This window comes from Eulemur rufifrons, chromosome 19, assembly GCF_041146395.1.
Source record: "Eulemur rufifrons isolate Redbay chromosome 19, OSU_ERuf_1, whole genome shotgun sequence".
NCBI classification, from domain to species: Eukaryota; Metazoa; Chordata; class Mammalia; order Primates; family Lemuridae; genus Eulemur; species Eulemur rufifrons.
Genome location: NC_091001.1, coordinates 86,895,147 through 87,039,325, shown reverse-complemented (window position 1 = coordinate 87,039,325; position 144,179 = coordinate 86,895,147). Strand labels below are relative to the sequence as shown.

The window sequence follows — 144,179 nt, the reverse complement described above, 5'->3', positions numbered from 1 at the left end:
TAAAGTGAATCTTCATGAGCAGGTGCTGCAATCAAATAAAATTCACAACAAAAGACTCTCTGACAGATATTTCACAAGATGGGTAATCCAGCCTGCGCTGTGATTAGCTAGAAATGTTAAGCAGTGGTTCCCATAAATGACTGTAATTATCATCTTTTAACACAGCTAAGCTAACTAGCAGTGCCTCTTCTTAGAAGTTCTCTTCTCTGTAAACAGAATACGTTAAGCATCTCCCAACACTGGGTTCAGTCTGCTTCTGCCCTCAAAGTATCCCCTTCCTTATTTTTCTTTCCTCCCCATATCCTTTCTCTCTCCTTCCTTCCCCCAGCCCTCCCCTGTAGACAATCCAGCCCAGACACTGATTTTCACCTCAATTCTTCCTCTCTTTCTCATTAAAAGAGAAAAATTTTGCATCTGACTCTCCCCCTGCCACATGACTAGAGTTCCACATGCCCATGTCCTTTTTCTTAAAGACTCCCTAAAGGACTCCCCAGTCCTGCAGAGGCCAGCTGAGTTCAGGAGTCCGGGTGGTCGAGGGCTAGCAGGGGAGGGAGGTGGGCGCTGGGGACCACAGCTGATGTTTTCTTCCCATGATGCCTACAGTGGGGGAAGGGTGAGGCAGGAAGGAAGGCGGCTGGGCAGGGCGGACGAGGAGAATACATGGAGCAACCAGCTGGCCAGGAGGCTGAGATCCCATCGGAGCATTAACCTCGTGGCCCTGACCCCTGCTCCAGGACGGTGAGGCTGTGGCCAGGCAACAGGCTCTGAACTCTTATAATGCACCTGCTCACCCAGAGCTTCAGCAAGACAGCTAAGCGAGCCATGCCACCCCCAGTTACACACATGTCCACAACGTCTAAACGTTGAATGTTAGAGAGAACTGAGAAGATAAACTACTGAGTATTTAAAGTGGAGCCTGGGAGGAGTAACAGGACAGCACTGTGACCCACTTGGCAGGACAAGAGTGTTGTCTCCTCCCCTCACCAAGCCTGCCATGCTCTCCCCAGAGCCCTCCCACCCCCACCCCCACCCCACACACTCAGACACCTTCCATTCCTGGAGGTCACACGTCAGAGGCAGTCACTGGCTTGGAAAACAAGAGGTTTCTGAAACCTAAGGAGGTGGAATGGGAACATTTTCTACATACTGTTTATGTTCCCAGCTCCCCAGCCACACACTCCCTCTCCCCTCCCCTCCATCCTGCATTGCATTCCCCAAGTCTGCAGGCACAGGGTGCTAAAAGGCGCCTTCTTTCCTGTGACTCTACCCTTTTTCCTCAAGGAAGCTGCAGACAGGATAGGGCATCCTCATTGCCCCTGCAATCTCATTTGCACTTGCTCCAGCCTTACACCCCTGGAGCAGCCATGCCCTCCCTCCATGAAATCCCCTGGGATCCTCGTCTGTGGCTGCTGACTCTCCTTCCCTGGTACGGAGCCCCCAGCCCCGGTCTGCCTGTCTGCGTTCTTACTGGCGAGACACATCAGCTCCACTGGCTTGCTGTTGCCTTAGGGGTCAGGGAAGGGAAAGAACAGGCCAGCCACAGGCCAGGAGCATCAACCACCAGAAAGGAAAAATGGTAACAGCAGCTAGACTGTTTTCATCTTTGAACTGCCAACACTTTCAATACAGTATCTGATATTCATTCAATAAATATTTATCAAGGGGTACCTCTGTGCAGCCACTGCTCTGGACTCTAGGGATACAGAGGGAAAAAGACAAAGTCCCTGACCACATGCAAGTTGCATTCTAATGGAGAAGATGAGCAATAGAAAACACATCTCCGTGTAACAGAAAGCCAGCTAGTATGGGACACGCTAACGGTTGTTTCTGGCTGTCCAGAATCCGAGCCTCTGCCCTGTACCTGGAGAGTCCCTGCCTCATAGAGCCTCATGGGGATGCAGAGCCCATGGCTCACTATGTGGAGACCGAAATGCCCCATGAGGCTTGTGTCAGCCCCCCTTGCAGAATGGCCAAGGCCTGTGGCCAAGGCTCAACCAGTCAGACACACTGGCCCATACTGTGAGGTAGGAGCCAGTGATTGAAGGACAGAAGGCCTGCAGGAAGTCACCACCAGTGGTGGCAGCAGCTGCAGAGAGATGAGGATTCCAGGGCACTGTGGCAGTGGACTGCAGCAGTGCTGGTGCCCGGGACAGTGGCATTGGTGACATGACCAGTGGCAGCTGGGGCAGCTGGGTTCTCACCTACTGGTGCAATGCACACACTGTTCTTGGCTATGACCAACTGAGCCGTCCCAAACATTCTTTGAGCTCCCGAAGACTATAAAAAAATTTCTTCTACTTAAACTAGCCAGGGTTTCTCATGCTCTCACCAAAGACTCAAACATGGGTGCTAACAAGTGCTGGGTCAAAAGCAAAGCCAGAGGAGTGGTGGACAGTGACGAGAGGCTACTCGAATGAAGTAGGTGGTCAAACTCGGCCTCTCTAAGGATTTGGATTTTAAGTCTCTCCAGAGAGCGCGAGAGTGAAGTCACACGAAGACGTGGGGGAAGAGAGCCTCAGGAGGAGGACACAAGCACAAAGGTGAGGCAGTGACAAGCTGGGTGACTGAGGAAGGCCCAGCAGGCCGGAGCAGCGAGAGAAGCTGAGAGGAAGGCAAGTTGGCAGGTAGGGAGGTCAGGGTCCAGAGTTCGGCTTTGGATCTGTAAGTGTGAGACTCCTAGGAGACGTCCTAGTGGAGACAGACAGCCAGCGGGTGGATGTGAGAAGCTGGATGAATCCGGGGCGAGGACAGCGCAGCAACTAAGCATGTGAGATCCCTCCGCACGTAGAGGAATTTATAGCCATGAAACCTGGTGTGCTGACTTGGGGGCGAGCGTGGGGAGAGCAGGGGGCTCGGGACAGAGTGCTGGGGAACCCGGGGATGAAGAGATTGCAAAGATGAAGAGGATCCAGCAAAGTAGGAGGAAAAAAGCAGACCGCTGTGTCCTGGAAGCCAAGAAAAAAAATGATGGCCTTCACCCTGACCCTGGGGGCTTCAGGAGGATGCCTGCATCAAGCCGGTGAAGGGACCGAGGCTCAGAGAGGCTGGGTCACCCCATTTCCGTGCTTGGCCCAGTGCCTCTTCCCAAAGAGGAAGCCCCCTGGGTTCCAGAACGTGCTCGCTCTGCACAGGGCAGACAGCAGGGAGGCCACACACTGCTCCTGGCCCCCTTTCTCTCTGAAAAGAGCCCTTTGTAACTTCTTTAAGAAGGAAACACCTCCATCAGGGGAGGAACGTTATTTGCTTCCTGTTAGAACAGACTTTTGCGTAGTGTCAAGTTCCGTGCCGGCCCCTTCCCCACAGGGAGTAAAGGGGCACCCTAGTCGCCGCCAGTGGGGTTGGTTCAGCAGGAAAGCCTCGGGGAGCTGCAGGCCCACAGACCCAGTCCCTCTCAGCTGGAAACCCTCTCTCCTCCGCAGGCCTGTCCTCCCAGGCTCAGTCTGAAAGGCCTGAGAGATCGTGAAAAGGCTGGTCAGTCTGGACACTTAGTCGGTGGGTTGGTTTAACCCTTTAACGCCTGCCAGCCCTTTTCAAGGAAGGCTAAAGCCAATCATTCTTTCATTCATTCAACAGCTCTTTGCTGAGCACCTGCTCTGTTCTAGGCCTAGTGCCAGGCATGGGGACACAATTGTAGAAGAAGACAAACTTGTCCCACATCCCGCCTGAACTTACCGTCTAGAGGGAGAAATTAAACCAATCACAGGAACACCTTTATAATCATGAATGCAGTAAGGGTGTCAGGGAATATCCCCAGGGCGTATGATGGGGGCCCCAGTGAAGGCCAGGCAGGAGTTGCTTCTTAAGGAAGGATTTTTCTGAATTTTGAATCCCCAGAGGCTGACAGAATGTATAAAGGCAGGAGGAAAGGGACAGGGTTCCAGAATCTGCCCACTATGCTTTTAGAAACTGGGCAGTCACTGTTATTCCATAACAGCAATGCTTTAAGTCCCCAAAGCCCAGATCAAATAGCGGAACGTGGAAATGGGTCATTCCTGGCCGGAATTAAGCTGCTGAATCTGGCCCCCTTGGGTGCAGGTGTGGAGGGTGTGTTCTCACAGGTGCTGTGAGAGGCTCAGGGTTCTTGAAGCAGAAATGGCAATACCTTAGCAGTGTCTGCAAAGATTTGGGGATCTTTTGTTAAGTGAATATCTGTGCCTCTCAGAGAAGCCAAGGGAGAGCTTCCAAATAGGCTTCTTTAGGGTTCTGACCACCTCCCCAGCTTCACTGCACTGAGTTAAGTCTGTTTAGTACGTACCCCATGGACACGTACCTCCCACACACAGAAACACACACTCCCACAGACGAGAGGCGGTGTAGACAGGGGAGAAAAGCATAGGCTACTTTTAATTCACTTCAATGCTTTGAATACACATGTCCTTTTATTTCATTTTCTGGGTAGCTGAATATTAAGCTAATCTCTCCTTTTTACTGTTGAAATACCTTAGTCCCTTTTCTTACATGAATCTAATTCACCAATGCTTATTAAATTGTTTTGGGATCAATGAGGAATTTTAACACTTAAGTGTTTCATGAGGTCTGTCCAGAAAGTATCTAGCTATTGTTAATATATTTTTCATAGTGCATGGCTGGATACTTTGCAGACAGACCTCGTATTCTGAACTTCAGTTTTCCTTGTGTCACGATTTTACTATAATATTTTGGGTTGAACATATGGTAAAGATGGAAAAAGCGTTATTTTGAAAGAACATTACAATTCTGATGGTGTTTACACTACACTACTGCATTTGATCCTAGCAACTGTCATATGAATTAGGTAAGATATATTTCAGTTTTACAAATGAGGAAACTTATGTCCTGGGACACTGAGTGTCTTACGCAAAGGTCGTATGATTAATTTGCTTTGTTTTGTTTTCATCTTGACCCACCATATGCTTCTATAATAACTTCTGAAGTCAAATATTAATATATCTGAGTTTTTCATCAACCAAATTCATAGCTGCCTTAATAGTCATATCTTCCTAAAATGAAGGTACAAAAATAAAATCTGATAGAGAACTATAAATTCATTGTTTGTCTGGATAATTAGATTTTACTATATTTTGTTTTAAACCTGATCATGAAATGTTACAAACAGCTCAGATTCCTCTATGGTCTCCAATAAAACACAAGTGGACCATACATACGTCTGGCTCAATTACATGACAGTTCCCAACTTTTCATTTCAACCCTTCACTGGAATGAAAAGCTTTACTTTCTTTTCACCAGGCTTTGTTTTGTTTTGTTTTGTTTTGTTTTCTACTAAGGAAAGAAGTGGGTGGTGTAAGGTAGAGTCTGTCTCTTTTGACAATCAGCAGTGCCATCTACTGTCAAGAAATAGACCATGACATATGGTAACACCTTGTCGATGAAAATTAGGGCTTAGTGAGGGAAAGACAATTTTATACACCAGCACTTACTATTAAATAAAGATTCATGTACACATATTTTTATTTTATTATGAAATCCTTAAGCAACATATAGATAGAATCAAATGAAGTTAAAATACAATTACTTATGTCATGCTAAAGAGGATAAAAATGGGCTCTCAGCCAAAGCACTTAGAAGCTACGCGACTTCTCTTTCCCTCCGTCTTTTCATCTGCAAAATATGAATAATTATACTTGCAAGGTTGTTTTGTTGATTAAATGATACATATAAAATTTACCCCAAAGCTAGCAGATCAAGGCACCTGCTGTTATCTGGCACCTACTGAGCACGTGCTCAGGGTCAGCCTGTTAGGGACTTTCCACACAGCAGCACTGCAAGCTGGGGACACTCTGAGAGAGCAGGTACCATACCCAAGACTGCACAGCTAAGTGAGAACTACGTTTAAGTTTAATTTTTCACCTGATTCCAAAGTCGTTATCATTTCTGTCAGATCACAAAACATGGCTCTGAATCCCCTTCTGATATATCTGAGTGTTCACTTCAGGGTCACCAGCAAAGATCCGCCCGTGTCAGTATGGGCTCTATCCTTTGTGGTCTGAAGTGTGCATCTCATTGTAGTGATGTGCCAAGTTTGCCCAACCATGCTATAGTTAAGAAAGTAACCAAAAAGACCCAGAGAGTTTGATATGCAGCTTTAAGCATAACCAAGGATGAAAAGGATGATAAACCTACAGTTCTATGGGCCTCTTATTATTTGATACAGACTTCTCTGTTGCTATTATCGCACTGTGGTACTCACAGTTTTTTTACAAAGCTGTCGCTCTCTCTGAAATAGAATTCCTGAAGGGCAGAATTCATGCTTCTTAAATGAATGAATGAAAAATGATTATATATTATTTTCCCAGTCTGAAGAGATGACGCCTCTACAAGGTCTTTGAAAATAGGAGCCTTAAATTCTCCCCATGCCAACACGTAGTTATTATTCATTTGATATTTATTGACTTGAATTGAATCAGGTTGGCTAAAAATTGCCCTCAAGTTACTTTCTTAATGACTAACCACGGGAGAGTGCCATTCTTTGCCCCTTTTAATAGCTAAATCCAAAGAGAATTCTTTAAATTCAGATTTCTTCTCTAGGAAATGTAAGAGGATTTTACCAAGATTCAAAAATTAGAAACTGATAAAATGTGCATATAAATCACAAAAGTGTATTGCTCAAGTTGCTTTTTAAATTGAGTGTTTTGTCACTCATCTGTTTAAAAAAAGAAAGAAACTTCACAGAAATGTTTTTGAGTATTAAATAAAAAAACATATATAGAATATCTAGCACAGTGCTTACTTCATTCTTTCACTCAAAAATATATTTCTGGAGCTCCTACTATGTGCCAGATAGATAATAATCGAGGTACTGATGATGTGACCACAAACTAGAGACAAAATCAGGTGGCGGCTCACACTTGTAATCCTAGCACTCTGGGAGGCCGAGGAGGGAGGATCGCTTGAGGTCAGGAGTTCAAGACCAGCCTGAGTAAGAGTGAAACCCCGTCTCTACTAAACATAGAAAAAAATTAGCTGGGCAACTAAAAATAGAAAAAAAAAAATAGTTGGGCATGGTGGTACACGCCTGTAGTCTCAACTACTAGGGAGCCTAAGGCAGAAGGATTGCTTGAGCCCAGGAGTTTGAGGTTGCTGTGAGCTAGGCTGATGCCACGGCACTCTAGCCAGGGCAACAGAGTGAGACACTGTCTCAAAAAAAAAAGAGAGACAAGATCCTACCCTCATGGGGTACTTACATGGGGGTTGGGGAGGGCAGCGCATGGCAGGCAAGGAATCTGAAAAACAAGCAAATGAAAAGTGCTATGGGGAAAAGTCAAGCAGGAACAGGAGACTGAGAGTGCCAGGAGGTGCTGGTATAGACAGAGCAGTCATTGAGGGCCTCACTGAGCGCTGGTCCTTGAACACAGAGGGGGTGAAAAGAGAGAGTGGCCCATGGGACTACCTGGAGAAAAGCACCTCAGACAGAAAGGGCAGGAAACAGGGCCCCTGTGGGGGAAGTATGCTTGGCTTAATAAATGCAAGAGGTGTCCCTTCCCACCTGTACTCCCCCACAAGAGCCCTCTGGTTTTCTTAATGGTGGCTTCCATGATCATATTGATTTTAGGTGTGTAAGTATTGGCCATGTCTGTGCACATAGATGTAGGGACATCTTTGTCAAAAACCCAATTCTTGCAGTGTACCTCAAAGAATGTAAAGAAAAGTAGCCACAGTGAAGTTCTCTGTGGCAATACCATTCCTGTTTTATGACTGTTTGGTTTACAGTGTTGTAAAGGGTGACTGGGTTTCCAGGCTAGACCACAGGACCCTACTTAATGTCTAAGAGAGATAGAATGTGGGCCACTCGTAATAGAATACAGTGGAAAACAACTCTGTTACCAATGTGTAGTACGATGTTCTAAATTCTATTTCAGCTCTGACAGTCTATAATTCTATGATCTATAAAAGGAGCAAAGGGAAAATTCATTACCTGTACTAAGAGTTGAATGGGCCTTTGTGGGTTGACCTGGAGACCAAACACACACTTACAACATTCTCTCTATAGAAAAATGAGTTCTGGGTTTCAAGTGCTACACGGACAGACGTTCAGAACATAGACCATTATGAATGGGAGACTTCCTGCGGTAGGTGGGAGTGTCCCTGGTGGCAATGGGCAGGAAGAGATTAAAGAGCAAAGCCCAGAACTACTGTAGCTGGAGCATTAATGGGGGAAACACTGATCTTGACAGACAACCCATATATCGCGTCCTCAGACAGCCGCCAGCCGCAGCCTTTTACGGCTAGGACTGTTGAAACACAGCGCAGGAAAACTGTTTGTAGAGGGCACTGCAAAGCCTTCCATAGATGTCAACTGACAGAGCCCTGTAAAGAAAAGAGTCCTCCAAAATGTCAATGTGCTTTTCTTTTCCCATTTTGGGAGGTCATGCCTTTCTTCCCCATCATCTGTTCCTAGGATTAAGATTGGTACAGTCGAAATGCAGAGTGGAAAAAAATTTTATATTTTGAATAACAGCGTTGGTTATTCAAAATAGGATTTTGTAGCAAAACACTACTAAGCTTGAAAACTAGGCATTGTTCAGAGAAAGTTGGTCCAGATTCTTTGATTTCCTTCTTTAACATGTGAAAATCCAGACAGGACCATAAAAGTTTATATAGGAAATATAAAGAGATGAGAGGAAAAGTCTTTCTCTTTGGCCCCAGGGAAGTGTAGAAAAAGAGAAAAGAGAAAGAAGCTGATAGATTAGGTCAGAAAACAGGCTTCTCCTTCATACTCCCCTACAAACTGAGAGCATGTGTGTGTGTGTGTTGTGTGTAGGTGTGTGTTGGGAGAAGAGAGTTGAGGTATTTCAGAAACACCCAGCCAGTTAAAAGAACATTTAGTAGTGGTGTGCTTTCCCCCGGAAGAAGGAATGTGAACTCCTATAGGTAAGTGCTTCTCAAAGCACTTCTGGCAGAACCTCTGTCTGGCCACTGTCTGATAAGTAGGAAGTTGAGAGTAACAGTTTACACACTTTTATGGGAATCTGACGTTGTTGCAACACCCAAGCATGTGGTCGGTGGAGCAATATTATTGAACAGGGTGGAGGCCTGTTCACCTGTTGCCACACCTGCATGCTGAGTCACAGTAGGCACAAGCTGTGTGCTAGATGTGGGAGGTAGAACAGGTGGTCAATGAGAAGCCAACAGTGAAGAAAGTTTTGAGAAAATTGGTATTTGAGTATTCTAACTTATTGTTTTCATGACTATTTTACTTTTTTTTTAAATTTCAGCTTATTATGGGGATACAGAAGTTCAGGTTATATATATTGCCCATGCCCCCCATCCCCCTAAGTCTAAGCTTCAAGCGTGTCCATTCCCCAGGCAGTGCACATGGCACTCATCACGTAGGTATGCACCCATCTCCCCCAGTCAGAACTTCAAGCGTGTGCATTCCCCAGGCAGTGCGCATCGCACTCATCAAGTAGGTATACACCCATCCCTTCCCCCCCAGCCCCCAAGCCTATTTTAAAAATTTATAGCTAATATTATTAGCTAAATTAAAGAAGTTAAATTCGTATTATCTATTTTTGACCCTAATTGATAAGTGGTGAAATAAGCTTTCCTGGGCTTTTTTTTTTTTTTTTTAAATAAATCAATCCTATTTTTCTGATTCAAGAAATACATGATCAGGCCAGGCATAGTGGCTCACACCTGTAATCCTAGCACTTTGCGAGGCCAAGGTGGGAGCATTGCCTGAGGCCAGGAGTTTCAGACCCACCTGAGCAAGAGGGAGACCCCGTCTCTATAAAAAATAGACAAATTAGCCGGGCATGGTGGTGCATGCATCATAGTCCCAGCTACTTGGGAGCCTGAGGCAGGAGGATTCCCTGAGCCCAGGAGTTTAAGCTATGATGACACCACTGCACTCTAGCCCTGGCAACAGAGCAAGACCCTATCTAAAAAAAAAAAAAAAAAAGAAGAAAGAAAGAAAAAATAATATATGATCATTATAGAAAACTTGGAAAATACAAAAAATATAAATTTCCCAGAATCCAATAGTACACTTGCCAAATGCTATTTTCTAAACATAGATATGTATGTCCCATGTCTTTTCTTGTCCAGAAAAGACACACAGCACAGGATGTGGCACTAGTCATAAACCAGATGATGAAGATGGAAGTGATTCCAAAGAAACAAAAATTAAAGGTCCTCATATAGTTTAACTCTAAAGTTATAATCTCATAGACTCTAGCACAGCTCTTTCTACATAGTAGCTGCTTAATAAAGTTTTGCTGATGTACATTACCAATGAAGGAACAGGAGAAAGCATTAGGAAATCAAATTCGAGGTATCAGTAGCAAAACTTTAATTGATGAAATAAAGAGTTGCCCACCATAGCATCTGTTTTATGGTTACCATGAAAACCAGGCTGCCCTTCAGGTCTCAGTGTTCAAAGCCCAGATAACTGAGGACAATTGGCCAGAGAGAACAGAGTGGAGAGGTCACTTCTGGTAAAAAACGTGACCATGGCCCAAGCATTTAATTTCCCCATCTGTGAAGATATCTCAAACCCTGGGCTATGCAGCCTGTGTACCCTCTGAAGACCATTCCTGGTATTAATATGTTGAAATACTTTCCTACCGTTTGGCAACTAGCTGTCAACTCCTCTAAAGGCCCCTCTCCAGCCCCCTCCCTACCCTCACCATCCAGACTGTTTCTGCCCCTCTCCATGCTTCCTGGGTCCCCCCATGATGTGGCAACTAAAGGGCTAATGCCTGCCCCAGAAGGGGACTCCAGGCCCTACCCAGCCCTACAGGTTTGCTAAGTCCCTCCTGTACCCACCCTGCTCAGGCCTCTAATCAAATCTGGCAATCCTGCATCCCAGAGTCAACACAAGGAATATAGGGGAAATCCTCTTGGGACAGTGGGTTGGACCAGGGAAATGAAGATTTGCTTAGGCCTGAACTGTCCAGCAGGGTGTCCAGATTGTGCCTCGATGCATGCTCTGGGGCGCTGCCCAGGCAAGGCCTGGGAAACAGGGAAATGCACAATCCACAAGGGCAGCCAGGAGCCTACAGCCCTGGAGAGATGGACAGATCCTCCCAGACGATTCATGGCTCAGTGGGACTGAAGGCTGAGGGCTGAGTTTTTGCTGTTGGCTTAGATTTATTCAGTCCACCCAGGCTGTGCCCAACGCATCGCAAACCCAAAGGCACTGTTGGAGACAAAGGAAAGATTTGTATGAAACACTGAGTTGGAGGAAAGAATCTGAAGCTCAAGTCTACAGAAATGCACCTGAAGACTCAGAGAACTGATGGGCTCCACTTTTCTTTCTTTTCACATCCTGTTTATTAATAGTGCCCACACTTATGGCTACGCCCTGGCTTGATATTTTAATATCGTAGGACACTCTCCAACCTGCACAGTGATTTACCATACATAATCCTATTTGATTCTCACTACAGCCCCGTGCTGGGCAGTAATTATTATATTCATTTTACAAACAACGAAACCAAATAAACTCAGAGAGGTTCAATAATCTGTCCCCATGCCTTTTGAAGCCAGGCCCTCAGACTTTAAGCCCAACATTTCCTACTACAACACGTTGCTTCTTAAAGTTCTCTGAGTAATAACAGTGACTTCTCATTTGACTTAGCTATTTCTGTTCATTTCTAAAGCAAGCGGGCGGGTGGCAGCATGCTAGATTAGGTGGAGGTTTTGAGGAAACATAAGACAGGGGCCCAGGAGCTTGCTGTCTGGTCAGCAAATCACATATGCACATGACACTTTTAAAGAAAAAGATAAGAACCTATCTTATTTTTGTCATAGGAGCTTACTGATATCGCTAAGTAGGAAATATTAATGAGTATAGATTATTGCAATTTTGCATTTTCAACAGCAAGTAAAATAAATACAAATAGATACATTCATATCTGAATGAACAGCAATTGCTTGCTTTACTCATTTTTAAATTTGGGGGGCAGGTTGTACCAGGTATCTTTCTGGCCCTCCTGATGTCAAGACACTAGGATTCCTTTTGTGCTCCAAATTACAGTTTCTGGAAGCCTGGTCTTTGAAGGCTCTCCAGGTGGTCTGTGGGCTGCCCAAATGAAATGGGTGGGTTTTGTTTGAAGAGTATTTTCTACTAGAGATTTGAATTCTTCATAAAAGGGTACAGAAATAGATATTTGAAAATTACAGCCACAAAGATGGTCACATGCTAAGCAAACACTTCAAATGGCGCGGGGCGTGTGTGTGCTGTGGTTGCCAGCAGAAGCATTGAGGTAGGTGGTCCAACAGATTCGTTTGGTGTGGCTCACAATCTGAAATTTTGTTTGGAATGAAGTTAAGCCAAACTCTTCTAGGGCTTTAAGAAATCAAACCACTCTGTTTGAGAATTTTTAAAACAGGTATTTGTAACTGATATTTCAATAGAGAAAATATCTTGACCCTAAACCTTTGCAATTTCATTTCTGACCATAATGGCGGGATTGCTTGGCCACATCACTCTCGGATCCAATCGTATTTCTAGTAGTTGAAATAACTACTCAGCTTTGAAGTTTAATGCTGAGTCATATTTTAGGGGATGTCTTGAGAAGAGATTGGCTAGGAAATCCTTCCTCAGAAAGGGTCTTTTAAAAACATTAATCTTTACCATAGTACTTATTTTCTAAATTTAATATAAAAAACACTGTTGTATCCAATGATTCAAAACTATGGCAAGAATACAGGTCATTCAGATGTCAAGAATTTGTTTTAATCTCCCCAAATCATAAAAAACAGACAAAGCAAGTAGGATCACGAAAGAAAAACATTGAGGACATCTTCAACAAAACTGATGCCCACAAGTGCGGAATATGGATGGGTGAGACCAAACCTGAGACAGCAGCAGGACCTGAGAGAGAAAAGAAAGTTCAGAAATATCTTATGAGCCTCAGAATCTATAAATTACCAACAAAACTCATCCCTGAAAGCAGAGGACCACACTGTGTGAGAATGTAGGTGAACAAGTTGAAAACCATTCTGTGGGAAAGGCTCCAAGTGACAGGGAAAGATGGCTGGACTGTGCTGTTGTCAACTTGACCATGACGATGTGCTAGGCTGGAGAGCAGCCTCAAACATGTCCACATTCCAATCCCTGGAACCTGCCAATGTGTTACCGTCCATGGCAAAAGGGATTTAGCAGATGTCATTCAGTTAAGAATTTTAAGATGTGGAGATTATCCTGGATTATCCAAGTGGGCCGGATATAGTCACAAGGGTCCCTGTGGTAGGGAACTGGGAGGGTCAGAACCAGAAAGGAGACAGAGGCTGGGTGACACACTTTGCAAGTGGGGAGATAGGGCTCTAGCCAAGAATGCAGGCAGCCTCTGGAAGCTGGAAAAGGCAAGGAAATGGATTTTCTCCCAAGGGAGATTTTTCTCTCCAAGGGAGTCCAACCCGGCCAATACCTTGATTTTAGTCCAGTGAATTCCATTTCTAACTTCTGACCGTCAGAACTGTAAAAGCTAATAAATTTGCATTTTTAAGCTACTAGTTTGTGTGATTTGTTATAGCAGTAATAGAAAACTAATACAGATAGAAATTATATTCCCCAGAATCCCCTTTTCTATGTGTCCTGGTTAAAGGTAGCCAGAGACAAATTGAGATGAGACTTGGAAAGTAGGAGTGAAGCAAGAGCCCCTCCTCCCTGATGCTAGTTGTGATGAGATGAGGTGCCTGGCAGCGTCCAGGCCGACCTTACTCTCCGCTACCCCATGTTCAGCTCTCCTTCCAGCCTGGCCCTGCCGACTCACAGCAGCCCCAGGCCCCCCACCAGATGCTTGGCTGTGACCCCACGAAGGCTGTAGCTGCACCGAGGCAACGGCTTCCGGTAGACCTCTCCACCTGCTCCCCTTTGGAGCGCCGCTTCAGCCCTGGACACCCGGCTTCCTAGATTCCATTCCATTCTCCAACCTGTCCTCCTACAGAGAATTAGTTTAGTAGTATCAGTATGTCTCAAAGTGATTATGTCAATTTACTTTGCAATGTCTGAGAGTTTCTATTGTTCCATAACCTCAAAAATACTTGATATTGGCTGATTCTTAATTTTGACCAATCTGTAAGCTATGTGCTGGTATCTCCTTGTGGCTAAATTTAATTTTCATTTCCCTGATAACTAATGAAGTTGGGCATCTTTTAATACTTCTAGTGACCTTCTGGATTTCCTTATTTGTGAAGTGCACATAGCTTTTGCCCATTTTCCTACTGGGTTGTCTGCCTTGTTCTCAGTGATTCGTGGTTCTTTATACACTCCGGATATCAGTCTTTTATCAGTCGTATATATTGCAAATATCTCACTCCAGTGTGTGGCTTGAATTTTCACTATCTTTATAAAGTTCCTAATTTTGAAATGATCAAGTGCTTGGCATGCATACACAAAAACCAGCACTTCTACTCCTGGGTATATACCCTAGAAAAACTCTTGAAAAATCCTCTAGGTGCAAGACTGTCTATAGCAGCATTGTCCCTAATAGGGAAAAATACAAAACCTGAAAGCTCCCTAAATGTCCATCAACAGAAGAGATAAAAACATATAAGCTTGTTCCTACAAGGTAGTGAGCTTCAATCACATGCATCCACCTGGATAAGTTTCACATACTGTTAACTGAAAATAAAAATCAAAATTAACCTGAGTCAAATAATATATTAATATTATTCTTCATATATTATAATAAAATAAAAGCAGAGGTGTTAATCTTTTAGGAGAAGGAAGGGGTGATTCTCGCCAACATCGAGATCGAGGTTACCTCTAGGGAGAGGAGGGAATGGAAGCGAGAGGACACACGAGGGTGCAGACAACATCCTATTTTTTAACCTTAGAGGTGTCTGCACAGCTATTTGCTTTTTCAGTCTTCTTTGAAATGAGCTTATGTTTTATATATTCATTGTTATGTGATCCACTGTGCCAGTAAAACATTTTAACTATAGATACCATTCTTCTAACAATCTTATTTGTCATCCTGGTTTAAGGGAGCAGAATGGAAGATTCTGCTTACTTTGGGGGAGCAGTTCCCACATCACATGGGCTGTGTGTTAAAAATTCAGACTGCCAGTCCCCACCCAGGCTACAGAATGAGAATGTCCAGGGTGGGGCTGAGGCATGGGGTCATTTTGCCTAGGTATTTTCTATCTACATACATTGGGCCACCCCAGAGCACCCCAGCCCTCAGCAGTAATCAGTAGCTCCCTACTGCCCTCTCGTGGCCAGTTTTTCTACCCAAACTGGGCAGAGTATGACAGCCAAGGGGAGCAGGGGGCAGATTCTGCCCTGGGATCGGCAGTCTGCCTAGGCTTGGTGGTGGCTCTGAGGGCTTGCATAGTTGGGCTAGATGCCAAAACATGACACCTAGGACCCACAAGATTGTCTATCATCTTTGTTGAAGTCCTAAGTGCTCTAGCCTGGCTTACTTTCCTGAAATTTATCTGCATTTTCTCCTGACAATGACAATGTCATAGATCCATAGACCCTCCTACCTGTTCCAAACCCTCTGCTGCTTAGTTCTCCCTGCCCACAGGGACCCCCCTAACTCTGGATTATACTTCCCACCTGCACCCACCGCCTGCACACACCTCCCCTACCTTACCTGGTCTTCTTTTCTGCCTGAACAAATATCTGTGGTCTAACTAGACCCCTGGTCCTGGTCTCTCCTGGATGATCCTATCCTGTCCTTTGACTCCACAACATCCGGACCTTGTTGGACACACTCAGTTCCTACTGATTCCCAACACCTATCCTCCTTCTCCTTCCTTTTTGCTCTTTCTCCTCCTCAATCTGTCAGCACTTCTGATCCTGACACTGAGCTCAGAATGGGCAGTTACACTCAGGAAAAAAAAACTAGGGAATTGGTGTAACTCAAGGAGGAGCCTAGACCAGGTCCCGGGGCAGATTCCAGGTGTTCATAGTCCCTGCTCACTTCACCCTACCTCTGCCCCCAGCTCGGACGCTGTGTGAATCCCGAATTTACACATGGCCACTGACCTCTCTTGAGTGAGAAATTCCCTGCTTCTCCCCAAGAAGGTCATACCCCACCCAGGGGAAGGCAGTGTAGTGTAATGATTAAAAATACAAATTTGGAATGAGAATTTGAGTGGAATCTCTGTTTGCTTATATGCTGGGTGGTCTTGAGCCACTTATTCTTACATCTCTAAACCTCAATTTCCCCATCTGTAAAATGGGAATAATAATATTTAACTCAAAGTTTGTCGAAATTATCAAATGAGGCATTGCATTAAAAAAAATGCTTATCAGATTTCATACTCTTGGAGGCACTTAACAAATATTGTTGTTATTCATTATGAAATCTAGACCTTGCAGCACTCAAAGGACTACAACTCAGGGGTAGAGTCATTTAGAGTCCTGACAGCATCAGTTGCCCAAGGCTCCTTTCTGAACAGTCAGCTCCCTGGGGACTCTGTAGGGAATGCTTCTGTTTGACTCCATTCAAACTTCATTCTCCTTCAAACTCCACCATATTTCAGGCCTAGATACGGGAATCTCTGACCTCCAGCCCAGGGATCATGCTGGGCCTCCTGAGCCTATCCCTGTCAATAAAGTTGGCCGCAGCCCTGCTGAGGAGAATGCATCCCCCTCTCTCTTCTACCTGCTGCTGGCTTCCACCTCTCCCCCCTCTGCTTTCCTCTCACTTACACTTTCAGCTGCCAAGAACAAGATAGTGTTTTACCCACATCCATCTACGGTCACTCAGAGTTTGGAGACTGAGGCTTCCTGGATGAGAGAACACTACATTTTCTAATCAGGTGTCATCTAGTACATGCTTCAAATGTACTGGTTGAGTTCCTCATAGAAACTCTTCAGGGTGAAGGGTAGCAGAATATGCCACCCCCAAATATGCCACTTTGACAGAAGGATTATTTTGAGCTGAAGATAATTAAGTAGTGGGCAGAAGAAAAACTCTCTGCCCTCCCCCTTTCTGCTAGGAAGGTGGAACAATTCTTAATCACAGGAGACAACTCCAGAGTGTCTAGACCCTGCATCTAGACCAGAGGAATCTGTATAACAGACCTTACCAACTAGCTCTTATCTTCCATTCGTTTCCCGTTTACCTTCCTGCAATCTGCCACCCTTAGGAGTCCAAAATCCTTTTCCTTTCTCTTATAGCTTCTCTAAAAAAATCATTGTTCTTTTGTTAAGATGTTATATAAACCCAAGTTCTAACCACCCCTTTGAGTTACTCATCCCTGGGTACTTCCATGTGCTAAAAAACTTTTGTTTGTGTTTCTCTTGTTATTCTGTCTTTTGTTACTCTAATTTATAGGGCCCCAGTGGGAGAACCTAAGATGAACAGAGGAAAAAGATTTTTTCATCCCCTACATGAGAATGGGAAGGTGGGAGAGACAACCAAACATGTGTTGTGCTTGATAGTGCCCTGTTATGAAGTCCTCAGTCCTCTGTGCACAAATCCAGCACCTTAAAAGGCCTCTGCTTCTGCCCTCAACGGCGCTGTTCTCACTCAATGTCTTTTTCCTCCTGCTCTCCCAAGTCAAGTCTCTGTGGTAAGGACTCCTGGGATTACCTCCTACTGCAGGGCTGTTGAGATGGCCCATTCCTAGAGATGACAGTATTGATCAGAACTCACACCCAAAGCAACTTTTGCCTTATTCGTTGGAGAAGTTTCCTTAAATCTGCCCTCTGTTCTCTAGGACATAGAGCCTGCAGTGTTGTTCAGAGTACTATAAGCACACTTGCCTTACATCTAACCATTAAATAAACTCTTTGGTATTGAAGAACAGGAATTGATAGTAGGAAAATGTGTGCTCTCTTTGATTCTAACTGATGCTATTCGCTTCTGTGACTATGCTTGCTTTTAGTTGCTTGATAAATATAGTTAATCAGAATGAAAAACAGGTATAAGAGCAAAGGTAACTCCATGATAGGCTAGGCTTCCTGGATGTGAGAAGCTAACAGCCTAGTTCTGCTTCTGTATATATGGCTTGCTGGCTTGGTGCTTAGCATAAGTGGAGCCATGGCAGGCTTCACTAAAGTAAAGGAAAACAAGGCCCCGGGGAGGTAACCGCAAGTTACTTCCTGATAAAGGGCTGGAGAGTCCAGGGGCCCTCCAACCAACTAAGTAGATAAGAAGGGCAAGACATGATCAGCGCATGAACGGCTTGTGCAGGGCGTGTGTTCCCAGTATCGCTTGTAACCAAAAACTAGAAGGTATGCAACAACAGCCCCCCTCCCCCGTCGGAGACCCTCCTCTTCCCCTAAATGACGTTAACTACAACTGGCGCCAGCGCGAAAAGCCCGAAGCTTAGAGTCAACCAATCAGGAGCCAACACGATCAGCCACTTCTAAAAGAACAAATAAACTAAAGGGGGATGGAGTGCAGACCAGTATGTCGTGTGCAGACTAACGTGTCGTGTGAAAACTAGCATACAGAAAAGTATAAAAGCTTAACCTTTACCCCAGGGCGGGGTCCTAGTTCATGGAGAGGCCACTGCGTTGGTGCTCTGGGACTTGGACCCTAGCTCGAGCTAGCCAATAAACTCCTTTGCCTTTTTGCAGCCTCAATGACTCTGCCTCTCTGTTCCTGGGGCCAAGGGAAACCGGCTCTAACAGTATAAACTCCTTACTATAAAGAATATAATGAATTAAAGGCCCTTAGAGATCAACAGATGTTGGAAGGGGCTTTCCCTCTATCTGCATAAAACCAGATAGACTCACCAAAAAGAACAATTGCCTTTTCCTCCCCTCCCTGTTATCTCAATATATTGTAGGAAAGAAGAGCAAGAATGCAACCAGATCTGGTCCAGCCCATTTTAAAGATAATACCTGTGTCTCAGGTTAATTTAAGTTCCAAAGAGAATCATTCACAAGTCAATCTGTTTCCCTCAACCATTCATTCTTCCAAATAGCTCTTCATCCTTCCTAGTAACCATTTATTGCCCCTAAACAGAATCATCTATATTCTTCATCTCCTCCTCCCCTTTAAAATGAAGGTATATAAACCTCTGGACCCCACTGGGATATTGGGTAATCATTCTGTGATTCTCCCTGTGTGCACGGTAAATAAATTTGTAATCTCTTTCTCTTATTAATGTGCCTTATTGTGAGTTGATCTTTCAGTGAAACTTCAGGAGGCAAAGGGGAAGTTTTCCTTCTCCCCTGGGGTTACACATGGGAGCAAATGACAACTCCTTGATAACCATAAAACCTGAGTTATGGACCCAACTCTGCACTCATTGGCTATGTGACCTTAATAAGTTAATTTTTGCCCTTCTGTCCTTCTGAGAAGCTCCAATCATTCAAATAGTTGGTCTGCTTTATCGCTCAGTAAAACCTCAAGGGTAGGTCCTTGAGTTATCTAGGACAAATTCCACAGAAAATCAATGTCAGAGAACAAAAAAACAACTATCTTTCCCTACCAGCTTTCTTCCATCAAGACAGTCCAAGATAAAACAACCCCCCACCTCTAAAATGTTTGATAAGTTTGTATCCATGCAAAACTTCTTTTTAACAAAATTTTAAATTTCAAAATGGTGTGTATGTAGACCATCGTCCCTTAAAACTCTTCCTTTAACTTGAATGAAAGAACATTTGGAAATTGTGATGAAATTTCAACTTTTTCCTCCTATCCTTTTTTTTTAAACTAGAAACTTCAGTTTAGATACACAATCCACACATCAAGCAGACCCTGGTGGCACTGACTCAAGGCAGGAGTGGTTAGTACTCGGCAGCTCTTCATTTCAGAAGCCGTACGCTTTATACACGAATCTCACTGGCACAGAAACCAACACTGGCTCAGCCCTGGGTACAGAGTCCCCAAAGGCCACTCAGGCTCCCAGGGCTGAAAGCCAACATTTCCTCCCAAGGCAATACTGTCTTATCTTTGACTTTGCTCCCTTATCTAAGAAGAAAGCATCAAATTCTTCCTGCTTTCCCAGAGCAGTATTTGTACTGGTGAAAGCAATACCGATTTCTTATTTTCCTCTGTCATAATCACAAACTTTCATGCAACTTTGTAAAAGTAAATCAGAGATTTTACAAGAGCTTGTGGGGAGGAAGTTTCTTGGTAGATATTTATGCTTAATTTCATCACCATTATTTTTACAAATAGGCCCACTTGTCTCAGAAAGTCCTGGGTACCCTACCCAGGTAGGAAAGTGGGCTAGCGTTCCTGAAACCCCTAGGGTGGGACTGGGAGCTGGGGAGGTGGAAGTACTAACGGGGCCAGAAACCAGAAAAGGCTTGTGGTTGGAGGAATAAAGAAACAAAACGCTAGACCTTGAAACTAAAGGCCATGGAAATACCACAGATGTCAGCAGCTGAAGCCAGAGCATGAACCCAAAGACAGGGTGGAGGTGGGGCTGAGAGCAGGAACAACTCCCATCATAGGGAGCAAATGGGAGCAGACACATGAGCCTCCCCAAGAGCTTAGCTCACCCCCAGGGAAAAGCAAAGAAGGTGAACAAGGAGGGGAAAAGTCCCAGATCTGACTGTGTTATCCAACAGAGATAGAGTTTTAAATCTGCAAGTAACTGGGATTCCTTGAATTAGCCATCTTAATTTCGTTCATTGGACTACTGGCCAGAATTGAGGGTTCCACCACTAAATTCAGTTATAGATAAAAAAAAGAAAGAAAATAACATTTCTTTTCTTTTCTTTTTTTTGCAGGCTAGCCAAGTGAAGCAGTGGGAGTAGAGAAGGAACAAAGGAATCTGTAACTGGTCATGATCAATTAGCTGTAAACACCACTGCACTCAGACCAGCCAGAAAATGACATTTCTGCATATGTGAATCTTGTGACTATGAAAGGCTTACCTGGTATACTAGTAATATTTTGTTTTATTGAGGGATGTTAGTAAATCTCTATGATATTTTTACCCCCCAAAAACTAAGGCAGTTGTCAACATGTCTTACGGCAAATCTAATGCAGAAGCATAATCAAATAATTTAGCTTTAATAAAATCAAAAGATTTTTTCTTAGTACTCTGGGAGACCAGAATATGCCACCCCAAAATATGCCTCTTTGACACAGGATTGTTTTGAGCTGAAAACAATTACAAAGAAGCAGATGCAGGAAAGCTCTCTGCCTTCTCTCTATTTGCCTAAAAGCAGGACATAGGTTTACAAAGATAAAAGGTATCCCATGCACCACTCCCCACAACCAGGGAGGGCAAAGGTCAATCACTGAAGATAACTTTGGATCCTTATCCACCTGGAGATGGCACCAGAGGAATGTATGTTAACAGGCCTTACTAATCAGCCTTTATCTGCCTTTTATTTGCCTTTTCCCACTCACTCACTTTTTGATGGGGTTGTTTTTTTCTTGCTGATCTGTTTGAGTTCTTTGTAGATTCTGGAAAATAGTCCTTTGTCAGATGTATAGTTTGCAAATATTTTCTCCCATTCTCTGGGTTGTCTATTTGCTCTGTTGATTATTTCCTTTGTTGTGCAGAAACTTTTTAGGTTAATTAAGTCTTATTTATTTATTTTTGTTGTTGCTGTATTAGCTTTTGGAGTCTTAATCATAATTTCTTTGCCTAGGCCAATGTCCAAAAGAGTTTTTCCTATGTTTTCTTCTAGAATATTTATGGTTTCAGGTCTTACATTTAAGTCATTAATCTATCTTCGGTTAGTTTTTGTGTATGGTGAGAGATTGGGGTCCAGTTTCACTCTTCTGCATGTGGCTCTCCAATTTTCCCAGCACCATTTATTGAATAGGGTGCCTTTTCCCCGTGTATGCTTTCGTCTGCTTTGTTGTCAACATGTAAATCTTCAGCCCAGCAGCTCCCCTCACCCTAGAGCAGGCTAGGCTTGCTCTCCATGGCTCCTCTCCATCTCCACTCTCTCCCCCTTCTCCCATTCCTGCTCCTCTGCCACCAGTACCAGTAGGAGGGAAGGAGAATAGATGCTTCCTCACTTCCTTCTGTGGCTGCCCAGGGTATGCTGGGTGCCCTCTTTCTGGTTGATTGTGATGCTCCTCTCAGCCTGAACAGCTGGGTACAGAGGTGGTCAGTGGGAGCTATTCAGGTCCTTCCCCCTTTCTCTTGGTCAGCACAGCTGGTCTAACTCATGGAATCCTTGTAGGCTGAGTGTGGACAGGTGGATGGGGGGGACAGGTGGATCTATCTGATGGGATCTATCTTCATTCAGTCTTTCCTGGGAACATTGTTCTTTCCACCTGGTCACACATTTGCCATTCCACCTGGTCACACATTTGCCATTCTCCCCAAGGCACTTCCCAGACTGCTATCCCCGGGAGCAGGATAGTGAGCCCCAGCCCAGTAGACCTCCAACTGGAGAGGAAGAGGACAGATCCCCCCCTCTCCTGCATTATAAGCAATTCTCTTGGCAAACTCCCACCCCTTTATAAACCTCACAGGTAGAAAAGGAGATTATTTCTTCCTACACAGACCCAAGAACCAAGTTGGAGTGTGTGTGTATGAGGGTAAAAGGTACTGGCAATTGCAGATATGACCCCTCTTCACAAGCCCAACAGGGAAGCAGGTATTCATTCAACTCAGAGTGCAGGTTACTTAGCACTACTTGTTTTTCAGCTAAGGGCCCCATCACCAATCCCAGGAAAAATAAGAATGATCTCATTTGGCATCTTTGCTCCATCTGGGGGTTCACTAGCCCTACTCTCTTTTCCTCTATCCACTCAATACCATCCTCTCAGTATGATCCTCCCAGTACGATCTTCTCAGCTCCTTGCCTGCAATTCTAGTTCTGCTTCTGATGCGGGTTTCTCTGCACCGTATTTGTGGTGTTTTAAATTGAATAGTACCAAGCGATATCAAATAAAAGACATACTTATTATCATAGATGTGTAGATATTGTACACATACATATGGACAGGGTGGGCAGCCTCTGTACTATTTTTTAGTGACCCCCACCTCCACCTAGATTTTCATTGTCTACACTTTTCTTCTTTCTACCACAATTCTTATTAATTACTCCCCATGTGATTTACTTCAATCATCTAATTGATAATCTCAGAAGGTCAGTCCAATATGTACCTAAAATCATTTCCTAGTGTTCTGGACAAACAACAAGTACAAAGAGACATATTCCCTTTGATCTGAAATCTTGATAATGGTTTCTCAGTGATTTAATAATTAATATGGACCTTCCTTAACTGGTTTTGGTATAAGTTGAAAGGCTGCCAAATTTTATCATTCTTTTATTCCTGAGATATGCTTCAGGAGGTTTTTTCTTCTTGAGAAAATAATTGTTAGAAATTGAGGCAATACTTCAAAAAGTAGCTTTCCAATTTCTCAAGGGTTTTGAACTTGCAAACTTAAGTTTTCCCAGTCAGTTATTATAAGCTTTCACTTGAAAGTGTAGATGCTTGTTTTTGCCTGGGTAAAAGTGTGAGAGATTTTCTCCCATGTTATACTAATAGAGGTCACAAGCACACCCTCCCCTCACAAGGCCTCTCACTTTATTTGAAGAACCCTAGGAATACTCCTTCCAATGTTATCTGAAGGTATTTGAAAATCTAAGTGACCTCCTTAGGTTCTTTCTAACTCCAATTCTGTGAATTAACAAATACCACAGAACATTACAGCAAAAATGTGAACAAACTGAGTTTTCCAGAATAGCACTAGACTAGAAATAATCTGAAGACAACTTGAAATCAATGTCACATAAAGATAATGAAAGTGTTTAATCAGTCTTTAAGGTCAAAACTATAAAATATGAAGATATTTCATATCTTCAGGCAGCTAGTGTATTGTTACTCATTTATTAATAAAGGGTAGCATTTTTATTCTTTAATATTATTTAAGTTTTCCTCTCCTACTAAGTAAAATAAATAATGCACAGGGGGAAACTTAAAATGAATTGCTTGCTTATCTTGTGCATTCAAAATTAATTAGCCCTTTCTACCTTCGTGTGCACTTGCTGTCTCAGCCTAAGCTTGCGATCTTGTGTATCAGAAATGCGCACTAGCAAGTAGGCTTGGGCCGAGAGACTAGAAAGTCATCAGTCACAAGTAAAGAGCTCTGAGCTTCTATGTACTGTGTGACTTAGACAAGTCACACTTAACCACTGAGATTGTCTTTCCTCATCTGCAAAATTTGAATGAAAATACATGGCCTGCCTACATCAGAGGTTGAGGTGACAATCAAATACAAACACATGGAAGCACTTTGAATGCTTCAAATGCCTATGAATGCAAGTGTTACGTCTGATAAAGGAGGCAGAAAGGATTCTCATACTTCATGCATCAAACCTTTGATTGTGTCCACCGGACATACACATCTGGAGGATTAACTTCCAGGAGAAAAGGAATTTGGCAAGTACTGAACAACTGTAACACAAATGATTAATCTGGATGATAACAATAAACCTGTTGGCCAGGTACTAAAGTGTAGGTGTTGCTCTTAGGATCGTGGCCTCATTTCAGGCTGCCAAGTCTTGCTAGAACACATGCGCTCTTAGAGATGCCAAACAGGACCCAGAGCCAAGACTGCACATATTAGAAGTTTGAGAAAAACAGGGACACTTTCCCTTCATGCTGAAGTGAATCTCTTTTCTCACTGCTCTCTCTTTCTCTCTCCCTCTCTCTGATATGAAACATTGGAATAAGAACCCCTAATAAAGTTCCAAAACCAGAATTTCATTTGGTTACTTTCAACATGGTCTTTGACCTCCTTTTTGCATAAAGGACCAAAAATGAATAAATGAACGAACAGATTCAGCAATGGTCCTTCTAGAATAATGTTGCCTGATCTCATTTTTACTTTAGAAATTCATCAGTATACCATCACTTATACTGCTACCTGCAATGGTTCTCAAAGTGTGGTCCATGGCAATATCAACTCAGGATAATCTTTTGAACTGCAAATTCCCAGGCTCCGTTTCAGAACTAAGAATGTGAAGGTTTGGTGGTGAGAGAATCTGCAAAATCTGCAAGCAATCCAGTTGGTTTACACGCTCATAAATACTCTGCTATAGTTTGAATGTTTGTTCCCAAACCTCATGTTGCAATTTGATCCCTAATATTGGAGGTGGGGCTTAATGGGAGGTGCTTGGGTCATGGGGGTGGTAGCACCAGAATAGATTGGTGCTATCCTCGAGGTAGTGAGTTCTCACTCTATTAGCTCTCATAAAAGCTGGTTGTTAAAAAGAGCCTGGCTCCTCCCTCCCCTCTCTCTTGCTTCCTCCCTCACCATGTGATCTCTGCATACACTGGCTCCTCTTCACCTTCCACCATGAGTGGAGGAAGCCTGAGGCTTTCACCAAATGACCAATCTTCCAGCCAGCAGAATTGTGAGCCAAATAAACCTTTTTTTCTTTATAATTATCCAGCTTCAGGTATTTCTTTATAGCAACACAAATGGATTAAAACATAGCCATCTTTGAGTTTTCCATCTTAGCTAAAAATATTACCTAAAAGATGTTGTGGACCTTGTAAAACAGAAGCAGTGACACTAGAACATTTTAAAGTACACATATATTTAGAAAGAATTTCAAACACTAGCTAGTAAATGCCAATGAGAAAAGTTAGTTTGGTAAACAGAGATAGCTTTAGGCAAAATTTAGGTCTCCAAGGTGAAGTCAGAGTTTTCATTTATTTTTGGAAACTTAATCTCTCCTTTCTCAGTTTCCCTACAATTCCATGTTCCATGACCAATGAGTCTTTCTCCTCTGTAAGCTATTTCACCTGGCATTAGCCAATTAAAAAAAAAAATAGAAATCGTATAGGCTGGTCACATATGTAAAATGTGCCAAAACTTCTGATTGAAAGTGAAGAATTCAGATACCTAGATATTTTTATCTATCAATCTATTCATTCATTCAAGATATGTATTACTGAACATCCAGTACTGAGGGTAGAAAAATGAGTAAGACATGGCTCATCCTGTTAAGAAAAATTATCTAAAACTTAGAAATTAAGAACCTCTAGCATATTCTTTCAATGTTAGAAAACTGCTTAACAAGCCTATGCAAGCATTATTTAATTCTCTAGAAGAATGTACCTGTGTTTGTGGTGTTTACTGTTAATTAAGGGCTTAGATTGTATGAAGTTATATATTAACTTATAGATCTACTGGCTACTAGTGGGTAGAGGCCAGGGATGCTGCTGAACACGCTACAAAATAGAATTCTCCTTACAACAAAGAATTCCCTAGTCCAAAAAGTCAACAGTAGTTGAGAAACCCTGTTCCGAAGAGATCAAAAGCCACTGATTTGGGAAATCATGAAATCTTTGTTGTCCTTGATAAGAGTAGTTTTAGTGGTTTCTGCAGTAGGTTGGTAAGCGGGAGGAAAGCCAGAAGTAAAGCCTGTGAGAGGAAACTTTACAAATGTCTGGTAGTGAAGAGCGTTAGAGAAGGTAGTAGTAACATGAGAGGGTGGACAGGGTTAGTGGAAGTTTTTCCAGGAAGAATAATTGGTGGCACAAAATATTTTAAAGTATTTGAATCAACTGAAATTTTCATTTTTCATTTAGGTGTCTAATGTCTTTGCAACTTTAATCTAAGCCATAGTAGCAATGTATTATTTTGAGGAAAGAGCTTTAAACAGTTTCTACATCCTAAAAGTAGAAGAAAATAATGCTGCCCATTTATGGTCACATCTCATAATCGCCAACATTTAGCAAAGGGAATAACAAAAGTGCCTTGCTATCTAAAGTTGGAGTCTCACAATTAAATATTTTATGAAAATCTTTTAAGCTCTTGCAATGTCACTCTGTAAAGTCGTATTGCATTTCTGTCTGTAAATATCCAAGATATTCAAATTCAAATTAGTTTATTAACAGTCTTTCATTTGTTAACTACTGACACTCCTCGGGTTATTCTTCCTATCCTATGAGGGACTGGCTACTCATTATGCCCAGAAGAAAGATTTTCAGCTGACTTCCAACTCAGACCCTCAGCACCCTTCTGTTTAAGAAATGGGAGATTTCCAATACCAGGAGAGGAAGTAAATGTGAAATTATTAGTCAGAATTGTCTTTTTTAAAAAAGAAGTTGTGTTTTAAGAGTTGTTGTGCCTCATGTGAGAACGTCAAAGAGCCCTGTGGCTAAATGGGTAGTTCTTATTGGAAACCTGGCAGAGCCTGTGGCTGGTGGTAGGAAGAAGTTTTTTTTTTTTTTTGTATTATCTGGTAAGTAGACACCATAGCTGGAGGGTGGGATTTTTCTTTTCACTAGACATTGGACAGTTATCAGCTGCAGTAGCTGACAGGGACAAGTCCACTTTTTTTTTTTTGTTTGTAAATGAAAGCAGCCAAGGCCATAGCAACAGATAAATGATTTCCTGATATTAGCAGGTCTGAGTTGGAAGTCAGCTGAAAACCATACTGTGTGTTATCATGTAGAGTATAAAAGGTTTTGAGGTTTCTTTGAGCTCACCACCATTTATAGCATAATTTTCATGATAATATATGACCCCTGTTCTAAACAATCAAACTACAATTCTTATGGATCATGATACATATGAATTGGCTTCTTGATTTGTGAGTCAAGCTTTCTTCTAAAATCATTACAGCAGTGAATTTCAGTTTTCATCTTTTTCTAAATTCACTTCTTTGAATGAGAGTACAAATAAAAGCATGTCAATTATAATGAAAGGAATGCAATTTTTATAAAATGCAAAAAATTTTAACAATGGTTGGTTAATTATTGTGTCTCTATTGTAACATATGATAGTAGATTCTCTCTATATATTTATTTGTGTACCTAGGGGCTCTCTCTATCTACTGAACAATTTCTTGAACAGGATCTGCTCCTAAGGGGAAAATCACTTTTTTGGGGATAGTCTGAGGAGAGTAGGCCTGGAAAACTGCTAACCCCAATTTTTCCCAGCAGAATATTGCACAAAATTGACTTACCCCTCAAGTCCAAAATGAAATATTTTGTTCTACATATTATAATATAATTAAAACTATCCAATTATTTTAAACAACTTGTGCACACATATATTGTAACAACATTTTGTCTGACGAACATTCAACTTTACTTTTAATCTGTCCCAAACAATAAAACTGACCTTGGCTTGTAAAGTTGACATATATACCATCAAGGATGTCCTTGAACATTTTTCTCAAGAGTCCCATTTTAGATTACATCCAAGGCTGTGCTTTACACAGGCCATGAAAAATCAGTGTAGGAATGTGACTTACAAAATCTGTAATTTCTGAAGAAACTTCATTCTTATCTTGAAACGTCACAGAAAAATTGCTGATAAACATTGAGCAAGCTTAGTGTACGCATTTCTGAAAATGTGTCTTCACTGAACAAAAACTTAACTTTTCTAACAAAATAGAAAATTTCTAATAAGAATTCTATATCTTAATGAGGTACTACATTTTTAGTAAATTGATTCGACATTGAATTGCTAAGTACTATTACACAACTTGCTGCTAATTTTTCTTTCATACATATCTTTCTAAAATACCATTTTTGATTCATTCAGCATAGAAATATCGGGTTGACCATTTTATTGTATTTATTTAAGTGATTAATACTTTATTGCTTTAGTCACTTAGTTTTATGGAAATATTTAATAAGCTTACCCTCATGCCTTTTTAAAAGAAAGTACTTTTCCCTTGTTAATCAGCTTTTTTTCAGAATTTTTTTTTTGTAATTTTCTTGTGTTCTAGAGATCTCCTACATTAAAAAAAAAAAATGTTTATAATAGACACAGTATCATTTTTTCTCTTTTCCCCAAATCCTGTTCCTGGCCTAACCTGAACATAGTAAACACACAATAATTTTGTACCCTGTGGCTTATGGATTGTGGTAACCCCCTACAGAAAACCCTCCATCTGGTAAGTGATCAGATCTGAAGATTCAGTCCCTCCTCTAACAGAGGCAGTGAAGCCTGAACCCTAACAAACTGAAGTGGGGGATACAAACTGCACAATACCGTGAGATGTGCTTCTAAAAGGTGCTATGAAGAGCACCCTTAGGTGTCCTATCAAAGGCAAGGTCTGGCTGTCCAGGCTGGGCACACAGGAAGTGGTTAAGAGCAAATACTCTTAGACAAAGCTGGGTTTGGTTATTGTCTCTAAAACTAATACGCGGCCTGGGACAAGTTTCTTCATCTCTCAAAGCCTTGGTTTCCCTCACCTGCAATGCTATTTACTTCAATGGATTGTTGCGAAGATGGAATAAGATAATTTACATAAAGAATGGAGCTGGAAAACTGAGTATAGGACTCAATAAATGGTTTTCCTGCTGTTGCTGTTTGGCCTCCCTCCACTTTCCAGATCTGATTTGGGGAACTTGGAGCTTCAGTTACACCTAGCTGGCTTCTTCCTTCACCCCTGCTCTTTGCTTGTATAACCAGCCTGTGGACCTCTCTCTCTCTTTCAACCTCTTTTTTTCTCACTCAACCTCTCTCTCTCACACAATGGTTAGGGTGTTCTTTATTTTAAAATCATTTCTTCAGCTATTTAGTAGTAAAATACTTCCGTAACCCCAGCCTGGAAATGAAAGGGGTTGATTTTGCTGTTTTGAGATTGGAGTTACCTTGCAGTACTAATTATATTTACAGCTGAGTCTTCAGTTTACAAATGCAGAAATTCAGGTTGTAATTTAGAAAATTTGAAGGGCAAAAATAAAGCATCCTTGGAATGTAAATTGTAATATCTGACCATCACCAATCCCTGAGATTTAAAGTAAAATCCGTATCAAATATCTAACAAAAAATGAAGAGTGTATCATCTCAAGAAAATGGAGGCAAAATGCTTGACTGCTTTCTAATTAAACAGTTCATTTTCCCTTAAATGGTCTAGTCACTGGGTAATTTGATAGGTGATAAAAGGATTTGGAAATAATCAAACAACAAGCAACTAGAAGACAGAACAGTTAGCTATATAGTTATCGGTAATTGTTATAGGGCCAAAACTAATTTTGTCATTCAATTGCTTCCTGGAAATAAAACCACTCAGATAAAACCCCAAAACAGAAAACAAGCAAAAAACAAATGTGCCTTATGAAAGGCACACTTCCTAACGCATTTCCCTCAAGTGTTACATATTACTTTCAAAGAAGTTTTTCAAACATTTATCTAATATAGAGAATGTGCACTGTACCAGGTGCTGGGGATACAAAGATAAATGTTACCAACCTTGCCTTGAAGATGTTCACAGCCTCATGGACACACAGTCACTGGCAAGCAGGAGTTATAGTGTGCGTGAGAGAGGTGTGCTAAAAGACAACAGGGGTTTTGTATTCATTTAAACTCCTTATCCTTCCACAAAAGTTTTGATGGGGCATGGATGAATACTTTATATGAGTAGAAGAAAGTGTACAGTAGCTTCTCACAGGAAATAGATTAATGTGGATGAATTGGTTTTAGACAGGTGGTAAGCAGCAGGGCATTCCAGGTATGAGGAACAGGATAAAAAGGACACAGTTTGTGGAGAGCTGATCTATAGCTTGGCTATAGCTAAAGTATAGTATGATGCCTGGTGGAACTAGTGGAGAAAAGCTGGAAAAGTAGGTGGAGACAAATTGGGAAGGGCCTCTACGCTGCTCTTCCCAAATGATTATAATGCTGTACTGGTCATGATGAATAATAGCAACTTCGGGATACTGGTGTTTTTGTTTTGTTTTTCCTCCAGCTATTTCTTCTAGATCAAACATTCCTAGTAGGGGGAGGGGGGATCATTTCTTCTTTTTTATGTCACCCCTACCACAGTGCCTGACAAAAATGGTGCCTTTCTTATTTAGTTCAAATTTTGCCAAGATCAATGGCTATCACTGTCTCTGAGTTTCTACCTCTCAGATAATTTTTACTGATCAAGGAATTGAATCAAAGGTATTAGAGAGCAGGCAGGAGTAGGTGTTACACAGGAATGCAGGGTAAGTGCAGCTATTTTACTCTGCTTCCTGAACTGGAAGAACAAGTCAGTACCGGCTGCCATCTTCATCTTAGAGCAGAGAGCTGGTAGAACCTTGTTCTCAGCCCACACTCACATTTTTATTAAAAGCATCTTTTGTGCTGTATGCTGGGGATGCAGCATTGAACAACTTAGTGGGTTCCTGGAAAAGCTCTAATTTTCTTTTAAACATTAAAAAGCTCTTTTAAGTATCACTGAAGAGAGAGTAAAGTTTCTTTTGTATCCAAATCTTGTTAAAGGAGAACCCTATTATCGCTCTGCATGATAGGTTTATGTTATATTGTATTCTGGTTAAATAAAGCAAATATTTGCATTATATTGTAGTACCTTTGCAAACCATAATAAAATAGGAGTGAAAGTGGTTATAAAGAGGTTAAATTTTTAGTTTTGAATCTGAAAGGTTATTAGTCTGCTCGCTTCCCAAATGTAACTTAATTTTAATAAAATGGCCGTGGCTAGGGTTACTTATTCTTCAACGCAGCTTGCTTAAAGTTCAAAAAAACATCTTGTGAAGAGCCTATAGAATCCCCAAATCCCCATGAGTAAATAGCAGTGTATGGATTGCAAAATAAGTCTTCTGATTCTTCATAGTCTTTTGTTTGTTTTTAAATAAACAAGAGTGTGCCCATTTTTAATTCCGTTCAGTACACTGGCGGGAAATTAAGTAAATACAACTAAGTTCTATACAAACCTAAGTTTAAAATAGTAATGCTCAATGTGAAGGCAAGACAGTTGTGCTAGAGCAATTTTTGAGGCTATTTTACAGAATTATTTTCATTATACAAAGCACAGAAAGTGAAATTAGGGAAAACCTCAAATGTTAGGCATCTGAGAAAAAAGTGGATTTTTATTCAAAAGCAACTCAGAACGGCGGGGGGGGGGGGACAAAAAGGCTGGGAATTTGGCTTATCAAAGCAGAACATGAAGAAAACGGGGCTGTGGACATGATTAATAACTAGCGCAAGAAGTCTGCGTTTGACTCCGTCATACACAGCAAGGTTCAAGGTTGTGGCTACAAAGAGGCACAAAAGAAGGGTTATCTAGGGGAGAGGGGATGGGCCTGGGAGCGGGTACGAACCGGGGTGGGGGTGGTTTCTGGGATCCGCACTGACAGGAAAGAGAACACACAGGGGCGGGCGCGGTGGCGGGTGACGGGCTTTAGGGGAGGCGGCATCCGAGCCACAATGTCCGGTGCGGGCCAGGCGCCCGGCGGCGCGCAGTTTTCTTCTTTTGTAAACGGCGTGCCGGGCGCCCGTCCCGGGTGAACTGAACCCCCAGCGGGAGGAGGCGGGAGCCGCGGGCCGAGTGGCCGGCGAGCTCCTCCCCCGGCGCCTCCGCTATCGGGGTCAGGACGAGGCGGTCGCGGCGCCGGACCTCCGGAGTCGCAGCTCTGGGGCTACTGTCCGCCCGCCGCTTCCCGCCCGCAGGTCCCAGGCCCGGGTCTCCAACCGCAGAGAGGCTGGCGCAGCTAACACAGGTGAGTGCGGAAGCCGAGAAGGGGTAGCTCGGCCATCCAAGGCCGGACGCGGCTGGGGGCGTGCGGAGGGGGGCGGAAGTACTTCCGGCGGCGACGACGACACTTCCGGACTGCTGCATCCCTGCGCGGAATCCGCCGGCCTTCACTGTGTGTGTTCCGCAGGCTGCAGACCTGACGACCCGAAGTGGCTTCCGCCTGCGCAGCCCTAGTTGAGCCGGCGCCTCGGAAGCTCCAGCCCCAGAGGTCGCCAGTATTTCCGCACAGGCCGGCCGTCTGCGTTGCGTGGGGAGCGAGTTTGCTGCCTCTGCGCAGCCGGTCCCGGCAAACCCCTAAGAGTTTGAGCACAGACACTTGCTGGGCTCTTACTTCAGCTCCCAGGACCTTAATCTTTTAAGCTTCACGCAAACGTTTTGTTTTGTTTTGTTTTGTTTTCCCTCCAACTCGATTCTGTATCCGTTTTACACGAAAATGAAGGCCAGAGTATCAGTGCTACCAACATTTGCAAATAAGTCAAACATCCGAGAGCCCTAAATTTAAAGTAAATTATAAAATACAAAAACCCCATGAAGACCTGATGAAATGAGTATTAGAATTCACTTCGAAAGTATCAGGTTTTCCGGGTCGCTGTAGGAAACCTGATCACTTATTCAAGTCTCAGAGCAATTCTCTTGGGAAACTTAAACCTCAGGACTGTCTGTAACTCATAATGTACCTTTACCCTTCTTGCAAATTTTTTCATACATTCCCTGAGTTTATCAGTTTTGCAATTTATATTTTCTCTCTAGGGTCTGCTCGTGAATTAATATATATGCTTGATATAAGCTGAAAGCATTATAATTGGGTCTGCTCGTGAATTAATATATATGCTTGATATAAGGTGAAAGCATTATAATTAATTTAAAGCGTAATTTTCATATCTAAAAATTAATTTTAATTAAAACGAACATGAAAATGGAATGTTTTCTTCAGACACTTCAGAAAACATCTAATTTAGTGCTCTAGTTTTCCTTAGAGTCAACATTTTGATAATTTATTTTCAATAGAATTTTTGATTCTCATCGCTGTAAATAATTTTTGATTATGTAATAGACATTAATTTTAGGTGGCACAATTTATATCAAAGTAATGTCTATCTCCATTGTTATTATTCGCACCTTACAAATTGAAACTTGTAAGAGAAATAATACTTTGATTATTAAAATATTAGAGTTCTAAAATATGGTCAGTAAAATTTTTAATTACTGTATTTTTATACTACAGTGCAAATATATACTACTAATATAATAATTTAAAATATAAGGCCGGGCGCGGTGGCTCACGCCTGTAATCCTAGCTCTCTGGGAGGCCGAGGCGGGTGGATCTCTTGAGGTCAGGAGTTCGAGACCAGCCTGAGCAAGAGCGAGACCCCGTCTCTACTAAAAATAGAAAAAAATTATATGGACAACTAAAAATCTATATAGAAAAAATTAGCCGGGCATGGTGGCGCATGCCTGTAGTCCCAGCTACTCGGGAGGCTGAGGCAGTAGGATCGCTTAAGCCGAGGAGTCTGAGGTTGCTGTGAGCTAAGCTGACGCCACGGCACTCACTCTAGCCTGGGCAACAGAGTGAGACTCTGTCTCAACAAAAAAAAATAAAAAAAATAAAAAATAAATAAAATATAAAAACTATATACATGACTTCATGTGACTTTTGAAATTATACTACAGGCAAGTAAGTATTCTGATTTACTACTTTTGCATATCACTCTAATCAATGTCATTTTTCAAATTATTGGCATAGAAGCACATTCATTTTATACTGATGTAAAACTCAAACATAGCTTGAGCTATTAGTCTCTAATTGTGGTTATTTAAAACAAATACCAGCTCCATTGATTCTAGGTTTTTTCCCCCAGTTAATTTTCTTGGTTCTGAAATCATATTTCAGCTCTGAACATCTCTGCTCAGTCAGCATTCTCCTTCATGTCCTTGTTAATGCTTTCTGAATCTTCCACATGCAGCGGGTGCATCCAAGAATTAGGCACAGGGTGTCAAGGGTGGCAGTTCTCACTTCCTAGTTGGCTGACCTCTGGGTAAATGATTTGACAGCTTTGTGCCTCAGTGTGCTTATCTGCAAAATAATAATAGGATCTACCTCAAAGATAATTTGGAGTTGGTGCAATTCCTAAAGAAAGGTCAAGCAAAGTATGACTCTCTCGTGTTTAAACCCGGTCCTGTTTTAGGAATAAGGTCGTCCTAGGTAGATTTTTGCTTCCATTCGTTTACTTATTAAGTGGAAAAAAATTCAAACTAGGCTATGTTTCTTACTGCAGAGTTGAAGGAAGGCCAAGCAGGAATGGGCCAAAGAAATCAATTAAAATAGCAAGATTTCCTCTAATAGACCTCTCGATCAGTATATGGACATCCTGCATTAATCTTTTTATTGACAAAAACCAAGAGGATCAAGCTTTGTGTGTGATATAATTAGCTGTAATGCAAATGTAAGTCATGGGCATATAGTAACTTTTTAAAATATCTATTGTCTTTTTACAATAAGCTTTCAAGATAATTTAGTTTTGGAATATAATTTGCTTATGGAAATAAAATGAAGCAACTAATAATAATTACATAAACTTCAGCTGAAGTTACAAATTGATCAGAATCTGCTGGTGGCATATCTCCTGGATAGAATGGAAGTGGGCAGATGGTTAGACTTACAGTTCCCAGTTACATCAATGAGGTGAAAATACTCTTTAAAAAAAAAAAAAGAGTAATCTCAGGCAAAATACCCTGAGGTCAGACAGGCTAGATTAAGCACCAAGGCTTTCTCTGGCATCCTTGGTTTAGGTGAAGAGAGTCTTAATACAATATTCAGTGGCACCTGAGGTAATTTCTGGAAGATTATTTTAATATCAGTCCTTCTCATTAACACTTAGGTCTGTAATGAAGTGTAGGGCATCCAAATAGGATAATTCTTGTGTTCCATGTATATTGTTTGGTAAAATAGAAATCTGAAGAGAGACATTCTTCTTTTAAGCAGGCTTCTCAGAAATGGAGTCTTGCTGCTTATTCTTTCAAATGTTCTTCCATGGGGCATTTGAAACATCACATTTAGTTGGCCATTTAGAGTGTAAGAAACAACAATGCTTTGCTCGAATGTGTGGAATCATAGGATATAAGCCACAGAAAGCAAATTTTGGGTATACAACCTAATTCATAATTTCACCTTACCAATATTTCTGCCCTGGTTCTCAGTCCCACCTATTTAAATTACTTATTTCACTTAGAACAGTGAAGCAGAAAACTTTCATAACCTTCCACCACCACATCTACCCACCTACCTGAATCTCTGCTCACATATCTGCCTTTTCTTGTTACAGTGAATGAATGGTTTGTGTTCCCGTCACTGGCCAACTCCTGTACTTGTGCACTAGAACCCATCCCCTTTGCCTTCTTGAATTTATTGCCGTGCAGTTTTCTAATATTTCTTCTACTTCATCAATTTTTTTCATTAGATCTTTTCTGTTGACAAACAAAAATACAGTTATTTCTTGATCTTTTGGTACCATTTCTCCATATAGTTATGGCATCATTTCTCTCCTCCCTATTTGTTTTCTGTTTTCTCGTTTCTTCTTTTTTCCCCTTTTCCTGTCTTCTTTTAGACTGAGTATCTTTGGTATTCCATTTGTATCTCCACTGTTGGCTTGTTGTCTATACCTTTCTTTCTCTTTGTTTTTTAGTGGTTATACTAGGGTTTACAACTATGTATCTTTAACTTAATGTTATAACACTTCATTATAGTCTAAGACACTTGTAACAGTATCCTTCCATTTGTCCCTCCCATTCTTTGGGCTGTTGTCCTACTTTTTACTTCTACATATATTATAAACCCTATGTTATATTATTATCATATTTGCTTTAATAAGCAAATATAAGGAAATTTTAAAATGAAAAAAATGACCCACATATTTGCCACTACTGGTGTTCTTCATCCTTTATGTAGATCCAAGTTTCTATCTGTTATCATTTTCCTTGTGCCTGAAGAACTTCTGTTGGCATGTCTTATGTCTGTTGGTCATGAATTCTCTCAGCTTTTCTTTTTCTAAATGTCTTTGTCTTACCTTCATTTGTGAAGGGTATTTCCCTGGGTATAGAATTTTAAGTTGACAGTTTCAGCATTTTAATGATGTAACTCCATTGTTTTCTTGCTTGAATAGTTTCTGAAGCTACATCTGCTATAATCTTGTCTTTTTTTCTCTGTGCACAATGTGTCCCTTTTTTTTTTTTCTGCCTCCTTTTAAGATATTCTCTTTATCACTGGTTTTCATCAGTCTGGTTTCACCAGTTGTGCCTTGGTTTGTTTTTCTTATTCTGCCTGGATCATGTTGACCTTGTATCTGTGGATTTATAGGTTTTGTCCAATTTGGGAATTTTTTTGGTCACCTTTTTCCTCTTTCACTTTATGTAATTTTTAGATTGCATGATATTGCTCCATAGGCTCTGCTTGTTTTGTTTTGTTTTTTTCTCTGTGTATTTCTTTTAGGATGGTTTTTATTTCTGCATCTTCAGGTTCACTGATTTTTGTTATAGTTCCACAATGATTTTTCTGCTATTAATTCCATTTAGCAAAATTTTTCCAGATATTTTATTTTTAATCTCTAGAAGTTATATTTGGTTCTGCTTCATGCCTTCTTTTTTCTCTTCATCATGTTTGTGTTTCCTTTAACATATTTGTATGTTTATATTATATAGTGAACATACTTGTAATAATTTTTTAATATCCTTGTCTGCTAATTATATCATCTCTGTCATTTTCCTGCTTCTTTACATGTATAGTAATTTTTCATTGGATATTCAACATTTTGATTTTATGTTGTTGATTCCTGGATTTTGTTCTATTCCTTTAAAGAGTACTGAACTTTCCTCTTCATAGCAGTTAAATTACTTATGAATCAGTTTAATCCTTTGGAGGCTTGTTTTTAATCTATTTTAAGGCAAGCCTGAACTAACTGTTGGGTAACTTTAGCCCCACTGTCAAGACATTACCCGTCTGGGATCTCTGCTGAAAGCCTCATGTATTCCATAAGCATTCTCCACTCTGGCTGGTGGGAACTTGATGCTTCCCAGTTCTGTGTAATCTTTAGAAATAGTTCAGCTTAAAGCTTCCTGGTAATTATTCTTTCCTTGGAAGTTGTTCTTTGCCTGTCCTGATAGGGTTTCAGCCCATGCATGTGCAGACTGGTGTTTAATGCCTTATTTCAAGAGCTCTTTCTTTGCATACTTCCTTCATCTTCAGTACACGAATTCTAGGTGCTTCAGTTTCTCTGAACTCTGATCTCTGGCTGTTCAACTCAGTTAAACTACCAGGCTGTTGGGTTTTCTCCTCCCTGTGCCACAGTCTAGAAATTGCCTCCATTTGGAAACCTAGCAACATCATAGGACTTTCCTCATTCCTTTCTGTTTTCTCAGGGATCATAGGTGGCAGTGCTCTAATAATCTGCTCCCTGAGAAAGTGTCAGGAAAAACAAATTGAAAAAATTACAAATTTAATTTTTTGTAATGGACAGTTACACTACTTGTAACATTTCTCCCAAGTTACCAGCAAAGTTTAATATAGGTGTTTATCTGTTTACAAAATAGGGGAAATTTAAGGGAAACAATTTTGGGAACTTCAAAGAATATAAAATAGTCTCAATATATTTTACTCTAATTGTAAAAGTTTGTCATAATACTAATATACTTATTGCCATTTTACAATCTCAAAGGGAAGGGAACTTTATATTAAAATGTTTTCCTTTAATGGTCTTCTGACTTTAAGAACAGGGATAGTCAATAAAACTAGTGAAGATGAGATTTACTAAAGAAAGATAATGGTACATGTAGTCTAAGTAGCTGAGTTTATATGGAATGAGGTGGATCATAGCTTAGGCCTTGTATGCAAAAAGGCCAAAGGTCAGAAAGAGCAAAGAAATGACTTTTTTATTATTAAAAAAAAAATGAAAATTTGAAAGAACATAAGAAGATTAAAACCTCAGATACAAGTAGAAATATAAGAAGCAGAGGGATTCTGGGCCAGAAGGAAAAAGGGGATGAAGCCTCCACATATGTTATCATTTCTGCTTTCAATGTTGGATAAAACAAAGATGGGATGGTTGCAAACTTGCCAAATCTCATGTATTTTGTATGCCAAAGCCTGAGTTTTTAAAAATGTTGTTAATCACTCTGAATTTAAGTACTAATGTGAACTAGTTGGTAAGGAAGAACTTCTTGGCCTCCTTTAAAGATTAGGTAAGACCCAGAAATCAGCACATTAATTTTATGCAAATAAAAGGTCAGAGAAAGTTAAGAATAACTTAAATTCTTAAATAGTTGTCTCAGAAATTTAAAATGATGATTTTACTTCTATTTATCAAACCCTTTAAAATTATACAGTAAAGGGTAAATTACAGATTGGTCATGCAGAATATAAATTCTGAATTAAAGTTGATACTTTACACTAGACGTCATAATATCCTTAAAATAAATATTTCCACTGGGCTACATATGTTATAGAAGTAATCATTCACACTATATTTTAGCTTATGATTTATCAGTTATTTTTGGATGATATAGACTTGGCTTTTATTGATTGAAAAAGCACCCATGTTTTTATGTTGGGCAAAGACAAAAACAACATTCATTTCCTTTTGTGTTTTTAATTTTAGAAACAAAAACCAAGAAATGCCTCATTGCGCAAACAAAGAACTGGTACTTGGCATCATGGTAGGAACTGCTGGAATCAGCTTGCTGCTTTTGTGGTACCAGAAGGTCCGTAAACCAAGGATACCGATGAATTTACCTAAATTTCTTTCTCTGGGTAAAACATTTGATTCGATAACTTTGCAAGATGAAATGTATAATGACCAAGGAGCAGCAGTGATCTTTCAAGAAAGGCAACTTCAGATACTGGAGAAGTTAAACGAATTACTGACGAACATGGAAGAACTCAAAGAGGAAATCAGATTTCTTAAAGAAACTATCCCAAAGCTAGAGGAATATATACAAGCTGAACTTGGAGGGAAGGTAACTGTTCATAAGATAAGTCCTCAGCACAGAGCTAGAAAAAGAAGGCTCCCTACAGTTCAAAGTTCAGCAACAAGTAATAGTTCAGAGGAAGCAGAAAGTGAAGGAGGGTAAGTTTCCTTCAGAAATTTCCTTATGTTGAATCAATTATTTGTTTCATTATTTCTATTATTTAGATATTTTCATTATGTGTTTCCAGTCATATATTCTACTACTAATATGAAATGTTAAGAAGTGATATTTTGACTTATATTATCATCTAAGTATTAAGGAAGACAGTAGTTGTTTGCCAAAATGTGTCACCTGTTTTTTGTTAATATGTGGTCACCACATGACCCCTTATATAAGAACTCTCTAGGCCAGTGCTGTTCAGTTAGAACTTTCTGTGATGATGGAAATGGCTCAAATCTGTGCACCCCAATATGGTAGCCACTAGCCACATGAAATATGCCTGGTGTAACTGAGGACTGAATTTTTAATTTTATTTTATTGTCGTTGTAATCTATTTAATTTAAATTTAAATAACCAGTTGGAGCTAGTGGCTCCTGACTTTTAGTGCAGGTCTAAAAAGATTTGAGAATGTATAAATGATGGAGGCTCATCCTTGCATGGAATAATCCCTTGAGTTCTAACACCAAGAATATAAATAATATTCTTTTAGAGAAAAAATAAATAATTTGTGAATAAAGAAATTGTGCCTGACTAGTGTTGTTGAGGAGTAAAATAGGCAGTAATAAAAGGAGCAGTAGTGAATATGATATAGCCTGAAATTCTTGGGGGCAGGAACGCTATGTTTTCATCATACTCCTAATCCCCTATTTTTATGCCTAGCACAGAGTAGATGCCAGTAAAGATCTCTTGATTACCTGAGTGATCTGCTAAATTACCACAGACTTGGGAGAAGGGATCTGGAGGGAGGAGACAAAGCATAGGGATAAAGGGTGATTTTATAGATGAAAAAAATATAAATAGTTGATCAGGTCTTTGAGATCAATTCTGGGACTGGAATCATTTAGCATCTTTATATATTAACTGGAGAAATGACTCTGTGAAAAATTTTCAGAGAGGGAAGGGCCACAAATGATTGATCTAGATAACAAAAAGGTCTAAAAAATTTGTCTTCCTGAACAATGGCAACAAAAAGTTGTAGACCGGTTTTAAAATAGGTAAGGGAAATGTTCAGAAGGAATCTAAAATCATTCTAAGTCATTTAAAACGGTAAGTCAGGAAAGAAACCTGGTAGTTATGGGTATAGACACTTAGTATTCTGATAATCACAAAAGCTCAGCGTAACATTGAGCATCATTGAGAGTTGTTGAAGATAAAACAAACGCCACAGATTCACAGATTCCTGTGGATCTGTGGTGTTTCCTCATCATGAGGACTGTGTGCAGCTTTGGCAATCGCATCTTAGAAAGGAGATAACAGAATTAGGGACTAATTAGAGAAGATCCACCAGACTGAGAGGAAAGATGGCAGCTCTGGTAACAGAATGTAGACAGGAAGCATGAGTGGCTTTCAATCCAAAACAGACCCTGGTTAAGTTGGGCATAGGCTTATTCGAGAAATTTGAAAATTCTAGAGAGAAAAGCAAACTTTGATAAGTTTAGCATTAGTTTAGGACAAATAAAAAGAAGATAATTATGGGACTTAATGAATTGTAAGTAATGGTATACTCACACATTTTTTATGTGGGTTCAAGAATGATTTGTGAAATTTATGAATGACAGTCACATACAGCGAGTTAAGAAAAACTAGACTTGTTAAAACCTCAAGATTGATGTCCGGTAAGACATTCCCTCCTCTTGCTTGACCCTGTGTGTCTTTGTTAGCAATAAAATACTAGAGTAGATGTAATACAGTCCTAACGACTTGGACTAGATTACATCAAACAATACTTAATAGAGTAGAGGAAGAGAAACTTTTTTCTATTTAGCTCTCCTTTAGAAAAATAAAACAAGCAATAAACTTACACTTAATTTTGATTTTTGAGGGGGAAAGGTATAAGATACAGAACAATTTAACATATCTTTCTAAATATGTAGAAACTAACTTTCTAAATAAAATATTTTTTAAAAACAAGGTCATTGTGAAGTGTATTTATGTAAATTTTAGATTGCCTGGCCTCTTATAATCTCCCATGGGACTGGAATCCCCACCCATGGTGAGGTACAGTCATAACCCCTTTGCCACATTTCAGGTAGGATATACCCTTCGCACACAGTGTCCTGGATAGCACAATTAAAACATTAAGTGACAATTACATATTCCATGTGTAAAATTTCTCTTTTGCAAGACATACTTGGAGATTTTCACTTCTTTTAGTAAAATAGATACCAGTCACAATTTTCTGGCACAATTAATTTTACATTAAGAAAGGAAGAAATCTAATTATATCCTTAGGTGTTGAGAAGAACTTGAGTATAGGACTCACAGAATTTGGGTAGATCAGTTGAACACATTTTCTGTAACCATTATTAGAATCTCTTGCATTCCTTCTCTTAGTGCACAAGTATCGTTATGAAATTATGGGTTTATGCCTTTTTTGAACTGAGCTAATTTTGTCTATTGCGTGTGATGACTGATTCTTAAATTCTCATGACATGGCCCTCAGACTGTTTGTTAAGGTTGGTCCTTTATCTTTTTTAGCACTAGCGTTAACCTATTGGAAAGCATCTATGCTGCTTGGTAATAATGTGTTTCAACTAATTTTGGTTTAGTCCATGTTCCAAGACATGGAATCAACTACTGCCTGGGCAGCATCAGTTCCTTTCAGTGAGACTAGTATCAGACACCAAAATCTGGGTACATGCAGGAGTGCTGTTTTCAGGCAGGATGATATCAGAGGCTGTTCTGGTCCCTTTGGGGACATGGTGAAAAATGTATTTTTAAATATTCTTAAGATTTACATTGATGTTTTCATTTTAAATTTAAGCCCTTATTGCTGAAATTTTTTTTTTCTGAAAACTTTCATTTCTTTAAGCTCCTACCTCTCTTTTCTCTGTTGTATTTGACCTATATTGCTCTATGAAACTATGGGTTTAACAACTGTTATTTAAATTTTAATGTTATGTGAAGCTTCAAAAACCTTCCTTTAAAAAATTCAATCTTATTCCAGGTTAAAGTAATAATTGATTGTTCTTCCATTTCATTATGGGCTTTGGGAAGAATAAATATGTTTCAAAATTAGACTCAGGGTTGTCTGGTGACCATATGGGCCTTATTTTTTTGATCTAGGTATTTTCATTTTAGTGTTAGCTTCATATAATATCTTCAGATTGTATTGACAGAAACAGTACTGATTATTTGAAAAGAAACTCTACAAATCTACCCTCAGGATAATACCGGCATAATACAAGGCATAGTATCTAGTACCTTAGATGGTAGTATTTTACAAATAATAGAGACCAAAGAAAGTGAGACCATAGACAGATACAGGTTTTTGAGGTTTTATTTGAAACTCCTTTAACTTCCACTTTTATGAGCCAAAATATAGACCTGGCTTTTTGTTCATTTGCATTTTTACTCTTACCATTATTTACTCCTGTCAGGTCAGTTTTAGTGTTGAACTTCAGTTTTCCAAGGCATTGAGATAGAGATTCAGATATTCAATATGTGGTGAGTCTATATTCCTTAATGTTGTAGTAGTCTAAATTTGCAAAAAAAAAAAAATTGTTTTCTCTTTCAGATCTTTTTTTTAAATGAAACATTGCACATATAATTGAAGTCTTCTTTCTACACCTTTCTCTCAGAGGTAACCATTATCTTGAAGTTGGTGTGCATTCTTCCTTTGAAAATTTTAATGTTTTTCCTACATGTGCATTTTTATATAAACAAGGCATAGATGGTCTTTTATTCTTAAAAGTTAAATAAATGTCATTATATGCTTCATAACATTTTGTAACTTGGTTTTGCATTAAATGTTTTTTTGAGGTTTTTCCATATTGATCTATAAAGACTTATTTCATTCTTTTTAATTGCTATGCCACATTCCATGAGTGAATATATTTTAATTTATTTCCCTATTGATGGATGTTTAACAAAACCCATGAAATGGTGACCATTTTTTTGTTTGTATAAACAGTACTTTATTGAACATCTTTCTTCACAATTCCTTAGGTACATGTGGAAGTATTTTTTGAAAGTATACATTTTAAATGATAAGTTATAGGCTAAACATATTGTTATACGTGTTACCAAATCGTTCTTCAAAGTGTACCAAATCACAATCCTATCAGCAATGTATGAGAATTCTTCTCATACAAATTCTTATATTGCCAGATTTTTTAATTTTAGCCACCAACCTGATGGAGATTGAATGGTAACTAATCATTTTTCGATGTCCAGTTCCCTACCAAGAACACTAGCAAGATTATCCATCTTTTTATCATTAATCTGCCATTTAGGTCTTTTCTTCTATGTATTTCTGAAAGCAAGAAAGAAAGAGCGAGAGCGAGAGGGAGAGAGAGAGAAGGGGAGGAAAAGAAAGAAAGAAAGGAGGGAGGAGAGGAGGGGAGGGAAGGGAAGGGAAAAAGGTAACACTAACAGTTGAATTCTCCCTCATTCACTCAATGTGAGTGTCTACTCTATGCCAAGTCTGGGCTTTGGAAATCCAGCAAGGAACAAAACAAAGTCTCATAAGTCAAAGAAATTTTTAAAAAGTATAGCAGGATGTTGAAGAGGGATGCTCTCAGTCTCAGTTTTAACCAGAGCCCCAAAGGCCAAGAGCAAGGTGATAAGTGCCAAGTACCTTCACATCCTACAGCCAGGGGCTAGACCTTCCTGGGCAAGACTTGCTAAGAGATTGAAGCCACTGCCAGCATGAGCAGCCACCCATATGCCGCCTATGAAAGAAAGCTGCTCAAGGCTGAGAGAAGCATTTCTCTGGGGAAGTTGTTCACATGCTAGGCTTCCCACTGGTATGTATATGAAACTGGGTGCTGGGGGAACTGGACACCATTGCTCAAACAGAATATGTAGCATGGGAAGAGAGAAGAAGGTGGAATACAGAGCCTTCTGGAACCAGTACTGAAGGAGGGAGCAGAGGTGGATGAGCTTGCAAAAGAAGACAGATGACTGGTCAAAGAAGTAGGAAAGGAAACAAGACAACGGTGTCACAGAAACCAAGAGGACAAGGTTTCCAGAACAGTGGTAAAAACTACTGGTTTTAGAATCATTCTGACCCAAGCCTGAATCCTGGCTTAACCTTTAGCTGTGTAACGTCACTTCTGCAAACCTGGATTTATCTCTTAAGATGTGATTAATAATGCATGTCTTACATTTTTTTAAGTCTTAGATTATATAGGAGGGTGCTTTACACTGTGTCTAATATATGGCAAATTCTAAAAAAAAATTTGAGTTGTTTTATTATTATAATAAGGAAATAATTAAATGTACCAAATACACTGGAACAGGGGTCAGGAAACTTTTTCTATAAGAATTTTAGACCTTGAGGACCATAGAGTCTCCATCCCAGCTATTCAACTCTGCCATTGTAGTGTGAGAGCAGCCATAGGGAATATGGGTATGGCTGTGTTTGAATAAAACTTTATTTACAAAAACAGGTGGCACGTGGATTAGACCCCCAGGATGTAGTTTGACAACTCCCGAACTAGAAACTATGTTTAATAGTAGCCTTTAAGTTATAATGTTTTTGGTCAAGGAAAATAGACACTGACCTTTGTTTCCTGGATTTGGGACTTAGGAGGTCCTTTATTGATAAGCTTTGCAGGATCAGTTGCTGGGAATTGATGAGTACAGAAACCTGATCTAGGTTTGCAAAAATGAATCTGAGGTAACAATGTGGACACCAGAAGGGTAGACCCTTATTTCAGGGAACTTGACTTTTAATGGAAGGAGAATGTATAATCAAGAAGGGGTATCAGGTTCAGAGAGTATATATTTTATGTTTTACTTTTTGGTTTTAGTTTTGTTTCCACCTGAGGGTACTTGAGTGTATTTATAGGCTACAGGGAGGAAGCCAGTACAGAGAGCAAAAATTAAAATATAGGAAAAAAAACCCTGGTTTAAAAAAAAAAATAAGAAACAAACAAAACCCATGAAATGAGGTGTGACCTGGCCTTTTTAGCAGGAGTACACCTTAGATATTGGGATAACATGTACAAGAAAGAGAATAGTATCACTTGCAGTCTCTAAGGAAATTTTATTAACCTTAAGAGAGTAACTGGTAATATGGAAACTCACAATATAAAGTCTCTAGCACTGCTACCCCCAATAAAGGAATACTATTTAATAGCTTGGAAAAAGTTAAGCTCTTCTCTACATTGCATTATCTTCCCAATCAGCACTCATGTTACCATAATATCTATAAATGTAATAACTAGCAGATTATTAAGAAAGACAGAAAGAATAAGTTTGCAAATTCATTCATTTCTAAAACAAACATTTATTGAGCTATACTATGCTATACTATGCTATACTCTTGTAGGTGGTACAGTCATGACAAAGTTCCGGTGCTCATAGAGCTTATATTCTGTTGGCCTTTGCCTACAATTTGGAGACATTTGTCTTCAGAAGTCTCATCTAGTGTTCTTTTTGTGCTTTTTCACAACTTGAGGCATACAGCATCCATTCATTCTACTAGTACATCAACAAATGAATCTGAGTGCCCCTGACTTCTTGGCACCAAGAGTAGTACTTAGATTTCCTCACATCCTCTCCAATGCCCAGGACCAATAGATACAATGTATATAAAAATTACAGTAATTGTACATGTCATATAAGGGAAAGGAAAAGATCCCAGTTCTGTGACTACACAGATATTACAGAAAAAATGGAAGTCAACTCCATGAATAAATTTTTCCAGAGCCTGTCCTAAATGTTTTACATTCATTATCTTGTTTAATACATACATTAACTCTAAGGTTTTAGACATAAGGCAATGGAGTCTAGGAAAGATTAGGAAAACTCACCAGTAGGCCAGGTGTGGTGGCTCACACCTGCAATCCTTGCACTCTGGGAGGTGGAGGCAGGAGGATTGCTTGAGCTCAGGAGTTGGAGACCAGGCTAATCAAGAGTGAGACCCCATCTGTACTAAAAATAGAAAAATTAGCCAGGCATGGTGGTGCATGCCTGTAGTCCCAGCTACTCAGGAGGCTGAGGCAGGAGGATCGCTTGAACCCAGGAGTTTGAGGTTGCTGTGAGGTAGGCAGATGCTAGGGCACTCTACTCAGGGCATCAGGGCAACAGAGTGAGACTCTGTCTCAAAAAAGAAAAAAAAAAAAACAGGAAAACTCACTAGTAAGGGGAAGAGTCTTTAACCACTGTGCTACACTGCCTCTTTCTTTCCTCATCCCCATTTAAGAAAGAAAGGTCAGGGTGTCGGAGTGCTGTAAAAGCATTATCCTAGGAAATAAAAAGACAGGGAATACGGCAAAAATGTCTATGAAATTCCTGAATTCAGACTTACCTCTCAAGGTTCACACCCAAGTGTAAAACTCACCTCGATTCCATTTGAATACCCTTTTAAGTCTAATGTAACTAAGCAGGCACAGGTGTGTTCAGATATATTGTATGTTATTGATTCTAAGTGAACATTTTTTCACATTTTAACATCTCATAAATTGAGATGTATCTTACCATCAATTAATAGTATCAGAGGGCTGCGTCATAATTTAATTGGCTACCTTTTTTCTTTTCTTGCAATTGATGGTGTTTCTGATTCTGTGGAATACAGGGTAGGTACCTTTGTGGGTATAAGGGGTGGAAGTGGAAAGAGTTCCTGCCTTATAACGTTAGTTTTCTCAGTGAGGTAGACTGTGGCCCATCTGCTAGAGTGGAGGTGAGTGGATGCTGAAATGTTTCAGGAAGGGGAGTGTGATGCTTTACTCTTCTCTTCCCTATACCATCCCTCTCCTATCCTCCATCAATTTCCAAATCTTTGGGCTTTGACTTCCTTAAGAATCTGCACTAGTGTGTTTACTGTGGCATTCCCTGTAATTAGAACAGTGCCTGGCACGTGTTAAATGATCACCAGATATTTGCATTAATGATGAATGAATGGAGGAATGAAGAAAGTTTGGAAGAGCAGTTGTGGGGAGTGGAAGAGGGAGTTAACCAGAAACATGAACAAGGACTACCCAGGAGACAGTTGCCCTGGTTGAGGTTCAAGACTGTGTACCAGCTGCACTGTTGGGTGATTCTTCTTCCATTCTTGCCATTTCATATATGGGAGTAAGAAGTCTAATGGTCAAAGTGATACAAATTTGGAGACTTGCAGGGTGAGCTTGATCGAGAGGCAAAAGGCTGAGATGAGAAAGATAAGAAAAGAATTCATGTAATGTTGCTGGAACACATCTGTACTTGTTGACCTAGAATATATACTGTTTTGTTTTTATTGTTTTAAAACTACTTCCAGTTTGTTACTGGATCAGTTCAAACCCTCAACTGTACTCTTTCTATATTTTTACTAGAATGCATTTAGTAACTACTATATAATGAATTAATTTTAGTAACCTTTCTTTCAAAAGAAAATATGTGGATGAGGAAATTCTAGAAATAGAATTTCTATAAGATAGAAATTTTATATTCACAAAATAAGCAATATTTATATTTATGCTATATTCATTAAAAAGCAATATTTTTTCTACCTTTCAAGTCACATACAGATAACCATACTATGTAAGTAACAAACTATAAACAGTGACCCTGTGTGAATAGAGTTTAATGTTGTAATGAGAGAAAACATAACTGAGTTAACCTGGTGCTAATTTAAAAATTACTGTTATTGTCTATAATTAGGCATATTTGATATGCTATTTATAAAAGTAACTATCATTAATGTAATGAATTGAATAATTTACATTACTATGATTGAATAATTCTACCCTCACATAAGCTAAAGATTAACTGTACATTTCTCTATAACTGAGTTCAGAATAGTTCACAGTCCTTGTTTTGAATAAAGTGGAAACACTTGAATTTGTCAACTCAAATTAACTTACTTGATACTAGTCTAGAGCTAGTTCTTTGTGTTAAAGATTCAATCCCAATGAAGGTTCTCCCCTCTTCGTGCCTCCTTCTTCTCCCCACATATAATATAGATTCCCTGAAGAGACTTGTCATCTCGGCACCAGGAAGGGGGACATTTAGACTTTCAGTCCTGATGTTATTCAGTCCTTTCTGGACTCCAGCTCAACTAGGCAGCTGCAGTGAGGTACTTCAAAGGCACTTCTGCCTTGATTCGGGGGGTTGTTCATCACACATATGTTCTGGAACAGAGCTACTCAAACTGTGGTCAGTGGACTAGCAGCATCAGCATTCCACCTAGCCTGGGAGAGTGTTGGAAATGCACATTCTGAAGACCCACCCCAGACCTAGTGAATCAGAATGACTAAGAGCAGTGCCCAGGAATCTGCATTTTAACAAGCTCTCCTAGGCTAGGTGCAGTGGCTCACACCTGTAATCCTAGCACTTAGGGAGGCTGAGGCGAGAGGATCGCTTGAGCTCAGGAGCTGGAGACCAGCCTGAGCAACATAGCGAGACCCCATTTCTACAAAAATACAGAAAAATCAGCTGAGTATGGTGGCATGCATCTGTAGTCCCAGCTACTCGGGAGGCTGAGGCAAGAGAATCACTCAAGCCCAGGAGTTTGAGATTGCAGTGAGCTATGATGACACCACTGCACTCTAGACCTGCACTCTAGCCCAGCAACAGAGATAGAACCTGTCTCAAAAACAAACAAACAAACAAACAGCTCTCCTGATGATTCTGATGTGCCCTAAAGTTTGAGAAGCTTTGTTGTAGAAGATTTTCTAACATCAGCTGAGCTAACATGATGAAATTGTAGTTTTAATGAGTGGCAATTATGGTTGCAGGTAAACAAGAGGTTCATTGGGCATAGTGAGGTATGGTCTTGGTGGGAGTAGAGTGGCCATAGTAGAAAAGGAGAAGGTTTGGGTGGCCACAGGATGTGATGAAAGCAGAAGGTACCTGGGGTCATGGAATTGATAGAAAAAGAGAGCTGAGCATGGACTGAAGGAGGAGCATGTTGTAGATGCTTGCCATTTTAAGGGGTTACAACCTTCTTTTGGGCTGAGCCTAATTTTAGTTATCTTAAAAATAAGCAAAGAGGAGTCAATTTTGAAATATGTAGAGATTTAGGTAATTTCTTCATCCACAACAATATTAAACAACTTCCAGATACTACCCGTACTAGTATGAGATTTCTTTTTTGTTCAATTGTCTGGGCAGATCTGGATCTTCTTCCTCATCTCCCAAACACACAGCCAAATACCTTTTTTTGGTGGATAATCATAGATTTATTTGAATGGGATGGAGGGGGTGTTATCTGACTTCTTTTCTTACCTCCCTTGAGCAGCAACGATTGACAGCATTGAGATCAGCTCATAAACTCAGCATTTCCTTTGGGGTAGCTCAGTGGGTAGATGCTTCTTTTAGAGGGCCTTGATGGGAATGGTAAACAGCAAGCTGGCCCAATTTTGCAAAAGAAAGATTTTTAGAGAAACTTTAAAAGCATCACATATTCTATTCTTGCAATGTGCAAAGGAGGTCCTTTTGGAAAAGGTTAACCACAGATCTTAGTGTGATTTAGGAACAATAGACAACAATCTCCCAAGAGAGGGGGGGAAAATTAAATAGATTGCTACAGTAAGAATCAGTCCTCCCTGGGTATGTTGTGCTCCTACACATCTTGCTAGATGTGCCAAAAATGTAAGGCCTTGACCCCTCTTTATGTGGGCCATTTTTCAGGGTTGTGGCAAGAAATCTTGAGGAATTGGTTAATGTTTCCTTCCAAGACCAAGAGCAGGTTTAGCAGATTTGCTTACTGCTTGCTATAGAAGTGGTCAATCACCTAAGCTCAGTGTTCCTTTCTTGTAACATAATCTAGTATGAATGCAAGAGTCCGGGTCCTGTGCACCGCCCCTGCAGGCAATGTGGGGCCAAGGAGAACCAACACAAATATTCGGTGATCATTCTGCATGCTATGTTGTGAGTAACATTAAGTCTTCTGTCTTTGACCCAGTAATCTCATGTCTTCTCCCAGCATCCATGAAACAGTAAGAGATTAATATATTAGCTTGTATGTAAAGTAAAATCAAATTACAGATCTAATAATTGTGTAGTAAGAATTAAAGGGTTTTAGTCCTCTTAAAAGGAATTTGTTCGAGGATTTCCTGGTGTAGGGTATTAGGAAGGGAACAAAGACGAGAGGGGGTAGTAGGATATAGGATCAGGATATTGAGCAGTAAATAAAAGTGTTCAAAGGGGTGTTTCATCATAGGTGGCTATACACATATACATACACCTGATATGGGGACAGTACTCCAAATTGGTTTGGAAAAGGAAAGGACAATATTTCTTTTCTAGTAACTGTTAACCTCACCTTTAGGTGAATGTAAGTTGTTCTAAGGGGTAACAAATAGTGGCACAGCAATATCCATAATCTGCTTATATGGCCCAGACAATCAGGTGGAATACTTTACTGCCAAGGTGGATGAAGGGTGTTTCATTTTGGGAGCAATGACATTTGCTGCTTATTAAGCTTTTTTTCCCCTTCTCAATGGATCTTCAGGCCAAAGTCTTTAGCAGTTGCTTTTCGCTATTGCTAGAGGATGTGGAAGCTGAGGTAAAACATGTTCAAGTGAAAGAAGAGTCAGTTGGTAGGACAGGGTTGTGGAAGGTGGCTGGTGAAAGACAGCCCCAAGTAAAGGATTGTGCAGACATCATATACGTTATTGCTGTCATCGCACTGTTTTCTCCTTGATTTATTGGCTGACTCATCAAACATAAGGAAGGTAGAATACACGTTCCACAGCCATGCGAAGTGCAACTTTTCAGAAAGGTGAGCCACAGAACAATTTTATTCTAAACTGATGTCATTAGATTCTAGAGTCTTCTGTCATCACATTCTGTGTTATTGCCATGTTAATTCCACATGCAGCTCAAGCATTCAGTCTTCTGACCTGTTCCACCTACACAGGGCATTTTACGGCTTAAGGATGATGGCCTAGAAGGGAAGGGAGAGACTTAGTTTGGACTAAGTTCAATATGGGAAAATGCTTAAGGTAAGCCTTTAAAAAAATACCTCGTCATGTGTTTCACGTGCTAAAAGAACATTGAAAACGTTCATAAGCCAAGCTTTAGCACTTCCTTTAGTTTCCCACAATAACTGGATATCTGGAATGTCTGGACACTTAGCTGAAACATTCTCCCCAGAGAGGTTAATGGTTAATGTTTTAAAATGCAATTAGTCAATAGGCTGTAAGTTTATTCTACTTAACTCCTTTAAATACGGTAGTTTAACAGTCTCAAACACATATTGTGATTTATTATCTTTAACACCAGAAGTTCTCTTTTCCTTCAGGAATCCTTTAGTTCTGGTGTCCATTCATGCATTTCCCCTAATCTTTATTTCTACCTGTGTCCCTGGTTCTTTCAGATTCTCTTCCCATGATTTGGTAGAAGGAGCAGGTTCTGTGTAGGCAGAGATAATCTTTTAGACTCATGCATTCTTTTGGGTGTGACCATCAACTTCAGCTACCCTGTTTTTCTTGTTCCCTGTTGTTTCCATATTGGTAAGGTAGCTATTATTCTCCAGGAGGCTTGGCAGTTCTCCACCCTGCTCCCTATTTTTTTTTCCTCATTTGACGCTTTTTTCACTCTAGCTGCTGCAAAGAGGACCAGAGCTTCCAACCATATGAGAATCAAGTTACATCAGACCTCTGGCATCATGGAGCCCCTTCTGTCTCACAATCAAGTAGATATCTTGGTCTTAAAACATCTCACCCCTCTGCAACGCGTAAAGCCAATTTATCCAGAGGAAGAAAAAGGTTATGGATTTCATCAAGTTCATCTTTTCCTGAAAAAAGATGTTCTTTATCCTTTAAATTTCGAAAAAGCAATTCTTCCATTTACCGGCAACAAAGTAGAGCAAACTTTGATTCTCAAGAAGACCTAAGCAGCGCTGATGTAAAATCTTCCTCAGACCATTTTGGTATATTTAGATCCCAAAGACGTTTCTCTTCCCGTAAACTAAGTATCGTTTCCTGTTACAAGAGTGCCATTTGTTTTGATCCTCAATCAGATAGTCAGAACATGTTTAATATGAATGAAATTGAACTCTTTTCTAGAAACGAAAGCAATACTGATGCTGACAAACATATAAGCCTCTCTGCTCCCAAATATACCACTAAACATTTTAAGAATTTTGAAACAAGAGCCAGTTCTCCAGCCCGTGTGCAGAACACTATTGATGGACTCTCCAATCAACAAAACACAGCACCCTTCTTTTCTCTTGCAACTGTTGTTGCCTCTCCCCGTCAACAAAATGGAATTGCCACTGATATTCAACAAAGAGGCCAAATAAATAAAGATGTGAAAGATTCCCTTCATTGTGGTTCTCAAAGTCACAGCACAAAGTATTCTCCAGCTATGGTTCAACAGCATCCCTGTCAACATGTAGCTTCTCCTGTCCTCCATTGTGCTGCATTTTCTTCATCTCCCAAAAACGCTGGTAGCTTTAGCCAAAATGAAATTAACTCAGGCTGGTTTGAAGATGAAAACTCGTCTCAGAATGAAGACTTATCTTCACCTGTTGAAATTCCTTTAGAAAGGTCATCTCAAACTTTACCACTCTTGCAGAGGGGCAGCTCAAATCAGACATTTTCCCACCAGTCACCTCCATAGTCTGTAGAAATCACTGCTCACTTCTCACACAACTCCCCTGTCCTCACTAAGCTTCACTGCATTTTCTGAAAAAGATTCCTATATTACCATATAAATTTAACTTTAATTGCTGTACTTTTGAAAGTCAATTTTGACATTTTTGGAATATGGAAGTCAAAGATGATTTCATCTGTTTCAAGCTTTTTTTTCAGATTATGGCTAGTTCCAAATTTTTGAGTGATTACTGTAATACTTCTGTGTTCTGAAAATAACATCAAAATGTATAGTCTTCTAAATATAATGCATTCTCTGAGAGTTTAGTGCCTTCTTTTATCTTACTCTAATCATTAGAGATAGTCTTCCTACATAATCTATAGAGTTATATTCATGAATTCATACATTTTTATTTATATCAGCCTTGCTACTATATTTCTGATGCCAGACATACACTGATATATGATGTTTTTATCAACACAAGAATCAATATAAGTTAAAAAATATTATAGTGGAAATATGTAGAATATTTAGAAACCAGATATTTTAATCAACCTAAATATGCATTTGTGTATGCACAAATCTGGGAATTCAGGGAACTCAGAAATCTGAGGTAAAAGTGTGTATAACAGTCTCCAAAAATTTTATTTTTAGAAGTGACTATTTTTTAAATTTTTCCCATTATATTAAAGCTTATAAATGTACTTATCAAAATAACTAATGAGTAGGAAATGCACATAGGCAATTAAAAACACCTAAGTTAGAGTACAATTAGACTTCATAGAGGAAAGGAATTTGCATTATTTTAAATTATTTGTTATAATAAAATGCCCCCCAAATTTATACCATTGGGTTAAGATGTTATTTTTACTTCTGTGGTTTTCTCTTCCTCTTAGCATATATCTTTTTAAAAAATTCGTTTAGGCCGGGCGCGGTGGCTCACGCCTGTAATCCTAGCACTCTGGGAGGCCGAGGTGGGCGGATCGTTTGAGCTCAGGAGTTCGAGACCAGCCTGAGCAAGAGCGAGACCCCATCTCTACTAAAAATAGAAAGAAATTATATGGACAGCTAAAAATATATATATAGAAAAAATTAGCCGGGCATGGTGGTGCATGCCTGTAGTCCCAGCTACTCGGGAGGCTGAGACAGGAGGATCGCTTGAGCTCAGGAGTTTGAGGTTGCTGTGAGCTAGGCTAACGCCACGGCACTCACTCTAGCCTGGGCAACAGAGTGAGACTCTGTCTCAAAAAAAAAAAAAAAAAAAAAAAAATTCGTTTGATTTCAAATTTTTTAGCTGTGATGAAATATACATAACATTTACCATTTTAACCATATTTTAGTGTATAGTTCAATGGCATTAAGTACGTTCACATTGTTGTACAACGATGGTTGTACATCATCCATCTCCACAACTCTTTTCACCTTGCAAAACTGAAACTCTCCACCCATTAACAGTAACTCTCCATTCCTTTCTCCCCCCCAGCCCTTGTCAATCATTATTCTACTTTCTTTCTATGCTATTAACTACTCTAAGTTATCTCATGTAAGTAGAATTATATTGTATTTGTCTTTTTGTTACTGGCTCATTTTACTTAGCATAATATATAATGTCCTTAAGGTTCATCCATGTTGTAGCATATGTCAGAATGTCTTTCCTTTTAAAGGCTGTATAATAGTCCACAGTATGTATATATCACATTTTGCTTATTCAATTATCAATCAGTGGATAATTTGGCTTGCTTCTACATTTAACTGTTGTGAATGATACTGCTGTGAACATGGGTGTACAAATATCTCTTCAAGACACTGCTTTCAATTCTTTTGAATATATGCTCAGAAGTGGAATTGCTGGATCATATGGTAATTCTACTTTTAATTTTTTGAGGAACCACCATATTGTCTTTCCTAGTGGCTGCACCATTTTACATTCCCACCAAGAGTACACAAGGATATCAATTTCCCTACTACCTTACCAACACTTGTTATTTTGTTTTGTTTTATTTTATTAGAGTAGCCATCCTATTGGGTATAAGGTGGTATCTCATTGTAGTTTTGATTTGCATATCCCTAATGATCAGTGATGTTGAGCCTATTTTCACGTAATTATCATTCATTGTGTATCTTCTTTGGAGAAATGTTTATTCAGGTCCTTTGCCCATTTTTAAATCAAGTTGTTTATTTTTTTGTTGTTTAGTTATAAGTATTCTTTATACATTCTAGATATTAACCCCTTATCAGAGATATGATTTGCAAATATTTTCTCCCAATGTGTGAGTTGCTTTTTCACTCTGGAGATTGTGTCATTTGGTACACAGAAATTTTAGATTTTGATATAGTCTAATTTATCTATTTTTTTTATTGCCTATGCTTTTGGTCCCATATCTAAGAAATCATTGCAAATTTAGTGTCATGAAGCTTTGCCCTATGTTTTCTTCTAAGAGTTTTATAGTTTTAGCTTTTACATTTAGGTCTTTGATGCATTTTGAATTAATTTTTGTGTATGGTGTTAAGTAAGAGTCCAACGTCATTCTTTTGCACGTTGTTATCCATTTTCCCAGCACCGTTTGTTGAAGAGACTGTCCTTTCTCCACTGAGCGTTCTTGGAACCCTTGTCAAAAACCATTTGACCATGTATATGTGAGTTTACTTCTGGGCACATTATTCTGTTCTATTGGCCTATACATCTGTCTTTATGTCAGTACCACATTGTTTTTTGATTACTATGGCTTTATAGTGAGTTTGAAGTCAGGAAGTGTGAGACCTCCAACTCTGCATTTCTTTTTCAAGATTGTTTTGGCTATTTGGAGTCACTTAGGATTCCAAATTAATTTTAGGATAGATTTTTCTGTTTCTAAAAAAAAAAATCATTGGGCTTTTGAGAAGGATTGCGTTGAATCTGTAAATCACTTTGGGTACTATTGACATCTTAACAATATTAACACATTGACTGCCACACAAAAAAATCAAAAACTTTTCCTTGAAGCCACAGTGTTTTATTATGAAAATAGAATAGAAACTTCCAAGTGTAATTTAAAGGTAAACATAAATAGAAAAATGAAATTTATTGACATCTATTCATTTAATCCATGTTTTTAGAATTAAATTGTTAATATTAATTGTAACAATAAGAACATCAACAGGATTTTATATGTGCTTCATATGGCCCCAGGGTCAAAACTAGAGTGCGTTAAATATAACTCTCATGGAAGTTAATGTGTTAAACCTTCAAATCCATGAACATGGGATCTCTTTCCATCTGTGTCTTTAAATTCTTTCATTAGCATTTTATAGTTTTGAATGTATAAGCCTTTAACTTCATTAGTTAAATTTATTCCAAAATATTTTACTGTTTTTGATGCTGTTATAAATAGAATTATTTTCATGATTTCCTTTAGGATAGCTCATTATTAATCCATAGAAATATAACTGATTTTTACATGTTGATCTGCAGCTTTGCTGAATTTGTTTATTAATGCTTACAGTTTTTCTATGTGAAATATTTAGAGATTTTCTTCCCACATGTAAGATCATGTTGTCTGTGAACAAAAGATAATTTTGCTTCTTTTTTTCCACTTTGGGTGACTTTTGTTTCTTCATCCTGCCTTCACTCTGGCTAGGACTTTAGTACTATATTGAATAGAAATGGTGAAAGCAGATATCCTTGTCTTGTTCTCAATCTTAGAGGAAATGTTTTCAGTCTTTCACCATTGAGTATGATGTTAGCTGTGGGCTTCTCATGTATGGACTTTATTGTGTTGAAGCAGTTTCTTTTTATTCCTAGTTTGTTGAGCATTTTAATCATAAAGGGATGCTTAGTTTTGTCAAATACTTTTTTTGTATTAATGGAGATGATCATGTGATTTTTTTTTCCTCTTCATTTTGTTAATGTCGTGTATTAACATTGGCTGAATTTTATATGTTGAACCTCCTTGCATTTCCTGGAATAAATCCCACTTGGTTGTGGTGTGTGATTCTTCTAAATGAGCTGTTGAATTCTGTTTGCTGGTATTTTGTTGAGAATTTTTACATAAATATGCATCAGGGATATTGGTCTGTAGTTTCTTTTCTGGTAGTGTCTTTGTCTGTCTTTAGGTATCAGGGTAATGCTGGCCTCATAGAGTTAATTTGGAAGTGTTTCTTCCTCTTCAATGTTTTGGAAGAGTTTGAAGAGGACTGCCGTTAATTCTCCTTTAAATGTTTGGTGGAATTCAACAGTGAAGCCATCAAGTCCTGGGCTTTCCCTTGTTAGGAGGTTTTCATTACAGATTCAATGTTCTTACTAGTTATGGGACTATTCAGATTTTCTGTTTCTTCCTGATTCAGTTTCATATGTTTCTAGGAATTTGTCCATGTAACATATGTTATCCAGTTTGCTGGCATACAACTCTGCATAATGCTGTCTTATAATCCTTTTTATTTCTATAAAATTGGTAGTAATATCTCCACTTTTATTTCTGTTTTTAGTTATTTGAGTCTTCTCTTTTTTTCATAGCCTAGCTAAAGATTTGTCAATTTTGTTGATCTGTGTGAAGAAAAAACTCTTAATTTCATCAATTTATCTATTGTTTTTCTATTCTCCATTTTGTTTATTTCTGCTCTCATATCTATTATTTCATTCCCTCTGCTAGCTTTTGATTTAGTTTGTTCTTCTTTGTCTAGTTTCTTAATGTGTAAATTTAGGTTGCTGATTTGGGACCTATCTTTTTTAATGTAAGAATTTACAGTTATAAATTTTCCTCTTATTACCAGCTTGCTACATCTCATAAGTTTTGGTATTCTGTGTTTTCTTTTTCATTTGATGCAAGATATTTTCTCATTTCCCTGTTATTTCTTTTTTGGCCCATCTATTAAGAGTATGTTGTTTAATTTTCACATGTTTGTGGATTTTCCATTTTTATTTTTGTTGATTTCTAGTTTCATTTCATCTTGATCAAAAAATATACTTTGTATAACTTCAGTCTTTTAAAATTTATTAAGATTTATTTTTTGGCCTAACATATGATCTACCTGGAGAACATTTCACATGCATTTGAGAAGAATATATATTCCACTGTTATTGGGTGTCATGTTCTGTATATGTTGTTAGGTCCAATAGGTCTATAGGTCTATAATGATATTCAGGAAGCTCCCCCCTCCCCGCTCCCATACAGGCCAGAACATTGCAAAAAAGTTTCAGTTGTTTCCTTCTGACCTGAGGGAGGAGACAGGAATCGGGTATTTTTTTCCTAGCCATGCTACAAGGTGAAGCAAGGGTGAGCAAAAACACAATGAAATTTCTTACCATTTTTGAGTGTGGCTTTTTCTTTTCTTTTCTTTTTTTTTTTAGTGAGAGATAGATGCTATTTTTATTTATCCTTAGATAGCAGTTGTTTGTTGATCATATTTGCATCTTGAAGAAGTAAACGAACATGCATTCCAGGTTAAAAAAAAAATAAAGGTGGAGATGAGGAGTCAATTAGAAACAGAAGTCAAAGTGTGTGGCTTTTTCTTGATTGGACATTAACTTGGTTGTTCCAAATCCTTAACTAGCTTCTGAATCTCCCACAAAGATATTTCAGTAAGTCATTTGTTGTTCACTTGGCGTTTTCATGAGAAATAAGGGCCTATTCCAATGCAACTCACTACTGACTACTGGATATACCTCTATAAACACACTACTTTATTTTCATAGTAAATAATGTCATTTTCTTTCTAAGTAATGGAACTGTGCCTTCAGAGATGCTATTATTGCCATTGAAACAAATAGTTGATCATGCAGAGTTGAAAAAATAGGAAAAATGGCATGTTCTTTATTGAACTTGGGAGCAGAAAATAGGATCAGAAAAGAACATGAGGAATAAATGTAAGTAAATTTGACATTATAAGGTGAACTTCTCCAGACCTGCTAAAAGCCTGTTGGAAAATTCTAGGCTTGACATTAGATAATCTATGAAATGCCTTTTTGGGGGGGCAGCAGGGAGAGGGAAGTAGTACAAATCTAATTTCTAACCCAAAGTTGGTAGGTACAGTTAAATTTTCCCAGTAATATTTGCATATGCTCTGCTTTTTAAATTGGCTTTCAGAACTCTCTTATAATTTTCTGAGAAATACTCAATTATAAATAGAAGATCCCTGTTCAAAGTAGGAAAGCAATTTTCCCACACTTAGGTTTTTTTTTTTTTTTTTTAATGTGGGAAAGAGACTAGCCTAGATATTGACATTTGTTTTATTGGCCAGTTTGCCTATTGCTATGCTAATACCATATTGACTTAATTTCTATAGCTTCCTCCTTTATACATCCTTTCTACATTCATATAGTTCTGATATCTGCTCTTCAAAATTGTGTTGGCTCTTCTTGCACTTGCCCTTCCATATTAATTTTAGGCATGGGTTCCATAGGAAAATCCTACTGGAATTTGCTTAAAATTTCATCATAAATATAGATTAATTTGGGGCCATAGGAAATTGTTTTAAAACTAAGTTTTCCTACCCATGAATATCTTTTTCCATTTACTTAGGCAATCTTTAATGTTCTCAGATGATATTTTGCAATTTTCTACAGAAAAGTCATTTAAAAACGTTTGTGGAATTTTTTTTCATGGGTACCTTATATTTTTCCTGCTATCATAAATGCTATATTTTATAAACTTATGTATTCTAACTTGTTTTATAGAGTATAAGAACACAATTGACTTTGAAGAATTGATCATAAATCTTAATTAGTTCTTTTAGGTTTTCTATTCTGTTGAACAATCTATAAATAATGACCTATAGGAGATTGGTCTATAATTTTTATTTCTTATAATATCCTGTTTGGTTTTGGTATCAGTTATACTAGCTTTATAAAATGAACTGAGGGGTGTTCCGTCTTTAATAATTCCTTAGAAGAATTTAAATAAGTCTAAATTTTGGATATTTGATAAAATTCACTGTAAAACTATTCTGTGTTTATGCATGGGAGAGAGAGAGAGAGGAGTAAGATAAAGAGGGAGGGAGAAGGATAGGGATACATAATTTTGATTTAATTTATTTAATGGCTATAGGCACTTTTAAGTTTATGTTTTTATAAAGAATAACAGCTTTATTGAGCTATTGTTTATATACCATAGTTTATTAATTTAAATTGTACGGCATACTGGCTTTTAATTTATTTGCTGAGTTGTTCATTTTTAAATTGGGTTATTTTTTTTTTATTGTTGAATTGTAAGTTATTTATATATTCTGTGCATAAGACCCTTCTCAGATATATGATTTATAAGTATTTTCTCCCATTCTGTGGATGTTCTTTTACTTTTTTAATGGTGTCCTTTGAAGCACCAAAGTTTTTCCTTTTGACAAAATTCAACTTATATATTTTTTCTTTTGTCTCTTGTGCTTGTGACATTACATCTAAGAAACCATTGCCTAACCCAAGTTCAGAAATACTCACTCCTGTGTTTTTTCCTAAGAATTTTATTGTTTTAGCCCTTACATTTAGGTTTTGAATACATTTTGAATGAATTTTTGTATGTAATATAAGAGTTCGACTTTATTTTTTTGCACATGGCTATCCATTTGTCCCAGCATTATTTGTTGAAGAATATTATTTCCTCCGCTGAATTGTCTTGGCACTCTTGTCAAAATAAATTGATCATAAATGTAAGAATTTATTTCTGGGACCTTTAATTCTTAATACATGCTTAATGTCTCTTTCATATGTCTATCTTTATGCCAATGCTGCACTCTCTTGACTGCTGTAACTTTGCAGTAGATTTTGAAATCAGAAAGTATGAGTCCTCCAGCTGTGTTCTTTTACAAGATTATTTTGGCTACTCTTGGTCCCTTGCATTTCCATATGAATTTTAGAATCAACTTGTCAATTTCTGGGAGGAAAAAAATGTTATGTATCTTTATATACCTCCTTGAAACATTTTTTAGAACCAGCAGGGTTTCAATAAATAAAAATAAATTGTTTGCCTTATATGCCACCGAAAATAAAATGGGGGGTAGTATTAATTTGTAAACACTAAGTTAAAGTTAAAAGTTAATTTAAATAGGGTCTTGTAGACTGTTGTTAGGACTTGAACTTTTTCTGAGTGAAAGGGGGTACCATTGCAGAGCTGCAAGTATCAGAGGGGCATGATTTGACTTGCATTTTAAAAGGGATTACTCTGGATATTATGCATAATATTCAAAGGAGTTGACAATTATTTCTGCAATTTTAGATATATTACAGCTAATACTGACACAGAAGAACACAATTTTCCAATCTCTAAGTCATTTAACGCACATGTGGAAGAATTAAAGTTAGATGCCCTTCTTCAGAAGGCAGATCATTTACGTAGGGATGAATCTGGCAAGTTGGAGAGTTTTGAACTACTTTGTGACCACAAAGAAAAGGTAAGAGATAGGTGACAATAACATTGGATGTAGCTTTAATTTTTGATTTACTCTATCATCTTATTCATCTTATGACCATAATAATGATGTCACAGTTCATACAAGCTAAATAATTGATGCAAAATTTTTTATAAAATGACTAAAATTTTTAAAAGTAAATATGAGAGTTTATTAGACTCTATGGTCATAAAAATGAGAATCAGAGCTATAATTACACTGATTTACTTTTGTTTGATTTTTACTAGTTTGTCTATTTCATAGATATTTTATAAAAGGTAAAGAATGAGACAATATGCCAAAGCATATGGTACTACTTCTCTGGGGAGAGGGAGAACTACATTTTAAGTTTTCCGTCTAGTTATCAGTATAACAGCTATCAGTATTTAAAGCTGTTTCTGTCAACAGTCATTTGGTCATATTGGGCCTGAATCGGACAAGCCCATTCCTCTCACACTACCACTGGAAAAAAAAAAAGAGTTTGCAATATCTGAGGATTTAGCAATTCAAAACACATTTAAACACATTGTCTAAAACTTATCAAATCTCCAGCATTACAGTTATCAATAATTTAGGTAAAAAATATGACTGGTCTTTTGAGTATATGCAATTCGGTTTACCGATATTATCTGAAATACTCACTGAACTATTACATTGATTGTAAATAACTTAGAAAGAAAAAGAAGAGGATACCACAACCCAGGGAAAATGTATAGATTCTGGCACCTATACATTCTCTCTTTTGCGTAGGCAATAGGTGGAGCTAGTGTCTGGATAATACGAATTGGTTTTAAGATCCAAGTGTAACACGATATTAGGTCACATTTCTTAGCCATGAATATTTGGATTTAAAATGTTTCATACTTAAATATGCATATACATAGATTCAGTCATCTATAAATATCAGTTTACCTGCCTAAGTTTTTACAAGTTGCAGTAGAAAATAATTATAGTCGAAATAAGTTACTGAGTTAATCTGTGCAATTTTCTCTTTTCTTTTCAGTATAGAGATGAAATAGAGTTTATGTGGCGGTTTGCTCGTGCTTATGGAGACATGTATGAGCTATCTACAGATACACAAGAAAAGAAACATTATGCTAATATTGGTAAGTATTTTGTAAAGATTGATTATTCTTAAGTGGCAATTAGGATCTACAATAAACCACTAGTGAATTTTAATTAAAGCTAAATTATCTTAGCTAACACCAATTTGTTTACTATGTTTCAATATATCCTGATACCAAAAAAAAAAAAATCACAATCTCAGAACAGAAAAGTATTTTTAGGACTACAGTATATGTTCTTTAAAAATATTTGAGTATATTAGAATAGGCAACTGAAAAAACTCAAATTTCATTTTTTAAGTTTATAAAATCATAGAAAGTTAAGGTAGTAAGTGGCAGCATTTGAGAAACAATAATAGGTAGAGGACAATTATCTTCAGCTGTAGTCTATCATAATTAAAATTATCCAGCTTACTTCCTATAATGTAGGACTCCAGGTACTGCAAAGAAATGAGCTCTTGGGCTTTAGTTAATATGTTTTTTTCAAAATGTGTCTTGGCCGGGCGCGGTGGCTCACGCCTGTAATCCTAGCACTCTGGGAGGCCGAGGCGGGTGGATCGCTCAAGGTCAGGAGTTCGAGACCAGCCTGAGCAAGAGCGAGACCCCATCTCTACCAAAAATAGAAAGAAATTATATGGACAACTAAAAAAATATATATATATAGAAAAATTAGCCGGGCATGGTGGCGCATGCCTGTAGTCCCAGCTACTCGGGAGGCTGAGGCAGGAGGATCGCTTGAGCCCAGGAGTTTGAGGTTGCTGTGAGCTAGGCTGACGCCACGGCACTCACTCTAGCCTGGGCAACAAAGTGAGACTCTGTCTCAAAAAAAAAAAAAAAAAAATGTGTCTTGATGAAACAAGATTAACCTTGAGGTGATCATTGTTTAAGCTGAATGATGTGTACATGGTGGTTCATGATAGTGTCACCTATACTTTTTTGTATATTTTTGAAATTTTTCCTAACAACAGCAAAATAGCCAGAACGTCAAAGTGGTGGTGGTGTTTGTTTTTATATCTCACCCTTCCTCTCACTGGATTTCAGAGTGCTTTCTTGTAAAAGCCCCTGCCATCTTTAAGGACTGACATCAAAAACCTTTTAGTTCTTTCTTTATTCCAAAGTCTTCTCTTTTCCAGTTGTTTTATTCTCTATGATAGTGTGAGGAAGAAACAGTAAGAAAGATCTCATCCTGGTTTAGTGCCCTGTCATTTTTATTTCTAAGAAGGAAATATTACCAAACTCCTTGTAATCATGTTTCTTTCACTTGGAAATTTCTTTTCTGAATGACCTCTGCACTTTAATTTTCCCCCAGTGGGTTCTTTACATATTCATCATCAGATTTGTGGGGCAGTTTTTCTGTAGCACTCCAGTTTGTAGACCATGTACAAACTAGAATCCTAGAGAAGAGATTTATTAACTTCAAGGTAAATAAAAATTTAATGAAAAAGAACAAAGGGATTTATTTTCATATCTACTCAGAAAATCAAAGTGTATCTGTGTAAACTGTTCCAACATTCATCAATATTAAACACATTTCTTTTATAAACACACCCTGGGTATTATGCTAGCAGGTAGGAATAGGATAGCAAAATAGACATGGTCTCAAACTGCTTATGGCATTGTGGGGGAAGCAGTATTATTCAAATAATCATACATATAAAGAAACAAATTGAAATAAGCTGTTAATAACAAAGAGTGCAGGGTGTTAAGAGAGTGTATAACAGAAAGGAGGATATGATGGCAGAGGATGGAGGTTGATGCAGGGAAGTCTTTCTTATGGAAGTAACAGTTTCCCATAGGTAAAAATCACTTTAGATTTCCATTTTTAAATGGAATGGGAATTTAATTGAGTTAATGTATGCGATGGTGAAAAGGGCAAAAAAATAGTTTGGAGGAAATTCAAGGACAAGGATGGAACATAGGATTAAAATAGGATATATCCCCCCAAAAGAGGAAAGTTTTTAGTGCCAAAGAAAAAGGAGTAAAGCCTCAGATGTATTCACTCAGATATTGAACTACATCAAAAAGGAGTCCTCTTATTTATCCATTAAAGAAATATTTATTCAAAATTACTGTGTCTAGGAACAATGTTAAAATGGGGGGTGGAAGGAGGGAGAGGAGGAGAGAGGGAGGGACATGAATATGACTAAGAGGGTGCTGCACTAAGGAACTGACTCTAAGGCAAAGATCAGTACAGAGACAGCCGGTATAATTCAGTGTACAGGGAGTAAGTGCCTAGGAAACATACTGACCAAGTACACTGGAGCTGAGAGCAAGGTGAGGATTCGGACCAGCTGTTGAAGAATGTTGGGATTCAGCATGAGCAAGGAAGAAGTGCAGAAAGTTTTTTCTCATAACAGTATGTTTGAAATTGTTATGCTAAGGAAAGATTTGATCACTAGAGAGAGCAGAATTCTTTCATAAAACTCAAAGTGAATGTACCATTATGCAATGTATTTTTTGAAATACTGTGATCATAATTTGTATTCCAAATAAAATATGAATCTCATATTTAAAGGAACATTGTTATAATTTTCATAATTAACTGATTGATATGAATGCCTCAGAAAGATCACAAAATACAATTCTCTATGGGAAATAGCTTTCCTTTCGGTCTTCAGCTGCATAGATGAGGCTGCAAAACCAGTTTGTATATCATTAGACTTCCTTTTATATTCTCAATGATAGAATCACCTCTATTTAAGGCCTACAGTCATTCATTGAAAGTACTATTCATTTGACAGTGTAGCTAAAATGTTGATTTAGTTTTTAATGGTTTTACATTAAATAGTATGTTTTTAATCATTCATTTAAAAATTACTAACTCTTTAATATTTGTTCACAATGTAATATCAGTTATTATTAAATTGCTTTTTAAATTCTTTCCAATTTATGTAGATTTCTACATGGGATGGTTCCCTTAATAGATAGAGCTATAGAGTGTCAGCTTAACAAATTAACAAATAGGAGAATGGTTTTAGAATAAAAGATCCGTATTTATAAAGATTATCTCACCTACTTATTTAGAAAGGCATTTTACATCTCATTGGACAGTCTCTTCAAGACAATAATAATAATAAAAATAATGAAGCAGGGAAAAAAGAAGATATAAAACAAAATGACCCCTTTTGAGAAAGATTCTCAGAATGTAGTTCTGTTTTGTTGCAAGCATTTTGATTTGCCAAGCCATTAGACAAGCCTCTATCCAAATTTATTATATTGTTACAAATTGTTCTAAAACTAAGCATAATCATCTGGAGGAATTATTTATGTCACTGAGGCTATTCATTATCGTGAATAAGTAGGCAAGAACTTCTCAAGGAAGCCTCCCCTCACTCCTTTAGACAGAGTTACCCAGTCTGCTGTGCACTGTTTGCCCTGCTCTTATTCTTTGTCTGTGATTTGTTTATATACCTGCAGCCTACTGAGCTGTGAACCCTTAGAAGTCAAGAATTGTGTCTTATTTGACATTTTATTCCCAGATTTTCACACAAAGTGACACTTAGTAGACACACAGTAAATGTTTGAATGGATTACAAAAAATAATTTGTTATATTTTTAAGTAATGATTAAATGACTTTTCTTGCACTTAGTTAAATCAGTTAGTCCAGCGGGTGTCAAAATTGAACATACGTCGGAATCATTAAAACACAGATTGCTGGCCCGACCCCCAGAATTTGTGATTGAATACGTGGCTGAAAAGCTGCTTTTCTAACAAGTGTCCAAGTGATGCTGATGTGTCTGGTCTTAGGACCATACCTGGGGAACCACTGAGTTAATTCTATAATCCGCTTCCTACCAACTCATATCAAGGTGCTAAATATAAGTTCTTTTATCTTTCAGGAAAAACTTTAAGTGAAAGAGCTATTACTAGAGCACCCATGAATGGTCACTGTCACCTATGGTAAGTATATAGGATTTAAACAGTCTTTTAAATTCTAATATGCCTCTTTTTAAATTAAAATGGATTTTTCAAAGTGTTATTGACCCAAATATATGTAGTTGGTAGTACAGAAACTATTCTTGTTTTGTTTGTTCACATATTTCACTGAAAATTTCATAAATTATTTTTTTTTTGGAAAAAGGTCTCGCTTTGTTGCTGGGGCTAGAGTACAGTAGCATCATCATAACTCGCTGCAACCTCAAGCTCCTGGGCTCAAGCGATCCTCCCAGGGTAGCTGGGACTACAGGCCTGCTCCACCTCACCTGGCTAATTTTTATAGTTTTCGTAGAAATGGGGCCTTGCTATGTTGCTCAGGCTGGTATTGAACTCCTGGCTTCGAGCAATCCTCCTGCCTCAGCCTCCCAAAGTACTAGAATTATAGGTGTGAGCCACCATGCCTGGCTGAAAATTTCATAAATTAATCTATCAAGTCTAATGACTGTGAAGATGATGAATTATAATTAAATATAGTTTAATATAACATTTTATTTGAAAACAAATATTAAAATGATGTAATGTTTCTAACTGAAAGATGGAAAGAATGCTTCAAAGAATGAAAGCACATCAACCATTTCTTATACCTTGATGAGTCATGGTATACAAATTCCATAGGTCAGGAGCAGCCAATTATAATATAAAAAGCACAAAAAAGGAGGACTTAATTAGTTGGATAAGCCTAGGTAAATATCCTTGTGGCAAAAAAAAAAAAAAATTATTCTTGATTATGTTGTGTTTTGGACTCTTTCTATATTTATATAAATGTTATTTTATAAATATAAATTATAGATCATAAAACACAAACAAGAATATAGTGAATATTATTCCTTTTAATTATAGTTGCATTTGTACAACATTTTTTAGTTCCTTAGTTTTTTTTCTCCCCAGCAATATAGGTACCTTAGATGTTAGGAAGATGCAGTAATAAATGTGCAGACCTTTCCTGAGCATAGGTTTCCAGAAATCCACCCTTCTTTGGGGTTATTTTATTCCCCATAGAGGTACTTTTAGATAAAGTCTCCCTCAAAATGGCTCCCTTTCCACAGGTCCACATTTGTCTCACAGGAAACTCATTTTTGCCCCACCAAAATCTGAAGTACAAACCGTTTTCCCAAAGCAGACCTATTTCTTCACTCTGCCATCAGCAGGGGGAGCTCCACTCACAAACTCACTTAAAACTTCCCTGGGCAGGAATCAGCTAACATTTTAGGTGTCTCCAAACTCTAAGGGACATACACCAAAATATGAATAGTCTTTTGAGGCTGCTCTGGGGGGAGCAGGTAACATCCTGGTACAGATTTTTAAGATCACTTCCCTAAAACATAAAGGTCTTGACTGTTATTTCTATAGCCAGGTTTACCTAGATCATCTAATTTATTAATACATAATAGTAATACTAATAAGTTAACATATGTACGTATTTAAGTATTTCTGTTCTTCCACTACTACTAAGAATAACTGTAACAAATTTGTCCTGACCAAGCCATACTCTCTCTCTTTATCTCCTTTGATACTGGAGGTGTTTGGGAGCTGGTTATCCCTATTAGGATACAGAAAGACTATTCAAGTCCTGCTCAGAACTCTGAGCTCCATCTTCTCCTCTCCCTCCCCTCTTCTTCCTCCTCTCCTTTCTCCTCCTCCTCAGTTGTTCTTTCTATGCTGTCCTCTTTCTTCTCCCCATATGTATCTGTACCCATGAAGAATCACATTAAAAATGTACATTTCACATTAATCCTCAGTTTGAGGACATTCATCAGTGTGGGTTTCCAAATTTTCATAGAGGAACAATGTTGAATTTTCTTTGAGGGCTTCATCAGTACCTTGAGCTATATCTTGTGAGGCTAGATTATGTTGAACTCTCCTTTAATGGGTTTCCCAGTCTTCCACTAATCTGGCCACTTCTCCTGTGTTCATCTTTTTTCATTTTTTGTTGTGAACTAATTGCGTTGTTTATAACCATAGGATTTAACCCCAAGATTAAATCTTATCAAAATACACACAGAATAATGATCCTATTGTGTTTCACATGATTTCTTTTTCAATATCAGTTTTTAATTTTTAAAAATATTAAATCTAATCAGTTGATAAAAATTTAATACATTTAAATGGCAATTTAATCTTAATCCTTAGACTGTATATGTCCTACTGAATGCAAAATTTCCCATTCAATTAAATAGTAGAGGTTTAAGGTGATTAAAAAAGAGAGAAATTTAGACTTTAACTTGAGAAGCAATGGGTGAGATTTAGGTGAACTGATTCCATAATTAACTCTAATAAAATGTTAAGAAAAGATCTTATTCTGGAATCTTTTTCAATATGTTAAGATTTAATTTATTAGTATATTAACAGAACATTTTCTCATTCATTTAGCATGAATGCAAACTATATCCTGCAGATTAAGTTCGACTGCCTGTTTTTGTAAATAAAGTTTTACTGGAGCACAGCCATACCCATGCATTTGTGCACAGCAACAGAGTTGAGTAGTTGCAAAAGAGACTGGCCCCAAAGCCTAAAATGTTCTCCGTCTGGCCCTATAGCTAAAGTTTGCAGATGCATGGTTTACAGTGTTATATGATGAGCCTTCAATTTGAAACAAAAGATGTGATCTTTAAGGATAATTTTTCATAGAGGTTAATATTTGGGAATGATTGAAAAACACCTATCATTTTGAAGACTTAGTTTTATCTTTATCTTTTCCAAAATGAAATTGCTTTGTATCTATATGGCCACTTAAGCTTTCTATAAGATTCTGTTGTTTCTGTCATGCTGGCCAAAAATATTTCTAGAATGAAGAGAATAAAGTCACCAATGGATTTGTAGTTTGTCTGCCAAATAGGCCTGACCTTAATTATAAGTAATGTCTTACATATTTGTTGTGCTCTACCGTTTACAAATTATATCCACATGCCTTACAGCATGTGATTCATAGAACGGCCTGTTTTCATTTTATAGATGGGGTGAACAAGGCACGGTATGTGTGTGTGTGTTTGTGTGTGTTGATTAGTAATCAGGGCCACACAATAAGTATAAACAGAAACTAGAACTCAGATTCTGGATTCTTAAATGCTCAGTCTTTTTTCCAGTATAATATTCTACCTCTACTTTCTCATAGTATAAATAGCATTGGTGCTGACTCAAAAATACTACAGGGAAATTAATGGAGTTTTTTTAGTAGTTGTTGACATAGTATTAGAGTCAATTATTAAGGATATTCAATGTCAATGCAAAGAAAGTAGTATTCTTGTCAAAGTTATGTAGTTAGAACGACCTCTAGATGGAGGTAATATACCATATTGTGAACTAACTTTCTTCAGAGTTCGCATCGACCTGAGAGTTTGAGAATAAAATATTAAATTATTTTTTTAAATTATTGATATAAAAAAATAACACACACACACACACGTAGAATTGATTGAAAGAAAAGAAGAGATAAACCTTGGGGAGATAGTGGCCAGGTGAGCTTTGAGATACGTAAGAAAATAGATAGTATTTTGGACTTTAAAGAAGCAGATTTCAAAAAGATTATGAAAATGTAAGATTCTAATGACAGATTACTTAAAAGGGAAAATATACATATTTCATTTAATGATATTTATGAATCATGCATTTTTCCCCTTCACTCAGAGTAACTTGGAGAGACTGTGTTGAAGGAGCAAAATAAAAGCCTGGAGCTGTGCATAAGTAGTTCCAATTTTCAGGAAATAGAAGAGTGACTCCACTACTATAAACCAGTGAACATAGCATCTACTTCTTTGATTCCAGAAAGAAACATAAAGAGTTAGTTGGGTTGCTTTGTGAATCTCTAGATGAGGAAATAGCTTCAAGTAGACCCAACACAGATTTTTCTAAAAATGTGACGTGATCTGTTTTTTATTTTCTTGCTAGTAGATAGAATATGGAAATTGGCCTAATATATCTGGATTTAAGCAAGGCATTGAGGCAAGTTCACTCATAACATTCTTTGGACAAGATATAGAAATGTGAGCAAGCTGCTCACCAAGGCTGAGCAGGCTGACCAAGGTTTTGAGCCTCAGTTATTCAACAGATCACTGTCATTTTGGGGGCAAGTCTAGGGCCAGGTCTATAACTGAGATCCCAGTGTATTTAGTAATTGGGTCAGTGGATAAAGATATAGGAGGTATGCTTATAAAAGTACATGAAACACAAAATTAGGAGTAACAGGGTATATGATGGATGACAATAGTAATTCAAAAGATTTTAACATATTGAAAAGATACCTCATAAGATGCAAATTAATAGAAATAAATATGGAGGGGAAGGATGGAGAGAAAGGTGTCAAAAGTGACTAAGGACATTAGGGAAAACAGATGGAAATTTGAATAAATTGCTGAGCTTAGTTAATAATATTGTATTAATATTGGTTCATTGTGACAATTGTGTATTAATATTGTATATCAATATTGATACAGTTATGACAAATGTACTGCAATAATGTAAGATATAAACAGTAGGGAAAACTAGGTGTGGGGTATATGGGAACTGTCTCTACTACTGTAACTTTTTTGTAAATCTAAAGCTACTCTAAAAAAAAATGTATTTAGGCTGGGTGCGGTGGCTCACACCTGTAATCCTAGCACTCTGGGAGGCCGAGGCGGGTGGATCACTCAAGGTCAGGAGTTCGAGACCAGCCTGAGCAAGAGCGAGACCCCGTCTCTACTAAAAATAGAAAGAAATTATCTGGCCAGCTAAAAATATATATAGAAAAAATTAGCCGGGCATGGTGGCACATGCCTGTAGTCCCAGCTACTCAAGAGGCTGACGCAGAAGGATTGCTTAAGCCCAGGAGTTTGAGGTTGCTGTGAGCTAGGCTGATGCCACGGCACTCACTCGAGCCCGGGCAACAAAGCGAGACTCTGTATCAAAAAAAAAAAAAAAAAAATGAATTTAAATAGAAAGTGGCTCAAGATTTTAAGACCAAATAAATTGGAAAATGATAATGCCCATGACAAAAGTAGGGAATTTGGGGAGGTATTTGTGTGGAATTTGGAAGAATTGGAATTGCTCCCCAATCTGGAACTGTTTGGGAGGAATAATAGAACAGAATGGCAGAGAGCATTTCAAAAGAACATGGTGAATAGACTATTTGAATAGGCCTCTATATGTTAAAGAAATAGAATAAATAATTAATAACCTTCCAAAGTAGAAAGCACCAGGCCCAGATGAGTTCACTGGTAAATTCTACCAGATAGTTAAGGAAGAAATTATACCAATACTCTATAATCTCTTCCAGAAGATAGAAGAAAAGGCTATACTTCCTAACTCATTCTGTAAAGCCAGAAATACCCTAATACCAAAACCAAATAAAGACATTATAAGAAAAGAAAACTACAAACCGGTATCTCTCATGAAACTTACTTTCCCACCATTGAGAAACTAAGATCAGAAACAAAACCAGGATGTCCCCTGTCATCACTGCTTTTCAGCATCATCCTAGAAGTTATAGCTAATGCAATTAGACAAGAAAAGAAAAGAAAAGTTTTGCAAATTAGGAGGGAAGAAATAAAACCATCTTTGTTTGCAGATAACATGATTGTCCTTGTAGAATATTCCAAATGAATCAACAAAAAAAACCCTTAGAATTAAGCAATTATTGCAAGATTGCAGTATACAAGATTAATATATAAAAGTCAATCACTTTCTTATGTACCAGCAATGAAGAAGTGGAGTTTGAAATTAAAAACACATTACCATTTACTTTAGCACCCCCAAAATTGAGATACGTAAGTAAAAAAACTAATTAAATATTTACAAGGTCTGTATGAGAAAAACTGCAAAACTCTGATGAAGGACGTCAAAGAACTAAAAAATAAATGGAAAGATGGTCCATGTTCATAGATAGAGAGACTCCATATTGTCAAGATGTCAGTTTTTCCCAACTTGATCTGTAGATACAACACAATCTAAATCAAAATTCCAGCAATTATTTTGGGAATGTTGGAAAACTTAGTTCATACTGGTAGGCAAAAGACCCAACTCAATATTGAAGGAGAAGAACGAAGTTGGACAACTGACACTACTCAAAAACTTACTATAAAGCTACAGTAATCAAGACAGTATGGTATTGGCAAAAGAATAAACAAATGGATCATTGGAACAGAATAGGGAACCCAGAAATAGACCACATAAATAGTCTGTTGTCCCATAGAGATGTTGCCCCATGAAGATGTTGCTCCACAGATTAATATATTATATAGAGACAGAAATGATTTCAGGAGTTTTGCAGGACTTTGCCCTGAAGGAATATGTGAACCTGTTAGTTCACATATTAAAAGCTGCCTCACCTCAGGAGGGCATCTCACAGATCAGTGGCAGCTGCTTTCCAAGGTGACACTGCAATCTCAAACCTGTGGCTTTCTCCTATTTTGTACAACAAAGCAGGTTTGCATGGAGCCACGGTATGAGAGCTGATCAAAGAGTGCCTGCCCAACAGACAGACACCTGCGGCTAAAAACAGTTAGCCTAAGGGACAGTTCCTGCTTCACTCCTGACTACCTGTTGCAATCCACAATAACTAGATAAAGAAATATAGAGCCACTATATTTCTGTTTATCCTTTCTGCTAAAGTGATAGCTTTATCTTAGAGCTTAGAAGTTTGTCTTAGAAAGATTTTTGTAACCGTTTGTTCACATAGATAGAGTTAATTAAGGGATCTCCAGAAGCCTTTTGGGAGACTTTTAACCTAAAACGAACTACCTGGCAACCAATCACTGTACCTATAAATACTGATATGAAACTTTACATGGGGCCTCAGAGCACACAGGAATGCTGTGGGGTCTCCCAAGCCCCCACCCATAAAATCTATTCTTTATAAAACTGTACTTTCATCTCTGTGTATTTTATTTCTCTATTCTGTTATTTTCTATTTTCTATTATTTCCTTATCCTTTGCGATGACCCCTGCCTAAAGGACCCAATTTTTTGCTGGGAGCATAGCTAACTCCCCGCAATAGTCAACAGATCTTTGACAAAGAAGCAATGACAATACAATGAAAGAAAGATAATCTTTTCAACAAATGATGCTGGAACAACTGGACACCTACATGCAAAAAAAAAAAAAAAAAAATGAATCTAAACATAGACCTTACATCCTTCACAAAAATTAACTCAAAATGAAACATAGACCTAAATGTAAAGTGCAAAATTATAAAACTCCTGGAAGATAAGATAGGAGAAAACCTAGATGATCTCAGATGTGTTAATGACTTTTTAGATATAACATCAAAGGTACAACCCATAAAAGAAGTAATTGATAAACTGGACTTCATTAAAATTAAAAATTTCTGTGAAAAACAATGTAAAGAGAATAAGAAGATAAGTCACAGACTGCAAGATGCAAAATACACATTTGATAAAGGACTGTTATATAAAATACAAAGAACACTTTAAACTCAACAATAAGACAAAAAACAATACATTGTAAAAATGGACAAAATACGTGAACAAGACCTCACCAAGATATATAGATAGCAAGTCAGCATGTGGAAAGATGTTCAACATCATATCACATTAGGGAATAGTAAATTAAAACAAGAGTGAGATGCCAGTATACACCCATTAGAATGGCCAAAATCCAAAACACTGACACCAACTGCTGACAAGGATGTGGAGCAACAAGAACTCTTATTCTTTGCTGGTGGGAATGTAAAATGGTACATCCATTTTGGAAGACAGTTTGGCAGTTTCTCACAAAACTGAATATACTCTTACCATAGGATCCAGCAATCACACTCCTTGGTGAATACCCAAAGGAGTTGAAAACCTATGTCCATGCAAAAACCTGCACATAAATGTTTTTAGCAGCTTTATTCATAATTGCCAAAACTTGAAAGCAAGCAAGATGTCCTTCAGTAGGTGAATGGATAAATAAACTGTGGTACATCCAGACAGTGGAATATTATTTGGCACTAAAAAAATGAGCTGTCAAGTCATGAAAAAATATGCAGTAACCTTAAGTGCATATTACTAAGTGAAGAAAGCCAATCTGAAAAGGCTATGTACTGTATAATTCCAATTATATGACATTCTGAAAAATGCCAAACTATAGAGATGGCAAAAGGATCAGTGAGTGGTTGCCAGCGGGTGGGGGAAGGGAAGGATGAATATTTTTCATCTCAGTTATTAAGACACTGCAAGTAAAAATTAACACCTACTCTTTAAATATTTAGGTAAATGGATAGTTTGCCTTAGACAAAAACACTCTGAAATACTCTGAAGACTTTCTTTCCTTTTCTTTTTTTTTTTTTTTTTTGAGACAGAATCTTGCTCTGTCACCCAGGCTAGAGTGCCGTGGTGTCAGCCTAGCTCACAGCAACCTCAAACTTCTGGGCTCAAGTAATCCTCCTGCCTCAGCCTCCCGAGTAGCTGGGACTACAGGCATGTGCCACCACGCCTGGCTAATTTTTTCTATTTTTAGTAAAGATGGAGTCTTACTCTTGCTCAGGCTGGTCTCGAACTCCTGAGCTCAAGGGATCCTCCTGCCTCAGCCTCCCAGAATGCTAGGATTACAGAAGTGAGCCACTGTGCCCGGCTTTTACTCTGAAGACTTTCATATGGACAGAAACACTCTGTGAAAAGTAACATATCTTCAATTTTTAGAGTAAATAAGTAAATTGCTTAACAAATATTGTATGCAATTTATAGTCAAATATTTATGTAAATTTTGTATTCCTAATGGAAAAAAGTAAATAATCCATGGGATACACTGTTCTGGTAATGCAGTGTTTCCAGAAAGGTTTGAGGGAGACAAGGAATTTTGTGAAAAAGCATACTCCACAATTACCTTTGACTTTATTTGTTTTTAGTCATAATATTTATTTTTATTTTCAATGACATTAATGGAGATCATGAATTTTTGTTTTTATTTCTTAAGGAGGGAATGAGTTTTAAAAGGTTGGTTTTAATAATGTTTTTAAATTTATAAATCTGTTGACACATTTTTCAATTTAATACATATGTCATTAGACTTTCTTAGAGCTTTTTGGCTTTGATGTTGATGATGACCATGATAGTGGCAGGTAACATTTATTGACACTTCCTACATGCCAGGCAATGTTCTAAGCACATTATCTGTTTTAGTTCATTTTACCCTCACAACATACAGAGAAGTATTGTTAGTATCTCCAATTATAGGTGAGGGAACTGGCTTCATGTAAATGTCAAGTATTAATATTTATTATTGTTAGGGCCCTTGTATCTATATAAATACTTTTGCTAAATATTAATGAATGCTTTAGAGATTTTTGTATTGTTATGCTTTGGTGATATTTGATTAAAAATTGATACAATAGCCACTGTTTGTATTCTTTTCAGGTATGCAGTTTTATGTGGCTATGTATCTGAGTTTGAGGGCTTACAAAACAAAGTCAACTATGGACATCTCTTCAAGGTATTTCTTGACATTAAAAATGTTTAAATGTAGCTATATGTTCCATTAACAGGTATAAATCAGATTATTCAACAAATTAAGCTCTGGGAATTTGTTATTTTTTTAAACAGGAAATGGCACTCTTAAATAGTACTGTGACAAAAAGAATCAAACTATGAATATTTGAGTAATTAAAGATTATTATTAGTCAGGATCCTGAAAGATGTCACAGAGTAGATGAGTATTATTTTTCAAAGATAGAGGATTAGCCTTTTGGTCATGAGCTCGCTAACATCGTAAGTGTGACTGGGACTAAGTAGTTAACAATATTCACATGTTGACTTAGTGGGGAAATAGGATCCAATCTAGGAGCCTAAATTTACCATGATAGATAAACAAAATAAGTAATCCACATACACATAATTTATTATTAATCCCTTGAGCTCAATAATTACAGGGATGACCAAACAGTTTCCTATAACCATTTTGATAATGCCAGGGGAATAGATCTTCTCCCATCTGGTTCTGCTATTTTTTCTTCCATTATACCCTATTCTGTGTCATTTGATATCTGTAAGCTCACTTCTGATTCAGTAAGTATCAGCTGGGCAAGTCATGGGCAGACAAGCATTTGACTTTGGTACTTTCTATTTTTATTGCAACATTTTGGTTTTACATTATACATAACCTTATTAAATCATAGTCACAGTTCTGGTTGTGGTTGCAAGCAATCATTTTTGATAATTGAATTATTGATAATGATAATTGTATTGTATTAATGATAGGGATGGGATGGGGACTGAGACAACGTTATAAAACTGCTTTAGAGTTTACTAGGCATTGGCATTAGTTCCATTCAACAACATCTGAAACTTGGGAGATGACTTTTCCTTTCTATGTTTCTTTCAGGAGCATCTAGATATAGCAATCCAACTTTTACCTGAAGAATCCTTTTTGTATTACCTGAAGGGGAGATACTGTTACACTGTAAGTTGAATGCCCTTATTTATAAATCTTGTTTGAATATACTATGATTATGTGATGCATTTTCAGTGACTTATTTATGCTTTTATTTTTACCAAGTGCCTACTTTGGGGAGAATTATAATATCAGTATACATTTTATATGAATGTATAACATACATATTTTATAATTTTGTATGAATTTATGGTTTATACTTATTTTTAAAATTGATAATATATATTTTATAATTTATACACTTATAACTCTATATATTTATATATTATATGTGATATTTTATATTTATACATATATGTATGTCATTTTTCTTTCCTGCCTTTCTCTTTCCCCTTGGAGTAGTCATACTCTCTCCCTTTTTGGCTGTCCCAGGTTTCCATAAAAAGGAAGTGCTATTGGTGAATGAGAAAAGAGGTAACTTTTTCACTGAGGCAGAAAGAGAATTAGAGATGAAGAAGGGAATTTGCTTTTATTGAACACCTGCTACGTGTCAAATTGCCAAATGCACATTACATACTTTATATTTCTTGTTGCATTTAATCCTTAAAATAGTCCTATGAAGCAGTTATTATTATGCCAGTTGTTTTGTTTTGTTTTGTTTTGTTTTATGACAGGGTCTTGCTCTGTCTACCCAGCTAGAGTGCAGTGGTGTCATCATAGCTCACTGCAACCTCAAACTCCTGGGCTCAAGTGATACTCCTGCCTCAGTCTCCCAAGTGGATAGGAATACAAGCATGTGCCACCATGCCCAGCTAATTCTTTCTATTTTTTATAGAGAAGGGATCTCGCTCTTGTTAAGCTGGTCTTGAATTTCTGGCCTCAAACAATTCTTCCACCTCAACCTCCCAAAGTGCTAGGATCACAGGCACTGCATCCCGCAATTACACCAGTTTTAAAGATAAGAATCTGAGTCTTCCTGATGTTAAGAACCTTCCCAAAGTTCCATTTAATTAGTTGATGAAAGAACCAGCATTGAAATTCAAACTTCATACTTTTTACATAGTGTACCATAGGAAACTTACATTTTCACAAAGAAAAACGGGAAAAGGTGTATCATCTGTTTTCCCCACTCTGTGCAAGTTGTGAGATTGCAAAGTCAAATAATATAATAGAATGATTACAGCCCTCGGATTTTTAATAATCTACTTAATGTTGCAAAATACACAATGTTGTCTTCATTCTCTGAAATACCGCGCTTTAACTATAATTTTCATTTGCTAAGGTTGTACTACCTTCAAACAACTCACATCGTTTACTTTCTATTTGTTTTTTTGTTGATACCACATTATCTGAAAGCTCCCTGAGGACAAAGTCCACATTTTATATTTCTTGGTATTCTTTTCAGCATCAAGCTCAGTTCCTTACACTTAAAATAAGCTTCTTCACAAGTATTTGTTGCTTGTATAATTGATGGACTGAAACTAGAAAAAAAGTACAAAAAACAAAGACTATAAAAAACAGTAGTAATAATGACTACTATGTACATGGCTCTTGTAAGCATTTTAATGGTGGTGATCATTTTATATGTGGTAGCTCACTTAATTCTTTCAATAATTTTGTAAAGCGAGTGGTTTTTCCAGGGTCACTCAACTAATAAATGGTAGAACAGGATTTAAACATAGGCAGTTTGTTTCCAAAGTCTTTGCTCTTAACTAGTATGCTCTACTGCCTACAAATTGTAAGTACAGATGATAAATATGAATTGTGTGAGAGGAAGTTGGAACACATTCCAGCAAGGGAATCAGGGTTCACCAAGGTATTAAAGAGAGAATGAACAAATGTGTAAAGAGTGTTTCTAGCATATGCAGACTAAAAGATGGGTCTGAGAAGGAAGATGTTTCATGAGGTTGGGGAAAGCATTAACTACATCATTAAGGCTTAAGTATTCATTTCTGAACCAGTCTGATCTTTTAAAATAAACATCTAATATTCATATTTGGAGAAAAAAATGAAAAATTTTAAAAATAAAGCAAAAAATAAATGGTAATGTAAAATTTAGTTTTGGTGGTCATTAGTTTAAAAAATCTTCTGGATTGTAAGTGTGTATACTGGGCCCTCATTCTGCACTCCCTCTGGGTTGAGGATCCTTGTTCTATTTACATTTCTGAGATGCTGTTTCTGGGTCAGGAGATTGGTTGGCAGCACAGAGCAGGCAGGAAGAGAGCAAAGGCAGTCTCGTGGCTACTACATGCTGTTCAAAGAAATACTCCATGGTCATCTTAGAGTCTCAAATGAGATAAAGAAACAGGATTGGCATTATTCCCCATCCACCCGTTTTTCTTTGATTGGACACAAATTATATCAGGAGTATTTCCAATTGGTTCTGAAACCAGTGCTTTTGGAGTCCATGGTTTCTTAGAATTATGAAAAGGAAGGCAAATATTAATATTAATACCAAAGGGTGATATCTCATAAATATTATTTATGGATATATTTATATTTGTATATGTTATATTTACATGCACATCTATACTTATATACATACACACACATCTAACTGGGGAGAGATTATCCATTCAAAAGGTGAACAACTTTGTAAGTATGATGTTGCTCTGTATTTGCAGGTATCAAAACTGAGCTGGATCGAGAAAAAAATGGCCGCTACTCTGTTTGGAAAAATACCGTCTTCAACTGTCCAGGAAGCTTTGCAAAATTTCCTTAAGGTACATTTTGTCTGTCCATTATTTTAATGTCCAACCAGCTACCATCTCCACCAGTCCCTGCTACCCTTGTTATCAAGGAAATCTTTTTTCCATGAGAAGCCCCAGTTTGAATCCTATTAATACTTTTGGCATGTTGTTTTAAGCCTCTTATAATGCAAGTTATGTTTGTTTGTTTTTGAGACAGAGTCTGCTCTGTCACCAGGCTAGAGTGCAGTGGTGTCATCATAGCTCACTGCAACCTCAGAGCCCTGGGCTTAACAGATCCTCCCACCTCAGCCTCCTAAGTAGCTGGGTCTATAGGTGTACACCACCACGCCTGGCTAATTTTTCTATTTTTAGAGAGATGGGGTCTCGCTCTTCCTCAGGTTGGTTTCAAACTGACCTTAGTGATCCTCCCACCTCAGCCTCCCAGAGTGCCAGGATTACAGGCCACAAGTTATATTTTAAATGTAAACTTCTTAGAGCAGCTAACTATGCCCTAGGTCCTAGGAATAATAGTCTACTTTTAAACAATAACTTAGCAGCAGCCTAAATGAAAGTTTAGGTATAGTAGCCCTTACTACCAAATCCAGGAGTAGCTTTCCAAGTCATGTGAGCATGTGCAGAAACAGTCATGCATGATTATTAGACTTGATCCCAACACTCCTGATTTACCTAATATAGAACTAATTTAATCTTAAATAATTAAAAAATGCCAAAAGAAAGAGTTATTTTAAAATCCCCCTCCTAAGTTGCAGACACTTCTATGGAAGATTATTAGAACATCAGAACAAATCAGTATTTTCATTCCTGTCTTAAAATGTATAATTGCTGTACTAACACAACTCTGAGTAGTAATGAGTATGTAGGCACGCGTATAAATGTGTAATATATCCACCCATGTAATCAACGTCCTCTTGGGCTAACCCCTTCACCTTTCTCTGGAACCAGTTATAAAATCTTACAGTTACTAAATGTGTTTTCCTTTCCAGACTACCTATTTCAGGTTTATAAAAATACAGAAGAGATCAGGCTCTGAGCTGTATTGTCCAGCATCTTGTGTGCGCTAATATTTGTGTTGTATTTCAGGGATGGATTTTGTAGGACTGAGAAGGAATTTGGAAATCAAGTAGTCTGAAATGGAGAACAGATTTCCTCTCACTTTCCCTCTCTGACCTGTGGCCAGTGGCTGCCTAGTGTGCTATGTGAAAAAATAAGTGTTATTAAATCAAGCACAAGCCCAACAGAAAAAAGTACAGGAAATAAAAGCACGTGAGCCATACATTTTTTATTGAACATGATCTTTTTTGTTTTTTATAAAGGTAATATCTCAGGAACTTAACTTGTTCAGTTTCACACAATGGCAGTCAAAAAATTAATTTAAGATATGAGTGAAGTCTAAGACTGCATCATCCCCATTTCTTCCCCTTTTTTCTACTGCTGAGAATCAGTTCTCTCATTTTAAATTTTATAAGAATATGGATCATGGTATATTTAAGATAAAATATCTCTATAAAATATTTTATAGAGATTAGCCAAGTTGATTAGCAAAACTGTTATTTGAACTTGAAACTTATTTCCTCATAATGTCAAAGTTATAACTGGGGATTAGGTTTTCAGAACATTACAAAAGTACCAGAAATAAAACACAGATAAAATCAAAAGTGGTGAATGGGCCAGGTGGGGCAGCTTACGCCAGTAATCCTAGCTACTCAGGAGGCTGAGGCAGGAGGATCACTTAAGGCCAGGAGTTTGAGACCAGCCTGGGCAACACAGCAAGACCCTGTCTCCAGAAAAAAAAGAAAAAAGGTAAGCGACACAATAATGTAGAGGTAAGGAGTGAAAATTCTGGAACCAGACCACCTGCTTAAATCTCAGCTCTATCACTTACCAACTGACTAACATTGGACATGTTACTTAACTTCTCTCTCTCAATTTAATAAATAACATGGGGATAATACTATCTACCTCATAGAAGTATCATGAGGATTACGTATATTAATACAAGTAAATTGCTTAGAGTGTGCCTACCACCTAGTAAGCCCCCAATAAAAACTCACAGAATTTTAACTTCGTTAAAATTTAAACATCTCGGCAAACCGTCCTGGGGACTCCACCATTTGTTCATGACTTAGATTTCTGAATGAAAATGTGTTCCGTAGTGTTGGTCAATAGGGAGTGGAAAGGCATCCAAATGCTCCTCCCGTATTTCCTGCAACAGCTCAGGGTACTGAGGAGCCTCGCTATGGAGGGTTAAGGCTGCAGAAGAAGCAAGACATCTGGGAGGTGGAGGAGAGGAAAAGGGCACAGCGCAGACCTTGGATCCCACACCCCAGGGCGGTCTGCAACCCCCATCCCCACAGGAGGCCAAGTTGTTGGAACCCAGACTATAGGACTTCCGCCCCCAGTCCATCCCTCCCAGGGGCCAGAAATGTGTCTGCAGAGCCGTCCAGTTGGTCCCATCAAGGTCGAGAGCACTAGCTTTAGTGTCAAATGAAGTTGAGACCCGAGCCTTTTCCTGTCTGTATGACCTGGGCACATTTCTTTATTTCTCCTACCCTCAAATTCTTCATTTGTGCAGTGGACATCGTAATATTAATACCTACTTGGTACAGTTGTGTGATGATTACATAAAATAATACATATAATTTGCTTAGCCCAGAGCCTAGTATGTCAAATGTTCTAACTAAAAATAAATGTCAGCTACTATTATTTTGCTCTTATATCAGGGAAAATCTTGTCCTCCACAATCTCAGATCATTCAGGGAGGTGATTTTAGACAATTTGAGTAGTCATCTGTGAATAGCCTGTAGGAATTCTTTCAAACTATAGTATACTTCCCACCTCATCCAAAATTCTGGCAGGATTCCCTAGGGCAGTGGCTCTCAAACTTGGCTATACATTAGAATCATCGGAGGAGTTTTTAAAAATGTCATCCCAGGCCACAACCCAGACAAATTGTTTCAGAATCTCTGGGTATATTGAAGTATAGTTTATAAGCAATAAATTATACCTTAAGTATAATTTATTAAGTGCATAGTTCAGTGAGGTTTGACAAATTTATATACCCACGTAACTATCACCATTTCAAGATTCAGAGCATTTCCATCACCCTAGAGAGTTATCTTTGCTCCCTTGCTATAAATTTTCCCCACCTCCTGCCCCAGGTCACCACTGACCTGCTTTCTGTCACTTTAGTATAGTTTTGCCTATTCTAAAATTTTATGTAAATGGAATCATACAGCTTGTACTTTTTTGTATATTTAGCTTCTTTGGCTCAACATAATGTTTTGAGGTACATTCATTTTTATTGAGTGTATCAGTAGTTCTTTTCCATTGCTGAGTAATATTCCATTATATGGATATAACCACAATTTGTTTACGTGTTAAACTATTGATGGACATTTGAGTCGTTTCCAGTTTGAGGCTATTATTAATACAGATGAATCTTCTATGAACATTCATATACAAGATTTTGTGTAGACATATTTTTATTTCTCTTTGGTAAATGCCTAGGAGTGGAATTGTTGAGTTATATGGTATGTGCTTTTAAAACTTGATCAGTGTTTTTAAAAGTCTTGAGGCGATTCCAATGGCAGCCAATAGGATGGCTGGAAACCACTGGACCAGAAGATGTGTGTGTGCAGTAGATGATAAGTGTGGCAGTCCTAGGGTACAGGCTGCCCTGATTGCACCCACTGTTTGCAGTCATATGATCCCTGACTCTCTATTAGTGGCTTCACCAGCTGCAGAGCTTTCTGCTGTGTCCTGATATGGTAGAAGGCTGCTTCTTGGGTTGTAAGATGTTTTAAAGCAAAACCAATTTATTAAACAGTGTTTATTAAGCACATAACTAATACTAAACACAGTGTCAAATGCTGGGAACACAGAAATGACCAAAACAGGTCCTACCTTTAAGGAACTTCGATAGCCAAGACCAAGTGAACATGTATAATATACTTTGCCAGCTGTTAGGATAGAGTCTTCTAAGGGCCTCTCTAGAAACTGCTCCTTAATTGGAACATTTTACTGACTAATGCTGCCCTCCTTGTAATTCACCCAGGGCCTTTGGTAAAAGGTCAGAATATGCTCCACTTTAGGAATTCAATGTCATTAGTAGCCTGTGTTCCTTTGGGCTTCATTTTTTCTTTAAACATGAGACCAAAAAGAGGTGTTCTGATTTATAATCACTTTGGTTAATTAAGCATAGGTCTTAAGATATATATGCAGAGTTAAAATGCCAGTATTAAAGAAATAAGATGCTTATGTTCATGCACTGGGGCAATTTATCCAGATGGGATTTGTACAGAGCTGGAGCAACTACCGGCCACAGAAGGCGGCATCATTGAGCAAAATTCAGTCTAAGTTCCTCTTATTAGGATGGCTCCAGAAATGCACTTAGCAAACTAGAAACATTGAAATGGAAATGATTAGACAAGAGAGAAGAATCAGGAGAACCAGAACCCATCAGCACTGTGGATGGCTCTACAGGATGTTCAAGGCTCTGGCTAGGACCAAATGTGACAACTTCCTTTAACTGTTTGTGGCTTTACTGTCTCTCTAGCAGGTTCCACACCAGGTCCAGACACTGTTCATCTACTTGGTCTTAAAGGGTTCCACCCAGTCTGGCTCCCCACCCCAGGAGATTTTGTCCTCCTCCTCCCAGAACCCTTACCTTTTGGATTCTGTGGAGATTAAAATGTCCTTTACAAAGGATGTGCTCTCTTCAGATGTTGAACCACTCCTCAGCACCCTAACTTGGATTCCCCTTAAAGTAACTCATTGCTTTGTAGACTTTATGAGGATAGTAATCAATTTTATTTTAATGGCTAAATAAATGCAAAATCCATGTCTCTACCCAAAAGATACTTAAATTGATAAAATGATTCAAAGGTGAAATAGCCAACCTAAATTCTTGGGGCAAGTTGGTTAATAATATTTGATTTATTGAAATATATTCTCTTCCCTTGTGGTTACTGTTGTTTTAATATTGTCCTGTTACTCTCTTGTCTTTTTCTCTTCAATCAGGCTGAAGAACTACACCCTGGTTATTCTAATTCCAATTACCTGTACTTGGCAAAGGTAATGGAGACCACTCTTTTAAGGTCACTTTGACTCCATTACATAAAAATGTGATTACCTTTAATATGGGTTATTTTTTCATTTCCAGTGTTATATTGATGTTGATGAAAGACAGAATGCTTTGAAGTTCTGTAATTTGGCATTACTGCTCCCTTGTGTTACCAAAGAGGTAAGTCCAGACAGTGACAATGAGCGCTATTGTCTTCTTAATACTATTCATGTTCAAAATATGAACAACTGGCTTAGATACATATGGAGTTTCATTTCTTTATTAGATTTTACTACTTATTTATTTTTCCAGATTTATTGAGGTATGATTGACAAAGTTGTTTATGTAAGGTATACAACAGGACGTTTTGATACACATATACACTGTGAAATGACTACCATAATCAAACTTATTAACACATCCATTACCTTCTCTAAGCAGATTTCAAGTATACAGTACAGTATTATTAACTATAATCACATTGCTGTCCTTTAGATCTCTGGAACTTATTCACCCTGCATAATTGAAACTTTGTATCCTTGATGAAAATCTCCCCAATTCTCCCACCCTCCCAGCCCCTGGCAACCAACATTCTGCTCTATGCTTCTGTGATGGAGTTTTCTTTTATACTAAAACATTTTGACTTGGATTTTACATGTACTATAGAGTTTTAAAATTTGCTGTTATCTCTGCAAGATAACCTATCACCAGGAAGCCCGTTGAATCTTTAAGGGACATGCACACCATGGGCTAGCAGCTAGAACATTCTGAAGCTTGTTAGATACAACACAGCAGAGAATGGGACAAGCCCCTGCGAAGGAGGAGGAACAGCATAATTCTGGGGAGCTGATGATTAAACTATGTAGGCAGCAAACAAGCTAGACAGGTTGCCTGGCTTAGAGCAAGGTGAGGGTCCAGGGGGTCGCCATTCTCAGTCCCCAGCTTACAGCAGGGTGTGGCTATCCAAGTTCATGAAAAAGATTCAAAGTATATATTACCATTATATTGGTTTTGGGACCGCTGCCATTAATGAAAAAGAAACTATTGCATTGCCTCTATCCTTTTATTCAATAATTCAGGTTTCTGGATCTGCTGTAAGTTTCAGGCATTCTGCAGACTTAACAATTCAGTCTGTGCTCCTGTGAGCCATTGCCTAGTATTGTGGGAATGAAAAGAAATAGGTAAATGTTTCCCTGTTCCCTTCCCATACCACCAAATATTATCGTCCTCTCAATCATAATAGAAAGGAAATGCCTCAGGAAAAGCACTCGATTTTTTCTGTATCAGAGCAGTATAGGCTCCAGTATTAGTTGTGATCTGGAATATAAACAAATACTACATGCCTATCGCCCTCTTGGAGCTTATAGCCCAAAAGAGAACCTATGGCATATATCCAGATAACTGCAGCTCCAGAGAGAAAGCTTGAAGTGCTAAGAGAAGTACAAATACTTGGTTATGTAAATTTGGAAAAAGAAGAAATTGTTTTTACCTAGAAGAGGTCAGGTGGCTTTGAGGTGGACTTTGAAAGAGCTATATAATGCGGATGTGTGGGCAAGTACATCGCAGGTCATGAATAGAGACACGGAAGTGAGAAAGCAAAGATTTGTTTACCTGGAACAGAAGGAGAGTGCCAGGCAGTCGTGGCATGTAAGGCTGGACAGGGAAGTGAAACGAGATCTGCCAGGGAACGTTAGGATTCGAGAGTGCGTGTGTCTCTAAAGAGGGCTCTTCACACTCCACTGGGTCTCTTCCACAACCACAGGAGCAAGGGCTTGGACTCTTTATCTGTATCTCCCAGATGTTTGGAATTTCCCACAGAGTCGATTGTCTCTCCCAACTCAAATCCCTCAGTTGGTTCCATCAGTTGTAATAGGAAGCGCAAAATAGCTCAGTCTTGCAGTGGCAGTCTTTCTCCAAAAGACAAGAATTCTGTGTAATTTTTTAGCAGAAAACAGATTTTGTTCCTCTGGTTGCCTGCTCTGTGTTGGTGATTGGGACCCTATTGTCTCTCACATCTTTCATGAATGATGTCAGTTTGGGTTATGTGCAGTCATTTTATGATGACTGCGCATTCTTATTAGAATAGAAGATTAGAATACAATATGATAATGAGGTATAATACCTAATTTGACATGGAAATGTTTATGTACGAAATTCAGAGCTCTCATGGGAGGGCTAAATATTGATGAGCCTCAGGGCTTGGTCCTTGATCCGTAAGTCTTCTGTCTGCTCTCCCCTTTCCTCCTCTTCCCTTCCCTAAACTGTTCCTCTGTGGCTTCAAATGCTGCCTACATGCCAAGGTCCTCCAATTTTTGTCTCTAGATCTCTCTTCTGAGCTCCAGACCTGCTTACCCAATTTCCTACTTACCATCTCCACTTGGATGTCTCTCAGACACCTCAAACTTGACTCGTCTTCAGGCCTTTGGAGCTGTTCTTCCTCCAGTTCCCCCCTTAGTAGATGGCACCTCCATCTACCCAATTGGGAAGCTTGGAAATCATCCTTAACACCTCCTTCTCCCTCCATTCCCCAAACCCAGACATCTACCCAGTCACCAAGTTCTCAAATTTCCTTTTCTAAAATATGCCTTGAACCACCACACTGCTCACTCACTGCACTGCTGCTACTCGGAACACAGCACTGCCCACCTTCCCCTGGGCTGCAGACTCTGAGAGCCTCCCAACCAGTCTCCCCACAGCTCCCTGGCCTCCCTCCAAGCCACTCTTGGCTTCCAGTAGCAGCCAAAGCAAAAGATTAAACATAAATGTCAATATATCACTTCCCTGCTTAACACCCTTTGCTGTTAGGATGAAGTTCAGAATGTTTAGCATGTCCTTCAAGGCTCTGATCAGCTTCAACAAATCTCTCAAGCTTCTCTGTTCCCTGCTCTCCCCTCCTGTGCCCTGTGTTCCTCCCTGCTCTTCACCTTTAGAACACACTGTTCCCTCTTCCTGAAACACTCCCACCCACCCCCTCCACTCCTTTTGCCTGCTTTATTCCTGCTCATCCTTCAGGCCTTACCATGACTTCCCTGTCTTCAGGAAACACTTCCTTGACACCTGCTGGCAAGAAAGCTCCTTAATACTTTTCCTCCCTATCCTTTACCACAGTTGTGATTATATAGTTATTATATTTGTGTGATTGTTCCATGAACGATTGAATCCACTAATGTTATTGGTGTGATTGTTCCATGAGAGCAGCAACCAGATCAGTTGCAGTTCCACCTGCTCAGTGCTAAGTGTACTACCTGGTATAGGTAAGCACCTAATAAGTACTGGTAGAAAGAGTCAAACACTGATACCATACAAATAAAAATAATAGTGTGAATAGTAAAAATAAAGAGGAGTTATAATAGATATAAGAAAGCTGGACACTGTGGAAGTATTTCTGTAATAAGCAAAATAGCATGAGCAAATATTTCCCACATTAACTTTTTTTTCCCCAATGGTGTCTCCATTTGTACTCTTAGCAGGTTTTTTTTTTTTTTTTTTTTTTTCCGGGTAGTAGAGGTACTGTCAGTAATATTTGAATTTCTTTTTCAATAAGAAAATGGGATGAACTGAGTTACGTGTAGTAACCCCCATCTATGAAGTTTTTTGAGATTGAAATATCCCCCTTTTGTGATTTTGCTGAAGAGTTTATTCGTTTCCAAAATGTCTAGCAGTGCCACTAATTACAGTGAAGACCTAGCCAGCAGTTTTCTCTCCCTCAGGTGAACTTGAATAACAGGTTTGCTTCTTTTCTTAGGACATTTGTACCACCTTGGCTGCATTATAGCCATTTATAGACATGTCTTCTGTCCCCTATTAGGGAACTCTAAGCTCATCACTCTGCTACTTGATTGACATTGGGAATGTCATCCATTTGGTCTCCAGACCCAGATTCCTGGGTGTAAGCAGCTTTACATTCTCAGAATTTGAAACTACAGTATTTTTATTATTCATGTGGACTTTTCCTAACCCTAGGAAAGTAACTTCAGATCCCGAGAAACATTCATTTTTTTTAAATAAAAGATATTCCTGAGGCTAAGGCAGTGTGAGAATGATTGCTGAATGAAATAATGAGTTCACTGGCAGCCTAAAAGTTTTTTGCCTGGAGGTAGTATTAAAGTTCATTGACTTGGAGCCTACGGAGAAAGCTCAAATATAAAAAGCATTATGTAATGTTTTGCTTTATAGTAAGGGATGTGCTAATCTGATTTCAAGAAAAAAAAAGAACCTATATTTTAAAATTGCTGTAATACTTTCAAGTGGAATTAATCATCCTTCCAAGACAAACAGGTTTTTATAGAATAGTAAATACAATATACAGAAACAACCACAAGAAGAAATGGATTCTAGGAGTGCTGAAAGTTAAGAATACTTCTTCATAGTTAGCAAGTAGCATAGCTGTCTTTGAAGTTGCCTATTGGTTATAGTCCTAAGCTGCATTTCCAGTCTGTTTTAGGGGTTGAAAATCATCACTTTTATTGGAAAATCCTCTTAGTAATAAAATCCTAATCCTGCTTTAAATGTTCTATCTGAATTAAGACATCATATTTGATTATCTTAAGACATTGGTTTTTCAGATAGGTTTATAAAATAGAATTTGTCCACATAGGTTCACCCTGCCTTCCTATGATAGGATTGCTGCAGCTCAGAGTAAAGAATGAGTCCCTTACTGATATCCAGTAATGTTGTCTCATTTGTTAGAAATTCCTATTTGCCTATTTCTTTCTGGTTAGAATTTATTTCTTGTAGAGTAACTCATCTTTGCCATTCATGCCTGGAGAATATATTCTTCTTTGTACATTATTTTAAAAAACTAATAAGGCCATTATAGGATGTACAGACTTTTCCCACTTTCTAAACAGACATTTTCATGAGTTGCAGGAAGGAAACAGTACTCTGTTTACAACCTTCTATTTCTACACTTTTGACTCTTACCCTCTGGTCATTTGCATGTAAAATATATTATTTCTTAAGATTTCCCAATATATAATAGCCTTGGTTGTATTCTTTAAATCAATCTTAAAAACACCCTAAAGAAGTTTCTTAGACCTCTAATTTAATATAAATAAAACTCTCTTATTTATCCGAAGTTTTAGCAGAGAGCATTGATATATTTTTCCAGCACTTTCAGATGAAATCTATATTTCTGAATGTGTTTGTGAGTGAAAGAAAGAGATTGTCTTTACTCATTTATATTACAAATGTGGGGGTATACTCTGCTAGAGTATTGGGATACAAAGAGAAAAAACAGACATAGTCTCTGCTACCATGAATTCTGTGGTCTAGTGGGGAAAGGCAGGCACTGAACCAGTCATAGCAATAAAATGTGGAGTGTTATGGAAATGAAAGCACAAAGATTTATGAGAAAATACAACTGGTACTGCAACCTGTGCCAGGGGCTATGAAAGGGCTTCCTAAGGTTTTGCTATGTAATCTGAGATTTTAAGGAAATGAGAATTTAAACCCAGTAGTTTGAATCTTTAATTAAGACTTGCTTGGAGGGTGGAGAGCTTATTAAGAATACAGATTCCTGGTCTTTTTCTGGAGAGAGGAAAGCTCTGAGCTCCAGAGCACAGGGACACCAACCTCAGTATCAACATGGTTTCACTCAAGTTTCCATCAATTTGAATTCTGCTTTTTGGCTTAGTGCTCAGATTGTCCCGGGATGAAAACACGGAGAAAGACAGGTGGTGGCTGAGTTCTTGACAGTGCAACCACAGGAAATGATGACCTTTGAGGACATGGCTGTGGACTCTACTCAGGAAAAGTGGGCCCTGCTGGACCCAACTCAGAGGAAGCTGTACAGAAATGTGATACTGGAGAACATCAATCATGTGGTCTCCCTGGGGGTTTCCCCTGTGAAAATCAGATGTGACTTCCTGGCTGATGTAAGGAAAGGAGCTATGGAGGAAAGGAAGAGGATTTCCACAAAGCCAGAGTCCAGGCAGGGAGGTCTTAAAAACAAAGACAGAACTTCCGTGCAGAATATCAATAGGACAGAATCATCTAACAGCATGTCAATAGTAAGATTCATTAGGGTGAATCCTGTTCCTTCACATTAGAGTGAAGGGGAATGAGCTAAATTAAGAATGCACCACAATCACATGGCTGTAATTTGAGGTGTGAGAAAGTGTGCTATCTCAGCTCAAAGGTTTGAATAGTTTGAATTTGGGGAGGAAAGGAATAACCTAAGCTCAAAACCATAACCTGAGTCCTTATAAAAGGGCAGTTGAATAAATATAACCAATATATCAAGTGCTTGAAACATAATGAAGACCTTAAAGTCAATCAGATAGCTATGCAGCTGACCTGCTACAAAGGAGAAAACTTCTGTACATGAAGGAGAGCAAGACACTACATGAATGTTACCAATGTGGGAGACTTTAACTGGAGACTATCACTGAATGCTTGACATCAAATTCATATGTAGAAAAATAAATGAATGGATGAATGAATGTGAGCAAACCTTCAACAGCCTTTTATCTCCTCAATAACAGAGATTTCACACTAGAGAGGAGCTCTTTGAATATAATGAGTGTAAAGACGTCACAGCTCAGCATCGGCTCAACATGTATTAACTCACATGGAAGAGAAACCCAATAAATGCAATGAATGTGGAAAACACTTCAGCCAGAGAGCTAACTTTTATTCATACCAGAGAACTCACACAAGAGAGAAAACCTTTGTAATCAATGTGGGAATGCCTTCAGTAGCCATTTATTCTTTTAAACAACATGAGTGAATTAACACTGTAGAGAAACAATACAAATGTGACCTATGTGGGAAAGCCTTCAGTTACTGCTCTAACCTCAGCCATAATGAGACAATGCACACTGGAGAGAAACCCTACAAATGTGAAGAATTGGAAGAGCCTTAAGCCTCAGCTCTAACCTTTATAGACACCACAGAGCTCCCACGGGAATAAACCCTACAGCCTTCAGGCAAAGCTCAAGCCTTGAAGTGCAGGAAAAACTTAGATTAAAACAGGAAAAAAGTGGCAAGTCTTTACCAGGAAGAACCAGCCTGTTAGGAAATATGAGATAATTCATGGTGGAGAAACATGTCAATGAAATAAACATGAGAATCCCTTTTCTCATGGAGCAGCTCTGTAGGACATGTGAGGATTCACATTAGTCATGAATGAAAGTCTTCAGTGATTATCTATACATTAGTTAACCTTAAAGTTCTCACATTGGGAAGATTCCCAGGCCTCAAGTCAATGTAGAAATGGAGTTTACATAACTCATACACTGGCAAAGAAAACTCTATCAAGAACCCCTTAGCACACAATTCAACAAATAATTTAGACTTTTGTCCAATGACATATTATGGGAAAAAATGTAGCACGGAAGTGTAGAATTGTGATGCTTTCTTGAAAACATTGAATATAGAATTTGGTAATACTTAATAAGCAATGACATAAACCCCTCTTTAATAGATTAGTCCTAGTAAGTATGTATGCAGTAAAAGTTGTTGATGAAAAATGTAATCCATTGATATTTATCTTTTTAAAAAACCCATAAAATATTATGCTGAGTAATTGAGCCATTTTTCCTTTAATATTCCATCGCTGTTATCAGTTTATCAGTTTCTATTTTTCATACAGTTCTAAACATATATACAAAGATTCTGTTCAATCAGAAAATAACTTTTAATGTAATTAAAACATGTAGAACAGAAAGTGATGTGTTCTATTATGTTAGTGTCAAAATACGTATCTACATGGCAAAGGTGAATGGAAACATGAACAAATATCATGACAGTATCAAATATCCTAGAGGATCTGGAAGCAGGTAGTACACAGGCCCATACTTTGTGAAATACCAGAAAACAAACGAATGCCCAAAATTGAGAAATATTATGCATAAAAGCGCTGAATCAAGTGTACAATATAACTGAAATGTTGAGTACTAATGGGAGAGAAGACATGAAAGCTTTATATGCCTTTTTCTTAAAGGCAAGGGAAAACCACTGGAGGGTCTTAAGCAGCAGATGACATAGTGAGATTTTTAGAAGAGCACAGTAGCCACCATGTGGAGACTATCGGCTGGGAGTGGAAGGGAGCAAAACTGGAAGCAGGAGTATCATTTAGGTAACTACTGCAATGACACAGACATGCCATGATAGCCTGAACTAAGATGATGGCAATGCGATGATGGCAAGAGGAGAGGACAAATTTAACCAAATTATAAGTCATATTCTCTACAAGACTTGGAGATTGATTATTGAGGGAGAAGGAGGACTCAAGGGTGACCTCTTGGTTTCTAGCTTGGGAAACCATCCAGGGTAGATGGAGATGTCTGTTAATGACACAAGGAATACCGGAGAGTGAGATTTGGTAGCAAAGGTGAATTCAGTTTTGGAATGTTGAGTTTGTGTTTGTGAGATTTTTAAGTCCAGTGAATAATTGGATATATGGCATATTAGTGATGTTTGAAGTCACAACTATGGAAGAGATCACCCAAAGAGGTTATGTAGTATGTGAAAAGCAGAGTGCAGAGGATCAACCCCTGAGAAACACCAAAATAGTGGAATGAGGGGAGGACGAGGAAACTGCAAGTGAGACAGAAGGAAGAGAAGACAAGGCCTCAGAAGCCAAGGGATGGTGGAAGTGATCGGCTCTGTAACATGCTCTGGAAAAGCCATGCAAGCAAGGGACTGGAATGAGTCTGTTTCAGTTAATGATGTGGATGTCATTGGTGATTTTAACCAAGACTGTTTCAGTAGAACAGTGGATGTAGAGACCAAAGTGCAGAGCAACCAGAGCTGCAGTCAGTACGCATAGATACCCTTCCAAAGAATCGCATGGGGAAGGGAGGAGAGATGTAAGGTGGAAGTTAAAGGGATGCTTGAGTTGAGGAATTTTACTGTAGATGGGAAATATAGGAGCACATTGAAAGGATAATGAGAAAAAGCCAGCAAAGAAGAAAGAGTTCAATAAAGACAGGAGAGGGAAGAGATAATTGATAGAATAAGCTCCTGAGGGAGGCAGAGAGGATGAGATCTGGAGCACCTATGTCATTCTGCTGTAAGGAATTGATTCCTAGATATCGAAAATTGTTACTGTGTTCAAGCATCTAACCGTTCATTTAGCAGGCCTTTATTTAGGGCTATATAGGTGCCAGGCACTGAGATAACCCAACAGTTACAAAGGTAAACATGGATCTCAATACCTGGAATTATGGATTTTTTATAGGTTCTTTTAAGTAACACACAAATATCCTAAATACCATTGATCTTATTTTTTTACAACCTTTAGTAAATACTGTTTGGGAGAAGGTAGACTTCTAGTTTATAACCACAATAGAATCAGTATTTTAATGTTTATGATCAAAACTGTTGACAAACTTCCAGTTTTTAAAAAAATCTACCTAACAGCTACTTCCCAATATTTACCTTATCCCATTTTCTTCATCTGATTACTTTAAGTTCTTAACATTCCTTAGATCCTTTCTGATAGGTGCTCAGTAAATGTTTGTTAAATGTAAAAATACATTAAAGTACCCAGCCATCTGAATTTATTGTCACTCTTTCTAACTTCCACATTTGTTATAAAGAAATAACAATGTATGTGGTGTCCTATAAGACACATTACATGATTTTTAATGTTAAATATAAGCTACCTGATAAAGTCAATAATGAAATATATGTTTGTCTAGCTCTTATGGTAGAATCTCAGATTTCTTCAAATCCTGCTGCTAGGACCAGGGCTTCTTCGCATCTCGTGGTTGAAAAGGATAACAATAATGTTGTTGGTGCGAAGGTGAATCCATTGTGTCAGCTTACATGAACGGCTCTCTCCTTCCTAAATCACACCACTCCAGATCTGGGTGGGTGTACTATCTCAGAAATAGCTGTCCACATTACCTGCATTCTGATGAATCTAGATCATGTCTGGTCCTAAGAAATCACAGTTTCTTTGTAATGGTCTTTCAGAAAATATGCCTACACTCAACAAAAGTCTATTTGAAAGTACTCGAGTATCGGGATGAATGCCTGAAATTTCATTGGTGGTTTTTTTTTTGTTTTTTTTTTTTTTGTATTTTCTTTATAGGATAAAGAGGCACAGAAAGAGATAAAAAAAATAATCACTTCCTTGAAGAGGTAAATAAAAGAACTTACTCTTCAACAAATCAGATGTGGTCTACTAAAATTTAAACTAATCAAAGTTGTGTTTTTATTATCCCTTTTTTCTTTTTTGATGTAAGGGTAAATGTGCTCAGATTTGAAGGTAAAACCACGTTTCTCCAGAATGCATTCCACTAGTAGCACTACAAAGCTAATCATGTTATTTGGAGAATCTATTTACTGTAATGTCAGTACATAATAATCTATAGACATGTATGCTTTATATTTTTCCTATCAATAAACAATAGCCTTCAGAATATTTCTTTAAATAAAATATTTACATCAATATAATAAATGAACTCCTGTATTTTATTGTTGTTTCAATGGACACTTTATAAAACAATAATTTTATTCATGTGAATGAGAAACAGAAAAATAAGCAAAGAACATGAACGAGTTGTTGGCAGAAGAAAAAAAAACAAAAGAAGAAATACACTGTAACTAGTAATCAAAGAAATGTGAATAAAATTACCATGAAATACTATTTTACCATCAAATTATCAAGGATTTTTTCTTCTTTCAGGAAACATTCAGTGCTGCCAATATTGCCATGAGATGGAACATTCTCATACAGTGTTAGTGGAAATATATTTTGATACAAACCTTTGCTAAAACTTATCTAGAGCCTTTAAAATGGATAAACTCTTTAATCTCATAATTGCATTTTATGGAAATAGTCCTAAAGAGAAAAGTACAATGATTTATGTCCAAATGTTCATAATAGCATAAGACTATGTCCAACATTAAGAAAGCAGTTAACCACATTAGAATATAACTACAATAGAGTATTATTTTGGCATTAAAAATAATTACAAAAATTATATAGGGAAATGCACAGAACACTTTAAATGTACATACAAGACAAAATAGTACGTATATGTAATCTCAGCTGTATGAAGGTGTGCACAGAAAATCATCTGGTAAGAAATACATTAAAATTGTAGTAGTTTATATTTCTGTGGGGCTGAGTTTTATTTCCTGCATTTCTGAATTTTTAATAATAAACTAAAATGAATTTTTTAAAAAATTTGAACTTAACTAGCAGTAATCTAGCTCCCTGAACCAGCCTTATCCTGGAAATTAGAGTAAAACTTGAATTTCCTGTTTGCTATCCCAAATACACACACGCGCGCGCGTGCGTACACACACACACACACACACACACTGATATATTCAAAATGCTCCGTGGGAGCAACTCATTCCAACAGAGAGTGGTATAAAGACATCCTCTAGGAATTATAAAGAACATCAAGGAACACTCCTGGTGGATAATAGTGGGACTTGGGACTCATAATTGGAACCTGACATAAGATCTAATCGATGTTCATTTATTTTAACGAAATTCTTATTTGATCCTTGTAATCAATATGTCTTCAGTGGACAAGCTGGTATCTGTTGATTGGGTGATCAGTATAGTAGTTTCTCGATAAGGACCTGACCTAATAGAGATATAATACTCTTACCTCAATCTTTAGAATACTAGGAATTTCTGACACATTTGGCAGTTTCTCCAAGAGAGTGTTAACAAAGGGAATCCCCATCTTCATCATGGTAATACCCCTTCAAATCAGCATTAACACTCTGTTGTATGCACCATTCTAGAGTTATACTATCATCTCTATAGTCTTCATCAAACCATATAATCAAAGAAGCTATGTATATCCCTGCCTTCCAAAAGCTGAGTATTTTTCTTGAATGACAGGATTATATGAAGAATATTACACTTACTCCAGGGGATTTCACACAAAGTGAGCCATGTGGACTCTAGTGTTCTATGGTTAGTTCACTCACCAATCATGCTGGTTGACCTTGGAGAAGACAGAATAGCTGCAGAGTATTCCTGAAATGAGAATTTCTCCTGCTGGGTCACTAAGGCCAAGCTAATGGCACACCTTCCACTCACAAATGAAGTACACGAACTGCTAACCTCTCAAGAGACTTTGTGCACCACTTTGGAATGGGAACGTTCCCATCCCGAACTTTGAATATGTTCAGTTTCAAAAGATGAGAGTCAAACCATATGTTACAATTTCTCATAAAACATTAAAAGAGTAACTTAGAGTTCTACTAAAATTTTAACAATTGTGGTGTCCATGTAATTATGATGTTAACAGTTATCTTTCTTACTAGATAACAAATGGCCTTTATTGTAACATGAAAATCCATGCCACTTCTCAGTTCTGCCTAAAAGTTACAAAATGCTTTTCATTTGAAAATATTTATACACTTTGGAATTACAAAAAGCAGTAGTAAAAGCTGGATGGGACCAGCTTTTATACCAAATTTGTCATTTTACCAATAAACAGTTTAAGTGTTGATGTGTAAAGTACAGTCAGAGAACTGTACTGGCTGAGCCAGGACTGGGTTCCAGGCCTTGGAATCTCCAGTCTTCTGCATTCTTTGAGCCTACAGCTATTTACATTTAATTGATTAGAGTCCTATATACCTGGTGTAGAATGGGGGCTCTGAAAATGGTAACCCTTACCTGGTTAGTACCTATTCTAAGTGTTTTTCCTATTGTAACATTTAATCCTCATAGCAGCCCTATGAGGAAGGAACGTTTGATATTACGCCATTTACAGACAGGGAAGCTAAAGCATGAGATATTAAACACCATGGCCAAAGCATGGAATTTAAACTTGGGCAGACTGCCCCAGAGTCCCTGCTGTGGTCTGAGCCACTGTGTAATCCTGCCAGCAAATGGGGGAGATTGGGATGTGGGGAGGAAAAGACAGAAAGTGGAAGGAGAGCAGGAAAAAAGGAAGGGAAAGGAAGAAAGGAGAATTTTTTTTTAAATAGGGATAATAAGGAAAGAAGGGAAAGAAAAGGAGAAAAGGCAAAGAAAAATCTTGTATTTATCTTTTGGATATTGATATGCATTTTCTAGTTTCACATAAATTTCCAACAACATATTTTGTATTTTTCCTTATATCTTTTTCATATGCCCACCTTCTCCTTAACCCCCCTCCCACCACCAAGATAAGGAGAGAGAAAAAATGGGGTGGTGAAGCCTCTTTTTATGACTTGATCTACTTGAGATGTGTGTATTGAGCGCGCCTCTTTATGGAATTCATGGCCTGTTGATTGGGCAATTAACAAGAGTGGTTGCTTCCACAATTAAATACAAGGTACATTTTAGAACCATAAAGTTAATATCTTGAAGTTCTGTGATTTGGGAGCTCCCCGGCCTATATTTCACTTTGGATTCCGAAGCTAAATCATAAGTTTGGGTTTTTAAAAATAGTTTTAAAAACTATTTGTATGTACAAGTGACATACAAATAACTGCACGTATTTAAAGTATGTAATTTGATATATGAATAGACCCATGAAACCATCAGCACAATAAAGATAACAAACATTTCTATCGCCTCGAAAGTTTCTTCATGCCCTTTTGTAATCTCTCCTTCCTGCCTCCCTCTGTGCCACTGTCCCCAAGTGACTGCTGATCTGCTTTCTGTAATTACAGATTGCATTTTCTAGAGTTTCATATAAGTAGAATTATGCATTATGTACCTTTTTTTGTCTGACTTATTTCACTCGGCACAATTATTTTGCGATTCATCCATGTTATAGCATGTATTAATAGTTTATTCCCTTTTACTTTTGAGTAGTATTTCATTACATGGATGTACCACAATTTGTTTCTCCATTCATCTGTTGATGGGCATTTGAGCTGTTTCCAGTAATTGATTATTACAAACAAATCTATGAACATTCATATAGAGTCTTTGAATGGACATAATACTTTCATTTCTCTTGGATAAATGCCAAGAGTAGAAAGTATGGCAGATGTATGTCTACCATTTTAAAAAATTGTTGAATCATTTTCCAAAGCGGTTTTACCATTTTAGATTCTCACCAACAGCATATGAGAATTCTGTTTGCTCAACCTTCTTAACAACACTAAATGGTCATTCTTTTTAATTTTAGCCACTGTACTGGGCATGTAGTAATATCTGACTGGGGTTTTAATTTGTACTTCTTTAATGACAAATGATGTTGAGCATTTTTTATGTGCTTATTTGCCATTTGTATGTCTTCTTTGGTGAAGTGCCTATTCAAATATTTTGCCCATTATTCAAATTGACATGTTTTGTTTTTTATATATAGTTTGAGGTATGGCTTGAAATTCATTTGTTGTGTTATTTGGATATCTAATTATTTCAGCACCATTTGTTGAAAAGACCATTATTTCTCCACTGAATTTCCTTTGTACCTTCATTAAAAATCATTTTTCCATGGATATGTGGGTCTATTTCTGGAATTTCTATTTTGTTCCATTGATCTATTTATTGATCTTAACACCAATACCACAGCATGGTGATTACTGTAGCTTTATAGTATTGAAATCAGGTAGTGTTAATCCTCCAGCTTTATTATTTTTTTTTTTTTTTTATTTTGACCATTCTAGGTCCTTTGCATTTTCATATGAATTTTAGAATCAGTTTTTAAAATTTCTACCAAGAAAAAAATGGCTGGGATTTTGATTGGGATTGTGTTGATCAATTTGAAGAGAATTGACATCTTACCAATTTTGAGTCTTTCAACCCATGAATATAGTATACCTCTCCATTTATTTAGCTCTTTTTAAAGTTCTTTCAGCAATGTTTTTAAGTTTTCAATGTATAAGTCTTTCACGTTTTTGTCAAACTTATTCCTAAGTATTTCATAGTTTGATGCTATTGTACATTATATTTTCATTTCAATTTCTGATTCTCCATTGTATATAGAAATACAATTAATTTTTGTACATTAATCTTGCTTGCATCCTGTGACCTCTTTAAATTCACTTATTTCTGGTAGCTTTTCTGTAGATTCCATTAGATTTTCTACATAGGTGATCTTATGTATGTGAATAAAGATAGTTTTACTTTTCTTTCTAATCTGCATGTTTTGGGGTTTTTTGTTTGTTTGTTTGTTTTTTGTTTTGGGGGGGGGGTTGCCTTATTGTACTAGCTAGAACTTCCGATACACTGTTGAATAAAAGTAGTGAGGGCAAACATTCTCATATTGTTTCTGATCTTAGGGGAAAGCATTCCATGCTTTGCCACTAATTATAATGTAACCTGTAGGTTTTTTGTAGATACCGTTTCTCAGGTTGAGGAAATTCCCTTTTATTCTTACTTTAATGATTTTTTTATGGAATGAACATTGAATTTTGTCAAACTTGTGTTTATTGAGGTAATCATATGGGTTTTCCTGTTTTACCTTGTTTATATGTTGAATTATACTGATTGATTATTTTTAATATTAAGACAACCTTACATTCCTGTAATAAACTAACTTAGTCCTAATGTATTATCCTTTATATGTATTGGTGGATTTGCTAAAATTTTGTTAAGAGTTTTCTCATAAATATTTACTATGGATACTGGTCTGTAGCTTTCTTGTAATGTCTTTTCTGGTTTGGGTATCAGAGTAATCCTGGCCTCAGAGAATGAGTTGAGAAGTATCCTCTTCTCTTCATTTTTCTCGAAAATTTTGTATAGAATTAGTATTATTTCTTCCTTAAATATTTGGTGACATTCACTAGCAAACCATTCTGGGCCTGGAGGTTTTGTTGTTGTTGTGGGAGGATGTTTTTAACTACAATTTCAACTTCAATTCTTTTAATATAGGGCTATTTAGATTATCTTTCTTCTTGAATGAGCTTTAGTAGTTTATATCTTGCAAAGAATGTATCTATTTCATCTAAGTTGTCAAATTTATTGTCACAAATTTAATAATATTTCCTTATTATTCTTTCATTTTTTATAAAATCTGTAGCGATACCACCTCTTTCATTCCTGATATAAGTAATTTGTGTTTTGCCTTTTTCCTGTTCAGTCTACCTAGAGGTTTATCAATGTTTTTGAGCTTCTCAAAGAACTCTTGGTTTCAATGATTTTTCTCTATTTTTCTATCTTTTAAATCATTGATTTTCACTGTGGTCTTGCTTAGTTTTCTTCCTTCTACTTGCTTTGAGTCTTATTTGCTCTTATTCTAATTTCTTTAGGTGGAAGCTGAGGTCATTGACTTGAGACTTTCCTTTTTTTCTGATCTGGGCTTTTAGGACTATAAAGTTCTAAGTGCTGCTTTAGCAGCATCTCACAAATTTTAATATGTTCTGTGTGAAAAATAATTTCTAATTGCCATTTTGGCATTTTGATTTCTTCTTTCGTCCATGGGTTATTTAGAAGTCTATCCATTATTCAGGTTTTTTTTTTTTTTTTAGATAGCTTTTTGTAATTGATTTCTAATGTAATTCCATTGTAGTCAGAAAATGTTGTTTGTACATATGACTTAAATCTTTTTAAACTTATTGAAACTTGTTCTTTGGCCCAGAATATGTTCTATCTTGGTATATGTTCCATGTGCACTTTAAGAGAATGTGTATTCTTTAAAGGTCAGTTACATCAAGTGTTGTTCACATCTTCCTGCTTTGATCCCCACAGTCTCAGTGCTGTCTCTTCAGCTCAAGGACATTGCAGGACTCTTTCTGGGTTCACCTTCCACTTACCGTGGCTTGGAAACTCTCCAGGAAGTGAGCTGGGGCTTGTAGGGTTCATCTTGTTTGTTACCCAATTCTCAGGGATCACTGTCCTCTCTTTCCTGCTGTCCAATATCTTCAAAACCATTGTTTCATATATTTTTGCCCATGTTTAAGATTTCCAATGCCAGAAGTTATAACTTTGGAAAGTTGTAATTGTAACATTGTAATATTAAAAAAACCAACTCCTCCTCACCACACTTCCCAGTCCTGTAAACCATTATTTTATAGATAGCAAACTCAAAAGTATTAAATTTCTTTAAACAAGTTTTTATGATGTTTCAAATGCAACCACTCCATAAAATAAAGCATGTTGAGCCAATTGTACCATGAAATTACTTATTAAATTGTACTTTGGTTCGAGCACTGAGATAACTGTTGTTTGTCTATTTTTAAATAGCATCCTCGTGCTTTGGCAAATAAGATTTGCGTGTGGAAAGTTAAAGTACACTTTTCCTCCTTCTTGAGTACATTATGTTTACACAACGCAACTAATTTAAAATTGGGAAACCTAATTGGAAAATTAATCTGCTGAAAATTACATATGGAAATGGCATTAGAAATTATTAATGCCCCGTAACAGTGGCCCTAGCAGAGCCCTAATTGGACAGTCACTTTCTGTCAGGTAGACTGGCCCCACCGTGCTGGTGTCAGATTCATCTAGAGCCCAACGTTGACTGTCCTAATTTTCAAAAAGGTCTCAGTCATGAAGATAGTGATTTCCAGCTAAGCCTCTCATCCAGTTATTTATTTTGTCTCTTTGTTTGAAATATATTTTATTTCCCTCATGTTCTGCAGTCCTAGGGGCTCAGTGCACTTTGCAATTGTAATTAATCAAACATTTATTGAGCTCCTATTAGGAGGACCATACAGGAGCTGATCCAAATTTTGCAAGAGGCCTGCAGCTTGCACAATTTGGGGAATCTTTAAGAAAAAGACCACAAAATTACAAATGCAAAATTAGGTATGAAAGTGACTATTTATTTAGAACGAAAAAGTGGTCACAACAAATTATAAAATTTAAAAACCTGACAAATACCACAAAATCCAGAAAAATAGCATATTTGATTAGTCCTTATTACCTGTGGGGTATACCTCTAGAATGCTTTCTTCTACATTTTGGCACATTCTCTTTGTTCACTTCATCATATGGCATTAATTTTTTAATGTCATTTTCTATTGAGAGGTTAGAGGATGAAATATTGGTCTTTCCACTAACACAATTGACTGACATTTGTTTTTTATTAAGGATGATTGAGAAAAGCTCCTCTTGGCCTCGCTTCTTGTTGGTAATGGCATGCAGCAACTTCCTCAGCAGCCCTTCTTCCCAGCCCTGTCTGAGCACGTGGAGCTGGCCCCATGGCTCTGCCCAGCCTCTGCTCCTCCAGTTCCCCCCACCTCCCAGCCCCAGCCGTGGGTGGGTCCCTGTAAGCCTTGAAGCCTGAGTCATAGTGGGTGCTGAGCCGGGAACCAAGCAACACCCTGTTTATATCCTTCTCCTTGGGGGTCAAAGCCAGAGTCTGAAGGTCAATGCAGGCCCCCAGAAACAAGCTGTCACCGGGGCTCCTGATGTAGTGGACGGAAGCCACCTGCTGGCCATCCCCCCAACCAAATCCACCACGGGGTATGGAGGGGACCCCCCCCCCAAGGCCAGACGGCTCTCCATGCCACTTTCCTGAGGGTGGGGCTGCTCTTGAGTGGAGTGGAGGGGAGAGGGAAGAAGAGGAGATAGTGTGGGCACATATCCATGCAAGTAAAGCCCTGTGCATAAAAGCAGAATAATACCAATATCTCCGTCTTCTTCCACACCGCCTACAGCGTACAGGCCACAGTCCTCAGCAGGAGTTTCGCGTGCCCCGTGCTCCTGCCCAGCCTGTCTTTCCAGCAGACCCCCAGCAACCCCCTTCCCCAACGACGACACACACAGACCACATTCCAGACACTCTGGAATGATTGCTGCTCGAAACCCACCTGGAGGCCTCTGCCCTTTGCCTTGGATTTTTTCTGCCTATTGGGCCACCTTCCCCCAAGCCCACTCCGGGAAATCTCCCTCCACACTCAAGGCCTGGCTCAAGTGCTGGAAGTCCTGCCACAAAACCTGATCCAAATATCCAGTTGTGCTCTCATCCGCCTCAAAGTGCCAGGGCACTTTTTTGTGTCCTCTTTTAGCCCAATCTGCCATAAGATCTTCAGCAAAGTGAGGGCAAGGACCACTACCATTCATCTTTGCATTAGTAGATCTTCTGCCTGGCAGTATGTGCTCAATTAACATTTGTTAAACCAAATAAAACAACTCAAAGAAAAACGTTTCACATGTTCCTAAGTTTCCTAAAAGAGTAAAACTTCTACCCTCTGATGTGGCAGGGATAGAGCAGAGAGAGAGGGAAAGGAGGAAGGGCAGGCACTGGACAAGACACCGTGGGTCTGAGGAACGCCAAGGCCAGCCCTTAGACTTCAAATCCATGGTGCTCTCGACTCCCCTAAAAACAGTATAGACCTGTGGACCTTCTACTTTATTTTTTACTGTCACTGCCTTCATTGGAGGACAGACCACATACTAGGGTTAATCATTGTGGCATTTCTATGACCCAATTGCTTTCTTTTGTCTTGAAATTGTAATTTTTACCCCACTTCTAGGCTTCGGTTTCCAGTCTGTTGTTTTAACAATAAAATAACTTCTGCAACACCCCAGTGTGAAACTTACAAAAGATTTAGAGCAGTCACAGGGGATCAGTTTTAACAACCTGGTAAGAGTATTGGAAAAGTAAATGACAAATGATGTTTATTGCTTTAGAGATCCAGTCTTTATATATAGTGACAGCACATAGATTATGTTTATAACGTGTTAAAAGTTTTCTTTTAAATGCAAAAAACTCACTTTATATGGATTTTTATTAAATTTTTAACTTTTCAAACTATCACATCTAATATTTCAATGAAAGCCTTTTACTGGCTGAAATAGGTTAAAAAAATGATACCACCAGCATTTGACTATGGATAAAACTGGGACAAAAGTTAGATTTGCTGAAGGTCACATACCTAGTTACTGGGAGAGCAGGACTGGACCCAGGTGACTGACTCTCAACCCTGGCCTGTGAAGCATGGAAAGAAATTATATTCGGAGCCATATGGTCTTAAACTATTTAAGATTTAATGTCTTTGGGGACTAACTCTTTGTTTTCTTTTTCCTTTGTTTCCGTTTTTCTAAAAAGTGCTTAAGGCAACTAAAAAAGATAGACTTCTAAAAAAGAGACAGACCTTGGCATTTGCATAATTACTAACTTGGCCAAGAACACACAAGTATCTCCCATAGGGAGAGAAAATGGTTCATTGGAAAGGAAAGCAGTAATTTGAGATAGACTTTGGATAGGAAGTTTGGTGTCTATGTAAGATAGATTCGTGGGAATGGTCTCTTAAGATGCGTTGTTCTACTTAGGGAACAAATGACTTGCACCTTGTCTAGCTTTGTTTCCCTTTTTATTTTGATGTAAAGGTGTGAATTTTCACTGTTACCGAACTGTAATTTACATTTCCTAACATACTTCATTGAGATTGTGATCTAACAGTTACAAATCCCCATCCCTCAACTTGAACTGTTCCATTCGGCTCCCTAAATTGGCCAGAGATATTTGGGGATAAAGGGAAAGTTTATCTGGGTTTTCCCAAACCCACTCAACTCAGTGTCATTGACACCTAGTTTCTTTACAAAGAGAACAACTTCCTGGGGGTGCGGAAGCAAGAGCTGCACGTCCTGAACTCCCACCTTGGTCTCAAGGCTGGACGTGCTTCCAGAGCAGGAGCCCACCCCAGGATGCACAGAGCCCATGAGGAATGCAGTGATCGAACTCTCCCAGACCACAGATAGCCCCACCTCCACTCAAGTTTCTTGTCCAAGGGAAGAGCCAGTGAATTGAGTCAGGTCGCAAAAGAGTCATACAACAGAGCAGATTGTGCACAAGAATGGCTCAACCTATGACTCAGCCTCAGTCTTTCTACTAGTAGATTTGAAGACTGGTGCTCACTATTCTAACACCCTCAACGAGTCCCCTCAGAAGTGAGAGTGCTCTCTCAGTAGCTTACCTGTCCCTGAAACCCTCATTAGAAAAGTTGACTCATACTCTTTTTATATTGACTTCGTTGAGGTATAAATTACATACAGCAAAATGTACACATTTTTATTGTACAGTTTGGTTTTTATAAATTGATACACCAACATAACCCTTGCCACAGTCAACATATAAAACGTGCATCACTCGCAACAGTTCCCTTGTGTCCCTTCCCACTCAATCTCCCACCCACCTGTACCCCAGCCTCAGGCACCCACAGATCTGCTGTCACCATAGGCTAGTGGTTTTTTAGAATATCAGATAAATGGAATCACACCCTGTGTACTCTTTAAAGTCTGACTTTTTTTGCTGAATATGTTTTGGAGATTCATCTGTGATATTGGATATATCAATAATAATTCATTCCATTTGTGGCTGAGTAGTGTTACATAGCTTGAATATGTCATAATTTGTTTATAACTGGTTGGTTACGGTTTGAGATTATTATGAATAAAGCTGATAGGAAGTTTCACATGCAATTCTTTCTGCTGAGATGTTTTTATTTTTGTGGGGGTGGGGAGAATAATGTAAAACCCCTGAAGTGGCAATGTTGTACCACATAGTAAGTATTCACTAGCTTTATAAAAAACTGCCAAACTGTTTTTCAGATGGTTGTACCATTTTACATTCCCATCAGGAATGTACAAGAGTTCCAGTTGCTCCACATCCTCATCAACGTTTGGTATGGTCAGTCTCAGTGTTTAATTTTAGCCATTCTAATGAATGTGTGGTGGTTTCTTATCGTGGCTTTAATTCACACTTTCCTGACTAATGATGTGGAGCATCTTTTCAGGTGCTCATCGAATATCTCCTTCGTTGACTCAATTGTTCTGACTAGCTCAATGACACTAAATTTTGATAATCCTACAGCCAAAATCATCCTTGTCAGTTGCTAGTAGATTGTTACTTTTTCTTTCTTTCCTTAACATGGGCAGTACATAAACAGGCTGAGAGTAGCTCTCCTTTCCCTCCCATCCCAGGGTGAGATCTTCAAAACAGACCTTCAGAAATCCCCTGTACAGGAAGTTGAGCAGGTAGATTGAGCCTGTGGTCTTGGAACATTATGGGGACACGGGAGATGTAAGTCACATGTCCCTTCTTCTCTCTTGCTCTGCTACACTGATGGGAACTCCTATTGATACAATCCCAACAACCGGTAATGAGGTCTCTGACCTCTCACAACACAGTGTATTCTTTTTAATTTGCTGTTCAATTCTACATTTTAAAAAAATTGTTATCACTCCTTATGGACACATAGTCATTCCCTACATGGGTTAAAAGACACCACATCTTATCTTGCTTCTGTGTTCCCGTAGGGCTTAATAAATACTTTTAAGGTTAAATTGAATTTGCAATTTTCACTATATAAAATTAAGACACAGAGAAAAAGACTTTGAGATCAAATTTACTCTAGATTTCAGCTCAGTCATTTCACATGAACCCAAACTTTTTATCTCCATGACTTCATGGTTCCTCCTCCAACCTCCTCCACTTGTTAACAATGTAAAACAAACCACAGTTAGCCTGAGAATTATCTTTATGGACTACATCAGCATACTGTTTTGAGTTTTTGCACCACATGTATTAATTTACAAAGAACACATGTCTTGGTTCAGTAAAAATTTGCAGAAAGCCAGACATCCCATTAAGAGAATTTGTTGGTTGAGATGTTTATCCCCCCAGCTATCTTTTCCCTTTTTATAACTACAAAGAAAGAATACGAGTGTTTCTTTCCTTCCTGGAATCATCTACTCAAGAGGACTTCTGGCAGTGGCCCCCACAGGAAGTTACCACTGTGCTGAAGCAAGGCAGTGGGTCTTTGTGAGGTCAAATTCCTTCCCACCCATTGACTGCTCTGCCCATGGATGTGTCAGCACCCGCCCCCTGCCTGTGCCAAAAAGAGCCAAGATACTCAATTTGTGTGAGGCATGACCCAGAGAAGCTGGGCCCAGCCTCACCCTCTACCCCTGCCTGTGCCATATTTTGATGCCTGGTGCTGGGAACATAAGAAAGGCTGGGGGAGTCTGGTTATAGTTGCTTTGTTGGAACTGTCTGGCATAGAGGAAGACATTCAGAGGGCCATAAAAATCAGACTTTATCAGAGGAGAACTTAGGCCTTCCAATTAACCAATTCTCAATTAACCAACTTTTTATTAACTCACAATGGATAATCAGTATCCATAATGAGGATCCTAAAGCATGCAAGATCCTGAAGCATCTTCTGCATTATCAAATAAAGATTAAATAAATTGTATGTGATTAAAAATTAATATTTTAATGAAGTAATTTTATTATAAGCTTCTAAACCCATGAACTCCAAGCTTTTTTGATTGCATGCTTGAACCAGTTTTAAAAACTGGTACCTCCAATATATTTATATGTATTTATCTATAAATTACACATATTAATACCCTACTAAAATATTCATGATAAAACATACTCAAATACAGAACATTTTAAAGAGTGAGATTACCTGTTTTCTTGATTTTAAAAATTGTTAAAGTAGAAATAAAAGAATACTTTCTTAACATGATAAAAGCTTTTTATCTAAGCTCATCATGCTTATTAACAAAGTATTTAGCAACATTTATGCTGAAGTCATGGACAGGGCAAGATAACACTATCACTGCTATTATTTAATATTGATCTGGACATACTAGCTCTAGTAGAAAAGACAAATAAGTTAGAGTATAACATTTGAAAGTAATATATTAACAGAATATAATAAATATCATTACTTATGTTGGCAAATAAACTTGCATGCATGGAAAAACCGAGAGAACTGACTGCAAAACCTATTTTCAACAATAAGAGAATTAGTTAATATATAGAAATCAGTAGCCATCATAAATACAGATAACAGTCAGTTAGAAGATAAGACTTCATTTACCACAACAGCAAAGCAAAATCAAATATCTGGGAATAAGCATGAGAATCATGCCTGGTAAACAAGCAGAAATTGAAGAACTCTAAGGGTTTGAACAAGTAGAAAGACATACTATATTTTGACTAGAAACACAGCACAGTAAAATTATCAAATATCCTTCAGTTAATCTACAAACTCGATATAATGCCAATGCAAATATCAACAAGATTCTTTATGTCGTCTAAGTTTCAAATGGAAAAACAAGCAAGTACGAGTAGTTGAGAAAATTCTAAAAAGCCAAGTAGTGAGAAGCAACCACACCTACCAGATATGAAAAAATATACAAAGTTATAATACTCAAAGCAATATTGTGAATGAACAGACACATCTGTGAAACAGAATATAAAGTCTATGAATACATTCAAATACATATGCAAATTTAATGTGATAAAAGTGGCACGTAAAATGATTTACTCAATTAAATGAGGCCCTGGAAGATAAAGAGGGTGAAAGAGAGATAAAGCAACTGGATATAACCAGTTTAATTAGCAAGAAGGAGGAGCATCTTCAGCTCAGTTCTTCCATAGCACCATGATGCTCACAGATCCACATAAGAGCAATAATTGTGTCTTACTCAACATTACATTCCAAACACTCATGACTGTACCTGAACACACTAAATGTACCATGGTACAAAATAGCAACAGGTGTATACACTATTTAGCTCTGAATATCACAGTAGGGAAAGATACGCCAAGTAGAAAGGAAATCATAGCTCAGAAGAAACGAGGACAAGTAGGCAAAAAAAGATGACAGGGAGAGAATAGCCTTGCTGGGCACATACTTATGGGAACCTTGGTGTGGCCCAACTTGAAGATAAAGAAAGAGGTGCCTATCACAGAGAACCATGCACATCTCATCACAGAGAGATCCCTGATGTGTCATCCAGGAGCATCCATCCCCTGCAGGAGTACCAGGACCCCAGAGGCATGGCTCTGTGGGATCTTGATCAAGCCAAGTGCCTGTTACGGGTAATGCTTCTTTCTGCTGCACTCAGCTCATGGGGTTCTCACAAGAATGACATGAAATGACAAATGTGACTATGCATTGCAAACTCTGATAGGTGGTATCCCGATGAAGAAAAATTGTTCACTTTGAGTTGAGCCTTGTTTGTAACATGCACTCACTTTGCTGTTGTCACTTTTGACTTGCACGGGAGCCCTGGATGACAAGGACTATGTAGATCCAGCAGGAGTCCACCTACCCTTCCCCCAAGGGAAGTTCAGGCTGGAACCACGGAATGATCAGCATCTCCCTGCTGCCCTGTCCAAATGCAGGTCCTGGGAAGCAGGTTTCCCCTGGGAGCCCCCTGCTTCATTTGTATTTCATCTTGGCAGGCAGCAATGGGTCTTGGGGAACCTGATGAAAGACACAGAGTTCGAGCCAGAACACAGCAGCAGCGAGGCCTTTCCTGCACGCAGAGCTCACATCAAAGCTCCGTTCCTCTGTGCTGACATATGTAACTCTTTAGTCAGTTATCACATACAGAGACAGACCCTCGGGTTCCTGCTGGGGAGAAAACAGAGCCAGAGATGTGCTATCCAGAGTTGGAAAGTACAGTGTTCTCTCTGCTAACATCTCAAGGGAAACTACCTAGGCCAAAAATCCACTGTGCTGACTATGGTGCAAGGATGACCAAGGCTGCATCAAGTATCCTGGTGGCCTTATTGTCTATTTCCGGGAAAAGAATATGTAGGGATCAAGAGCAAAGAATGTGGGAAAACGTGCTGCTTTGGCACTGGAGTCCATTTATTTCCTAGAAATTAGGCTTCTAGGGAGAGGCAGCAGGATGTAAAAAAGAAAAAGATACTGGATTCAGAACGGGATTCAAATCCAGACCTCACACTTGCTACCTGTATGAACTTAGGTAAGTGATGTAAGCTCTCTGAGCCTCAGTCTCCTCATCTGTAAAATGAAAATAAAAATTTTTGGATTTTTTAAGGAAGATTAAATAAATGTGCATAAAACAATTGGCACACAAAAATAGAGACTATTTCTCAGCTTCCCTTCCTGAGGATCAAAGACTCTTCCGGCTTCTTATACTCTCCCCAGACTTGTCCACGTTTCTGTTTATGCCTGGCTGCATCCCAGCAGTTGCCCACATTCAAGAACTTGGTAAATGCTTGTTGATCAATCCCCTAGATTCCGCTCGTGTAATAAACATCTGCAGGAACAGCCTCAGCGATGGACTCGGTGTCGAAAACCCAGAAGTGCATGGCAGCACCAAAAGAACTTTTTGTGCAAGTCCCAGGAGAGGAGCGGTCATTGGACCCATTACACAGCAAACTGCCCCAACTCTGCGCTGCGCACGCCCTAGGTGGGGCGTCAGTGCCAGTTTTCTTGACTTAATCGGGTCTCAAAATGTAGTTCAGAACCCTGGTGACACTACCCTAATCCCCATGTGTGACAGTGTGTGCACCTTCCCGTTGGTTATTGACGGGCTTGAAAGAAACTCAAGGAAGGAACCGACGAACTGCTCGCAGGAGATGGCGTGCGGAACGCTTTATGCGCTTTGGTTCCGCAGTCCTCCCACGAGGTCACGATGCGCATTTTACAGGCGAGGAAAGGCGAGCTCCCTGGGGTTAAATACCACACACAGCGTGACAGGGCTGGCGACAGCCTGGGCTGACAGCCCCATCCAGATCCTTCCGAATGAGATGTTGAGAGGATGGAAATTTTAAAAGGATAAAAATGCGGTACTCTCGGGTGTTCTGTGAGCCTGTAAGGGCCTCCGGAGCGCGGCGTTTGTTTATTTGCGACCCGGGCCCCCAGGACTCGGCCACCTTGCTTCCCTCTTCCCACCTCCATTCCTCCCTCTGGTCCCCACTTCCTCTTCCTTTTCTTCCATTCCTTCCCCATCTAGACCGTAGAAAGGCGCTTCCAGGATCCATGTCAGCCCGCAGGAATCTCCAGCCCAGGAGGGCGTTGGGGACTTTCCAGCGCAAGGCCCGCCTTGGACTCGGGAGCGCTTCGAGGAGGGGGCGCGGCGTCCCCCGGGCTCCGGGTCCGACCAAGCAGGGTGGAGGCTGACTGCAGCCTTTCTCCGCACAGCACGTTGCCTTTCACTCCCCTGGGGTGTTTTCGGGTTTTCCCAACAATCAAATAAGCTGAGCTCTGTGTTACTGGTCCAGTTATCTCGATACATGGGGTAAAGTGCCAAGGGGAAAACTGATATCCTGGGTCGAGTAAGCTGTTTTCTGGGAAATTCTGAACGTCTCTTGCACGGTTCAGGGCCCGTCCCCGCTGTCTGCAGCCCCGAGGCCGAGGCCGAGGCCGAGGCCGAGCTGGCCGCGCCTTCGGAGGTGTGGTTTGCGCTTCTATCTGGAGACCCCAGCTGTGCCACCGCCAAACAGGAACCACACGTCTTCAATCTTTGTATCCACAGCATCTAGAATGAAACCTCCCATACGGCAGGCACCCAGTAAAAGTCTCTTGGAATCAGAATGGAGGCGTGAGTTGATTACACTGGGTGCTTCTCACAGCCCACTGGACTAACAGGTGTGCTGCGCATAGGTGCAGACAGAGACACCTGGGTGTGACCAGAGGTGAGGGCCACTGGGTCATTTCTTGGCGTCCCTCATGCCAGCCCTGTCCTGAGACGTTCCGCCCCTCTCAGCACTTGAAGGGCCAAGCCAGTGGTTCCCACTGAGGTGTACCCCCTGGCAGCCAGCGTGCAGAGTGTCCTTGTGCCCAGCTGTGAGTTGAGTTTTGCAAGTGACAAAAAAAAATTATATATTTTTTAGTTTAATCTTTTTTACTTATGAATTTTTTTATTTCAGAATATTACGAGTGTACAAACATTTTGGTTACATAAATTGCTTTCGTAAGGTTTGAGTCAAACCGTATGTGTGCCCATCCCCCAGATGGTGTGCATTGTACCCGTTAGGTGTGAATTTACCCATCCCCCTCAACCTCCTTGATTTCTGATGAACATTATTTCCATATGTGCACATAAGTGTTCAATTAGTTCCAATTTAACGGTGAGTACATGTGGTGTTTGTTTTTCCATTTTTGTGATACTTCACTTAGAATGGTCTCCGGTTCCACCCAGGTTAATACAAAAGATATTAGTTCACCATTTTTTTTATGGCTGAGCAGTGCTCCATGGCATACATATACCACATTTGATTAATCAACTCATGAATTGATGGGCACTTGGGTTATTTCCACATCTTTGCAATTGTGAATTGTGCAGCTATAAACATTTGAGCGCAAGTGTCTTTTTTTTATAGAATGTCTTTTTTCCCTTTGGGTAAATACCCAGTAGTGGGATTGCTGGATCAAACAGACTAATGGCCAAGAAACATATGAAAAAATGTTCCATGTCTCTAATCATCAGGGAAATGCAAATCAAAACCACAATGAGATATCACTTAACTCCAGTGAGAATGACGTTTATCAAAAAGTCCCAAAACAACAAATGTTGGCATGGATGTGGAGAGATAGGAACATTCATACACTGCTGGTGGGACTGCAAACTAGTACAACTTCTATGGAAAGTACTATGGAGATACCTCAAAGAGCTAAAAATAATTGTATCTTTAAGCAACAGTTAAAAGCCAAATGCTATTAAGCACTTCATATATATTATTTGAATCCATATGATTGTCCTGCAAAAAAGCAACCCTCATTTTTGGATTGTTCTTTAGGATTTTAGTCATTCAGGATTGTCCTCATTTTACACATGAGAAAACCATGGCTCAGAGAAGCCAAGTTTAACTTGCCTAAGTTCACACAACTAACGAATCACAGAAATGGGATTCTAACTCACACCTGGCTGGTTCAAAAGTCCTTAGAGGGCCACAAATGGAAAACAACGTACAGTCTTTAGAGCTTTTCTTGAGCGCCCCAGGCACTCCATTTTCTCACTTCTTCCTCAGAAGCCATTGACTCTATGTAAGAGACACACTCCCTGCTGTCTACACCCCTGCTCCTGGGAAAATACAAAAAGATCTGATCTATCATTTCCTCTTTAATGGAAACATTCACCCTTACCTTGATACTGTCCTTATAAACTTATATATCAACTTACATATGTCACAAGTAAAAGCAAGCAATGTAACTAGCCCTTTACACTTTTTTCAGGTCTCACACATTTTGGGGAAGCTTTAACAAGTCCGTAGGGCCTGTGCCTTGCCCACCTGGGATGCAATGTGGTTTTCGTTGGGCAGAAAAGCTGACCTGGATATCCTACCGTGGTTCATTTTTTTTTTTTCAATCAGGGACCATGCTAATCTTCTCTATTTCATTCCAATTTTAGTATATGTGCTGCCAAAGTGAGCACTAAGGTTCTATTTCTAATAGAGCTCCTAGTCACCTCACTAAGAACTTAAGAGTTGAGAGAAAACACAACTCTGCATGAACTTCCACATACATTTCTCAATGTAAAATGAAAGAACCATTTCACTATCTGGTTCTTCGCAATTGACCTCCTCATCTATGGAGTTGGTATAGTTTTGACATATGTTATCAGCTATAGTATCTATGTAAAGGCTAAATCAGCCAATAAATATAAAAAATCAGGATCACCCTATGAAAACAAAACATAAGTTAAAAGATGAGTTTAAGGAATTGAAATGAGTTCTTATTTAATTTTTGGTGGTTGATTATGCTTATGATTTTTATTTACTGTTTTCTTCCTAATGTGCTCTAAAAGAAACATCAAACTTTGAAGTTGAATAGTAATTCTTTATCTGAATCCAGCTTCCTCGCTATGAGAGAGATTCATTGGATTGTAGAACTCAAGTTGGGCAATCCCAGAATGGGTGATGCCCAAAAATCAGGAGTAAGAGAGAGAAGTCTCCACACGAGGAAGGCTCTTAGGTAGACCTTTGCTTTTCTGAACGTTCTCCTGGAAAAATTACCTGGAAAGTATCATGAAGGGCATATTATTTACAAGTGCCAGAGTCAGAGTTGTGGGGAGGGAACAAGTTGCAACATGGCCTCATGAGGCTGGCTGTGCCTCAGGGAATGAGCCTCTTCAGGAAAGACATCACCAACCCCAGTGACACGGATTAAGATATACTTTCAGGCATGAAACCTCATTAATTCAGGCTTCATTAATCTGGAATTTATGCAATTAGCCTGAGTCCTGCCAACCTTTTCTTCAGGGTCGTGCAAATTCACAGTGAAAACAAAATTGCAAGGAGTGTTTGAGATAAAATAGACCCTTCACGTTCAACTGGATATGTCTGGAGGCATTTGTGAATAGCGATAGAATTTTAAATTCCCTCTGTACAAAGCAGTCAAGTGGAAGTGAAAATTTTGAAGGACCTTTCTATTTTTCTTTTAATTTTTTTGATACATAATATTTGTACATATTTATGGAGTATGTGTGATACTTTGATACATGTGCACAAAGTGTAATGATCAAATCAGGGTATTTAGGATATCTGTCACCTTGAACATTTATCATCTCTTTGTGTTGGGAACATTTCAAATCTTCCCTTCTAGGCAATTTGAAATATACACTATTTTGTTGTTAATTATAGTCACCCTACTCTGCTATTGAATATCAGAACTTATTCCTTCTATCTAACTGTATGTTTGTGGCATTAACCTACCTCTCTTCATCCCCCCCCCCCCCACTGCCACCCACCTACCCTTCCCAGACTCTGGTAACTATGATTCTACTCTTTCCTTCCATGGTATCTACTTTTTTAGGTCCCATATATAAGTGAGAACATGAGATATTTGTCTTTCGGGGCCTGGCTTATTTCACTTAACATAATGACCTCCTCAGTTCCATTCCTGTTGCTGCAAATGATAAGATTTCATTTGTTTTTATGGCTGAATAGTATTCTATTGTGTATATACACCACAGTTTCATTGTCCATTCATCTGTTGATGGACACAGGTTGATTTCATATCCTTGCTATTGTGAATAGTGCTGCAATAAACATGGGAGCACAGGTATCCTGTTGATACACTGATTTCCTTTCCTCTGGATAAATACCCAGTCATAGTATTGCAGGATTGTATAATAGTTTTATTTTAGTTTTTTGAGAGACCTTCATGCTGTTTTTCATAATGGCTGTACTAATTTACATTCCTACCAGCAGTGTATGTGTTCCCTTTTCTCCACATCCTTGCCAGCATCTGGTATTTTTTGTCTTTTTGATAGTAGCCTTTCTAACTGGGGTAAGATGATATCTCATTGTGGTTTTGATTTGCATTTCCCTGATGATTAGTGATTTTTTTCATATACCTGTTGGTCATTCATATGTCTTCTTTTGAGAAATATCTATCCAGTTCCCTTGCCAACTTTTTAGTGGGATGATGATGATGATTATTATTATTATTATTATTTTGCCATTGACTTGTTTTCATCCTTTGTATGTTCTGGAAATTAGTCCCTTGTTGAACAAAGAGTTTGTAAAAATTTTCTCCCACTCAATAGGTTGTCTCCTCACTCTGTTGATTGTTTCCTTTGCTGTGCAGATGCTTTTTAGTTTAGTATAGGTTTTGCTGCCTGTGCTTTTGAGGTCTTAGCCATAAAAATCTTTGCCTGGACCAGTGTCCTGGAATGTTTGCCTATATTTTCTTCTAGTAGCTTTATAGTTTCAGGATATTCATATTCTTAATGATCCTCTATAGACATTTATGAACCTAGCTAAGGAGGCTTATTCCTCAGACAGCATCTCTTTCTTTTTACTGTCATCACCAGCAATTGCTATATTTTATGGAGTCATGTCTACAAACGTATTTTTATCAGTTCCCAAGAACTACAGAAACTCCGAAGACAAGTAGAAAGTGTTAATGCTCCTTTGACACAAAAGGTGCGCAATATTGCAATCACTAGCTAATGGATTCCTATTTGTGCCTCAGCAAAATCACTGTGTGGAATGGACTCTCAGTCACTAACTCCATGACTGCCAAGCCTACTGATGTCAAAGTTGCCAAATCTACAAATGTCAAGGCTCTGTTATGGTTCAAGGCAGTGGTTCTTAATCCCAATTATGTCTTAATTCATTGTGATATTGAAAGTAACTTGTTATGAGAAATACAGTACCTATAAGCGCAAGTAAGTCCCATTAAAAATAAATAAAAGAGTGATTGATTTAAGATTATCCTTATAATAACATAGCTTTCTCACTTGAATTGTGATATGCTTTTTTGAAAGAAAAAAAAAAAAAAACAGTGTCTTTCAAATGCAATTGCCTAAGACACACAGCCTGTCTTACCTAAGACCAAACATTCAGCAATGAGTGCCCATTCCTGACGATCATGAACAGGTGGATATCCTCAGTATTATTAGTTTAAATTTTCTGGGAAGTTTTTGGGGTTTCATGGGAATGTCCAACATGTACACATTGTCCACCATATGTGCCATAGCAGGAGAGAGTTTTTAAAATGCTGCTGAAGAAAGAATACAAGCTATTTTCAAGGGCTCCAAGAAGTTTCATTTATTTATTCACAGACACAAGAAACATTAAATTAAAAATCACTCTTATCTAGTCCACAAAATGGTTTGCAAATGGTATGTTACTAATGAACAGTTTGCATGAGTGAATTTTATTAATTCGAATAGTAACTCAATTTAACTGAAATGATAAAATGCATTTTTAAAATTCAGATCCCGGCCGGGCGTGGTGGCTCACGCCTGTAATCCTAGCACTCTGGGAGGCCGAGGCGGGTGGATCGCTCGAGCTCAGGAGTTCAAGACCAGCCTGAGCAAGAGTGAGACCCCGTCTCTACTAAAAATAGAAAGAAATTATATGGACAACTAAAAATATATATATACAAAAAATTAGCCGGGCATGGTGGCGCATGCCTGTAGTCCCAGCTACTCGGGAGGCTGAGGCAGTAGGATCGCTTAAGCCCAGGAGTTTGAGGTTGCTGTGAGCTAGGCTGACGCCACGGCACTCACTCTAGCCCGGGCAACAGAGTGAGACTCTGTCTCAAAAAAAAAAAAAAAAAAATGAAAAAATGAATAAAATTCAGATCCCTAATGGTTCAAATAAACATTTTCATGCTAAGTTGAATTAATGGGTTTTTACTGTGTGTACTCTGATCTTACTCAGTGGTTCTCAAATCTGGCTGCACATAAGAATGTACTGGGGCATGCGGAAAAATACCAATGCCAGGCTCCCACTGTAGAGATTCTCATTAAATGTGTCTGGGAAGGACACTCACAACCATTATTTTGTCACAGTTCCAGGTGATTCTAATGTGCAAGCAGAACTGAAAATTCCTTATTTAATTAGTCATTTTGGCAGACAAATAGTTAGAGGTGGTATACCTGACCCAGAACTATTCACTGATCCAGCTTATTATGCAGATACGTTAGGAGTTCTATTGATTAACCTCCATTTGGCCACTTATCAGATTAATGTATGCACTTCTCGCCTATGAAATATGCTAATATTACAGATGCCCCACACTCTGACCACCCATGGCCAGTGAGCAGTCTTGACCTTGCCTGTGCATTTCTGCTCCCTCAAGTTGAACTCTATGTTTATCAAGAATTAGTGGGTTTGTTTTATTAAGTCTTACACAATTACATAATTCAGTTAAATGTTATTAAATTCATGACATATGAGCATGGCAATAAGGAACTGCTGTACTGATGTATGCAAAGACGAATGCTTTAGAAAGACTCAATGAAGTTGAGATGCTAAAAATATTTCACTGTTGGATTAGACAACTATAAAAGATTAGGGAAAATATATTACAACAATTTAGAAAAATTCTGCATTCAGATTGATTTGCAAATATCTTTTAAATCTTTGCTCCACTTTAAAGACACAGAAACTAGACATCATAGCTGATGGACATAATTCCCTTGAAAAAAGGCACTCAAAATTCCAAAATAGGGAATCATGGTTAAGAAAAGACCTTAACCTTATATCACAAGATTGATGGATGAATGTATATTTGTGTTTTTAGTTAAAACACATATTTAAGAAAAATGTATATTATTTTTAAATGATTCCTTAGTTTGTTTTCTCAGTTAACTGACTGTTGGGAGAGGCAATCCACCATGGGACCCAGGCGTCCCTGTATGTTCTTGCTGAGTATGCCAGGAATGCAAGGCCCTGACCACTCTTTACTCAGACACTTCTCAGAATTTTATTTGCAGTGAACAATATGAACCAAAAACAACATCTCCCCACAAAGAATAGGACTGTTTACCGCTCACTACAATAGAGATAGATTCTTCAAGGTGTTCTTCAGCTATGACACAAATCTGCTACATGCACAGTATTCATCTGGGCTCTTCCACTTGTCCCTGTGGGACTTGGGGGCCTGGGGAACCAGCACCAATATCATGCTCATGGTGCTCACTGTGATGTGAGTAATAAAGGCCTTTGTCTCTGGCCTGGGAGTCTCATGTCTTCTGCTGTTTCTGAAACAACAATCTGTAAGCAGGGTAAAATCCCAAACTGCCCAGCTATAGCCCCTATTTCTTGAGATAACAGGGCTCCTACTGGTCTCACAAACTCGAAGCCCTCTTTAAGTACAAGCAGCATGTTCCTGCAGAGACTTACACTCCATCTCAAGGAGTCTTGAGTCTTCCACCTCCGCCATCCCCTCCTGTCTGCTTTGCTGCTCCGAGGTACAATTCTCTATGTCTTTTGGCTCAGTCTGCGGCTTCCAGCATGGCTTCCTACCAATTCATGGATAATCTTCTTTCTTCCTTACCATCTTTCTTTAGGAACATTTCTTCAGTATTCACCAGCTAGCTCCGTGCTGCCAAACTACCCAGTGCGTGACCCTGGACGCCTCACTACTGAGCCATCTCACCTCAAACCCACACCTCATATAGGATACAGTACAGTACGTGCTCCATAGACAAGGGCTCTGCCCCCTTCACAAAGGACAGGGGGACAAAGGGCTCCAATGTTCAACCAGGAAATTCTTTGGGTATCATATTTGTAAAATCAACAACATATATTCAATCCTAGCACTCTGGGAGGCCGAGGCGGGAGATCGCTTGAGGTCAGGAGTTCGAGACCAGCCTGAGCAAGAGCGAGGCCCCGTCTCTACTAAAAAAATAGAAAGAAATTATATGGACAGCTAAAATATATATATATAGAAAAATTAGCCAGGCATGGTGGCGCATGCCTGTAGTCCCAGCTACTCAGGAGGCTGAGGCAGAAGCCCAGGAGTTTGAGGTTGCTGTGAACTAGGCTGACGCCACGATACTCTAGCCCAGGCAACCGAGCAAGACTCTGTCTCAAAAAAAGAAAACCAAAAAAAAACATATATTCAGAAAGTTACCAGAAACTTATGTACCACAAACCATATAGTGCATCATCTATTTTGTATTGCAAGCATTGCTTATTAGGCTTCTGAAGTGTCTCTCAGATCCACTCCTTCCCCCTCCCCTCAGTGAGGCCAGGCCCTGTCCACTTTCTCTCTTGCCTAGATGACCTCACAGCCATCCAGTGGTCCGCCCACTTTCACACATCCTTCTCTCTGAGCCATTGCAGTCAGAGTCACCATTCTAAAGCACTTGCCTATCAATTCCTCCTGCACTAACCACCCTAGGGTCCCACCCCAGATTTTGGGGGGAAGAAGACACAAATTCCTCAACCCAGCATGTACCTTTTGTGGCTTGCCTCAATCCACCTCCCCAACCTCACCCTCACCCTATATGCCACAGCTGCACCCTGTTAAAAAGTCTTTGGCTGCCAGAACCAGAAAAACAAAACCCTGACTCCATTGTACGAGGTCTGTCCGGAAACTATCCAGCCATGGAACCATTCCCGTTATGTTAACAATGGCTGGATACTTCCCGACAGGCCTCATTTCTATGAATGAGGACGTTAATTCGTCTCACCTGGGAGGGAAACCAGATGTGTAGAGAGCTCTGAGTTGGTTTATTCAGTGGCCTGAAGACCTTGTCAAGGACAGAACCATTGCATTTCTTCCATAAGTCATTCTTGGAGTGTCAGCTTGGTCCTCAGGCTGGCTCCCCGCTTGGCTACAAGATCGCTAGAGCAGTCACATCTAGACACTGTAACATTCTATAGAGGAGGACAGACTGTCTCTTACTTGTGTTTCTTTTTAAGAACAGTGAAATCCTCCAATAGACTCTCCTCTTGCAACTCGTCACCAAATTGGATTGCATGGGGTTGTCTAAACCAACTACTGCAAGGGAAATAGGAGTGCTATGATCAGTTCAGGATTTACCCCTGAGCTGAGACAGAATAATCTGCTCTGAAGAGTGGATATCTGAAAAAAATCAAGCTTCTGTTAACAAGTAAGTAGGGCAGTGGATGTTGGGTAGACACCAACACACACACAAATACACACACAGTCAGACACATACCCACACACTGCACGCAAATGCACACACATACTCCCTACCCCACCTAGATGACTGCCTCCCTCAAGCACATCACATTAATTCATCCAACAGATATTTACTGAGCACACATGAGGTGGCAGTACTGTGCCACGCACTGAGGATCCAGCAGGGAACGTGCACTTTCATCCCTCAAGGCCTTGTCCGGGATCTTCTCAGCCTCCCTGCCCGATATTGCGTCTCTCTGGCCAACCCTCAAGCATCCTTCTAGGCCCAGCTCATATGGTGTCTCCTCCGTGAAGCCTTTCCTAACCCTCATCTCCCCATAATCCCCGGGAGAATTACGTGTTTCTTGATCTTAGTTCCCATAGCACTTTCTACACAACTTGGTACAACATCCATCACACTGTGTTGGGGGTGCTTAAGTGTGTTGCCTCAAACAGAAAACGAACACTTCTCAATCAGGGCATGTGTTCATTTTTACAAGGGTTTTATTTTATAACAGTATCTAACAGTGCATAACAATGTCTAGAAACATAAATTAGATGCTGAATAAATGAGGGCCTGAATGATCTGAATGTATATAAAATGACACTTGATTTACTGTGTTCTGCATGTAGGAACATATTTCTCTAAAAGACATTTCAGAGTGTCCCATGTGACTAGATTAAGAGGATGGATTTTGTTTGATTGGTTGCATTATTTTAGGTTACATGTTAGAATTGTGAAACTATGGCATACCCTAAATGATATAAAATTATGGAGACCAAATTAGGAAGAAGAAAATCATTAAGCATAAGTTTCAAGTCCTAAAGCCACAACCTTTATTTTTTTATTTTTATTTTATTTTTTTTTTTTTGCAATTTTGTTTTAGTTGTTATTACACTACTTGGGTCTGAATTTTGCCTTCCATTTAACTGCCACATTTGTGCTCTAGTCTATGATAAAATGCCTACATTTTCAAACAATCTAGAAAATTGCTTTTGTGAAAAATGTCTTTGACCTGTTTCTGCTCCCCAGTGCCTCATTTGGGGTCTTGGCTTTGTGGGTTCATGTCCCTCTGTGAAGCAGCACCAGCCTGCCAGGCTATCGCACTGTCCAGGGCCCTTCCAGACAGGCAGAAATGATGCATGTGGAAGCACTTTGTCAACCGTAAAGCACTTTAGAAACAAGAGGAAGTGGTTACCATGATTAGTTAGTGCTGTGACAAATTGATAGTGTAGACCAGGGTTGGCAAATGTTTTCTATAAAGGGCCAGATAGTAAATATTTCAGGCTTTCCAAGCCATGTGGTCTTTGTCACAACTATTCAACTCTGCCATGCTAGTATTAATACAAAAGCCGTGCAGGCCATAAATATACAAATGAGTGTAACTGTGTTCCAACCTAATTTTATTTATGGATACTGAAATTTGAATTTCATAAAATGTTCATGTATCATGAAGTATTATTCTTCTTTTGGTTTCTTTCAACCATTTAAAAATGTAAAAAACACCCATAGCTCACAAGCTGCACAAAAACAGGTAGTGGACTGGACTTGGCCCCCGGGCCGCAGTTTGCTGACCTCTGGTGTAAACCAGAGAAGATTCATCTACCAAGACGGCTGGTGGCCAGTGGAGCCCAGTGAAGCCATCTGAACAGTATCAGAGTAACCGCTCAAGCAAGTATTCAACTGGTAGTAGCAGCATTAGAGAGCCACCTTAAGTCTTGGAAATTTAACTTTTTTCTTTAGAAATAATTGTGCTCCTCACATGCCTTGTTCTTTTGACCTGAGTTGATTCTCCACTGGGGGTGCTGGCTCCTCCACCTGTGGGTAAAGGCCAGATCAATATGAGGCAGCCCTGTAGGCTAGAGGAAGGAAAAATCTCAGGTGTTTGAAAAGTCACATTCAGTCACTCATCCCTCAATGTGGCTCTTTAGGTCATGGCTTCAAGCTTTGCCCTGCAAGAAGCAGCAGTATGAGAAGATTTGCTTTGGATTGCAATTCCGGCCTTGGAGGGGAAGGATTGGAGCAGCAGCCATCCAGAGTCCATTAGTCCCCACTGGCTTTTCTCAGCTCTGCTCAAAAAGCAGGGCACATCAGGACCAGAAGCCTTTGTTTCTGCAGATGTGGGGGCTGTTTGTCCCAAGGCAAAGGGGAGGGTGAAGCAAGGGCAGAAGTCTAGAACCATGGGAACTGTAGCTTTGATTCTCCTTGTTTGGAGGTAACTTTTCAACCAGAATATCACTTTATATCAGTCTCTTCCTCAATCCTCTGAAGGTGTTGCCTGTTCTATACTTCAGACCTGAGGTAGTGGGCAGTTTTCTGTTTCAGACCCACCTCCTCCAAGAAGCTTTCTTGGATTTCCTACCCTGAACTGGAAAATGCAACTCTCTTTTTCCCTTAAATTCTGGAAGCACTTTATCTGTACCTGCCTGCAGGCCCTTGTATATATGTCTTCATATTGTATTTATCTTCAGATTCACAAGGCAGGGAGTGTTGAGAGAGCCTGTGGGGTAGGCTAGGTATTATATAAACGGGGGGCAGGGTAGGCTTCATTAAGGAGGTGAGACCTGAACTCAAGCTGGATGGAGACGAGGGGCTTGGGCAAAGAAAGTGAGAAAGGTGCTGACCTCTGCAGGGCCAGGGGCAGGTCTCTACGATGACTTGAACTCCCCCACATATTGTCCCAAAGAAAATGAGCCCTGGTGGGGCACTGAGGAAGAAGTACTGTTGTTTTCATTTTTTGTTAACAAAGCCTTGATAGATGTTTCCAGAGCCATCTCTTGAAGTTAGAAATTAAAACAAGATGGTAAGTAGGTTCACCCTGTTTTTATAGCAATAGGTTCCTGGAAACCACACTGGAAAACACACGGTGAAAAATCAACCTTATTCTCGCACCACTTTGTACAGCCTGTGTCTCTCCACTTTTTCCCTCCATGTCAGTGCCAAGCTCTAGGATGCCAACTGGATCTGCTTGGGAGCTGTGGAAATTGGGGAAGCAGAGTTTTAAGTTTAAATGGTGATTGCTGGGAAGGGCAGGAAGAGAACAGAGGTGGCCCTTCGGTCTTCCTGAACTGGAGCAGCAGAGAAATGCGCACAGAGAGGGTCACAGAGGAGGCTCAGGAAAGGGCGAGAGCAGAGCATCCACCAGGTGCAGTGGAGCACTAGCAGCTTTCCCTGATACGGCAAGGGGACCGGGTGGTGTTCTCAAAGCTGGGTGTCACCTGCCTCCTAGTATCCCAAGGCCTAGACAATAGCAAGAGCTCTGGGGTGAAACAATAAAGCCAGACACAGAGGCAGGAAAGCATGCTGGGCGCACAGTACATCACCAGGGGATGGGAGACCTGAAAACAGCAACGTGAGACTGTACACTCTTCTTAGCAACCCCAAGGATTAGGGTGGACATCCTTTCAATCAGATATAATAAAAGTTCTATTTAAGGGCCAGAGGTAGAGTCTATGAAATATTCCAGCAGAAGATCCGTTAAGGGTTTCAAAGAATCAATCTGGAGCCCTTTGGTACACATAAAATGAAAGAATCAGCAGGCCATTATACTTTGTATTTTAAAAGACATTGTTGAAAAGTGTGTGAGCTCCGAGAGCCTGCTCTCTGGTTATTCGGGAATTGCTTCAGTGCCCCAAGGGAACACGACTGGGAATGAGCTTAGGAGTCAACGGCAGGGAATAGTCTGGACCACACTAATGCCATTTGGCAAAACCAAACGCCAACACGGACTACTAGCCCTGCCTGCATCCTCTGCCATGGATGTATTTTACTTCCAACTGCCCTGATTTTGTGACCATAAAATAAATTTAAGAGGCCGGGCGCGGTGGCTCACGCCTGTAATCCTAGCACTCTGGGAGGCCGAGGCGGGTGGATCGCTCGAGGTCAGGAGTTCGAGACCAGCCTGAGCAAGAGCGAGACCCCGTCTCTACCAAAAATAGAAAGAAATTATATGGACAACTAAAAAATATATATACAAAAAATTAGCCGGGCATGGTGGCGCATGCCTGTAGTCCCAGCTACTCAGGAGGCTGAGGCAGTAGGATCGCTTAAGCCCAGGAGTTTGAGGTTGCTGTGAGCTAGACTGACGCCACGGCACTCACTCTACCCCGGGCAACAGAGCGAGACTGTGTCTCAAAAAAAAAAATAAAATAAAAAAAATAAATTTAAGGGGCTGCAACCAGCTTTTTTTTTTTTTTTTAGGTAATTAATTTATTGTCTGATAACTCAGTACCTGTATTTTCTTCACCTAGAGAGGATGTAAGAGGATGCTTGTCCTTGATGCCCACCCAGTGATGTTGCCTCTGTCAGAAAGGCTTCCCTGACTACTCATTCTAAACAGTCCTCCTCAAAACACACACATACAAACACACACACACACCCTGCTTTATTATTATTGTTATTGTATTTATTTATTTTTTTAGACAGAGTCTTGTTTTGTCAAGTAGAGTGGGTAGAGTGCTGTGGCATCACTGTAACTCACTGCAACCTCAAACTCCTGGGCTCAGGTGATCCTCCTGCCTCAGCATCCCCAGTAGCTGAGACTACAAGCATGCAACACAACGCCCCAGCTAATTTTTCTATTTTTAGTAGAGATGAGGCCTGGCTCTTGCTCAGGCTGGTCTTGACCTCCTGACCTCAAACAATCCACCTGCTGTGGCCTCCCAGCATGCTAGGATTACAGGTGTGAGTCACCGCACCTGGCCTGATTTATTATCTTTATAGCACTTATAATTAACTGAAATCTTACTTCTTTTTCTCTCCTCCCACACATCCCATTAGAATATCAGCTCCATGAGCTCAGGGTCTGGGTGTCTCACTCTTTGTTATATCCCTGGTGCCTAGAACAGTGCCTACTACCTGTTAGGTGCTCAATTAAAACTTATGGCATTGAATTAAAATTGCCTTGGTTGGGAGGTTTCAGCCCATGGCTTTAGTGGCTGTTGCTCATCTCCAAGGCTGATGTTCTACTTCCTGTTTTGCTGCAAGAATGTGGCACCACCCTTTCCACCCAGAAGCCTGCAAGGACTTCAACCAGGCCATGACGCTTACTCATTCATGCTTCTTTATGCACAATATTGTTCATGGCAAAAGTGTTGGGACTCAGCCCCTGCTTTTCAGTGACTACATCTAATATAGGAGATACAATGTCAACACAAATAGGGGTACAGAAGTATTGAAAAATGAGCATAGATGTCTCCTTTTTTCTTGTTTAAAAAAAAATCTATATAATGCATTCTCTCTCCCAAGAAGAAATATTTCACAGAAAAATAAAGGGGTCATGTGATGCATTGGTGGGGAGGTAAGTCCTGGGCAACCCGCATGCACAGCTGATGGGTATATGGACTGGTCTGGCATTCTGGAGAACATTGTGCAGTATTTGAATTGTGTACACATACAATTGCTGATTCAGCACTTCTAATCGTGGGTATGGCATATATTACAAATTTTACATAGGTCCACAAGGAAACACATACAAAGATGTTCCTCGAAGCATCATTGGGGGGCTCATAAAGTTGGGAGCCACCTGGGCATCCCCTGCCAAGAGAGCAGAACAGAGAAAACGCAGTGGATGGCTACCACGCAACACCAGGCAGCAGTCAGAAGCCAGGGGATTACACAGAGGTGGGACCTGCTAAGAAAAGATTAAGCAACAGGATAAGCTATGTACAATACTGACATAAATTAAAAATACATGTATGCAAAACAGTAATACAAATGTTGCTGGAACACGCAAACAAAAAGTAGACATTGTAATGGTCACCTATTGAGAGACAGAGTAACAAAAGTAGGCAAATAGGAAGAAAAACAGAATTTTTTTTTTAAAGAGGCTGGATGATTTTTCAGGGTTGCACAGTGACTGTTAGCCCTTACACAAAGAGGTGTGAGTGCTGATAGGCATCTGCTGTAACACTGTGTGCTGTTTATGCAGTATACAGCAGGCCCCTCTGCTTCCTATGCCTCCTGTTGCATACCTTGCTGCTTCCCTCTCCCTCTGGTGCTCAAGGGCTCTGAGAGATGGAATGGCTCTGACCCGCCACATGCTCCAACACCCAGTATGGTGGCCACCAGCCGACGGATGGCCTTGGCTCAGACAAGATCCCTGGTCCAGACAGGTGCTAGGACAGAGGTTTTAGGAGTGTAAGACAAAGCATGAACTATTTTTTTTTTTTTTTTTTTTTCATAAGGAGCAGCTTGAGGGGGCTTTTCGCAGAAGAGGGCAATCCTGTCACACATCACATGTCAGTTACTCCCTGGCTATAGGGTGGAATGTGCCCTAGACAAAGGAGGTAAATTGCTGTGAAACTCCAAAGATCTTAAGGCTTAAAAAATGGACAGACTGTAAAGCAGGCTGGGAAGTGACAAGCCATGGTATGAAGACAACAGGCTTTAAAGCCAGTCCCTCTGTAGGAAAATCCAGACAATAACACATCTAAATGTATAATTTGGGTACGTTGCCTTATCACCTCCTTCACAAGATTGTTGTGCAATGATGCATTAGAGTTTAGCACGGTGATCCCAAAATCCTAAGTGCTCAGCGTATTTTAGTTCCATTTCTTCCCCTGATAGCTGACACATGTTGGAAAGACCATGGCGTTCTTCCTCAAAGCCTGGATGTAGCTTAGCACACAAAGCAGCTAAAGCATAAGCCATTACCTATATCTTGCCTATATGCATTTAAACCATTTTCCTCCAAAATTCTAGGTTAAAAAGAATTGTTTTTGAATGTGTTTGAATATATTTAATTTTTTCTTCTTTCTCTTCTTGTTTCTGAGAATTATAACTAATAGTCCCAAACTGGAGAGCAGAGACTGAGAGTTACTGAGCCAAAAGAAGGGAGAGATGCCAGCCAGTTAACTTCTGTAGCACTTGTGCAGAAAAACGGACTGGCTCTGAGGTTGAAGAAACAATCCCTGGGTTTCCAGTGACCACATCTGCCTTATGTGCAAAGCTGCCTTCACTTTTCACCCTGCACTCTAGTACTCTCCTCTCTTGGATTGATTGGGTAGAATCCAACTCCGCTCAACAGTTTTGCAAAAACTGACCCCAATTGTGATTTTTTTAAAAGGAATCTTTTTCCCATGAAAATATTTCCTTCACTTGTTCTGTCCTGTATCACCATTTCCAAAGTCCTATGGTAATGTATCTAGAAAACAAGTGAGTATTCTCTTAAACCAATTCACAGCCATACCTTTGGGCTGCTAAAGTGATATTCCCAAGCCAAAGTATCAGCGACATTGCGTGCAGTTTTTACTTCCCTATATTTCTTTTCCTGTTTTCATAGTAATAGGAGCTGAAGTCTAGAAGAAATAAGGACCTTTGGTACTGCATAGCACTGTCATCTGTTAGCGTGGGGCAGCAAAGGCCCGGAGACTCGTGGCATAGGCCCTGTGAAGTCTTTTTGCCAAGCAAAAAGGTCAGCAGAAAAATATTTCCACATAGTATATTACAGAATACTGGTGCCCATCCTATAATATTTTATTGGACTTTAATTGTACTTATTAATTAAGACAATTAGTTAACTAAATATTCAGAAAAAGGACTGGTGTGCTGCTGAGGGGAAAAATGTGTACTGCATCTTTTAGATGAAACAGAAATATTAGATCAGCATCTTAAAGTCTCAGACTATGCAATCTTTCAAAATTGCAAATTAATTCTCATCTTACTTGATTGTCATTGAAATTGAACTTCTATGTTGGTTCTTATAATTGCAAAATACAGAGATCAGAAATGTGGTAGAAAACTGTATGCTGAAAGCCTATATTAAAAAAAGCAAGCAGGCTAAAATGTAGACTAGCCAAATAAAATGTTTACAATGCAATATTTTAAATCAAGAATGTATGGTAATAGTTGAAATAAATCGATGCATTAGACTTATTTGCTAAAACATAAAATGAAACTTCATGAGATTATGAAAGTGATTTTTATTATTTTGGTAATGCTGTCCAGTATACATAATCAGATACAGATTTGTTTTATTTTTTTTTTTCAGATTTGTTTTAAACTTGGTATATCAAACAGCAAAAGCTACATCTTAATGCTCTTACCCCAGAATCTATTTCGATTACAATTATGTACTGTAGCTGCTATGTATATACTAAAAGCATACATGGTAAAGCACAAAAATAAGAAGGGTTAAATAAGAAGTTATCCTTGAATTATAAACATCTACTAAAGTAGTAGTTGTATCACAGCTAAAAACATACAAATTAATATATACTGCTATGCAACTATTTGATCTAATATAGATCTAGTATGAAAATATTAAGGCATCAGTAACATTTCACAGGTAAAGGCTAAGTTCTGGGACATGAAAGCTTTTAGATAAGCCACAAAACAAACCTGAGACATCTTTCTGTTTTGGGAAAAAAAGCAATTCTTCTTACTAAGTCAAAGCTTTATTTAATGAGGCATTTAATAAACAAAATAACTATTGCAATAAACGGGAGTAAAAGTGCTGACTTTCATGGCAATGAGTAAATACATTCTATCTCTGGTAGAAATACAATGAGGTTTTCTGGTTAAGCCAATCTTCTGATTACTATAGTCTCCAAATTTGGTTATTTTTGTTCACTTTTGGTTGTTTTCCTTCCTTAAATTATGTTATCAACATGTTAAATATGCCAGGTAATCTCCAAGCACCTACCTTACTTTCTTCTATATAAGCACAACTTTCCCTTTGCTACAAGCATCAGATGACGACTGAGCCTACATACATAAAAACAAATAATAGCACATCTGGACCTGGTTGACTTAACGAGGCATCCAGATTGGTACACGATTATTTTTGCTGTTACACATCTCTCAATCTAAATAAATGGGCTACGGCAGCCCAAAATCACTGTCTCAGCCCTGCTGGGGCATAACATTTTAGAATGGCCAGTGACAAAACATATAAAGGTACTGGGCAAGCGGGATGTCTATAGTTAACTTTATTACCTTTAAAAAAATATTGGCACAATTTTTCATATTCAAGAAGTAAAGCTATAAATCTTTTAAATAAAAATTACATGAAATTATATAATAAAATATTCCAAACTACACAACAGGTCTGCTATATTGTAGATTTTTAAAAAATAGACTGTTTGAGATTTAACACTACTATACCAAACATCTTTTTTCTAAATGTTTATGATTTGAATTTTGTGCTCCAAATTAATTAATTTGGAATGGGGGGGAATGTTTAACCAGTTTCCTCCTTTCCATTCTTCTCTCTTTTCTCTTACCATACACACACACACACACACACACAAAACCATCATACAAGCCTTTCTTTGTAATTTTGATACAAAGATTCCACAAAGCTTAATAAGATGTAACAAGAAGTAAGCTCTTAGGACACTGCAGAACTTCCTTTGCAAGTTTAATTGCAAAGAAAATTGAAATTTACAACTTCACTTTGTACTTCTGCAATCTTCTGTCATTTTTTTTAAAGGTTTTCAGGTTATTTACATAAGCCAAATGCATACATTTTGTTAGAGCTTTATGCTTTCCCAGCTACCAAAATATTAACAACTGCTCACAGGGTTGGCCGTCTTAAAGCAACTGATCCGATCAGCTCCACGGTCTTCCAATGCGATTCTTAAAATGGCTTCCCAAGACTATCTTCTGATTCTGACTTTCCAAAAAACAGACATTAATGTTAACTTTTAAAAAATTAAATAAAAGAGAAACTAGATCAGTTATAATGGGAGTTTCTCCTTTTTTACCTAGCAAAGAGAACATCCAGATAATTCACAACCTTTTTCACCATTCATCAGGCAGACACAGGTTAGATTTCTCTGCCTTTCACAGGGTAATGGTGACTTCCGCTAACTTCAACTGAAACTCAATAATCAGAATGGCTTTAAAATTAAATTTAAATGTAAGCATGCCAAGAGTTTGGAATTTCAACATATTAATTAAATCAGTTTCAAAAAGATTCTGTATTACACAATTTTAATTTAAAAAGTCATAAAATAAGATCACATCTTTGGATCTAATTTTGAGATTTGTCAGTTCTCTTTCAGGTTTTGGATGAGAAAAGAGACCTTGCTTGATTTTCCTATGTCAAACACAGGGGGGGTGATTTAATCAAGCTCATTTAACGTATTTGATATTTGAGACACACTTACTTGAATTGTTTGTACTTTTCAATTTACAATATCATACAAGACATTTATTCAACGTTTTCTTGAACAAGATAATACTAACATACTACTTATGGACAATGATGTAATATATATATATATATATATATGTTGAATAATACTTGATGACTTTCTTTTAGCCTATGAGACTTACTGAAATCAGTACATTACAATAACATAATTTAAAGCTTAGCTGACAATTTGGTTTTTGGGATTCTTTTTTTGTTTCTTGGGGGGGTTTTGCTCATAATCGAAATATTGTATTTTGGCAACCAAGAGAGGTACAACTTCAGCTTAGAATTTTACAGTTGAACAATTCACACTTCAAAATTCATGAAGAATCACTGAGACCCACTATAATCATTAATTTAACTACTAATTTCTTTTTGAGCAACTGACCTTAAGATTTATCCTAAAAAAGTAAGGAAGTATATCAGTAGGCAAAAAGATAAATCCGCCCATAAATACTAGAGTCTGTCTAAGCTATTTTACTGAAAAGTGAGAAGGGAGTATCAGATGGTCTTTACTTTTCCCCTTAACACCCTCAATGATGTATCTTACATTGAAATGGCTTGCCCTTGTATCTTCATCAATATACTCTGAAACTTTGCTTAATACAGTTTTCTATGGAGTAGATTTCTGCACATGGAAGATAAATCTTGGATCCCACCTAGAAAGTCATGGTCACTGAAATAACTCTTCATTAGATAGTTTGTGTGTGTATGTAAGTGCATGTGTTTTAACTGCAAAGAATGCTACCTTAAGAAAATTTGATTAGCAGGATCCAGTATAGGTATAAGAATTCTTTGGACCCTTTAACTCTGACTCAAAAACTCTTCCAGGAGACTGTGCACAGCCCAGTACTCAGGAGGAGATACTCAACATGGAGCACACCTCCCCTTCGGGCCAGCTGGTTTATGCTCACCTTAGAGGCTGAAAGGCACCACAAAACAGGGGCTAGAAAAAACTGAATTTTGCTCCCCATCCCCCAAGACTTGAGTAGCTCTAAATTTTCAGCTTGCCTCCAGCTTCTCACTGGCAAGCTTTCTCGGCTTGTAACTTTTGGACAGCACTATCAAGGAGCTCCATGGACTCTCTGAGAGTGACGTTGATTTTAAATGGCTTGGGTTTAATGCTCAGGCCGTAAGTGAAATTCATTTTGGGGGGCTCATTTGGGTTGGCCCTGAAATTGCACTGGTGAGCCAGGATGGAAGTGAAGAGAAACAGCTGCATCTTAGAAAGCTCTTCGCCGATGCACCGCCGTCTGCCCACTGAAAAAATCATCACGCTGCTGGTTAGGTCCTTGTTGATGAAACCATCCTTGTCCAAGAATCGAGCTGGATCAAAGTCCTCTGGGTTAGGCCACTTCACTGGGTCATGATTCACAGACCACTGGTTAACGAAAACCACCGTGTGCTTGGGGATGTGGTAACCCAAGATAGAGGTGTTGGCAGTGGTGGCGTGAGGAATGGTGACAGGCACAAAGCTGGAGAAGCGCATGGCTTCATAGAGAAAGGCCATAACGTAAGGCAGGTTGGGCTGGTCGTCCAGACAGGGCAGACGGGCCCTCCCCACGACCTGATCCAATTCTGCCTGTACACGAGCCTGCACTTCAGGGTACCTGTTTGGGTTTTGATACAGAGGAAGAAAAACAAGTGAGCAAAATTAATTCTTCTTTCACCTAGAAAGTACGTTACAATTTATTTTAATTCTACTTTTCTTTAAACAGGCTATCTAGGTCAGTGGTTGAATTAATATTTCTGGCAAAAAAAAAAATCTAAAACGGTTTCCTAATTTCTTAGTAAATTACAAAATGGACTTTAGCAATTATATTTCCTGTAATAAGCCTCACATGGCTAAAGCTCTCTCTCCCATAGTAAGTCAAAAAACTCTAAATTTTCTCAGGCTAAAGCATGATAATGGACAAGGCTGATTTCCGTGGATAATTCCAACAGATATGCTGTTCTCACTTTATACAACGATAACTGGTATCCTGATGGATAAAGCCACATACTGTATGTCCTAAATTTAAAGCAAATTCCCAGTATTCATAAGATTATGGTGAAAATTGTAATACTTATTTGCTGCTGATTATATAAACTGGCATGATCCTTTTGGAAAACAAAATCTTAGTACAAAGCAAAATCCATAAGGGTAACCCCTCCCCCCTCATTTTAAAACCAGTTACCCATACCTAGAAATGTATTTTTAGGAAATAATTTCACAGGTACAAAAATATGTAACCACAACTATAGCTAAAATTTTTAAAATACAATCAAGGCCAATGACCAAGAGCTCAATAAATGATTATATACAACCATACATTATGATGGCAGAATTAAGCCATCAAAAATTAGTAAAATAAATATTAAAAGAGAGGGAAATATCCACCACAATAATTCACAAAGTGCCAGAAGTCAAAAAACATGTAACTAATTATTGCAACTCTAAAAAATTGTAAGCATGTATGTGATGAAATTATGGGTGATCTAAAAAGGGCCAAATAGTGTATATTTTGGACTTGGTGGGCCAAACCCTCTCTCAAAACTGTTCAACTCTGCCTTGTGTTGTAGTGTGAAATCAGCCACAGACAATACCTAAATGAATGGGCATGGCTGTTTCAACAAAACTTACATACAAAAACAGGTGGTGGAATTTGCCAAACCCTGTCATATTGTCTTTTCACTAAAAAGAAGAAAAAAGTATTCATCAGCATATGACCCCAAAATTTTTTTATTTACTTTTGCTGCCCAACTGGAGTACAGAGAGAACTATTTACAGTTCGGTTCTAATGAAAAAGAAAGGTAGTTTCAAAAGATGAAATGCTTATCTGGGGAAGCAAAGGACCTATTTAACTATTCTGGGATGGCCTTTTCCCATCTACGGCTGACTTCTGTTTATTTAATTTCTGTCCCTCCTCCCGACTGTTTCTATGATCTTAATACTGAAAAGCTATTTTAAATATACAAAAACGTGTAATTTGTGAAGATAGCTGTACAGTATTAAGGATATATAGATTGCAGTGAATTTTAATAAGAAGCTGCCCCTGCCTTCCAAATACCGTACTGTGGCGCCTGCAGACTCAGCATCTCCAACCGCTTACTTGTGCGCCAAGAAATAGCACAACCAGGATTTCTGGTCTCTGAGGCAAACAGGATTTGCCTTGGGCGTCACATTTCCCCCTGGGATACGGTTTCCAGATAAAATATGGGCCGCCCAGTTAAATCTGAATTTCAGATAAACACCCACTAATCCTTCGGTATAAGCAAGTCCCGTGTAAATTTTATCTTTAATTTACTAAATCTGGCGACCCGACACCGGGGACCTGTAGAATTCGCGCATGTTGGAGTGTAGCGGAGGTCGGCGCCTTTAACAAGGTATCATTGGGGGTCAGCTAACCGAGCCGAGGGCAGGGGTCCTGGATACCCCGAATGCCCTTCTAGATGCTACTCTGCACTCGGTAAAAGTGATTGCTTTATACGCCGACACTTCTCTTACTCCTAGCGTCGCAGTTTTATAAATCAGCACTGTCCGCTGGTGTTTGGCCGCCATCCGAAAGCCTGCGTGCGCGTTACGCGTCGCCGGGCAAGCCTCAGCGGGCTTCCTTTGCCCGAGAACAAAGCCCTGACCGGCGTTTCGCTTTCAGCGCCAGGCCTGGGTGGCCTCCGATCCGCGCCAAAAACTGGCTGCGCCGAGGCTGCTGTGTTTAACATGTTTACGGCGTTACCCTTTCTTTCGGAACCTTTCCAATTTTGCTTCCACCGCGCCGGGGAGAGAGACATTAGGGCTGATTCGCGGGCACTTTAAAAATCTTGATTTTCAAGGGGGTTCTTACACATCTGTGCCCATTCGCAAGCGGGGAAGGGGAGGATAGCGACAGGATCAGAGATGCGGAGAGGTCGCCGCACCGCGTGGTGGGGGTGTGCGCGCGAGTGTCTGGGCCCGCACCTTGCAGCCCTGGGCGTTGCTTTCGGGACGCGATCTCAGTTTTGAGTGATGGGGACCTCGATCGAAACCCTAAAGCCCGCGCGCTGCTTACGACCTCAGCATGCCCCACTCCGCCCTTTTCAGAGGGAAAAAGGACGGCCTGTCCCACGCCTTTTGGAGGCTTTACCTGACGAGAAGGAGGAGCAGCCACTGCAGCGCGGTCGACAGGGTGTCCTGGCTGGCGCCGAAGATGTCGGTGACAGTGGACGGCACGTTTTCCAAGTCCAGCTGCGTTCCACCGTCGCCGGAGTCCCCGGCTGCCTTCTTTTCAGCGGAGAGGATGAAGGCGTCCATCAAGTCTCGGGGGGCGGCCCCGGGCAGAAGACTTTCCCGGTGCCTCAGGAACTTGTCTAGGACGAAGTTGCTGAAGTTGCGGTTGAGCTGCTCGAATTGGCGGAAGGCGGTGCGCACCGGGTTGGGAAAGAGCTGCAGCCAGGGCAGCACGTCCACCAGGCTGCCCGCGCCCACCGTGCGCCCGAACTCCTCGTTGTGGCTGAGCAACTCGACGAACTCGGCGTCGTCATGGTTGTAGCGGCAGCCAAAGCACACGGCGCTCATGACGTTGGCCACGGCCACGACAGTCAGCTGCCTCGGGTCGAGAAAGGCGCCGCCCGCGCTGCCGCGCACCAGCAGAGCCACCATCTCGCGCATCTCGCCCAGCACATGGCCCTCGAGGACGCGGCGGCTGTCCGGCTGGCGCGTGGAGAAGGCGCGCATAGTGCCATACGCCGCGCGCCGCTGCGTCTTCCAGTACTCAGAATAATGTCCGAAAGCCACGCTCCGGCCTTCGGACACCACGCGGAAGGAGGCGAAGGGCGGCCGGTCAGCGAAGACGGCACCCTGCTGCACCAGGGCCTGGTAGATGGCGCGCTCGCCATTCAGCACCACTATGGGGCAGCTGCCCAGGCGGATCTGGAAGACGTCGCCGTAGCGCCGCGCCAGGCGCGCGAAAGAGAGGTGAGCCACCCGGCCCACCGCCAACGCGTTTCCGATCAGCGGCCACGGGAAGGGGCCTGGGGGCGCGGACCCCGGCTGCCGCCGCCGCTCCCTCAGCAGCCACTGGCCCACATGCACGGCGGCCAGCACGGAAAGGAGTAGCAGGAGCGTGGTCTGCTGGACGGACAGAAGGCTTAGCGGCCAAGGGTCGTCCAGGCTGAGGCTGGTGGCCATGCTGGGGACAGAAAGATGAAGGCGTGACACAGGTGTGCAGAGAAAGGTACAGGCTCCCCACGCCCCTGCTCCAGCCTCACATGGAGGCCGTGCGTAGGTCAGGACAGGGCTGGCTCTCTGGAGAAGTGGCCAAAGACGCTCCTTCCCATCCCCAGCCCAGTCTCCCGTGGAGAAAAAAGGGGGCGTGTTTCCACCTCTCTGTGACCCAGCGCCACCCCACCACCACCACCACCACACACCAGGCGCTTAACGGTTCCTGCAATTTGGGGCTAACACCGCGGGCATCAAGGCGGTGGCTCTTGGTTTCCTTTAAAGTGCCTACCACCCCACCCCCGACCTGCAGGAACCCATGTGAAGAGGCCGCGAGAAGGCGGCTCCGCCGACAGACTGACCTGCCGGGAGACGCGGTTTGCAGTGGCGCGGGACAGCCGGCTCCGAGAAGGGGCTGGGGCCTTTACCGAGCGCAAGACGTCAGCCCGAGAGTCTCCGGGAACCCGGAGGCCAGCCCTGCACACCTGCTGCCCGCTCTGGGAGCTTTAGCACCCACTCTGGAGTCTCTTGGCGTCCTCAGAGCCAGGAGCGCTTGGACTGGGATGGGAACGGAGAAAGGTGCCTCTTTTACCGAGCCCCGCTGCACCTGGGGCTCTGGCAAAGTCAGCGTTTTCTCACAGCGTTGGGATTGAGACTGGGGGGCGATGAGCAGCGTCAATCCCCATGCCCCCTGCGCGGCTCTCACAGCTGGCGTCGCAGAGGTGTTTGCTCACTTTGCAGAGTCAAAACGCGCCATCCCGCTTCTCCGGGTTTTAAGGACTGTGTAGAAGGAGGGGAAACGAGACCTGGAGGGGCGGGGCTTGCGGGGGGCGGGGCGCGCCGGCACCGTCCACACCGCTCGGACTCGCACTCGCGTCTGGGCGCGCGGGTGGTCCGGCCCGGCTCAGCGGCGCACCCCGACGGCCTTGGAGCTCCACCTGCGGCTTTACTGGAAGCCGTGGTGCGAACTCTTCCTCTGTCGAGTAGCCGCTCCTAATCACAGTCACCCCAAATCCAGACTGCACGACTTCCCAGAACCGCGCTCGGGACGGAACCAGCCCGAGCCGCTGCGCTCTGGGTGGGAGCGCGCCCCACGCCTGGAGCGCACGACCTCCCTTACCTCTCGTGACATGAGCTTTGCTCCCCAAGAGCAACGCGCTAACGACCCACAGGCGCCCGAGCCGGGAAGGGAAACCTGTCTGTTCAGAAACAAGGAAAGCGCGGGTTGTGGTGGCGGGTTGCTTTGCAACCCCCCTGGTTATTTTATTTTTCTTAAATTCTCGCAGATTGGCCCCTGAATTGAGACTCTTTGACGTGCAAAATGTTTTCCACCTCGTGCGTCTAGATCAGGAGTCCCTGAAAGCAGCCGCTCCCAGGCGCCGGGGCCCCGTCCATACTAGGGCACACAAAGGCCAGCACTCCCGGGCGCAGCTGGCCCTGCGATTTCCCGCGTAGAAGCGACTCCTGGAGGCGCCGCCCGCTGGAGGGCGCGGGGCAGGCCTGGCAGCGTCCCAGGCGGTTGGCGCAGAGCGTGGAGCCCAGCCCGGGCGAAATGGGAGGCAGGGGATGGGGGTAGGGGAGATCGGGGAGGGAGGGACGAGAGCGAGGGCGGAGAGTGGCCGGAGAGACAAATCGCAAGCCTCTGAACTTCGCCGGGCTGTAAGGTTTCCCCTGCTGTCGCCTCCCCCTTGCGTGCGGAGCTGTGCTTTGCGTGCGCGGCTTCTGGAAAGTCGGCCCCAGTCATAACCCTTGGGCGCTCCCGGTGGCCGCCCCTCCCGCGCTTCTCAGCACCTGACACGCGGAGGCGGCGGCCGCCACCACCCTCCGAGTGGGGTGCCGGCCGCCACCACCCTCTGCGGCGCACGCACGGCAGCGCGGGCCAGGCCAGCTGGGTGGACGCCCTGTCCACCGCCCTCAAGCAGGGTCCAAGGAGCATTGCGACCTCGCGGCGCACCCGCGGCTCTGTCCCCTTCCCGGGCACGCGTGCGCTCCACTAGGGGTCGCTTCCTTCAAAGGGGGAACCGAAGGCGCTCTGGCCCCGCTGAGCCCTTTACAACAGGCTGGCACATACTATTGATATTTTTCAGATACCTTGAGAACAAGGTCTTCTCCGCGAGGCTGGGGAAAGGGCGGCCCCCGGGGAAGAAGTGGGATCTGTCTAGTTAACCAGGTAGTAATTGTACCTCCGGGCCTCACCAAGGGTAAATATAAAAGTTGTGAGTTTACCACTGACAACCCTGTTCTTTGAACTCTACCAGGGCTGCGCATCTCCTGCTATTATTGACCAGTTTACAGATAAGTAAACTGGGGTTCAGACAGGTTGTGTGACTTAACCCAAGTTACCCAGCAATCAAGAAGTGGAGCCAGGATTTGAACCCACAAAATCCCACTCCAAATCCCTCACATAAATTTACAGGGAAGAAAATTGCAGATTAAGAGGCCAAAAGGGCTTCTTTCTTGCCTGCCTTTAAAACAAAATTTCAGCTGGAAAAAAATTTTTAATTGTTTTTGTTTTCATAATTGAGAATTCTGAGGGTCATAAAAAAAATAGTATGCTCACCCTTTGCAATTAAATTCGTTATGAGGAAGGCTCATGGACTGATGACTCATAGCTGACCTTGGAATAACTGATTACATCATGAAGAAACATGAAGGGGTGTCTGAAGAGAGTCGACTTCTTGGGAGATTGAAACCAGCAATAAAATATTTGACCAGATAAAAAAAAATGCCTTTATGTAAAAGCCTTTATTCGGTAGCATTTGAAAGGTTCTCTGGGAATGATTTCACACACTATGATGGAGTACTCAGATCAATGATAAGGTTATTTATTGACCAACTGCGTTGGTTTAATAATAAGCATCGGTCTCCCAGAGCTGGGTTGGCCTACATGTCCTTGAAATGAGGTTCATAACAACCTTGCAACGTACAGCTTTAGCAAGACCCTTGTCTAACAGTTCAGGACTCTGTTGCATGCATCAGTCTCTCCCAGACTTTAGTTTAGTGCAAGAGAATTAGCTATGGGCTAATGCCAATTCTGGGCTGTCAACATTCTTGAAAGCATTTATCACAGTATCTCTGCCAGAATTAGAGCAGATGGAAGTTGTCTTTAAACCAAGTAAACTCCTATTTTAAAAAGCATAAAACAAGGCTGTTCCTAAGGCCTCGTGTTTGACTCAATAATGCCATACAGTTTTTGGATCAACTAGATGCATGCCTTCCTGCTACAGCAAGTAGTTCTGATATATCCTCCAAGCTATAGCTTCTTGAGCTCAGCTTTTTTTCTAGGTCATGCCTCAAAAAGTAGAGGAACCAGGGGGGCAAATACTGTTGGAAAGATAGGCCTTCATCAGTTACGATAAACCAAAATGGCTGGCTGTGGTAGCACCTTCTTCAGAATCTTCAGGCCTCAGGTTCTTAGGGCTGCATGGTGCAAACTTCATTGGAAGGCCCATCTGGTACCTGATGAAGACTTTGGATAAAGTAGGTACCTCTGATCCAGCTTAAGGTGTGGTCCTTCCTTTAGTCAGAATCTGTCCTTTAATTATCATCACAACTTCTCAACCAAAGCTGGGATCTAAGGCCTTTCAATCAACACAGAGTACAGGCATTTTGCCCTCTGAAATCTCAAACTTGAATTATTTGCTGCAAATAACTTTCAAAAGGAACAGCTAAGCTAGCAGGATAGTTTAAAGCAGAGGTTTAAAATACCTTATATTGTATTGATTCCAAGGAACAGCTTAAGCTTGTTTAAGCAGGACAGGAATGCACTGGCTCCTGTGGCAGAGAAGGATAACTGTGCTACTTCACAGGATGGAAGGATCCAGGGCTACCCTACTTGATCACTGTCTGTGCTGGTCTTTGCTTTGTTTAGCAATTTCTCCCCACCTAGCAGGGAAACTGGCCCTGGGCAGCCTCAAATTAACAACCCCAGGAGAAGAAGAACATCTCTTTTCCAAGGTCCTAGAAGGACTCTGATGAGCCACACTGGCATTGGGTTTTTACCCTGTGGCCAAGGGCTGCTTCTGTCAGAAAAAGAGAGAGGTGAGTCACGCTAGGAAGCCAAAGGGCCAACACAGTCCACTCCGTGTATACATGTCTCCTCTTTCCTTTCTTTGGGTTGGAGAATAACCCAAACCCATCATCATTATTATTGTTGTATTTTAAATCATCAGATAGATGTATTGTCCTTGGAGCCAATAGCCAAGACAGCTCTGCCCTTCTGCTATCAGGCTGGAAGTCAGCTTTCTTCATGGTCTTTCTCCCTAGCACGATCCCATGTCAATTTTATGGGTAAGTACTATGCACTTCCAACCCTCTCCAAGCACACATTCATACCCACATGCCCTGAGCAGAGTGGAGCAGAAGCGGCTATCTCTGGCAAGCCCTGAACACTGGGGTGGCAGGAATCAGTAATCAGACACATGCTGGTAGACAGGAGGAACAGGAATAAAGAGACACTACAAGTAACCAAAGTGACGGAGGGAATGACTGGGGAGGAGCTATAAGATAATGCACATCATGTGCTGGAAATTGAGAGGATTCTTAGGAGTTGATACCAAAACCCCGTGCCTCACCTGAATTGCACTGCTTTTTTCCTCCTAGCAACACACAGGCTGAGAACCACAGAGCTCAAAAACATTTTATCTAATCTCAGAAGCCATCATTTGTAGAATGCACCATTATTTCATGTACTAATATACAGGGAAGCTACCAATTGTAATTGTACCTTTGATTGTAAGACACATCTAGATTTCAGAGATGTTAAAATGTAAAGTTAAAGAAGGTGTATTTTAGAGTCAATGAAGCATTATACATACTAACAGGATTCTTCTGATTCTCTGTCTTTGTGTTAAGCAGTGTTGGTTTTGAGGTTTCTTGGATGGAGTGGTTGGGACCAGGGGTATTAGCTACCAAAGCCATTCCCATTTTTGTTAATATTATTTGACGTAGACAATTGATGTTTTCTCAATCCTGTGTAAAGTTTGGTTAGAAGCTGTTTTGGAAGATTTTGTTATTTTTATTGACCTAAGTAAATCTAAGAAAAGACAGTCACTTGCTAAATTGATGCAGCTTAAGTTTCTTAGGCCACGCCCAGCATGTCCCCTTCCAACTAATTGCTTCCTAAGTGCTTCCTGTATAATCTAGTATTAATGAAAGCCACAGAGCTACACTGTATTCTTCTAGTTTCCCACCAAAATGCTCCCATAAGTATTTGCAGGTAAAGGGGCAGCAGTATCTGCAATTTACTCTCAAATGGTTCAAAGAAAAAAATAGAGAGAGGGGTGGGGGGAGAGGGAGAGGGAGGAGAATGATAAAGCAAATGTGGTGAAATGTTTATTGGAGAATCTAGATAAGTGAGAGTTCTTTGTGATATTCTTAAAACTCTTCTCTAAGTTTATAATTGTATCAAAATTAAAAGTTAAACATAATAACATAAGAAAGAAAGATCTTCTTTCTCCCCTACACAACCTCAAAAGAGAACACGAGGGCTGGATAATTGCACGTCAACTTCGTGACCATTGACTCCCAGCGGGACGTTTCCCTTCTGCTAGTGAAGTGACCATCTCTCTCTCAGCTGTAGTCTGTTCTATTGTTGGACTGCTTTGGTTGGAAAGCTCTAAATGTTAGGAGGTTCTTCCCAAGATTAAGAACAAATCTTTCTTGCCTTATGCTGAACCCAGAGCCCCACTTTGGAGTGTCATAAATCAATACTAATTCTCCTTTCCTGTAACATGTTTGAAGATGGCTGTTCTGCTGCCTCTGAGCCAGCCTTCCATCAATTACAAATGCCCAGTTCCTTACCTGTGCCTTCTGGGCAATGCAGTTTTTCAATATGCCCATCTAAGTATGTGCCTCAAACTGAGCACAATATCCCAAAGGGGACTTCCTGTCCAGCCCAGAGGGATGGGGTTACTTCCCATCACACATAGTGTTCCCTTTAATGCAAACTAAGTTTTTGGCCTGTTTTAAAACATCTGCATCCCACTGTTCATCTATCTGTATTCTAGTAAGGTTATGATAAATTAAAATTTTCATCTTAGGCCAGGCACAGTGGCTCACACCTGTAATCCTAGCACTCTGGGAGGATCACTCAAGGTCAGGAGTTTGAGACCAGCCTGAACAAGAGCGAGACCCCATCTCTACTAAAAATAGAAAGAAATTATCTGGACAACTAAAAATATATAGAAAAAATTAGCTGGGCATGGTGGCGCATGCCTGTAGTCCCAGCTACCAGGGAGGCTGAGGCAGAAGGATTGCTTAAATCCAGGAGTTTGAGGTTGCTGTGAGCTAAGGTGACGCCACGGCACTCTAGCCTGGGCAACGGAGTTAGACTCTGTCTCAAAAAATAAAAATAAAAATAAAAAATAAATAAATAAAATCTTCATCTTTTTTTATAGGACTTGGTAGCCAGCTGAGTCTTTAATTGCACTGTGTAATTTATTTTTAAAAAACTCAATATGAGATTTTACATTTCTTTCTATTAAATGCATCCTGTGACTTTAGGATAGTGCTGCAGCCCACGGAGGCCCTGATGATACTCTTGCAATTCCTGGGGAGCAGAGACTGGAACAGGACAGGGAAACCAACCAGGGAAACCATGGTTGTGGCCAGGTGACCACTAGCCCACTTTCAACTACTTCTAGGCAAAAATCTTGGGACTGTGATTTGTGTTATGTACTTACATTGTTATACACCCACAATATTAAGCATAGTAAATTATTTTTCTGTTTTGGCCAGATATTAGTTCTTAAAACATATTGACATAGTACATAAATAGACTCTCGTTGCAAAAGAGTTGCAACATATATAATCAATACATAAGAATATGTAGAAAAATGATAAAATGCACACTCCACCCTTTCCCAGACATACCATGGGAACTGTATGCTTTCTATTTATGTATTAATACACACATGTGGTTGCACATATACACATATTTTTAATACAAATGTAATCATACTAGAATTAATGTTTGATGACTTTTTTTCAACTTAACAATTATCTTTGTGACCTAAATAGAATAGATAGTATAGATGCTTTTAAATTACTGCATATTTCATGTTTCTGTGCAATTCTCTGTCCATTTGCAAGTATTCCCTCAACATGACTTCCTAGTAGAAATGCTTGCAGCAAGGGGATATATGCATAAATGATGGTATCACCGCATCATTTTCTAAAAGGTGTGCCAGTTTGCAACCCTGGGAACCTTGATTTTTGTACCAAGTATCATGTACCAAAATACTCTTCATTCTGTAAAGGACTGTTATTTTATCTTAGCTTTGCAACTATGGAACAAAAACAAATGAAACAAAAATATTGTCTTTCTGACCTAGTCCTTATGTATGCTTTTGTTTGGATCATCGCCTCTTTCTGACAAATGAGGGAAATCCCCAGATTAAAGCCAGTGAAATGTCGGGGTTGTGGAGGCGGAATTCCGGCTGTCCACTTCCCTATGGAAGACATCACAGAGGCCGGGATCGGGGAGAGAACTCAGCACACCTCCATATCCCGTCTGAGAAGATGACAGTTCTTTACTGGCCCCTGGGCACAAGCCCAAATGCCCTCTGGGTTCGTCTGTTCCTCCAGAAGAGATTAAAAGCAATACGGCCAGCATGCCCAATTATTAGGAGTTTGGCATCTGGGGCCAGGCACTCTTGGGTGTGAGGCCCAGCTCTCTGTAAGCTGTACTCTTGGCCATATTATTTAACCCTTCTCAGCCCAAGTTTCCTCACTCATACAAGATAGATGATATCCAAACCACAGAGAGTAGTTGTGAGGATTAAATGAGATATTGATTGTGAAGAAACTAATTAGCATAGTTGATGGCAGTGTGAGCTCACAATAACAGTTATTATTATTGTTACTACTAATATTACTGTTACCACTACTAAGCCTTTATTGCTGTCCAGTAAAATCCATGTCACAGCAAGGACTTGAACATCACAGTCATAAAGACATGGCCTGCTTGGTTCAGTGTGACAGCTCCCGGGGTGGCATGCCCTTGCCCACCCGCAAGCTCCAGACAGCCCAAGGCGACACTGATTACCTCCTCCTTGTCTTTCTCAGCACACTGTTTAATAGCATCCTCCGGAGCCAGGCTGCCAGGCTCTGAGTGTGGCTGTACCACTTACAGCTGAGTGACTTCCGTGCTATAAATCACTTCTCTGGGTCCAGTTCTCACTTCAGTAAAAGGAGATGTAAAACAGAGGTGAGACCAGGACCTACTTCATGGAGTTGTTTTGAGGACTAAATGAGCTAACACGCGTAAAGCTTTTACCAATAGCGCCTGCTCGTGGGGGTGCTCAGACATCATTAGCTGGGGGACGCCATTTGCTGCTGCCTGCAAAAGGCTGATCTCACAGAACCATCTGCTCTTGGCAGAAGAGCACAGCACCAATAGCCAACTTGTGCTTTCCCCCAACTCCCAGATGGCAGCTATGCAGTACTTTTTCCTCACCTCATGTCGCCTCAGCCAGACATGCTCTCCGGACCACAGTAAGGACCCTTAGTGCTGAGGCAGCTCTTCAGGCAGGAGGAGGCTGTGTTTCCACAAGATCCTGGAGAGGCC

At 39.6% G+C, this 144,179-nt stretch overlaps 2 protein-coding genes and 1 pseudogene across 5 annotated transcripts; 1 reads left to right on the top strand and 2 right to left on the bottom strand.

Moving 5' to 3' along the window:
* The first annotated feature begins 31,943 nt into the window (after positions 1 to 31,943).
* RMDN2 (regulator of microtubule dynamics 2) lies at positions 31,944 to 94,989 on the top strand. 4 transcript variants are annotated; one of them, XM_069494307.1, is made up of 11 exons: positions 31,944 to 32,264; positions 38,947 to 39,414; positions 61,129 to 61,303; positions 62,304 to 62,406; positions 66,205 to 66,265; positions 75,631 to 75,706; positions 76,595 to 76,672; positions 79,228 to 79,326; positions 84,334 to 84,387; positions 84,476 to 84,556; positions 94,419 to 94,989. In XM_069494307.1, exons 2-11 carry the CDS (start codon positions 38,963 to 38,965, stop codon positions 94,470 to 94,472), a joined length of 1,233 nt encoding a protein of 410 aa, XP_069350408.1. In that variant the 5' UTR covers positions 31,944 to 32,264; positions 38,947 to 38,962; the 3' UTR covers positions 94,473 to 94,989. The 4 variants fall into 4 exon arrangements, with proteins under 4 accessions (XP_069350408.1, XP_069350409.1, XP_069350411.1 ...); XM_069494308.1 differs by lacking the exon at positions 31,944 to 32,264 and adding an exon at positions 35,734 to 35,909; XM_069494306.1 differs by lacking the exons at positions 31,944 to 32,264; positions 38,947 to 39,414 and adding exons at positions 51,335 to 51,351; positions 51,952 to 52,899 and having other exon boundaries at positions 94,419 to 94,708.
* Positions 94,990 to 113,239: 18,250 nt separating this feature from the next.
* On the bottom strand, positions 113,240 to 113,339 carry LOC138400414 (U6 spliceosomal RNA; annotated as a pseudogene).
* Positions 113,340 to 130,935: 17,596 nt separating this feature from the next.
* CYP1B1 (cytochrome P450 family 1 subfamily B member 1) lies at positions 130,936 to 135,580 on the bottom strand. Its single transcript, XM_069494511.1, has 2 exons — positions 134,538 to 135,580; positions 130,936 to 132,044 (listed from the first exon to the last, which is right to left on the bottom strand). Exons 1-2 carry the CDS (start codon positions 135,578 to 135,580, stop codon positions 131,456 to 131,458), a joined length of 1,632 nt encoding a protein of 543 aa, XP_069350612.1. The 3' UTR covers positions 130,936 to 131,455.
* Positions 135,581 to 144,179: the final 8,599 nt, after the last annotated feature.

Bases quoted from the DNA above. Each gene is read 5' to 3' on its own strand.
- RMDN2 (XM_069494306.1), top strand. The intron at 52,900-61,128 runs GTCATCTCAAAC...CTGCAATTTTAG, and splicing joins GTTGAAATTCCTTTAGAAAG to ATATATTACAGCTAATACTG. The intron at 79,327-84,333 runs GTACATTTTGTC...CTCTTCAATCAG, and splicing joins CTTTGCAAAATTTCCTTAAG to GCTGAAGAACTACACCCTGG.
- CYP1B1 (XM_069494511.1), bottom strand. From the start codon at position 135,580: ATGGCCACCAGCCTCAGCCTGGACGACCCTTGGCCGCTAAGCCTTCTG. The intron at 132,045-134,537 runs GTAAAGCCTCCA...AAACCCAAACAG, and splicing joins CTGCTCCTCCTTCTCGTCAG to GTACCCTGAAGTGCAGGCTC.